This window comes from Centroberyx affinis, unplaced genomic scaffold (assembly GCF_046629955.1).
Source record: "Centroberyx affinis isolate AG114_WGS23_722 - 3 ecotype Tasmania unplaced genomic scaffold, CSIRO-AGI_Caff_v1 ptg002986l_1, whole genome shotgun sequence".
NCBI lineage: Eukaryota > Metazoa > Chordata > Actinopteri > Beryciformes > Berycidae > Centroberyx > Centroberyx affinis.
The window spans coordinates 195,700-337,869 of NW_027281092.1; the positions used below are offsets into that span (position 1 = coordinate 195,700).

The 142,170-nt window shown below is 41.4% G+C and overlaps 9 protein-coding genes across 23 annotated transcripts in view; 3 read left to right on the top strand and 6 right to left on the bottom strand.

Moving 5' to 3' along the window:
* Positions 1 to 61, bottom strand: part of krt94 (keratin 94) — a 3,806-nt gene extending 3,745 nt beyond the window's left edge. Inside the window, exon 1 of one of the 2 annotated variants that reach the window (XM_071537155.1) lies at positions 1 to 60. This exon is cut by the window's left edge and continues 488 nt beyond it. The gene's annotated coding sequence lies outside the window, so the exon portion shown is untranslated. The other variant, XM_071537156.1, reaches the window with a different exon arrangement.
* Positions 62 to 12,292: 12,231 nt separating this feature from the next.
* Positions 12,293 to 16,722, top strand: krt98 (keratin 98). The gene is made up of 8 exons (XM_071537150.1): positions 12,293 to 12,723; positions 13,335 to 13,417; positions 13,736 to 13,892; positions 14,768 to 14,929; positions 15,402 to 15,527; positions 15,877 to 16,097; positions 16,438 to 16,448; positions 16,573 to 16,722. Exons 1-8 carry the CDS (start codon positions 12,385 to 12,387, stop codon positions 16,668 to 16,670), a joined length of 1,197 nt encoding a protein of 398 aa, XP_071393251.1. The 5' UTR covers positions 12,293 to 12,384; the 3' UTR covers positions 16,671 to 16,722.
* An 804-nt stretch (positions 16,723 to 17,526) lies between these two features.
* krt15 (keratin 15) lies at positions 17,527 to 20,399 on the bottom strand. 5 transcript variants are annotated; one of them, XM_071537149.1, is made up of 8 exons: positions 20,153 to 20,399; positions 19,836 to 20,113; positions 19,407 to 19,489; positions 19,048 to 19,204; positions 18,739 to 18,900; positions 18,443 to 18,568; positions 17,998 to 18,215; positions 17,527 to 17,744 (listed from the first exon to the last, which is right to left on the bottom strand). In XM_071537149.1, the coding sequence occupies exons 1-8, from the start codon at positions 20,334 to 20,336 to the stop codon at positions 17,642 to 17,644; spliced, it is 1,311 nt and encodes a 436-aa protein (XP_071393250.1). In that variant the 5' UTR covers positions 20,337 to 20,399; the 3' UTR covers positions 17,527 to 17,641. The 5 variants fall into 5 exon arrangements, with proteins under 5 accessions (XP_071393250.1, XP_071393249.1, XP_071393248.1 ...); XM_071537148.1 differs by having other exon boundaries at positions 17,527 to 17,726; positions 19,836 to 20,399; XM_071537147.1 differs by having other exon boundaries at positions 17,527 to 17,738; positions 19,836 to 20,399.
* A 7,348-nt stretch (positions 20,400 to 27,747) lies between these two features.
* krt99 (keratin 99) lies at positions 27,748 to 34,395 on the bottom strand. 2 transcript variants are annotated; one of them, XM_071537144.1, is made up of 10 exons: positions 34,194 to 34,395; positions 32,671 to 33,059; positions 31,609 to 31,737; positions 30,925 to 31,007; positions 30,448 to 30,604; positions 30,052 to 30,213; positions 29,802 to 29,927; positions 29,256 to 29,479; positions 28,968 to 29,011; positions 27,748 to 28,718 (listed from the first exon to the last, which is right to left on the bottom strand). In XM_071537144.1, exons 1-10 carry the CDS (start codon positions 34,378 to 34,380, stop codon positions 28,612 to 28,614), a joined length of 1,608 nt encoding a protein of 535 aa, XP_071393245.1. In that variant the 5' UTR covers positions 34,381 to 34,395; the 3' UTR covers positions 27,748 to 28,611. The 2 variants fall into 2 exon arrangements, with proteins under 2 accessions (XP_071393245.1, XP_071393244.1); XM_071537143.1 differs by having other exon boundaries at positions 32,671 to 33,062.
* A 3,487-nt stretch (positions 34,396 to 37,882) lies between these two features.
* LOC139658946 (cholecystokinin) lies at positions 37,883 to 38,492 on the top strand. The gene is made up of 2 exons (XM_071537151.1): positions 37,883 to 38,168; positions 38,360 to 38,492. Exons 1-2 carry the CDS (start codon positions 37,883 to 37,885, stop codon positions 38,434 to 38,436), a joined length of 363 nt encoding a protein of 120 aa, XP_071393252.1. The 3' UTR covers positions 38,437 to 38,492.
* Positions 38,493 to 38,709: 217 nt separating this feature from the next.
* Positions 38,710 to 53,090, bottom strand: hap1 (huntingtin associated protein 1). 2 transcript variants are annotated; one of them, XM_071537142.1, is made up of 15 exons: positions 52,752 to 52,914; positions 47,264 to 47,340; positions 46,859 to 46,975; positions 46,620 to 46,714; positions 45,634 to 45,742; positions 45,454 to 45,532; positions 45,212 to 45,342; positions 44,868 to 44,942; positions 44,420 to 44,631; positions 43,897 to 44,115; positions 43,433 to 43,770; positions 42,411 to 42,602; positions 41,918 to 42,020; positions 41,290 to 41,348; positions 40,457 to 40,580 (listed from the first exon to the last, which is right to left on the bottom strand). In XM_071537142.1, exons 1-14 carry the CDS (start codon positions 52,906 to 52,908, stop codon positions 41,309 to 41,311), a joined length of 1,944 nt encoding a protein of 647 aa, XP_071393243.1. In that variant the 5' UTR covers positions 52,909 to 52,914; the 3' UTR covers positions 40,457 to 40,580; positions 41,290 to 41,308. The 2 variants fall into 2 exon arrangements, with proteins under 2 accessions (XP_071393242.1, XP_071393243.1); XM_071537141.1 differs by lacking the exon at positions 41,290 to 41,348 and having other exon boundaries at positions 38,710 to 40,580; positions 52,752 to 53,090.
* A 24,802-nt stretch (positions 53,091 to 77,892) lies between these two features.
* On the top strand, positions 77,893 to 99,661 carry jupa (junction plakoglobin a). The gene is made up of 16 exons (XM_071537119.1): positions 77,893 to 78,034; positions 88,937 to 88,986; positions 89,442 to 89,609; positions 90,222 to 90,475; positions 91,341 to 91,579; positions 92,496 to 92,697; positions 93,206 to 93,350; positions 93,538 to 93,641; positions 93,790 to 94,128; positions 94,715 to 94,867; positions 94,993 to 95,112; positions 95,227 to 95,377; positions 95,941 to 96,062; positions 96,356 to 96,395; positions 98,158 to 98,296; positions 98,555 to 99,661. Exons 2-15 carry the CDS (start codon positions 88,974 to 88,976, stop codon positions 98,292 to 98,294), a joined length of 2,187 nt encoding a protein of 728 aa, XP_071393220.1. The 5' UTR covers positions 77,893 to 78,034; positions 88,937 to 88,973; the 3' UTR covers positions 98,295 to 98,296; positions 98,555 to 99,661.
* A 6,949-nt stretch (positions 99,662 to 106,610) lies between these two features.
* On the bottom strand, positions 106,611 to 119,025 carry LOC139658934 (A-type potassium channel modulatory protein KCNIP2-like). Of its 8 annotated transcripts, none has more exons than XM_071537121.1 (9): positions 118,851 to 119,025; positions 109,451 to 109,549; positions 109,059 to 109,183; positions 108,740 to 108,809; positions 108,170 to 108,240; positions 107,536 to 107,643; positions 107,222 to 107,326; positions 106,887 to 106,949; positions 106,611 to 106,736 (listed from the first exon to the last, which is right to left on the bottom strand). In XM_071537121.1, exons 1-9 carry the CDS (start codon positions 118,921 to 118,923, stop codon positions 106,689 to 106,691), a joined length of 762 nt encoding a protein of 253 aa, XP_071393222.1. In that variant the 5' UTR covers positions 118,924 to 119,025; the 3' UTR covers positions 106,611 to 106,688. The 8 variants fall into 8 exon arrangements, with proteins under 8 accessions (XP_071393222.1, XP_071393223.1, XP_071393221.1 ...); XM_071537122.1 differs by having other exon boundaries at positions 109,059 to 109,179; positions 109,447 to 109,549; XM_071537120.1 differs by having other exon boundaries at positions 109,059 to 109,215; positions 109,441 to 109,549.
* Positions 119,026 to 125,279: 6,254 nt separating this feature from the next.
* The window catches only part of armh3 (armadillo like helical domain containing 3), a 23,705-nt gene continuing 6,814 nt past the window's right edge, over positions 125,280 to 142,170 (bottom strand). The window contains exons 13-26 of the mRNA XM_071537139.1: positions 141,363 to 141,438; positions 139,895 to 139,988; positions 138,241 to 138,342; positions 137,855 to 137,913; positions 137,671 to 137,736; positions 137,475 to 137,544; positions 136,775 to 136,835; positions 136,588 to 136,676; positions 134,851 to 134,933; positions 134,268 to 134,394; positions 133,936 to 134,011; positions 132,533 to 132,611; positions 127,629 to 127,745; positions 125,280 to 127,478 (exon numbers count right to left, since the gene is read on the bottom strand). Of these exons, the coding sequence (XP_071393240.1) occupies positions 127,386 to 127,478; positions 127,629 to 127,745; positions 132,533 to 132,611; positions 133,936 to 134,011; positions 134,268 to 134,394; positions 134,851 to 134,933; positions 136,588 to 136,676; positions 136,775 to 136,835; positions 137,475 to 137,544; positions 137,671 to 137,736; positions 137,855 to 137,913; positions 138,241 to 138,342; positions 139,895 to 139,988; positions 141,363 to 141,438 (1,192 nt within the window). The 3' untranslated portion in view covers positions 125,280 to 127,385. The remainder of the gene's footprint in view (positions 127,479 to 127,628; positions 127,746 to 132,532; positions 132,612 to 133,935; positions 134,012 to 134,267; positions 134,395 to 134,850; positions 134,934 to 136,587; positions 136,677 to 136,774; positions 136,836 to 137,474; positions 137,545 to 137,670; positions 137,737 to 137,854; positions 137,914 to 138,240; positions 138,343 to 139,894; positions 139,989 to 141,362; positions 141,439 to 142,170) is intronic.

Genomic DNA, 142,170 nt, shown 5'->3' on the forward strand with positions numbered 1-142,170 from the left:
GAGGAGATGAGAAGAGAGGACCGTTATACAGCTGCAGACTCAAGGACTGTGGGGTTTGATAGAGGGAGGTTGGCTCCTGATATAGTGCTGGCCCTGGGGCGGGCCTGGGCAGCTGGAGGGAGGTGGAGTGGGAAGGAGGGTGGTGGAGGGAAAAAAGAGGGAGTTTGCCTTTACAGTTTAGCAACAGTCCTGGCACAACCACCGTCTGTTTGCCTTTAAGGACGAGGGTTCGGTTTCTTTCCACTCCTGTGAGGAAACCGTTATGGAATGTGCATGTTTCTCAGTGTGTGTGTGTGTGTGTGTGTGTGTGTGTGTGTGTGTGTGTGTGTGTGTGTGTGTGTGAAGGAGAGAGAGTTCTGTAGTTTCTGTAGTCTGTGGGAATCTCTCTGAGTGTATGTGTATGTGTCTGTGCGTGTGTCTCTCTGTCTGCGTATACTTTCATGAATACCTGCCATTCTAGTCTCCATCACATCAGCCATTTGGTTTTCCCTCTAATACAAATACAAAAGGCGTAGGCGTAGAATTATTGTTTTAGCGTCCCACCATAAGTCAACATTGAGTGTTGAACGCTTTGCAAACATCAGTATCAGTATCTATCATCAGTGTTCCTCTTCAGAAATTACACATGATGAAAAGATCAAGTTAAAGTTAAGTTAAGTTTATTTATGTGTTATACTCAAGATATATGATTGAACTGGTTGCATGAATCACTTGTTGCGAAATTATTATTTCTAACAACATTACAGTAATTGTTATGCAACACCTACATGTAAAAAAAATTGTTAGAGAATAGTAAGAGGTAATGGAAGACAACTTAATAACTGGTACTTTGGATGTTTAATTTCATGACACATTGCAGACATCCAAATAAAATTAGCATGTAATTGCTGCAGATCACTTAATTGACTGACAGCTACATTAAGTGTCTGTAGCCTTGGACCACAAACCAACAGTGTTTCTCATACTTTCAGTCTAACCCATTTAAGGGAATATGTCGGCACCCCATTGTTCACCATATCACACAAAACATTGCCCTCAGCCCGGTATCCTGTGTGTGTGCGTGCATGCGCATCTGCGTGTGTGTGTGTGTGTGTGTGTGTGCGTGCGTGTGCGTGCGTGTGCGTGCGTGCGTGCATGCGTGTGCATGTGCCTGTGCGTGTGAGTACTCCAGGGCTGTTCATTTTGTTGGTTTTGGCCTGTGTCATGGCCTGTGTGAGGGATGAGAGAGAGACTCAAGGGATTTTGTGTGTGTGTGTGTGTATATCTGTGTGTGTGTGTGTGTGTGTGTGTGTGTGTGTGCGTGTGGGAGTGGGAGTGTGGGTGGGTGAGGGGAGGGGTGAGTGTGCACGGATATGTGTATGTACGTGTGTGTGTGTATATCTGTGTGGGAGGGCGGGTAGGTGTGCGCACATGTGTGTGTGTGTGTGTGTGTGTGTGTGTGTGTGTGTGTGTGTGTGTAGTCCTTATCTCAGCCTTGGACCCTGGCCAGTCTCCCTCATACCATAACATCTGGTGTCAGCGGGGAAACAGAGGAGGGGAGGGGAGTTTCTCACTCAGTCACATCGACATGGGGTCATCGCTCAGTCAGAGGGAGAAGTGGAGGATCGGGTTCTGATGCACATTATCTGAGTGTGTATTACCACAGTTGCGTAGTAACGGAAAACCACATTACTTATTCTAATTGCAAAAAAAAAAAAGACTGTATTCGGTTACATTACCTCAAAAAGTAAATTGTTGTGAAGAATTTGAGAATTACTTCAGGGAATACTTTTAAAGAGAAAGCATGAAACTCAGAAGGCCATTTAAATAGTGGCAGGTATTCTACGTTTTTATAAAATGTAACAATGAAGAAAGTTATGCCACTTTTCCACCGCATGGTACCGGCTCAACTCGCTTCGACTTGACTCGATTCTACTCGCTTTTGGTAGTACCACTTGGTTTTCCACACACACACACACACACACACACACACACACACACACAACTGATCGTCATAGCGACACCGCAACGCAGCATGAAACGTGACACACACAGCAACAATGTAGGAGTTTATTTCAGAAGAGGCTGAAGGCAGCAAGACAAAAGACTGCTCTCTGGTTGCTCAAAGGCGATGCAAGAGGGTAAGCTAGCCTGGTAGCTAACGTTAGCATATGTCCCGTCTCGCGCAATGATGACGATTCTCTCTGACCAATCAGTAGTCTGCCGTGTTTTCACGTCACCTTTTGGTATCGCCTCAGCTCGCTTGGAACCTCAACGGAGGCACTACCAAAAAAAGTACCAGGTACCAGGTAATATGGTACCTGGTACCTGGTACTTGCCCAATGGAAAACCAAAAAAGGCGAGTAGAGTCGAGTCGAGCCGGTACCATGCGTTGGAAAAGCGGCATTAGTGTCTGTATGCAAACCTGAAATAAATTTCCTCAACTTTGTAATTTTCACTTTTTTTTTTATCTCTGTTATCGTTACAACTCAAAAATGGCAAAGTAATTTGAAAGTAACTAAGAGCAGTCAGAATATGTTATTGAGTTACTGACAACAATTTTAATGAGGTAACTAATAGAATACATTTTTAAAGTAGCCTAGTCAACTGTGTGTGAGCGCACTGCAGCATCTCTTGCAAGACAAATTCCTGTGTGATCTGTGTGTTTTTCTTTAAAATTGGCAAAAGCTCTTGTCATAATAATTTCCGAAGCCTCTTTTTGTGTGTGTGTGTGTGTGTGTGTGTGTGTGTGTGTGTGTGTGTGTGTGTGTGTGTGTGTGTGTGTGTGTGTGTGTGTGTGTCTTTTTTTGTCAGTAAAAACAGTTTTTAAAACATTACTTGAGAGAAAGACAGTACCAACATTTTTTAAATGTGGGCCCTAGGTTGCTCTTGCCTTGTTAGGAGTTAACGTCAACTCAAGTCAAGTTTATTTGTACAGCCCTTAATCACTGTTATAGTCTCAAAGGGCTTAACAACGCCCACATTATGAAAACAGTAAATGAAAAATGACATTCCCTCCTGCCTTAGACCCTCAACTGAGGACAAGGAAAAACTCCCACGAAATCCTCATCAGAAGAAACCTTGGGTGGGGCTACTGAGAGAAGGATCCCCACTACCAGGACCGTCAGGTGTGCAGTGGGTGCTGAAAGTGGGCAAACAAAAATCTTTAAAATATTAAAGGGGAAGACTGACTTCGGGGGTTCATACACATTTTTGCCTGAACGTTTACATCCAAGTGAGCTGAATGTTATGGTTGTGATCCAAACCAGAAGATCTACTGAAATGAGAGAGTGTCAATCCTGTATCCACAACACATATTTACAGTAAATTATATTCATCTCAACTGTAAGATAACCTACTTTTACCCTGAGGTTTCCTGGTCACCGCAGCAGGATCAGTTTCAGTTGTGGCACAGGTGGTGAGCAATGGACAGGGATGGGCAAATACCTTACCGCTTGAGTTGTCTGCTGAGACACAACTTTGTTTACAGTAGGATGGTGACAAATGACTCTATGACTACTTCACTGTAGCAGCTTGTCAGAACAGAGTTGATGAGTTCATGTCTATAGGCTTGAGACTGGATTCTTGTTTTCACTTGAACCAACTTCATGACTCATGTTTGCAGGGCTTACTGAAAATCTCCTTTAGTATATTACGGGAATTTCAACAAATGAATATGAACTATTGCAATATTTTTTAGGTTAATTTGAAACTTGTTGGTTGATAGCCTGTCATTGAAATGATGATTAATATATTTTTCTATATGTGATGGTTGAAAGGGTTGTCTAGAATTGATATTTTATTGTTTCTACATTACAGTGAGGTTTTAGTATAATGCTGAGTGTATTTACAGCTTATCACAAGGGCTTCAGATATTGAATACTAGTAGCCGCAATACAGCTCAAGCAGAGAGCTTAGATTACTGGAAGTTAGCTAAGCACAACTGAGAAAAAAGCAGTCTATGATATTGAATACCCACTCAGGACAGACACCAGGCTTGCATAAGATCCAATATCACTAAGTCATATTTTAGATGCATAATATCTCAAATAAATCTGAAGCTAAAACAACAAATCTACAAATAAACAAGGCTATAAAGGCTTTATCTCTAACTTTGTCTAAGACCCAAGGTGCCTCCACTCTTACTTTGCGGGGGAATTATAAAACCTCCTTTGTATTATACTGTATTAGGCAAGGAATTGTGTGACTCAGTAGAAATACTCCCACACCCATTCCTCTCTCTAGAGCTTACTGCTTACTTAAAGACTTGGAGTTAAAAGGAAGATAAGATCCCTTGAGAAATGGACTTTAACCTTTGGAATAGCTTTGTTTTAGACACTAGATAGGGAGCAATATGCAGAGAGTGTGCTGAACTGATTTTGATGCTGGAAATGCTCAAAACTTTTGGCATGACTTTTTTTTTCATAGCGCAACTTCTTATCTCTGATATGTTTCACTTTTGACACACCTTTTAAGCTGTAATGTTATAATGTTCATTCACCACAGTATTTTAAAAATGATGTATAGTCCAATTTGTGCAAGACTTCAGGTAATTTTGCCACTGAAGGAAAATCCCAACATCTGTCAAAAGTAACAACTGTTACTCCTGAAAACATTGATTCAACTATTTGAATTTAACATTTTAAGCACTAATTTGGACATCTTATATACTTTTCAGGGTATAAGAAAATCCCTTAAGAGGATTCAATATTGCAGAATGGATTCAATATTGCACAATAGCACCCAATAGACACCAAAATAAATGAAAAAAAGTTGCATAAAATGGTTGAAACTTTATGCAACTTGTCCCAAGTAAGCAATTTTGCTTTCATTTTTTTGGTGTTAGCATGGGTTATTAGTATTATTATTATTATACTACTATATAGTATCCTTCAGCAGTAAGACAACAAGCAAAACAGGTGGTTGCCTATCTGCTGTAACAGTATTATCAAATACTTCATCCGTGATGTTATGTTCTGAGTTTCCTAGTTTGAACTGTAAAGAATGGAGGGATCGTTTCTTTTCACTGCCAGACAAAGACAGACCTGAGAATTGAGGAAGGAGAGGAAGAAGTGCAGACACAAAGGGAAGTCCACTGTTCTATTTCTATCACCTAAGCCTATCACTTTTACAGTGTTTTACAAGTTACCATAGACCCAAACAGCAACAACATCGCCCACTATTTGTTTACACCATAGCAACCATGAGAAGGAATTGGGCAATGGGCATGTGTCACTACTCATGAGTCTTGTCTATTGTTTGAGTTCTGGACCATCTGGATTCCAACACCTGAACGCAGACCAATACAGTTTCCTTGCCATCAGTTCAGTGGGTGTGAACATTGGTTCCCATGTCTTTCATAAACCGGTCACTTCCTTTTTGGTAAGAACTTAGAGATCAAGAAATGTGTTTATGCAATGGCACATCAGTGTATCTGTTGTTCCAGTACCTGCAGATTTGTCAGTGCAGGCAATACCTTGAATTCCATGTCAGGACTCAGGGTTTGTGTGTCTGAATTTGAATCACACCCTCTACATCTGCAGGCCTGTATGGAACAATATGGCCCACAGAGCCTCCTTTGAATGTGCCACACCTCTCCACAGGCGTTATCATATCCTGCTGAACTGTTCAAGCTGTATGTATGTGCAACAATCCACAGCATAATGTCTCTTGAGAAAAGTCCTTGACTGAATGACTGAAACATCCTCAGTGAAAAGTGCTGAGAGGTGAAATTCTGTATGTGTGTTTGTGTGTCTGTGTGTGCACATGCATGAATGTGTGTGTGTGTGTGTGTGTGTGTGTGTGTGTGTGTGTGTGTGTGTGTGTGTGTGTGCGTGCGGGTGTGCACATATGGCCATATGCGTGTGTGTGTGTGTGTGAGTGTGTGTGTGTGTGTGACATGGTTTGACATGCTGGAGTGTGTTTCTCTGCTCATTGTGGATGGGACCAGCGTCTGCAGAGAAAGTTAAACATTCACCTGCATCACCTGCATTGAATTTTCAGCTGTGCATATAGACTGTTTAATCTTCACATTCTAATATTTATCCATTGTTCCTTAAGTAAATAAAGTGTGCTGTGTCAATAGACTTATGCTTACTCATTCCAATGGGACAAGTTATTAAAGATATATTAGAATAAAGCTTTTAACTATTGCACTATTGTGCATCTTCCATCAAATTGTGCCTCATTGGCTTCTTTGTGATAACTACTGCATGCAGTAGTTGCAACTGTTGCCTTTGTCAGAAAATTGAAAAATAAATCATGTACTCATGTATAGTGGAAAAGGGTGTGTGTGCTAGACCACTATGGAAGGGGTTTACATACAGTAGCACATTTAAAAATGTGATTTCATGTAACAAGATTAAAGAGCTATAGAATAATACACAGAAAAATAGCCACAGAGTATTAGACATTTTCTGTATTTGCTTGGTTGTTATACTTGGTGTGATGAGTCTAATGAGGCAGCAGTTGAGGAGAGGAAACAGTCATTATTTGACCTATAAAATCACCAGAATTATTTATTATCACTTATTATTTATGTAATCATTCTACAGAAATCCTTCTTAAATATGCAAAGAAACTGTCAAAATGATGACTGTCATGTTGCAAACCTTCACAGAGTTGCCCCAGTATAAAGCACAATGTCTTTAGATGCACAGTCCTGTGTCAGACGGTTATTTAAATCTCCTGCAGGTGTTATGCCCATTGTGTTAATTCAACTGTAAATATTTTGATACATATATATATATTTACCTATTTGTGGCATAATAGGTCCATAAATGAGAAAAGAGACTGAATAAGCTTCTCGGGGGCTGATAACCTGTATCTCTCAGTTGCCTTGACAAATGCAGGATGTTGGAATTTTACCTAACTACCAGACAGCCACACCCTTCCTGTAAAACAGACCTCTGATTTACGGAGATGAGATGCACGGCTGAAGTGCTCCCTCTAGCGATATCTAAACGGGCCAGTGCTAAAAGCTGCTTACCTCTGACATCCTGCAAACAGAATTGCTGTGCAGTAGTTAGACGTGAAAGGCGGTGTCTATGTGACACAGTCAAGATGGGACTGCCATCAAAAATGAGTAAAAATTGCCGGTGCAACTAGATATTTTTCCTTGAAATGAGAATTGTCAGCCTTCTCATGTATTTCATTAGTCTTTCAGATTGCCACAGTAAAGAAAGGAGTTAGGAGATAGAGATGTGACAGAACATGAGATTCAAACCAATCTGATCAGCTGCCTGTCTAATGAATAATACTGAAATGAAAAGAATGTCTTGTTTTTCATTTTGTAAGTGGTGCCAAGTTGTTATAAACCGTGACACTCATGTGTAAACTGGCACTGAAGTGACACTATAGGTGTGATTGGACTCTCACTCACACGTAGGCAGGCACAGATTTTCTTTCTCCAGCCCTCCCAGAGACACACACTGGGCCACAAACCTATACTCACAATACACACAAATTCATGTTTCTGCACACAAACAGTATGTGCATAATGAAGAGGCTTCTGGAGTAAGGTGAAAAGAAAGAGACCAAATGTAGTTATGATGTTGATGATGATATTATTAGTAGTATAGTAGTATTGGTTTTATTATTGGTATATATTATTGGTATTATTATTACAAATGCCCAGGAGGATTTGACAGGATATAGTCGTACTCCAAAAATCATGGCCGCCATCAGCCAATCAGATTTCAGCATCAATTACACAAAGTTGGCAATGGTCCATCAGCGCAAAATGTGATGGATCTGTACAACTATGTAAAATTTGGAAGGAATCGACCATCGGTGGGCGCTACAACTCAACTTTTTGACAATTAAAACGTAGGGATTTCTTGCTGTCATACATGTATTGGATGCCAAAAGATTAGGGTGACCACCTCTTAATTGTTCCGTTGCAGGACAGCAAACGTGATTTTGCAAGACAATGCGGGACACGTGGGAGAAAGAGAAATGACTATTATTAGGCTATTAGACGGAATGCCTATTTGCAGTGGCGTTGGATATTAACCTGCTTTAAATCATCGGTAGGCTTTATGAAATGTTTATTTTAACGACACTAGGACCTATTCAATCCAACAAATATAATGAGTTAAATATAATAGGCTAATAGTTTGGTTGAAAATCACATTTTATGCAAGAATAGGAAGGATAAACAGACGAGTTTCCTTAAGTAGCAACTAGAAAACGCAAAAAAAAAAATAGGCCTAATCATTGAAATGGGGGACACTGCTTATGATGTGCGGGACAAACGTTCCAATTTCGGTGGTCACCCTACAAAAGATAGATCTGGTCATGACACACAACCACAGAAGTCTTCATGCCCAATGCCATTTTGAATTTTGTCCAAAACATATTTTTCGCTACACAACAAATTTGATCCCACTTTCACCAAAACTGGCTCACAGCATGTCTGGACTGAGCATAATAGTCTTTTAATGTTGTCTCAGCCGTGAACTTGGGGACCGCAAAGTCCTCCCCCTCCCAAGCTATTGCCACCTATCACAGCTATTAAATGACATGGCATTACAATCATCCCTCAAAAAAAAACTTTTGAATTGTCACACAAAATAATTAAAATTTTAAAAAAATTAAATGTTCCCTTTTAGGACTGGATGGTTGCTAATTTACTTAATAGTTAATGTAAAAATGGGGAGGAGTGGTAAATAAACAAAAATTTTACTGCAACTAAAGTAGGACAGCTGTCAGAGTCAGAAGTGCCATTGCATGTTCTCAACAGCATCACTGTAGTGATGCATAAGATTAATGTTTGGTAATGTTTGCCAGCTTGATATGCTATGTAGCCAGCTTGCTATCATAGCAAATGTTAACTTACCCTTATAATCAAAAATAAAAATTTCTTCGGAGAAGAGCTTTATCCTTTGTTCTTCTTTGCACATTCACTGTGAGTAAATTCCTCTATTAACTGATTAAAGTCGCCGCTTGAGAGAGCAGAGAGATCCTTAAGATAAGTTGTAAAATCCCTTGTTTCCATTTTGAAGAGGACTGGCCCGGACCGGATGTGATGTTACCTGGTTATGACATCATTTCCTGTTAACATATTGCCGTGTGAAAAGGCTCATTGGGGTCATTTAGATCCCATTATGTAAGCTGTAGATTCCAGAAACAATGCATGTCATGGTTAATTCATCAGTCTTTATTTTCTGTAGATACTGAGCCACATTGTACATATTTTTCCACATGTTCTGCAAACATCGATGTCCATGAGCTTGACAACTTCGACTCTGACAAGAGGGGAACAAGCACTGCTTTATTTTACAGCCCACACACCTTGTACTTACTCCATAACTACAGGAAACAAGCACCAATAACATTTGTTTTGCTCCCCTAATTACGTTGTTGTACCCTGTAATTATTTTTTAAGTATGCAGTAATTACAAAAATAGTTACACCATAACTACCTCATAAATCTCTCATAATTACAAAATTGTTACCCTTAATACCCGGACTTCTTGTTTTGTTACCCTGTAACTACAGCATTGTTATTTTATTAGTACCCCATAATTACAAAGTAGTTACACCATAATTAACGGGCTGTAAAATAAAGCGTTACCAAACTTTAAGTTGTTCTTAGTCTATCAGTTATAAGCTTATCTTCTTGCAGGGTAGGCTTATTTATGCACTGTAAATTGATACTAAATTGAAACTACTGTAAGTTCAGACAGATATTGACAGGAACAGGGAATGCAGCACTATGCAGTCTAATCCAAGGAACCTACAAAACTCCATTTTCCTGGGACTAATATGGGATGATTTTTAATTGGAGAGAACTGTAACTCACCCATTCATTCAATGACACTGGGATTTATTAATTCCATTCATCTAATTCTTTTCAATATAACCACATCATGCTACACCAAAGGGTGGCGGTGTGGCCTGGAAGGGTAGGTGAAGCAGGGAGAAGGTGAGAAGTAGACTACTCAACAACACTGAAGAGCACAACAACATTTTTGCTAATGTTTAGAGAGAACAAAGCGTCTTACTGGAGAGGGCAGAGGAGCATGCTTGGTGAGATTAAGGTAAAACAAAAAAGGTATTTTGCAAGCACATCTTGCTTATCAGGTTGTTAAAGTATTGGAGGGCTGTCAGGGGGAGATGTGGACATGAAAAGCTGTGGAGAAAGAAAGTATAGGTTGTAAAGGTAGAGAAAGGTAGAGAAAGGCAAGCAAAATAACATTTGATTCAATTCAATACAGTTTCAATTCAGTTTCAGTTCAATTTAAAACAATTCAATTCACCTTTATTGTTCCTGAGGGGAAATTCTCCTTGCAGCCAGGTGCATAAGAACAAGCATAAAAAACATAAACATAAATACACCAAAGTACATATACAAGAGACAAGAGTCATACATTAAGAACATCTTTATCCATTTTGCCTTTGATATCTGCATAGTGTTTTTGTCATCCCACCATTCCATCCCATCTCTGATCATTAGTTTAAAACTGCAATCTAAGATTTCAAGATATCTGACATTTCAAGTCACTCTTCTTTTCTTTCTTTCTTTCTTTCTTTCTTCCTTTCTTTATTTTTAAACAGGGACAGTGCACATTAATTGACCTGAGGGTAAATGTGCCAGTGTTTATTGTAATTTTCAACTTAGTCCCTGTGGCCAGGTATTATTAGCCAAAAACTAAAGTTAAAAAGTACAGTTCCATCCCTCGTATCTTCCTCATAAATTATTTTTTCTTACTGTTTTCTATCACTGGGCTGGAATGTGTGTCATGTACCTCCTATGTTTTTTCACACGTCACATTATATTTAAAAACCTCACCGAGGAGCATTCTCTAGATCTAATCAAACCATCAGTCATTCCTGTTTCAGACCTCACCCTGCTTATCAGTGTCGCTGGTGACTGAGGACACTGTGAAATGATTATAGGGGAAAGCTGTCAGACAGCCTGAGTCTGTTGTTCAAAGATAACTGCTGAAAAAAATATTTTCCCACTGGTATGGGGATGTGCATCTGTTGGGAGGCAGCTGATTATTTGATATGTGTGGGTTTCATTAATTATTTGTCTCTGTAAAGGTGATTGATCATAAGACACTAAACCAACTGGTATTTTATTCAATAAGTTGATGGAAGCTTATTTCAAGTTACTGTAGTAACAACACCATCACCATGAAGATTGTTGTACAATATTTCCTGGTAACAATAAATTTACACTTCTGACAGTTGTCTTGCCTTTCCACCTGTGGAACAATTTTAGATTGATACTCTAAAGAAAAATATTGAATTGTGCTACAGTGTTCAGGTAGCACTGGGAGAATAGATTGTTCTATTTTATGAATTAAATCTCAGCATTTGATCTTACTGCTGAAGAATGCAGAGGCATCTATGTTGCAATCATAGTATAGGTGTTTGTTATTTTGTGAAGAACAAAGGATAAATAAATATCCCAAATGATAAATCCTTTTCTGCGTCCCCAACCTGAAACATCTTTAACCTCTGTTGGTAAATCCAGAAATCCAGTATACACACTACTTAAACTTTATGCTGTAGACATTTTGTGTTAAAGTAATTATATGTTTTGACAATATGAACATGAAATTTATGCCAACAGTCCAAAGAACCACTGAGGTGTATGGTTGCTAAGCAGGTATATTTAAGCAGGTATATTTATTAATTGTCCATGCAGCTTGCATGGAAGGATTTTGAAAAACAACTTCAGTGTAGAAAAGGCTATTATACAGAACTGTAATTTTTATAAAGATTACTGAGGATTACTGAGTCTTAACCTCCTGGCTACAAGTTTCTGTGACAAAATGTGAACATAATGACCGTACCAATAATCTTGGCTATCTTTAGAAATACCTTGCCCTTAACCTTTGCCCTAAAGTTTCACTGAGGCGAAATTGTCACTGGTATGTGCCATTTCTGTCACTGGCTTGAGCAATTAGACAGAGTGAATGTTTTCAATATAGCTGCACTTAGCTGTTTCATGTATGTGTGCACACTATCTGTGTATGTACTTTTTTACATCTACAAACATGAAACCAAGCTACAGAACTAGAAAGCCTGAAATTAAACATTATCATATGTTAATGAACAGAGGAGTATTCTAGGCATGCCCTTTCTTTCAGAAACGATAAAATGCAGAATCACGGGTTTGACCTGAAAGGAGCCGGATGAACCTCGACCCACCGCCTGCCACACCCATATGCTGATGGAGAGGCTGCAGGGAGGAGTAGGGGGGAAGACTGTCAAGCGCATACTTGCACATCAACTAAACCCCCCCCCCCCCAGCCCTTCCCACTCTGTTGTGCGTGGCAGCTATATAACCAAGGTGACCAGAGTGATGCTCCCTACTGCAGATCAACCCTCCAGGTCACTCTGATACCCTCCAGCAATCCTACCTGAGCCAGATCCAGCAGATCCTCCACCATGTCTTTCAGAACCAGATCCTACGGCCAAAGGACCATGAGTGTCTATGGAGGAGCCGGCGGACGTGGCACCCGCATCTCCTCATCCCAAGCATGCTACGCACCTTCCTCCGGAGGCTTCAACCTGGAAGATGGCCTGGACCTCCACGTAGGCGCCAACGAGAAGGCCACCTTGCAGAACCTGAACGACCGCCTGGCCTCCTACCTGGAGAAGGTGCGCACCCTGCAGAAGGAGAACGACCGTCTGGATACGCAGATCAGGGAGTGGTACCAGAAGAGAACTGTCATCAGCCACGACTACTCCGGATACTTTGCCACCATCGATGACCTGAAGGACAAGGTAAGAGGAAAGAGGCAGATATGTGTGTGTGTGTGTGTGTGTGTGTCTCAATTCATTCTGTCACCTGCCTCTGCTGTTAGTGCATTCTGTTTGTGTGTGTGTGTGTGTGTGTGTGTGTGTGTGTGTGTGTGGGAGGGCAGGTGGGCATGTGTGTGTAGATCGTTAAGTATGTGGTTGTGTGGGTGGAGTGGGGGTATGTTGACAGTTGACATTCATCATTGAGAAGCAGTAACTCAGTCAGTGACATTGGTGAAGAATGCCAGCTAATCTCAGCGCACACAGAAAGGGGGAAGTAACAAGGTGGTTTGACCAGTTTTCTCAATGGGAGTGTTGGTAGGAGAGAAGTGTGTCGCTGGCGATTGTTTCAGCCCTCGCAGTCTGGCAAGGCACAGTTTTCCTTGAGGCTGCGACACACTGCCAATGGCGCATATCTTTCATATCATATTTTTCATTACTGTCATACCAGGTACATTCCATCTATGCGTGACATCCAGCCAACAATGTTCAGTTATACAGTTATAATTAGAGAAGGATACAGTGTAGGTGTGTATATATATAACGTGAGTTGTATTTTCTCTTGACTTATTTTCCACATTTATTTTTCTCTTTAGATTCGTTTTGCCTCCAGGATCAATGCCAAGACAATTCTGGACATTGACAACGCCAAACTGGCCGCTGATGATTTCAAAATGAAGTGAGTGATGCTGGTGTATACTGTGTCTGCGTCTGTATCTATGTCTGTGTGTGTGTGTGTGTGTGTGTGTGTGTGTGTGTGTGTGTGTGTGTGTGTGTGTGAGCACAGTTCACATGGCATGAGCTTGGAGGCACGCTTGTGTGTCAAAGCCTGCTTGTAAGTTAATACCTCTTCAACCTCTCTAGTCTGCCACAGAAGTGAAACTTTGCATCTTCATCGAAGCGTGAATTCATGTGTAGCTGACAACTTCTAATCTTATCTACCCACTGCAACCTCCTGACCTTCTGCCTCTTCCCTCCATCCCGTGTAACCCCCCAGGTATGAGAACGAGCTGGCCATGAGGCTGGCTGTGGAGGCAGACATCGCTGGACTGAGGAGGGTCCTGGATGAGTTGAACCTGACCAGGATGGACCTGGAGAACCAGTATGAGGGCTTGAAGGACGAGCTCATCATGCTCAAGAGGAACCATGAAGAGGTGGAGTATAGAGATGGGGGAGAACTATTTGTGGTGCACCAATTCAGCACTACAGCCTTACAAGCACAGGCCAAAACTAATGAGTTTGTGACATCCATTATCACCCATACATTCCTACACACAGGCCCCTAAACCACACCCACACGTTTGGAAACCTGAAAGTATACATGTGCAGTATAATAGTGAAGCCACTATGTTGGTGACTAATTGCTCACTGGTCAACAACATCCGTCTTTGCAGTAGCAGGAAGCTAAACACAGAAGCTATTCACCTTATGAAAAAGATGTCGCCATTTGTCACAGTCTTGCATCTTAACCTCTTTGTGTGAGACATTGTGCACACATGACCTCTGCCTTACCTCTGATAGCACTCAGGAAAATCCGTTTTAGGTTACTGTTTTTATAAACCTTTCTGCCCTTTTCTCTTTCTTCTCAGCTCTTCCCTTTTCCCCCAACACACTTCCTTGTATTCTTCTCTCCCTCCATTAGCTCATTGCTAGCCTTTGTGGGTTACACACACACACACACATTCACACAGACACACACACACACATGCATGCACGCACGCACGCACAGTTTTCACAGATCAAGAGCCAGTAGCATACATAATGTATTCAGTGTAGTGTGTGTGTGTGTATGTAGTGTATGCATACATACACTAAGAATTCATTGGATATTCAAGTTGACAAGGGTGAACTGTGGACAATATTTAGATTAACAAGCATTACTCAAAATAGATAGAACCTACTTTCTATGTACATGACGCTGCACTTTAAGGTTTTAGGTCATTTTGAGTAAACAATAAAATAATAATAATGCATTATTTTTGAGTTTATTGCGCTGTCTGATAGAGGTGTTGCCCTTTGACCCCTGCAGGAGATGGCTCTGCTGAGGAGCCAGATGGGCGGCCAGGTCAATGTGGCAGTGGATGCCTCTCCCGCTACAGACCTGAACCAGGCAATGTCAGAAATCAGGGAACACTACGAGGCCGCGATCGCTAAGAACCGCAAGGAACTGGAGGCATGGTATCAGAACAAGGTGAGATGGCAAGCCTATAAGATACAACTGTTGCCCTTTTAAAATACAGTCAATTAGTGTTCAGTGGTATGTAGGCCACCACTATAAACTATACACGTTAAAATATGACTATGAAATGAACCATTAATGATCAATAAGTCATGAGTGTGGAATTATAAGGTTCTATCTGACTTTTGTTTTTATGATCAAAATTAAGTTACTCGCATATTCATGATCTTTGAATGTTACTTTATGCTTGTGTGGTATTATTTCTTTTAAAGAACCTTTTGGGGTTGCATAATTAAAAAGACAGAAAGCACAAGTCTTTCATGCTCAGAATCCCTAATTCCAAGCTCAGGAACTATTGAAGTGATGGTTTTCAGTTAGAACAAACAGACATCATCTACTTATCTTGATAGCATGTGAGTAATCTATTATTATTCTGTAGAGCTATGTGGCAACACATGTAATGCTGTGTTTTTGATCTTCCTAGGTCGCAGCAGTGGAGCAGGATGTGATCACACACACTGAAATTCTGGTAACAACTCGCTCAGAGATCAAGGAGCTGAAGAGCACCATCCAGAGGCTTCAGATTGAACTGCAGTCCCATCTGAGCATGGTACGCTAACATATACCAAACAGGAATAACAAAGATTTATTGTCTGAGTTGCAAGTGTGAGGCTATATTTTCAAGTCTAAACTGTGGACACATACTGTACGTACACAGGCCTGCACAAACACACCCACACACACACACACACACACCCACACACACACACACATACACACACACACACACACACACACACAGATGCACACACTCACACTGACAGGCCTTGTGCATACAGCAGATTTTGACATACAATGTACTGACTGGCAGCTACAGTAATACAAGCAATGACCACCCGTGCACTTTAATCCATGAAAGATCACTCACTCACAACTTGATCCCACCCCCCACCCACCAGAAAGCGTCTCTGGAGGGCACCCTGGCAGAGACGCAGGCACGCTACGCTGCCCAGCTAGCAAGCCTGCAGAACATGGTGACCAGCCTGGAGGCCCAGCTGTCCCAGCTCCACGCCAACATCGCCAGCAACAAGCAGGAGTACGACATGCTGCTGGACCTGAAGACCCGGCTGGAGCTGGAGATTGCAGAGTACAGGAGGCTGTTGGATGGGGAGGACGACAGGTAAGACCCGATGAAGGGAGGGAGAGAGGGCGGGAACGGTAGACAGATAGGAAACAGGTGGTCAAGTGGCTGAACAGATGATGGGGAAAAGAGTGGAAGAGATGAGAGAGAGATTAAACATTAGACAGACAGAGAGAGCGGTTAAGTGTGGATGGAATACCAGAGGAGGAGGAGAAGATGAGAAAGAGAAAGAAAGATAATGGTGTGGAGAGCAAAGAGAAAAAGAGACATCAGGGGAGCGACTGAGTAGAGAAATTATCCATTCAAGTTTGAACCTTAAATGACATATGTAGACATATTCCAGACTAATTTGTGTTTTTCATTTTCTCTCCATTAACAGTTCAAAACAAGGTAAGCAAATTTTCACCACTTCTATCTCAGACTTATTTTGTCATCCATGTTATACTGAAAGTTTATTGGGATTTAACAAATGTGATGAGATATGCTCATAGTTGATGTTTTTTTTCTTTTTCAGTGGTCACCAAGGTCATCACAGTCGTGGAGACAGTTGTGGATGGAAGGGTGGTTGAGAGCTCCAAGACAGTTGATGTGGATGTGGATGAGATTGAGTGATAATGAGTGAAACATCATCAATAACCAATAAAGATCATGCAGTGGAATCAGACTTTCTTGTGTGGTGTAATTTCTTCATTCAGTGTATTCTATGGATCTACAATAGCATGGATTGAATAGTTTATTCTTCATTTTCACCATCGTTCTCCTTCATCGACAAATAATGAATCTGGTTTTACTACAAATATCAGAGCAGATTTGGTAAATAGCTGATATTTTATGGTTATTTAAATAGTTATTTGGTAGCCACTTTGAAGGCATAATGGCCCTTTTAAAGAGTATGTGTTTTCAAATGTCATAGATCCATTAAACCTTTATTTATTCAAGAAAGAGTTTTGCTGAGCATGCATGCCCCTTTTCAACACTGCCTTACTTCACTTTCATACAGTTACACATTCACACCTGAGAGCTGTGCAACGACACTCTTCTACTGTTGACCACTGGGCAGCTTCATTGGAACAACTGGGGGATAAGTGCCTTGACAGAGAGGGGAGAGCATTACTCATTCAGTTTTTCTCCGCCCAGATTTTCCCCAAGTGGCCGCAGGATACAAACTGGCAACCTTCCACTCACAACCCCAAACTTGTGAATGAAGTAATGTGGCTGGCAATTTTGAAGTACTGCAGCCTCAAGCTATTATGATACAATTTATTCTAAGTGAGAAATCTATTCCCCACAGGATCAATCCATAAATCTGTCAAAATAACCATACCTCTTAACTGATATACCTCAAATACCTCAACTAACATTTATCAGGATGAAGATGACATGTATGGTTTCATAAGACCGTTGGACTCATATTATTTGGAACTGAGCGGACTCAAACAAGTCAAAAAAGACATACAGGACAAAATGGTTATCAGCAAACTGAGAGCCTTTTATTGCATTCACATGTGTATGTGTTGACAGTAATGGATGCAGATGTTTTTGCTTGTCGCCCCTTTGTGCTCTGCTTGCTTGTTTGTGACAGATTATGCGGTGGTGGTGGAGGAGGACACCAGTTTGCCGTCCACCATTTCCTCTGTGACCACCACTATCTTGTGAGTGCTGCTGCTGCTGCTGGAACCACTGCCGCTGTAGTGGGGGGAAGATAATTTTAAAATATTGATGTGGATTGTTGGTAAATGTTACACTTCAAACAATTTTCAAGCAGAGATATGTGTGACGGAAGTTGTAAAGAGAATTTTTAGGATGTTGTCAGTGCCATCACATTATGCATTTCTGAGGTAGTTCTCAATATCCAGTTGGATTTTATGGTAGACTTCACTGTCATCATAACTTCCAAAGCACTATCTTCCATCCTTCCTTCCCGTCTTTCCTCCCTTACCCGGCTTCTCCATCCAGCAGCCTCCTGTACTCAGCAATTTCCATCTCCAGCCGGGTCTTGATGTCCAGCAGCATCTTGTACTCTTGGCCCTGGCGTTCCATGTCGGCACGGAGCTGCACCAACTGCTCCTCCAGGTTGCTCACCTGCATCTGGAGGCCCTGGAGCTGCATGGAGTATCGTGCCTCTGTGTCAGCCAACGTACCCTCCAGGGAGGCTTTCTGGTGGAGGAGAGAAGAGAGAAGGAGAGAGGGGAACAGAAAAAATATGTGTCAAAAAGGTCCATTGAGCTTTACATTACATTTTGAGTTTCAGTTTATTATACTAGTGCGAGGAAAGTGCTGTTTCATTATATCTGGCCAGGGTGGGATAGTTAAAGGGTGAAAAAATGGACATTGGACTTTACTAGGACTTTACTTCCCCCAAAACGTTATCTTTTTAAACTTACCATGCTAAGCTGGGACTGTAGTTCGATCTCCAGGCCCTGCAAGGTGCGACGGATCTCAGTGATCTCTGACTTGGAGGTCGCGAGACCTTCTGTGCTGGCAGCCACCTCCTTGTTCAGCGACTCTGACTGCGGTGAACATGGGAGAACTTCAGTATGACATATGACTACATCATGCCTTCAAACAACAGTCTAAGCCAACAAAGAGAGATGGAGGTATCTACAGTACAGTACAGTGCTGTTTGTATGGCTATTTGACTATTCTCAGCGCTTTGCTCGAAATCGTGGTCCAGTCCTACCTTTGTCTGGAACCAGCTCTCCAGTTCACGCTGGTTCTTGTTGGCCACAGTCTCATACTGCTCACGGATCTCAGCCATGATCGCATTCAAGTCCTGCTGTGGCGCTGCGTCCACCTCCACGTTGATCTGGCCGCTCATCTGGGTCCTCATGGCTGCCAGTTCCTGTTGAGATGTTAACAGTTAAAGATAACATCTACTCCTGACATCACAGACTTAATTGTACTTTAGAGACAGTTAAGTCACTGGGATGAAAACCCACTCAGAAAAAGCTTTAAGCTTTAGAAAACTGTTCTGCTATTCACTACCCACCTCCTCATGGTTCTTTTTGAGGTAGATCAGCTCCTCCTTCAGGCCCTCGATCTGCATCTCCAGGTCTGACCTGGCCAGTGTCAGCTCATCCAGCAGTCTCTTCAGCCCAGCGATGTCTGCCTCCACTGATTGACGCATGGCCAGCTCATTCTCATACCTGTGACAGAGCAAGAGATCATAAATGTACACCTTAACATCAATGTGCTGTATGCATTTGCAATATATCCATCTCCTGTAGGGATGCTTAGGGGTTTGTGGTTTGCATGCTATTATGTAAATTGATCTTCAGGACTACAAATTCCCAGTTTTCCATTTCAGCAAGTTTTAGCCAGCTTTTTCCCTCTTATGCTGATGCTTACTTGGTTCTGAAGTCGTCTGCAGCCAGTTTTGCATTGTCAATGGCCAGGTAGATGCCTCCATTAACACGGGTGGCGTCCTGGATCTGCGAGATGAATACAAGGTCGCATGTAACAAAATGAGTAGAATGATTTCCTCATGTCACAAATTGTCTCCAACTGCAAACTGACTTCAGTGTCAGCTCTAATTCACAAGGACACTAATGGTACCTAAAACATGCACATTAATTAAAGGTTCAACAATATGTTTTTGCAAACGTATCTATAGTAGAAAATTCTTATCTCATGAGCCTCAACAATATGCATTGTGCACTTTATTACTTTTATTTTCCATCCATCCTTTTAAACAGATGCATGGATGCAATGATTAAGAAGTTACAGTATGACATGCCTTGGTATCATTATTCAGGATTCGGAGGTCATGTGACATACCTTTCCCTGCAGGTCAGCAATGGTGGCCTCGAAAGCTGAGTAGTCACGGGCAGCAGGGGAGGACTTACTCTCCAAGAACTGGCGGATCCTGAGCTCCAGCTCAGCGTTGGCCTTCTCCAAAGTGCGGACCTTCTCCAGGTAGGAGGCAAGACGGTCGTTCAGGTTCTGCATGGTGGCCTTCTCATTGGCCCCAACGCGGATGTCCCCGCCATCGCCCATACCAAAGCCTCCTGCGCCCCCTCCTATGCCATAACCAAAACCAGCAGCACCACCGCCTCCTCCTCCCCCTCCCATGCCAAAACCAGCACTACCGCCACCTCCTCTGCTGAAGGAAGCTGTGGAGATCCTTGTTCCAATTCCACCTGAACCACCATACACACTAGAAGCCCGTGTAGCCATGAGGGGGCCTGCACTTCTCATGGAGAGCCGAGATCCACCGCTCATCATGGGGCCGCTCCTCACAGAGCCGGACTTAAAGCTCTGGCTGTAAATCGTGGCCATGGCTGCTGAGTGAGAGAGGAGGTCTGCCTGCCTTGGAGAGAAGGAGATAGACTGAGGTGCACAGCTCTGCCTCTGTCCCCTTTTTATCCTGCACAAGGCAGGTGGTGGGGGTGGGGGGTAGCTGAGGGAGAGGCCAAAGGGAGGAGCAGAGGGAAGCGTTACCTCAAGTGGGGCAGGGCTCCTCCACCCATCACACACCCTTCAGGCTGATTCTGTTCAGCAATGCAGTGGGGAAAAAAAGAGAGAAAGTGGTGTGTTGTACGATTGCACAATAAATTAAACCCTAGTTTGTGCACGTTTGTGCACAAGGCAAGTTTATTTAACTGAAACCTCATAAAGTCATACGAACCTCATCAAAACATATGCTTGGTTATTGCATACAATTTACATTACCATGCTTCATATTAAAATGCATGAAAACAGTACATTCATGTGAACCTTTATACATTCCCATCAAGTATAATTTTAATACTAAAAGAACCACGCCTGTTACTATTAGCCTTAGGTTAGTTAGTCAGTCAAATCCTTGTCAATGTTCTGACAGGTCATGTGTTTGTTCTGAATTTATGCCAGAATTCTTGAGCAAAGCTCTCATGCAGAAATTGTTATATACCTGTTATGTTACCAAGCCAACAGGCGTTAGTGATGCTGTAAAATGAAATTTCATTTGACTCTCAGCCAACATTCCTCCCTGCAAGGACCGCTCTCTTTTATTTTTTTCTCTGTTATCTTTCATGAAAATCTCCCATCCTTTAAGTATCGGTTCCATTGTGATAGATGGTTTCAGTTATTTTACAGTTTCAGTTATACATCCTCTTTTGTTTTGCTCAACTATAGCCCACAGTGTATATTTTGCATGTAGGATTGCAAGTTAGAAGCAGCTTTTATTGCTTAGAAGTTTATGAAGTCAGTTGGGAACTGGCCCTATTCAAGACTGGGCATTGCAGTGCTGGAAAGCTCACCACAGATGTGATTGCTTTACTGTTCTTTTTTTCTTGGCATCACACTTTGGCATTTGCATCATGCCCAAACATGAACAAGCTCTTGCTTGTTTGCTTCTTTCCATTTCACCACAGTATTTCTCTTAGGTCTTTTATAGTGTCCTATAGAGGATTTTACAGGAGCAGAGTTTCACATTTTGTATGTGGAAAAGTTGATTTTCATTCATCAAATGTTGAGGCATTTGGCATTTCCTTCCAGTTTGAGAATCCTTTTCATATACTGACAACGATATCAACAATGAATACATTATTTGAATGTTTTGTAGGGGTTAATCTAACATGGAATTGCTTTACCTCTAATTAACTGATATCTCTAATGAACAACTACTGCAGACCACATTTTGAGGTTTCACAATCTTCTCATGCATGTGCTAAATGGCTATAAATTATGTCCAAGTTGCTGATTAGTTTGAAACCCCAGTACTGTTTATGAGTGAACATATTTTTGTCTCTCTGGAGATTGCATTTTCGCACCAACACACCAGTCCAGCCTCTTGTGTGCATGATGTATAGACTAGTAATAATAATAATGAAAAAATAAAGCTTGGTCATTCTTCACAGCCTTTCTCTTTTTTGTTACAGTTGCTAAACACTTGTGCTGAATCTCAAAAACAGGATGAGCAAAGTAAGGAGGGAGACACCTTTTCCCTCCAGACAGAAGAAGTTAGAGCATTTGCACATTTGCAAGTTAAACATTTACCTGCAGAAATCTCATTCCATGTCTTGGCACAGCTTGGCAGTGGCAGCAGAACCAAGTGTCCATGCACGTGTCTGTGCACGTGTGCATGCGTACAATGCAGCACAACACAATAGAGCCAGTGCACAATGTTCTACTTGTGTGATCGGAGAAACAGTGAACTATACAGATGTCCCTGTGTCCTTAATATAAAGGCGTGGGCCCTGGCCTACAGGTTTTAACAGAAGGGTTCAATGACACACACTGCAATGAAAGTTAGTTTAAGAATTAAAAGAGTACAATTGTCGATGACGTGTGAATGTCTGAGAGATTTCTGACACCAATGTGAGACTTGAGAAATAGGCTTTGCTTTCCGAGTGTGATACATGATTGCATAAGTCTCAAGGGAATTCATCTGTTTTCAATAGAGTGACAAAGGTTTGAATAACTTTCACTGCAGTTGGAAAGTTGAACACACCTTTTTTGTATTACACACCCGTTAGTTAAGCTTACCTATGTAAAAAGAAAGGATCATTTGAGGATCATTTGAATGTAAGTATGCCTGTGTATATGTGTGTATGCTGTGTTCAACATGGCCAGGAAAACACTTTATTTGCAAATTATTTGGGAGTGATTCTATTTCATAAAGTTAAAGTATTTCACTTTCATACTTCAGTAATAAGAATACGAACAAGGGGTTAAAATTTGTGGAATGTGATTTGGGGCAGACAAAGTTGCGTTTTAAAAAGTATTTGTCAAAACTTCACTTTCAAAAAGTCACTTCCACAACACACCTAGGTATAATTTTCTGGCCATTTTACTTGACGGACTACCCAGTTTCTTTGGAATGGAATTCATGCAGCTGTGGGCCAAATGCGATACAATAGCTAAAAACAAAAAAATGGAGGCAGTAAAAATACAAAAGCTAATATAAATTAGCTTTCACAAAAACACAGTAAAAACAAAGACAAAGAAACAACTCCAATATTTGATATATACAAGGCATTTTTTTAAGGTTCAAAAAAGCCAAAAAAAAGCCATATCTCTGGTTAGGTAGGTTAGATATAGTAAGTGGGAAACAGTAACAGTAACAGTGACAGTAACAGTACAAAGAGACATTGTGGCTTTGGAAGTAAAAACAAAATGGACACTGCAACAAAAGTATTTTTAGATGTCTGTTGTTTTCGTGAAACGCTGATGTTTTAGTCAATTATAAATTAAGCAGCACATAGCTACTTTGTGCTGACAGTCCACAGTGAAGAGAGACAGGAAAGACCAGGACGTCCAAAATATTAATCTTATCATCAGGATTTCAAACATGAGTGATGTCTTTTACTAATGCGTGGTCAAATGTATCAACTTTAGCTGAAAAAAAGATTTTAGCACACAGTGAGGCCTGGGGCAACATGGGGCAACATGTACACACAAAGATTTCAGTAGAAATGTTGACTATTTCTCATTACAACAGGTGAAGGGAAAGGAAGGGAAAGTTACTGGCTTAGCAGTCTATAATTTATTCAATAACTAATAACTTGTCTAGTAGTCTAGTAGTACTCATATTTTCAGGGATAAAATGGCCTTCAGTGAAATAGAATGAAACCAAATTTGTTTATAGGCCTATCTGTAATCTTTTAATTCACCTGAAGAAATATTGCATCAACTTGGTGCGATGTTTCAAGTGTGGTCCAAGCCTCTGATAACACTTTTATAGCAGCTGCATAATTTGCATGGCAGCTAATGGTAAATCAGCACCCTTATTAAAAGATCGGAGCCTGTTTGTCTGCACAAGAGGAAGCATGTACAAGAGAACGATATGAGACGAGCATATAGGGCCTAAACTTGAGCCCTGGGGGACCTTATAAATGATATCTGCTGTCAGTCAAAGTGGTGTGATGTACAGTATGAAAAGCCAGAGGGAGGATTAAAATCAAACCTTCCCCAGCTTCCTTTGTGTAAAGAAGTTAATTCATTACACAAAGTGTCATGCAACAATCCTAGAAGATGCAGCAGTCAATTTTGTCAGCTGGGTAAAGGGAGGGGGAGTGGGGAGCAGAGTCAGCAGAAACTAGAGCAGGACCAGCAACTCCTGCATCTATGGCAGCACCATGTACAGAGTACGCAATTGCACCAAAATACCAAAGGGACTTTTGAACCTCGGGAGGCAGCAACAATTAGAATATCTACAAAAACGCAAAAACAGTCACATTATAATCAGGATTTTAAACATGGCTGATGTCTTGGTGTGGTCAAATGTATCAACATTAGCTGAGAAAATGGTTCTACCAAAGCAGTGAGGCCTACTGTTTGACAGAGAGCAGTGACTGTCTTATGTAGTGTTGTGAAAACCTGAATTTCTCAACAAAAAAAAATTGTGGTTGTTAAAAGAGATCAGTTGGGTTGAAACTACTTTCTGGCAAAGTTTAGCGATAGAGCTGTAATTACACTGAGGATTAAGGGATCTCAGGACATTTTCCCAAAGAAGGGCTGAACCGCTGTATCAAACCAACTGTATCAAAGACATCTTGGGGATTTTTTGGGTTATAACAACTAGGGGTCATATGGGTGCAAAATACTTCAACCTAGAAGAATTTTCTGAAATATCAAAAATAGAATGAAAATGCAATAGGTCCCAGTCAGAAAGTGAGAGATCTGGAGTCTTGTACAGTATGTAAACCTTTTGGTAAAAAAACAAAAACAAACGCTCTTCACACTTCCCTGTGGAGCTTTGACAACTTTACGTAAGGGAGAGGTCAAGGGCAGAGGCCATGACGGTAAAACTGGATTTACGATGACGACTGATGAAAAAATATCTGAAAAAAATGCTGACCTTGCATCCTTAACAGCTTCCTGATACTTCAACACAAAGTATTTCATAGTGTTGTACAAGACTTCTAATTCAATGGCTCTCTGTTTACAGTCAGCTTTTCTTGGTGTCAGACTTTTAAAGTGGAACTCAATTTGATATAAAGTATTAGAGATGGTAGTTATTGGTTTTGCATTGCCGTCTGTGTCCCACATTTCCTCTTGACTTCAGTTTATCACGTTGCATTCATTTTGTCTCACTGAACTCAAAACTGGTTGATTTTATGTCCTTATGTGTCGGCCTTGCAAGTTGTGGCTCACTGTCAATGTGCTGGTTCAATGTAGTCTAACTACATTTTATAAGTAGTCTTTTATATAATGTGACAGACTAATTTTTGGGGTATTTAGTCTTAGGCAAGAAGTTAAACATCATTCCTCATACATGCCCCTTATGCAGACTCTTCTGCTGTGACAGTCAAAAGTCAAGGAGAACCAGTTTTGGAACGTCAAAGGAGAGAGCTTTGGTTTCGACTGAGTTGACTGACTGACACGGTATGTGTTTTGTCCCTTGAGACAACAAGACAGTGTCTTGTCCCTTGGAGGTGTGACTCTGGTTCCCATGTGCAAAGGAAGGTATGACTGAGGTCTGCATAACCTTAGTTTACGTACTCATTCATTAAAAAAATACTAAAATCATACCATGCATTTCAGAAGATTCCAAACTACATTCAAGCCTCAGGTAGGCACTGCAGGCGTTAGTGTCAAGACATGAATCTCATTTATGTTCAGGATATAGTGGATGATATTATGCTAAGCACAATGCACAAGGCACAAGTGGGAGTTGTACCTGCAGTGCAACTTAATGGGCTTTCTCCAAATGAGTTTTTCCAGAAGTTTAGCTGTCTCACATACCCCATCCATTTTTCATTTGAATGACTCCTGTCAGAATGAGGTACTTTCCAGTCGAACTTCAGAGAGCCTTGCAGACACGAACAACAGTAGATTGCGGTAAAAAAGAGAAGAAGAGTATAGTATATTAGAAATGTGGCTACTGCTGTGACATGAGGAATAGCCTGCGGTTTTACCTGGGTGTGTATCTCTCATGTTGGGGAGAAAGGCAACATAAAACAATCTCTTCTCTCTCTCTCTCTCTCTCTCTCTCTCACTCTCACTTGCACCTGTGATGGTAGCACCACACCAAGGCAAGGGACTGTGAGCTACAATGAGTCACTGCTAGCATCAGGTTTTCTGACACCGCCCTGCCTTTGTGTTTTTTCTATCCCAGGCCCAGACTGGTTTCTGCTGGTGATACCCTGCAGCCAATGGCCACACCCTGTTCAACCAGGCATTATTCATAGAATATATCTGGTCTTCAGTTGCATGGAGAGGTCTGGAAATTTCCAGGAGAGAATACCGGATTGAGAATTGTGCGAAGATACGTTTTTTTAATTTGTAAGAGGCATTACAATGGCCAGTATGAGTCACATTTAATTTAATGATAGGAGAGTCTAGTTGCACACATTTAATAAGCTGCTCTTCATGTCTTCATGTAATAGTTGAAAATTGTTGTTAGCAGAATTATTTTGAAGTGTAAGATTAAACATCCTCATAAAGTAATAAGACCTACTGTGTCTCTGCTGTTTCTTTGAATAAAACCTCTACCTGCAGTGTAGCAGGGTGTGCATGGCTCAAAGTGCACATCAAGCAGGGAGTTTGCCCCCCGCTCCACAATATTGTCTTTTGTGTGACAACTTTTAGTTTTACAATTAAGCACGAATTTTGCCTACACTAGGAGGGTGAATTTGACGTGAGGTTTTCAATTTGAAATGGGATTTTAATGGTGCCACATGATCAGGTGAGAAAGTGGGTGGTGAAGGGATGAAAATGTATTTTGGACTGGCAAATGGGAATGCATACTGTTTTTTATAGTTTAATCTCTAAATTAATCCTGAAATGGATCTAGATTCTCTTTAGAGTGCAAGTAAGTGGTTGGACATGTGTTTTGTTGTTGTTGTTGTTTTTTTAGCTGTTTTTTATTGTTGTTGTTTGTTTGCTTGTTTTTCTATTTAGAACAATAAAATGTTTCAAGGCTGGGAGGCTGATGCATATTTTTCTCTTTGCCTGACTAAACTTGATATTGTTGCTCTGAGTTGCACAGACAATAAAATTGCTGAGACAGGATGAATCATACTTGTGTGATTAGTGTGATTAATTACATTTAAAGTGTAATTATGATAAGTAGCAGCATTTTTTTTATTTCAGTCAAGCATTAAAAGAAGGAGCACCAGGAGCCTCTTATTAGGTTTTTTGTTTTGTTTTTTCTCCTCTACTGAGTCATTGACTCTATTTTGCCCAACCAATTAACACTTTTGCCAGGTCTGGCTTGGTTTCATGCAGATCCCAAGTCTCCACTTGATTCAACTCCACCCAAATGAAGAAGGCTGATTTTGCATGCCAGATCTGACAGAAGCAAGTCTTGACACATTAAAAATATTCAACGCTTCAGTGAGCACAGGGAATTTTGCTCACTCCAGTCCAAACAAAGGATTTATTGTGTAACATTTAGGACACAGTATCCTCCGTAGATAAATCTTTCTTTTCTGCATGTTTGAATGTAAAGTATATTCAATGTCAGACACAATAGTGACTTTAAATGGGATATTTTCTGCAATGTACTGTGTGAAATCAATACTGTGCCTGGATTTTATGCCATTTACAGTGCATTGCTTGTGGTCCTGTGAGTGTACAATCATGTTAAAATAGCCAGGTTTCTTAAGGTCTCTTATGCAACAGCAGTCTGTTTCCACTTAGGCAAAATGAGATCATACTATCCCCCAAAGTTGTGCCTGGGCACCACTTGTGGAGTGTAGAAAAGAGAAAGGTGACACCTGGTGGTCTTCAGTGGGAATACATGCAAAACAGTACATGGCACTTAGAATCAGTATTTTATTTTCCATATTCCAGTATATTGTGGTATTTTGCCAGGATCTGCATTTCAGCAGGAAGAATATATGAAACACCAGTCTACCTTAGGCACACTCAGCAAAAAAGGGATAGAAATAAAGGTATAAATCTGCTTTCATTAAGTGATACCTTGACAAATTACATTTTAGTTAGGAATATTTCTCTACATGTGCCACATTATGGAAAAAAGTTTCTATATTTTTCTTTAAATTTCCCTAAACTGGCTTGATAGTATGGAGCCAAGATCTAAAAACCTGTATCTGAAAGATGAAGAAGTTGAATATGTGTATGTTGACTACAAATGTCTTGCATTGTTTATGCACGTAATGACTTAACATTGCTATTGTTTTTAAACATCCTCAAATTGGTTTTGTAGGCACAAATATCTTGACACTTATACGACACCTGCATTATTTGTACATACAAAAAAATAAGTTGCACAGTTGTAATGCACATTTGCAACTAGTGACACACATGTGCAACTTCATCATTCTTTTCTGGTTTTTGGTTATCAGATTTTGGCCCCATACTTATTAAAGCCAGCATCCATCATTGAAGGATCACCACTAGCTGCAAGCTAGGCAACTGAAACAAAAATGTCAAGGTATCCCTTTAAGAGGCAAAAGTGCTTTTTAAAAATATTTAGATTTTTTGGAAACTGCCTTGTATATAGCCAACTTAAATTGACAAGCCAATAACTGTATTTAACAGATGACTATAGGAAATTATTCATCAATTATTACTGCCTATTGTCAATTATTAAGTCAGTTGCCAAATCACCTTAAAAAAAAATATGTTTAGGGGCAGCACAAGTCACAAGTGAAATGCAGTTTTACTGAATTTCCTGCACTTCGGTATCAACAGTGGAAGACACCACCCTCCCATCGATAACTTCCTCCACAATGGTCCTCACCCGCCTCTCGACGTGGGGTTTGTGCTCTGTAGAGATGCAGAACAAGCACAGTTAATCATGTGAATACAGAGACTGTGGTAGGACCCTAACAGTAACTAATTGTTATATTAGAAGATTAGATTCTCTTTGGATGGATGGATGGATGGATGGATGGATGGATGGATGGATGGATGGATGGATGGATGCATGGACCGATGAAGATCAGTTGAGTGAATATTATTATCTTCGTCTAAAAATATTTTGTAGTATACTTTTTGTAGTATAGTGTTTCTCACCTTCCACCTTCTCCACCACCTTCACCTGGCTGATGACCACGGCCCTTTGGAAAGAGCAAAGCAACAACATAGTATTATTATCATTATTGTTATTATAATTATTATAATTATTATTATTACTCTGTAAAGTATATCTATTGCAAAAACCCACTGGTTTATTTGTCAGTGCTTATCATCCACTCCTCATTATCTCTAATCATCTCACCTTCTGTCTCTTCCCTTTATCAGCTTCCCCTTTTCTCCCCCCCCCCCCCTCTTTATCTCCCACCTTCCCATTTTCATTCTCACTTTGCACGCGTCTCTCCCTCCAGCAGTCTCCTATACTCGGCGATCTCCAGCTCCAGCCTCATCTTGATGTCCAGGAGCAATTTGTAATCTGTGGCTTGCTGCTGGATGCTGATGGTCAACTGCTGCAGCTCTGCCTCCAACGTATGGATGGTCAGCTGCAGCTGGCTGAGCTGCGCGCTGTATCGACCCCCGACATCTGCCAAGCTCTGCTCCAGGTATTGTTTCTGCAGGACAAGTGGGAGGGATGTAAAATTGAGGGCGTGTGTGTTTTCTGCATAATGGAAAATGTTGAGACTGCATGAAATTGTTTACATGGTGTATCTGCACAACAAGTGCTCAAAAGAGAGATGCTTCTGCAACTCTGTAGAGGATACTTCTCAGAAATGTATCGTCTTGATCAGGTTGTTGTTACACACCTTGCTTGGTGCTTGCCGTGTTAGTTGATATTAACTGGTAATAAAGCCTGCTTCAGACCCTGAAACACTGGGAATATATGTGACACCTTTCATCTGTTGAAATTGGTTTGTATGATAGATTGTGGCCCACCTGGGACAGCATGGCTTGGAGCTCAATCTCCACACTCTGGTAGGTCCTCTTCAGCTCTGACAGCTCTGTATGGGTGGTTTTCACCTCTGTGCTGCTGGTGCTGATCTGGGTCTGCAAAATCTCCACCTTTTACACACACACACACACATTAATCCCTTGATATCCTCACCTGTTCATTTTTTCAGCATAATCTTTGTATATTTCTGTGTAACATTTTGAGCACACACATGACAGCGCCCCCCCATCTCACCTTATTTTGGAACCATTTCTCAACCTCCCGCTGGTTCTTCTGCGCCACAGACTCGTACTGCTCCCTGACCTCCTCCAGGATCTTTGTCAGGTCGGCAGATTCGGCGCAGTCCACCTCGACGTTCACAGCACCGGTCTGCTGGACCCGCAACAGCTGTATCTCCTGCAACGGGGAAAATGGGACACTTTGAACTCCTGCCCTTCCATGGGTGGAAGAGTCATGACAGGCGCCATCCACCCCAATAGATGGCGCCATTGCACTTGTTAGTGAGAGAGTAGCCGTGTGAAGCCAACTTGTGAGTTCTTGCCCCTCCTGGCAAGTCAACTCCTCCAACCCCCTATTGAGACAATTATGTTAAAACAGAGTAATTTCTCTGGAATGGAACACAGTTATCACCTCCTCATGGTTCCTCCTGACATACACCAGCTCCTCTTTCAGACTTTCTATTTGGACCTCCAGGTCGCTGCGGGCCAGAGTCAGGGCGTCCAGGACGCCGCGGAGACGGGCCAGGTCGGCCTCCACCATCATACGCATGTTCAGCTCTGTCTCAAATCTACAGAGGGAAGACAGGTGGAGTCATAGAGGCTATATATAAGTGTTGTTTACTGTAACTTACTGTACTGTACTTCATTACCATGGATTGTATGTTAATGTGTTTCTTTTAATTCATAGCACTTTTGTGACTTTGTAAAGAAAAGAGTTACACATATATCAATAGTTCTAGGAAATTACCAAATTTTCTTCTAAATTTATTGAAGACTGTTGTCATATATCATAATGAGATGATGAGGGGTGTAGCAAGTGTTTATTTTGGCTTTTTTTGGTATCAGTGTGAAATGAAAAGCATGAGACAACAAAAGGCGGCAAACCTACTTCATTTTGAAGTCGTCCGCAGCCAGTCTGGCGTTGTCCAACTGCAGGGTCAACTGCTGATGATCTGAAAACCTCCTCAGGATCTAAAGGAGAGAGAAAATCAAAAATGATCTATATATTCATATGTGGGATTGTATTCCTGTACAGATACATGATACAGGGCTACGCCTAGTTGAGTTGAAAAGGGACCCTCTTGGGGTTATAACCACGATCTGTTGACATAATGTCATGTATTTCTGATAACATAAAGCGCCGTTAATGTTCATTTTAGGCTTCTAGATGATAGACATTAAAGACCCCATGAAATGGCATCTTTACTTCCTGGATTTGATGCCTTTCCTGTTGAAACAGGATGTTGGGGCGGGACATAACACAGTGAGGGATCATTCAAAAGTTTAGCAGTTGCTGTGACCATTGACACAATATACAGTATGTGACTTATATTCCTTGGATCTGGATTCATCAAAAGACACATTTTGTTTGGAGCATCATAAGAACAAAATGACCAGCCTAGGCCTACTGGAGCCTTAATGACAGCAATTAAAAAAACAAATTGGTAGACAACAGCTGGACTATTGAGGCTTTCAGGCACTGTTTGGACCAGAATTTGTGTCCCATCAGACAACACAGGCAATATTATTGTATTGGACCTTAAAATAAAATAGTGCATGAGTGGTAGCCTACCTGAGCCCGGAGGTCAGAGATGTTGCCAAAGAAGACAGTGAGGTCCCTGCTGTAGACGGGACCTTTCTTGTCATAGAACTCTCTGATCTGCAGCTCCAGCTTCCTATTGGCTGCCTCCAGGGAGCGCACCTGCACACACAAACACACAAACTCAGGACATGGCAGCTTCATCCATCCGCATCTGAGCATGATGTCAGACCAGTAAGATGCCATGACTGTGAAAAGTAATGCATTATTAATGGGTTTTCTTAGCTTTGTCTCAGTGGCTTGAAATGTAGGCTGTGAACTGCTTCAAAACCACAACAACATGTGAGTCTCGGTCAAAATTTTAAGAAATATACTAACAGTTATCCTGAAAACTGCACACATTGTAGCCTAATTACATTGCATGCTACTCTTAAACTGGAGATTGTCAGATTATATGACATTGCAGAAGATATGCATTGGGTATAACCTGTTTTTATAGGTGCATGAATTCCAACAACCTGTTGCAAAATGTTACATGGAATACAGATTGAATGTTAAGTGGCCTGTCAGTGAGATATTGATAATTGTAGATGCATCCAGTGTTGTGAGTTAGGGTAGCTACTTTTTTGTGATTACTTTTTTGTGGTACCCAACTTTTTCGTAGCTTAATCCGTAGCTTTTTCGTATCTTAATCCGTCATTAGGTACTTTAGGTACAAAACAGAATGTCGTTACTTTCATACTTCCATCTCATGTATTTATTAATTTATTTATGTATTTGTTAGCGCAAAAAATAAAAAATAAAAAACGTGACTGGATATTATTAAGGTAAGTAACGGAATAATGTAACTAATTACTTTTTAAAAGTAACTGCACAGCTGTAAAGATACCTGCCAGTGTTAATAAGTTCACCCATCAGTCATCAGTGATCAGTGAGTTAATTTAACACTTTTAGATAGTTTTGGACAGTTAAGTCACCAATCGACACTTTTCACTTGGCGTACTAAAACTGGAACATGCGCTGTGCGGATAGATCCATCATCATCATCATCATCATCATCATCATCATCATCATCATCATCATCATCGTGGTTACCTTGTCCAGGTATGTGGCCAGGCGGTCGTTCAGATTCTGCATGGTCACCTTCTCGTTGCCGCACAGCGCCAGCTCGCCGTAAGACATCCCCCCGGAGGAGAAGACGCTCTGGGAGATGCGGGTCCCGTGCCCCCCCGCGCCCCCGTACACACTGGGCGCGCGGCCGCCGGACATGACGGAGGCGGAGGACATGCGGGACCGGAGCTGCATCCCGGCGGTCATACTGAGAGCGCTGGAGCCGCCGGTGCTGCGGGAGCTGAAGCTGCTGCTGCTGGCGCTGGTGCGTTTGTAAGCGGCAGACATGATGGCGATAGATGGACGGCAGACTGTTAGTCCCTCGAGGTTGACTGGCGGTGGTTTACCCGGTTGGAGATGACAGGAGTCTCTACCTGCTACCGGAGTGAGCGGGGCATTTTATAGGATTTGGCGAGAGGCAGAGGTCACGTCATGTGCCAGGCAATGTTAGGTATGGAGATAATATGTCTTCCAAATGGGTGTGTGCTCTAATAGACACTTTGAACATGAAGTTTTTGACAGGTTGAATATCTAGTCAGGCGACTATCAGACTGATAACAAGACGGATAATAGAGATGATTGAGATAATTGTTTTCTTCTTTAGGCTTCTTTATGTCTATAACACTTAGAGGAGGTTATAATAACGTAGGGTACATTTAACAGGTTGAATATCTGGTCAGGCAACTTGGGCTTCTCTGGAAATTCATCTCAGCCTTAGGCTGGTGATGCTGGCACTGATTGCATACGTGGCAATTTGCCTGGAATCTATTTTTGTGTTTGACTGTGACCTTAAATGACAGTTTATTGGAAACAAGCAGAACATACTAAAACAATTAATTTAAAGACTTTTTTTCCCTATTTTTTCCCTTCTGAAATGTGCCCGCTATAATGTAGATGAAGCCAATTTCCCCTCATCTAAAACTTAAGGTAGTCTCCAATGAAAAAGCTCATCCTCCATTTTCTGCAAAGATTTCAAAAAGAAGGTGTAGGCTATTCATTGTAGCCTTCTAAATTTGTGTAAACCTGAATTAAGCTAGTCTCTCATTGCAGTTAGATCACTTCATATTAATAGTATTAGTATTACTTAGTGTTTGAGAGGATTCCTCGTAGGTAATTTAGGATTATTTTGACAAATTAAGATTGTCCAACATCCTTGTAACCTTTTTTGATTTTCAATTGTAGGCCTTTGGTACATTTCAGCATAGAGGTTATTCACCCCTCCTTTACTCTATTCCCTTATATTGTGTTATTTTTTTCTTTTATTTTTTTCTCACTGTGAATTTATTCAATAATGATACAGATGACAGTACTAGTGTTGGTGGTAGTACTAATAGCAGTAATAGCAGTATTAAAATGTGTTTTTGCAGTTTGCATACTGCATTGCACTTCTAATAAAACTTTACACTTCACAATGCAATAATTTATACATAAGCCAACAACAACTTTCACAGTACTAATAATATTGTGCAATGCATGCCGTTTTGGTCCACTCCCCTCTCTGTCACTACCTGTCTCGTCATCATCATCACCATCACCATCATCATCATCATCACCATCATCATCATCGCCATCGCAATCTTCTGGCTGCCAGCTTGTTTGCAAAGGAAACATGTTGCCACTTGTGTTTCTCTCATTCAGTGTACGCTCACACACTTCACAAATGATCATGGCCTGACTGCATACACTCTTCTCCATTCAGACGTTTTTAAAGCTCTCCTCTCCTCCCAAGTATACTTGGCACAAAGTGTGAAACAAAACCTTGAACTTTTACCACCGCCTAGACATTGAGGACAGGATTAAAGAAACATTTCAAGGCAATGTCTGGGAAACCGAGATGTGTCTTTTTCCATTGTGGGCTTCTGGCTGGGTTCCTGCCTCTCATTCACTTTCTGTTTTCTTTGGGATAACTAAATTGCCTAGTTCTGTTCTGTCATGCTGAGCAAAAGAGTTAGACAAAAGATTTAATAGCTGCATGCATGAATAGTGTTGTTTTTTTTAGGAAGGTATAAGTTTCTTACAAATGTGAGTGTGAGCTGTGCGTGTGTGTGCTTCAGTGTTACTCTTTTACTCCGTCCCACACACCCACATCTGAAGAAGCTCTCACGCTCGGTTACAGAAAGATATGCTGGACCAGAAATTCTTCAGAACTCTCACCGCCACACACCAGACCACAAACATGCACACACAAGCACACACACACACCTTTTCACAGGAGGATCATCTAACAGGTTAGAATAAAATTTCCCTTATCGATATATTGTCTAAATGTCAGATCAAACTACTGTCACACACACCCATCAGTGAAAAGTGAAAAATAACAATCGGCAGTTGCTGGCTCTCCATGGTTGAACGTACTTTCAAAATGCAAATCTGTTACAGATTGCTGGGTATTTCGCAAAAATTTTACTCAGTAACATAATCCATGAAATTCTTAAAACTCATTTTTAATTTTTAGATTTACAATTTTTATACTGTAATTTTAATAGGTTTATTATCATCTTTTCCAAACATGATCAATAAAGTTTTGATATGTGTAAAATTATGTTTACATCGTAATCTTTGATTTAACCTTCTCCTCTTTTGTTTCTGAGCTATCCAACAAGTATTCTCGCATTTTGTTTTCAAAGGTTTTCAAAGGTATCTGCGGTCTGACTGCTGTGTTTATATACTGTAAAAGTATAATAGGGGTAATTTGTAGAGGTATTGTGAGAGCTTGAGTGCTTTTGCTGTCTGTTTCATCCCATCCATAAGAAACAATAAAGATTCAAAAGATGTATACTATTATTAGGTATTATAAAGGGACACATGTCTGACATGTCGACCTATCTTGACGTCCTCTTTCACTGCTTACCTTGGGGCTACACATTGCACTTTTTCTATTGTGTGTTTACTGTGCTGTGCTGTGTCAGAGGCTACTTTTTGTTTATGTTTTAAAGCTTGTATCTGTACGTTAAAAAGCATAAATGCTGTGCTGTTAGTGGGAAGTTTTCCCAGTGGACCTATAAAGTAATAAAGTATCAGTCAGTGAATGGCCCTTTCTTAAAATGTGTGAGTGGTATTTTTTTTATTTATTTTTTTACAAATTTAGTGGTTGTAATTGTGTATTTCTAGGGACATCGTTAATAGCCAAGGAACAAAAGGTAGAGCAGATAGACAGATAAACATCTAGAGCAGCGCTGATTGACAGGCAGGGTGTGTTCAGAAACAATTATAAAGAAATTGTGGTTGGCCGTTTACTCGACTGACAGCATCACTCATCAAAGGCAGCATGAGAAAATCATCACAGAATAGAGTAAGAATGGAGAAGAAAAAGAAGCAGAAGAAGAAGAAGAAGGTACATGGACAGGTGGTTATGTTATGTTTGTGAGGACATGATGCGGGCTGCCAGGTGAAAATAGTCAGAGAAGAGAGATGGGCATCAGGAGCAGCCCTTCTTGATAAAGAGGGTGTGTATACATCTGGGCCAGATAAACAGATTGCCTGTGTGTTGAATGCTTCTCAGATTTCACTGATGGGTGTATGTGTGTAATTTGCATTGGCATTTTGCCGACGTGCCAGTCAGTCTAGCAAGATGATTTATGACAGTGTTCAGCCCAGACTAATGAGTGTCTCCCTACTATAAGCTTACAGGTCTCCAGGAAATCATAAAAAAGTTCTTAGGCAACATACCATCAACTAGTAAGATCAAATTACTGAGTGCATGGTTCAGTTTACTGTACACATCCTCTCAGATTTGCTCACAGCACTCTGAGGTATTTGGTTGCACTTATTGTAAGTTGCTTTGGACAAAAGTGTCTGCTAAATTATGTAATGTAATGTAATGTAATGTAAGGTATGAGTACTGTAGGTCTATGCTTGTACTGTACATACTCAGATGCATGCACATCTGCGATATCATGCTGTTAACCATCATTCATCGTTTATTAATTGGAAATTCTGCACATGTAAAAAAACACAGATCATTATACAGTAAACCACAGTTCACAGATAATGCTTCCTTTACCATTTTAAGAGACTGTGTTCATGTCATTCTCTGCTTTACTAGATAGTACATAGACAGTACTGACAGGAAAGATCCGGTCTCAAAATCACAATGACCTTAGTGTCTCACACACAGCGATCACCCCAGGCAGCTGAGCCACCTGACCATTTGGTGTTGTGGTAGAAAATCTATATGTAAACAATCCTAATGTTCGTCACGTTCATCATAATTCTCACTAAGAGGATAGCATGTACGTCATCTGGAAAGGCCACTCGATCCACAACATGATACGGAGAAAGCAATAATCCTCTTCACCAACTCACTAAACTTTGCTTCCCTGTTCCAAATTCTGTATGGTAAACTAGCATACATGTATCCATTATCCAGCATTACTTTTCAAAATGACCAAATGAAAAACTGTCCTCCAGAGCCCATGCAGTATTTTGACTGTTATTGATGTGATGTACATGAATGTGATGTTGTGTTTTAATTGGTGAGACCAAAAAACATTTTCCTGCCTTGGCAGGAAGCTGTATTCTATTCCATTCTATTGTCTGTGTCCTGTCCTACCACCTGTAAATTGTTAGAAGAATAGCGTCATCAGATTGGAAGAAGCCAATTGGTAGCTTGATCACACTAATGACAAACCTGCTCCCAGCTCCCCATTGCCTTCCAATTCAGGTTTCACCTGAATGGCACTCTCCATCGATAGTATGAGGAGTAGCCTAGTTACATCAAATCCTATGTATTGGTAAAAAAGAAAAAAAGAAAAAAGCTCTAAAAACAGTATTGAATTTCTAATGTAAACACATTGACTAATTTTATTGTTATTGCAGGGCAAAAAAGGCCTTTCCAGGTAAGTGAAAAGCATAATGATGTATCCATGAATGTAAAGTGGTCCATCATTTCCTTTACGCACATCCTCTCCATCCACCCATCTCCCAATCAATCAAAAGCTCCGTAATGAACACTGTTATCAGCTGTTGATTGTAGGCCATATCGCTTGTGCCAAATTTGGCGTATAAAAGAGCCGATGTCCTTAACCCATGCCAGAAGCATCACACTTCTCTGATTTCATCGCGTGCAGACTTGACCCCATCTTCACAGGTACAGTAAGTCAGTTTAAGTAAAAAGAATTCATACTTTGGTTAGTTAATTATGTTCATTTAAATATATTTTTTTACCAGAAACCTTCTGTTTTTTCTGTACACAGACATGGCAGGGAATGGAATCCTGGTTTGTGCGCTTGTGGCTGCACTGCTAGTGTCTGGCATGGCCTCTCCCCCAAAATCCCCCTCATCTGGAGACACTACAGAGAGCGGGATACTACGGCAGCTCCTGGCCAGACGGGAGAAAGTGAAAGACAACAGGGACTCAGTTGCCAGACAGGAGCAGGCAGGTCAGGCAGGTCAGGCACGCACGGCACGGATAGAGAGGATGCCACACCTGTCGGAGGATGAACGCGAGGTTATGACCAAACAAATTATGCAAGCAATTTCAGGTATGTCGTGGGTGTGGGTGTGAAAGTTGTTTTTTTGTGGTTGTGCATGTGTAATTCACTTGAGTTGAGGCAGAGAGCCAAGAAATGTCCAAAGTCATTGCCATAGCTGCTCTATTGAGGTTTTAAATGTACTTTGTATTTGCATTTTAAAGCCCTTTGTGTGGTTTAATGCAGGAATGTTTTGTTCGCAGAGATAATGAACTCTGGGTGCATGTCAGACCGGGACTACCAGGGTTGGGTGGACTTCGGACGCCGGAGCGCAGAGTAGAGACACAACAATGCCAACAACTGTAACACTGATAAGATTTTAGAGCTTAGACATACTGCGTTTTGTTTGGAATTTATACAGTCAAAATCAATGTTTTACTTTATACTTTATAAATAAACACTTTTTGCAGAATTACCACAAGAGTCATGTATTGCTTCTGTATGGGTTACAAGTTTTGTGCTCAGGGGAATCAAGAGTGCGTGTTCATCCTATTGTAGCAATACAAACAAACAAAACCGTATTTGATGGAAATGCAAAGTAAAGTTTAATTCACAGGTGGTACAATTTATATCAACACGGACATACAGTATATAACTATGGTTCTAACATAGAATTCAGCAAACAGTAGTGCATTTCAACATTGGAGAAACACAGCGGTTTGGTTGATTACTGTCAGAATACACATTTTCAAAACCTGCGTTTATGTTTTATTCCCTTTTTAATCCACAGTATCCTATGCCTTTTGCCTACAGTTGATTGTCCAGAGAGAATCTACAGAAACATGCTGTTGTTAAATAATCATGACCTCTTTTCTAATTGTATTTCTTTACATAAGGTATCCCCCTCAATGCAATGGGAGAATTCACTTTGAATGCCCTTCATTATTTTGATTTCATTTCATTTCTATCCCAGCAGTTTCAAAATTCCTGATGACATGAAATACAGTAGATTTTGTACAAGCAACATTTTCAGTCAGTGAGTAAATATACTTTGAATGGGCTTCTAGCAAACCCATTCATTGTCTTTGATGCAGCATGGCAGACTACCTGAATTCTCTTGTTGGAGTTTGGCTAAGCACAAGTTCACAATGGCAGAAATTTCAATGGTAAGCACTGTACAATGGCTTGCAGGTGATGCTGTATGTCATGTGGCCATAATTACGTCGGCTGTGTGAAAGCAAATGATGAACTGTGGGAGAGACTGCTCAGTGGTATCAAGGATGTCACCATTATTCAGTATTCAGTGTGTCATCTCTCCCAGTTTTGGGGCAGATGGTCAACGTAGTGCTTGTTGATCTATAATATCTCAAGTGTTTAATTCAGTATATTGAACAAACTTATGTACAGCGTGCTTTATTCACTACAGCAGCTAATAAGCAGAAAGACAAGACTGTATTTCAGTGCATTTGAAAGGTCTTAAATGTGACATAGACAGCATTGGTAGTCAGTTTGGTGTTTCAAATAACAATAAATTATCCTAGATAGTATTTTGAACTTTCCCAAGTGACAACGTTGTTATATACACACAGTAATGACTTTACAACTGATGTTGACATTTTGAAAACTAAGTGTGTGACCAGCGCCAGGGAAAACCACCTTTCCCTTTCATACCGTGTAAAATGACGTCCACAAAACACAGTATAAAAAAGTATGGTTTTTTTTCTGTGATGTTTCTTTTTTGTATATAAAAAAAGATGTCAGCATGCTGCAGTCAGACTGCAACGTGCTGATCAGGTGACTGTCCTGAGATGAAGGTGTCACACACACACACACACACAAATTGAGATCTATCTACTGTACACAAGTTCATAGAAAAGAATAGTACTGTACACTACCGACACCAAAGAACCTTAAAGTATGGCTCCAGCATTTCCTGCGGTTTTGTTCTCAAGACAATATCGCTGAGGGCCCCGAAATGCACAATGGGGATCACAAAGCTAGCAGCATGGCTTGATGCAAAGTCACTAAGGTGAATAAGAAAGGAGGTGGATTAATCCATATCAGACTTTAGGAGGGTGCTTGACTGTTTGTCTCTCCTTGTCATTGCCACCCATCATCCCCCAGGCTGCCACGTTGTGCAACCCGAGACTCTGTAGCTTGTCAACCAGGTTGAAGCTGAAAATGTTCCTTCTTCCCTCTTCCTTCAAGCATGAGCCTCCGCCTTTCTCTTTTGCGGTGGAGCTAGAAAGCATTGTGTTGTGAGAGTGGTAGGGGTTTTGGTGGGGATAGGGGGAGGCTGAGATGCCACGCTCTTGCAGCAGCTGCAGGAGTCCCAGTGATGAAGTGGTAAAGGTTGGAGTGGTGGTGGTGGCTGGGCCTCCCAGGCGGGAGTCAAAGCGGTGGCCAAAGTGCTGCTGCTGGGACGTGGAGGAAGTGCTCAGGTGCTCACAGTTCCCACAAGCTGGCAGGCTGAGAGCGTAAAGGCTGCCAACGGAAAACAGACAACAGGTCAAATAAGAAACTGAGTCGTTTCTTGTCACACAACCAAACATACACATATACTAAATTAATCCACTACAAATTTAAGAATAGGACAAAATAATACAAAAAACAAGACAGTATCCAACTGCTTTGGTTAGTTCAGTTGTTAGTTTCTGTCTGTATCATGGCTGTAAGTAATGGATAAACATGATGTTAGTGTGCCAGCACTGATGGAACAGGATCTGGTGGTTTGTCATGCTGAAAACCTAGAAAAGTAAGAGATATTAGCACATGTAGTATAATGTTAACAAGCCAAGAATGTGGAGGGTACAGTCATGTACAAGTTAGAGTGGATTTAACAGCTCAACTGCTCAGTAAAAGGCAGGTTTTAGTAGGAGGTGCAGGTTGTATGTATTCACTGAGGTGGGATTTAGGTTAGGAAGGTAGGGATGGAAGCACACTACAGGATTTTCACAAGATTTAGCCCTAACCTATGCCAATTTAAGTGTTGTGAAAAATCTGATTTCATGATCTTCCACACAGGCTTTTTTTTAGAATACTTCAATGTTGAAAATTTAGGCACACAAGGCAACGTTAATTCACCTTATGTTTAATTAGTTAAAGAAACACACAGCACTGTGCCTCCATCCATGAGAAATAAATAAAAAACATTTACAGCATTCTGACTGTATCCGTGACACCTGGCTCTTACTTTGCCCTGAAGGCTTCTTTTAGACTTGGAGAAAGAGCCTGGACAGACGCTTTTTCTCACTGAGAGAGTAGAGAACAGAGGTTGGTAAGAAGAGAAGGAGAGCGACAGGTTGGAAGAGAGGAAATCTGGAATATCCACACTATACTTGTGGAATCAAAGTAACAGTAAAACAAAGTTGAGGGTTAAGTTTAGTTTACAGTAACTAGGTCCACCACAACAATGATAACCAAGTAGCATATGCAGATCACTTGATGAATGAAGTCCCGTTCGCTGTCCTCAGTTACAGAAAAAATTATTAATGATTAGGGATGGGACGATATGCTTATCTCACAAACAAAAGTATGAGCCACAGATCTTTCTAGCAATGGCAAATAATATAATTTTGATAGAGAACTTATGAAATTGTGATGAAGCCATCTCATTTGTGAAACAGAATAAGATGCAGCTAATATTGTGATTCATTTTTCTGCCCCACAATACATATTGTCACATTTTTGTATTGCGATATATTGTCCCATCCCTATTAATGATACAACATTTCAGTCATCCAAACCTTCATCAGGTTCCTAACCATGTAGCACATGAAACCAAAAATGAATGAAAAATGTGCATGCATGTGTATTCTTACCTAGTGGAGAAAGAGGGGAGGAGGAGGGAGGGTTGGAGGGCTTGACAGGTGGTAATGGTATGTGTGGGGGAGGTCTGGGGGAGGTTGGGGCCGGATGAAGAGACTGTGAGGTCATGGAGGGAGAAAATCACACTTAACTACACATGAAGGGAAATACACACATCGAATGAGAAACCACTACAGGGCCAATGAAGTCAGATGACACTAATACTAAGGGAAAATCAGACATCCTAAAGCACATTGTTCTGGATGGGTCACAAACACTTAGGTGAATAAAATTTGAATAATTAGGAGATATTTGAAACATGAAACACAGTGGAAATGGAGGGGATTCAATGGAGGAAATAGGAATAATGGAGGTATGGTAGTGTGTATATAGTGTGTGTGTGTGTGTGTGTGTGTGTGTGTGTGTGTGTGTGTGTGTGTGTGTGTGTGTGTGTGTGTGTATGTGCGTGGAAATCCCTATGAGGTGTCCTACTTCCTGGCCTCTTACCCATGGTGTCGTGAGCTCCAGGCAGCTGTGATAGGTCAGGTTCATCCTCTTCCAGGTCATTGAGGCTGTAGACGTGCTGCATGTCAACCTCCAGCTCCCTGAAGTCTTTAGTCAGGACCCCCGGACGTGGATGCAGGATGCCTCCCAGGTTTGGCTTGGCCAGCTGCTGCCACTGGTGCAGGGTCACCGAGCCTGATGTGGAGAGAGTCAGAGTGGATGTGGTTGAACAATGTTGTTACACGATGCAGTTACATGTATTTGTACTGTACCATTATTTCTGATGATTTTCCTCAAATTACAACCCTAAGTTTAGATTGAATGGGAAAAAAAACATAGAGGCAAGGCGAAATTAAACAGAAAGCCAATTAAATTCAAGCAGCACTAATCCAGGTGCCTGTAAATTTTAATTTAACAGGCACGGAAATGGGAAATGTCCATTGGGTATTTGTGATCAGTAATACCAACTAATAACTGCAAAAAGTTTCTAAAGATTCCCCCGAGAGGACACTGGTCATGCTGGTTGCCAAGCCTGGCACAAAAAGGATTACAATTCAAACGTGATAGAATAAAAAATAGAATGCTGAAGCGTAGTTTCAAGTAATCTACATTGACTCATCATCCCTCACCTTTAAAAAGTCAAGAAAGATGTGAACCAAAACTACTAATCATAATGTTTGTGACTTTAGCCCTGGCTGTTTTCGTGATCAAATCAAAAATCTTGCAGGTCATCTGCTAATTTCACTTTCTTATTTTTAAGTCAGGGAATCAAAATCATGCAATAAGACAAGGCAAAATTTCACCTTGCTTCCACTAGGGGCCACTTTGCACTTTGTGGTCTTTGATCAGCATCACAGTCTACTCACAAACATTATCCAACTGCCATTCTTGGCATTTACCAACAAACATTTAAGCTCCACCTTTGAATGCCGGGACTTCCCCATGACTCAGAAAGATACAAAGTGGGTCCAAAAAAAGAATGAAATGAATGAAAGCAGACACACTAACAAGCTCCCCCAACTTACCTTCCAGAGGTTTGACGATCTGCAGACGGTCAGGCAGGTAGGACCTGGACCCCCCCGACGAGCCGCAGGAGTGCTGCGAGCTGCCGTTGGAGTAGTTGGTGCCAGTGGATGCCGCCGAGCTGGAAACCAGGCTGTCGTTCGGTGTCAGGAAGCCACTGGAGCCCTCGCCCTCCTCACCGTGTGCTGCCAAGGCACGGAGTTTCCTCTCACGCTCCACATCAAAGAAAGGCCGCTCAGAGGAGTGGCTCTGCTGGCGGGCTGACAGGCTGCGCAGGGCGGCTTCTAAATCCTGGCCCCCTGGGGTGCCAGGCTGGCCAAGACGCTTGGGCCCACTCACGCTATGGGAAAATCAGAGACAGAAGTGACAATGATTTAAATTAGTTGCTGATCATAAACACAGGCTTTCCCTAACCATCAGTACATCATCTTCGAATGTATGTGCATGCACACATACTCCAACAGACCTGTTGTCCTCTTTGTGAGTGTGGTTGGAGCCAGGCTTGTCCTCCAGAGTAAGGCTAGCATTATCGGAGCCGTAGTAGCTGGTGCGGGGCGTGCTGGTGCGGCTGGACCGGGTGGAGACCGGGCTGGAGCCGGGCAGTGCTGGGGAGTGGCACCGCGACCGCAGCCTGGCAGCCTTGTTTATAACCTTCACTGTCTCAAACACACGCCATGGGTGGTTCCTGGCAAGACAATTAGGGGACATCAAAAAGAATGAAATCACAGACAATGCACCCTGTATCATTGATCATCAGTATTAGACTTTGAGTAATTGAGTAAAAGTAATTGATGCATATTGCAATAGTTTTTAAGGTTTTCATCTTAATAATTATCAGGATACTGTAATATTGTATATCTAGATAATTTTGGCCAGGATAATCGTACTATGAAGTTTTCATATCGGCACAGGCCTACTCTATTCTTAATTTTAACTGTGAAATCACAACCCAAACTACTGTATTCAGTGTTAAGAGGTGGCGGACTCACTTGTACTCTGAGGGAGCCGGGCTGTCCAGGCCTTTGCGGAAGGTGCCTTCTATCTCGGCTGCCAGGGAGTCCATGGGGAAGACGGAGGCCAGCGCGCTGTAGCGCTGCACCGTGCTGTTGGGCAGACTCTTATTCCGCAGGTTCTTGATGACCTCTCTGGCCTCCTGGAGCATGTCCTCACACTCCGAGTACTTGTCCTGTAGGTCCTTCAGCTGCAGGCGGGAGACATAGATCAGTCACACTGGAATAGGGCTACAAGAGTTTACTGTACAGTGTCGAAATTGCAATTGAACTGAGATCAGCTTAGACCTCTCCAAATCCTAACTGCAGCCATTTAGAAGGAAACACAAAACTGGGCTCAAGTAAGCATCTTAAAGGACACTAATCCAACTCCAACTGAGTATTTTCTGTAGAAGTGGTTGGGAGTGTCTGAGAGTAAGTGCCTTACCTCTGATTTAAGCGTTAATTGGTTCTCGCGGGAGGCACTCAGGTGCTGGTTCAGCTCCTCATTCTCATTGGTGAGCTAGATGGACACAGAAGGACACAGTTATACTGTGTTTTTATCTTTGACCTATTTGTAGATAGATACCGTGGAAAAGTTTAAAAGCACAGGTAAATATTTGATGTTTTCTATTACATAAGTCTTTATAAAAGGGAGTAACTGGTTTATGTAACTTCCTTGAGGGCACCTTGGCTAGAGTGTGTATGTGTATGTGTGTGTGTGTGTGTGTGTGTGTGTGTGTGTGTGTGTGTGTGTGCGTGTGTGTGTGTGTGTGTGTGCGTGATCCTCACCCCTTTGCAGCGGGCCTGCAGGTCGACTATCTGGGCGAGCAGGAAGCTGATCTCCTCCTGCTGTCTGAGGGAGTCCTCCACTTTTCTTGCTAGCTCCTCTGACAGATCCACTACCTGCTTATTGGCAGATGCTACAACACAGACGCCCCATAAATGCACCAGTCACTGATTGTGTATGGTTTATTTTCATATATTTATATTGTTACAAAATCATATGGGTATATTTCTTAAGCAATACTTACAGAGCTCCTCCACACACACCATCATCAGCTCCTGCTCTTGCTCTTCATAGCTGGTCGTCTCTGACGTCAGCTCATTGGCCTGGAGAATTAACATTAGCATCAGCAATACTCGTAGCTAGAGAAGCCTCACCTCTTCAGGTAATTAGCAACTTTCCTTTCATTTCAGTCTGTATAGCGTACCTCTGTTCGCAGTTTGCGGTTCTCATCCTCTAGACCCTTGAGTTTCTGTTGCAGGAAGTCATAGTGGACGTAGTTGCTGAGCGCACTGCATGATTCATTCCTTCTAATTCTACAAACAGGAGATAAAATGAAGGTCAGTGTTAGACTTCTCTCTTTGTTGATTGTTTTAAAAAGCAATATGCATAACCTTGAATATCCTACTCCAACATTTACAAATAATGCAAGAGTTTGAACAATTCACAGCCTCAAGAAACAGTTTTGTTTTGTCATGTTAAGATGACAAACCCTGCTAGTTTGAGTATCAAGATCTCCACCGTAAAGAATATCACAGGACAGAGTGAATTAGACATTGCCTCACTGTATCTCTCTACCAATGCTCCACTCTCTGACAGAATGCATTTAAGCAGAGCTGCTGGACAATCTATCAAATGTAGACAGCAAGACAGACAGCTTAAGAGTTTTTTTGGAACACTGCAGCAATTAATATCTCTCAAAAAGGAGTTAATGGCCTGCAGTAATGTAATTTTCTGATAAAAGCACAAGGATTGACAAAAAGTCAATGGCCAACATTTCAATGTTCTGCATATTGAAAAGAGATTTAATTACATGGTTTATTGAATGGTGAAGACTGTGGTTCCTCAAAGTGTTTATGAAGGGGGAATAAGGAGTATTTTACTGTTACAGTATGGTAACTGGTCAAATCATTCAAAACTGTTGGGGGTAGTAGTGAAAATATGTGATTTTGCAACAAATCGTGCAATAGTAAAATCACAACTTCCTGGAGAGATTTATAAAACTGACATTACAGAATACAGATTTGTTTTTGGAGTTGAACATGTCCAAACACATTGTTCCTCAACCACAGTGTGTGCGTGTGAGTGTGAGTATGTGTGTGTGTGTGTGTACATGTGTGTGTGTGTGTGTGCGTGTGTGTGTGTGTGTGTGTGTGTGTGTGTGTGTGTGTGTGTGTGCGTGTGCGAACTCACGGTGAGTGAGATTCAGAGTTCTCTATCTCCTCGCTTCTGGCATAGAATTGGAGGAGATCGTCTCGCATAGTGAGCTCATGACGAAGCTGTGCAATCTGGAGAATGGAGAAGAGGGAGCCATGGTCACTTGAGATTAACAGACTATATAGAAGCACCATAATGATAACATAATATAGATAATGCATTTAAAGGTAAATATGTCTGTATACGTGCATTATGAAGGTTTTTTTTTTTTATACCTCCTCCTTTGCAATTTCTAGCTGTTCGTCCAGCAGTTCATTTCGAGACGTTAAGTCTTGGTTCTGCTTCAGGAGAGACTGGCCGATCCGAGCTGCTAACTCAAGATCCCGCTCTTTCTGCAAGGCAATAATTAGCCAAAGGCTGTAATTATATTCCAGAACAATGTATAATGATACAGTAAATGTAAAATGTAATAAAATTAATGGTTACATACATGATTATAGTAATAGTCAGGAAATCACTGTTGCAGTTCATTAAGTTATAATTTTATACATTTTTGTTTACTTTCTACCGTTGCATTGATAGAAACAAGAGCGCTGAAACGGTCACAAATACTGATGGTCAGTGAGGCATTTAAGTTAAATCCTCCTTAATCCTGTTCATCTGTTGTGCATCTCTCTTACCTCCTCCAGCAGGTGCGTGACTGCCTTAATGTCATGATACGTCTTGGTGACCTGGCCCACTCTGTCTGAACACAGCACTGGAGGAGGGAGGGACAGAGAGAGAGAGAGAGAGACAGGGATTTAATGAATGGAGGAAGAGAGAGAGTAGACAGATACAGAAAGCAACTGATTTATTGACTTCCAAGAGCTGTAAATGGCACATAAAGAATACTGTAGAAGCCCAAAACAATAACTAGCCACTAGGGTTGATTTTTTTTTTTTATTTCAACTGATCTTTCCCTCTCTTCCTACATTTCAACCAGCCATTGAACCATCTAATCACTACAATATCATATTTATCATGTTTAGAAGAGATGTGTCGTAACTACTCACTCCACTACGTGTTTTCCCTACAATTATAGCCTTTAAATTGGTAATCTGTGAGATGCTCGTTTATTTTATTTATTCATTTATTTATTTGTAATTTGGGTGTTATCCTGGTTCCTAAGCAGTCATTATTGTGGTGTTTTTGCACTGCACTTCCCAGAAATCATTTAACAATCAAACAAAGTGGCCAGTACTGTAACATCTTTTTCCTAAGACTTTCTGTTGATGAAGTGCGAGTGTCCGTAGGTACTGCTGTGATAAAAATGTAATGGCTTAGTATTATAAAATGGATTATTACTTATAGATTATAGAATATAATCATCCAACCAAGTGAAAAATAGTTCCTGCCTTCATAATCATGCTCTTGTTACATGTTTTTTATTATGAACTATCATTATAAACACCGGCAACACCACCAGACTCAAAAATAGTATTCTTTCTATGAATGAGTGCCATTAGTGCAGGTCTTTTCTCTTCAAAGGGAAGTTTCCAGTGTCACAGACCACAACATCTCCATGCGGTCAGTCAGATACTGATCCTCTTAGCTTGATCCTTATTAGCCCAGATAAGACACCAATAAGGACCTCATTCCCTTGGATACCAATATAGCTCAACAGGGGAGATTGAGAGGACTAAACTGAAAACTGTTCACACCAGCAGCTTTGTTTACATCCTGTAGAACGGTTTGTTTATGTCCACTTCAAGGTCGATGACAGTGAAGGGGAGAGGAGGGTCAACAAGTCATCTTCTCAGGACAGTAAACCAGCTTAGACAAACACATAAGTTCATACAATTGCAGTCTGATCTATCATTGTAGAACAAGTGTCTGGTTGTGGATATCACAGTACTTGAGGCCATTAATGCTGAAATATTATGTTTCTCTTATGTTTTGCATTCACATTTAAAGCCAAATCCTGAAAAATAATTGTCTTAATTATCAATTTCAATTTTTTCAACTCTATACCAAACTACAACTGAAGAGTTGTATGCCAATACAGTCTATATCCATTTTGAAAACAAATAATTACCTATTCATACCTATCCAATCTGTTAAAGTGTTATCATTTTGTCAGCCAAGGACTTAAGTTAGCACCTATCCTCATACAGTGAATGTACAAATTATTAGGAATGTCTTCCTGGTATTGAGTCGCAGCCCCTTTTGCACAATCTAGACATCTCAATCGTCTCAAAGCAACATCTTTCACTAACTTGTTTGCTTCTCTTTATCTACATCTCCTCCTTTCTAATTGGCATAAATTCAATAAGGAAAATCAATAAGGGATAATGGCTTTTACCTGGATTCACCTCATCAGTGTACTTCATGAAAAGAGTGAGTGTCCCTTATATATATGATATTTTGTATATTCAGTGTAAACTACAATATTTTTTTTTGCGTGCTATTGTTTATTTTTGTGCTATTTTTTTTTATTTTTTAGTATGTCTCCCTTTTTTCGAATAGTGGTATCTCCTTTTGGAGCACAACTCTTGGCCTTCAGATGCACAGCCCTTAAACATCCAATTTGTCTTTGTTCAAGGATGTACAGCATTTGCTCAGACTAGCATGCATCTCTGACTGACAGCCCATACCCCTAAACCAAGATCAGCTGTCCAATCTCACTTTAGCAGAAAGCTTAGCTGAAGTACTAAAGAGAGAGATGGGAAGTTTCTATATAGCAAAGTAATTAGATTGAGGGGCTTGAATTTGGCCTGGAGACATGTTGACTGTGCAGCCGTATCAGTATCTAATCAGCCTAATGGAATGAGCCTAACCTGGGGCTCAACTATTGCACTGTAAAGTATAGCTGGCCATGAATTATGCAACATAAATAATGTCTACACACCCTTGGTTTGAGGTGATTTAAGGTATAGAGGTCGTGTTTCCATCTTCATTAAATAGATTAAAGAGACATACAGTACATACATGTAAACAGAGTGGACTGCAGAAAATAAAGGGAGAAAAAGAGGTTTCAAACATTTCAATCCATGTTATGCATAAGCACAAAGCTTTGCCAGACAGATGGCAGGAGGGCAGCAAACTGTGATGGGGAGCAAGTCTCAAACTCAGGATATTTTATCAATCCCCACAGAGAAATTCTGTTTTCACTTGCTCCTCTCCAGGGAGGTCAGAGCAGCCCTCCAGTCGAAGGATGGTCTCTGTAGTCACTAGGTCACCCTGTCTACCAAATGCTGGTTATGCATACTGTGTAGCTAATGTTTTACAATGATTGCACAAACAAAAATACATGCAATACATTACATGAAACATCACTGAGATTTGAAGGTCCATTGACAGTCATGCTAAGTTTAAGCCTCCTTTTGAGCATTACACTGCTAAAAACTATCAACCTCAATAAGGATATAATAGAAATAGTGCCTGATCTTCATATCTTCCACCCTGAACATCCTAATCTTGCAGCATCCTGATCAGAAAAGTGTCAACTAGCTTGCGTATTTCTAATAAAACCAGATACGATCTTTGCAGCTAGTGAACTACAATGACTGACAGACTTTGGGTCAAGGGCCACAGCAAACATTCATGTTACCAAATGGTAAATCTAAGCTTTTTCCATTAAACTAAGGATAATTAAGTTCAGCTTCTTAAGCACTAACTGGCTAATTGTGTTATCAAAATAGCTTCTGTGATTTAACAAAAGGTTAATTGGTAAATAACTTCCAAAGATCCTATTGTATTTTAAGTGGATCGCAACCAGTGTGCTAAAGCCAATGTTAGCAGCAGGGTGGCCTAAATAAATAAATAAATAAGTAAATAAAAATAATCTAATTAAATTAGCCTAGGATCCTCATTTCCAGTTTTTCCAGCAGAATTTGCTGCCTTTATGTTAATGCAACTTGCAATATCCTTTTGTGTGATCATAAGGCAGAAATAAAGGCAGAGTACCACTGCTGTACTGCTGTTATTTATAAGAAATAGTACGCTATTGTAATTATAAGTAAATAAAATGTCACATTATGTTGGACATTACTCTTTCTTTAGTTTTAGAATCAAAGTACTCGAACGGTAAATTTGCAGTTCCAGTGAACGTGTCCTGTAACATCTATGCAACCGGCAAGCGTCTCAAAATGCCTGATCTATTTCCTTCTGACCTCAGGGCCAAACTGTTGAGCAGATCAAGGAAAGAGATGCTCTTGTGCCAGGTGGAGCTTTTTGGGGGTTCAGGCCAGCTATATCCAGGCAGGTGCCATGAACTGCTCGCCTAATACCCATGGATGAACCTGGGTGACTCGGACGTACTTATGACGTCTGTTACGGTGTGAGGATCAGACGAGGCATGGATGAGCTCCGAGGATTCAGATTGATCCCCTATGAATCTCCATTGTTCCAAAGCTGCATGCTTGACAGGATTGACTGGAGCTAAAATTTGCTCTGCTCCTAGAGGCAGTCTGGTGCATCTGTAGAGCGGTTTCTTTACTGTATGGCCTCAAGTCTGAAGATGACTGTTGATTTTCACAGGACATCACCAACATGAAAAACAATAAAACCACAAACGGAAACCAATCTGATATAAATTCATTATCTACTAACTGTAAGCAGCGGGGATCCGGCATGTTCTCCCAACAGTCTCTGCATACTGTACTTCTCAATACAAACACCTCACAGGACTAAAACCTCCTTACATTTTGAGTTAAAAAGAACATTATTAGTGTCAGATACAACACTGCAAGGTTAAAGATCTAATATGGAAGAGACTGTAGCCTAAGCACATAATAAACTCCCTTGAATGTCATACTTTCAGGTTCAATTCTACCATATATCCACACAGTACAAACAGCTGTACTGTATGTGCACTGAAAAATGTATCCAATTTATTTATACTCTTGCATATCAGAGAGGCATGAATATTTTCCAGAATGTCCTGTCTTTTTCTGGAGGGGTGCCCATGTCGCAGTACTCGCGCAACGGGTGCCAGCCAACTGCACATTTAGACAAAGACCGCCACACACAGAGTGGGAATAGAGGAGACTCCCTGCTCACATTAGCTGCAGTGTTAAAGTAGAGCGTCGGAGTAAGCACCTTTGAAATCTTAGATGTGCAATCATGCCTTTATTATATTTGCATGATTAAATTTGAACTGCACCATTGCAAACGGTGCTCTAATAAGCAATTTTGACAAGACCCTCAAAGGATCCTTTGTCCACTATTGGCACATCATTGAAATGTACCTTAAGTGTAGTACTGCTAGATGCATTACAGTATGAGCAAAGACAGCTGACAATCTACTGTATTGGACTTGGAGCAGCATGATTAATGTACCTGCCATTTCTGTCCCTCTGAATCACTGAAAAGAGGGGGGGGGGGGGTATTTGGTAGGAGGACATTCAGGTCATTTATTAATTTGGATTTGATTGTTTTCATTCTCACTCATAACAAAAGCACAACTGTTCCTATCAAATTAAATTAAACAAAAAAAATCACACAATGGAAACCGCAGCATTTTAAACTACTACTCCCCAGTCCTACTGCACTGACCTCAATATAATAAATGTGATCTACAGTACACTACTAGAGGCAAACAAAATTATGTCAATGACAACTGACGACACGTTCACAGAGCTAGAGAGATAGAGCTGCTGCTGCTGCTGCTGCTGCTGCTGCTGCTGCTGCAGAGTGAACGAACACACACCGGCTCAGTGACCTTCACCGCACTAAGAGATGACATGGGACACTTTCACGATATACTCTCCACATAGTGCATGCGGACAGAGCCACAATCACAAAAGCAAGCATTTTGCTGATTGCTAATCATCATTTGTGTGATGTAACCTCAGTGACATCCCTGCAGTATATACAGTGCACCATAAAGTATGAAAGTTAGCACTCAGATAACAAAGATCATGCGTTCATATAGACAGTTTTCCAATGACGTGACACTGCAGTGTGCAATAAAGCACTTGGTACATGACTGGCAGTAAAATTAGACTTATGATGGAAGACATTAACCACAAGCTTTTTCATTCCTTTCTTTTCATCTTTTTCTGTACTCCCTTCTTCATCTTCAACTCTCTCCTCTAAGCATGGCCTCTCCAACTCGCTGATTGTTCTGCTTTGCATCCCGCCTGCCTGTCTCACTTCTGTCCTCAGCCTCATCACTCACTGCCTCACCTTGCGTCACCTCCCTGCACAGGATGTCATTGTTGTTGTTGTTGTTGTTATTGCTGTTGTGGTGCTTCTTCTCCACCTCCACCACTTCCTCCCCGAGGCTGGAGCTGCTCTTCTCCTCTTCCTCCTCCTCAGATGCCGAGGAGCTCCACACCTCCATAGTGACCGCCAGGGAGAAACTGCCCTCCATCTCTCCGTCCATCCGTTAAATCCCCTGCTTCCACGTTTCTATTCTCTGCTCACTGTGCTGTGACACACCGGTGTTTTCTCTGAGATCATTCTACAAAGAGCCTGAGGTCTCTGTGCAGGCAAAACAGTGTCCACTAGCCTATGCGAGTAGCTATAAACACCGCTGTGTGTGCGTCTGAGAGAATCTGAGATCCTCGGTGTTAATATGTAATCCCTCTGATCATGAGGGCCATCTGTCGTAATGCCTGCCTCCGTTCACCTGGCCACGCTGGACTACCGGAAAGGAAAGAGGGGAGGCAGATGAGGAGGGGTGAAGGAGGAAGAAGAAACTATACCATGAAGCAGAAAAGGTGATATTCATGATAACGGCCTCATCCAAGAACAAAAGGTGAAGTGTGAAATGGATATAATTTGAAAATTAATGAATTTAAGGGAAGCTAATCTGGTTTAACAGGAGACTGCACTAAGGCCACCCACCCCTGTCAAATCAAGGGAGATGGTACGTTCCACCCACCCATGGCTGCTGCTCTCCTCCACACGTAATACTGGTGCAGACTGAGCCACACCCCCTTTATAGGGGCAGATGGAAGCAATACTGTAAATACAGACTGAGATTGTATATGTTTTGACTGGGGCTATGGAGAGGGAAACTGATACATAATGAATTGGTCACAGCAGACTTTTGATTCCATCTGTTCATTCATACTGTAGTTCTCCAACGATGGAATTAATTATTCCTTTTATGTAAAGACTAAACCAATGAATCCAAGAATTATTTAAAAATACTTGATTAATTGAGGCCAATATCTTGACAAATGTAAAACCAAACAAATAAAATTAACTCATCTGGTTTGTGCATCATCGAGTTGCTTTTTGTGAACAATATTGACTATAATTTCATATTTAAGACAACTAGAAGGATTAGAATTGTTTTGTATCTGATGAATTTTGTTTACATTCCAATCAAGATATGGTGAATGAACTTTCAGTGAATTTTCCAGTGAACACATTCCTGCTCCCACACCCCTTCTTTATGGTCGTTCTCCACTTCCTCATCACAATCTTCGGTATCATGTCTCCATCCGTCCCATACCCTTCCTGTTGCTACCCAGGCACATAAGTGTCTACCAATCAAATATTAACCTCCTCATCAATTTTTTACCCGCAGAGAGACTCTTCCAGGTCAGGTACCACACGCAAGAGGTAGAGGCGACACAACTTTCACCATCGCTGAATTATCCTCCCTTATTTGTTTTCTTTTTTTTTTAAAAACAGACTGCTAACCCATTTCCTCCTCCGGTCTCTCTTTGAAGTGAGGCTTGTGTGCTCTGAACACAAAGAAGACAAAGATCTGAAGTCAGCACGCCTAAATATTCCCATTTGATACAACTGAAACACTCCTTCCTCCAGAGGAATTATTAAACCATTTCAGGTTATTAGGTCAATAATCAACAGCATGACAAAAAAATGCTAAAGTGGAAATTTAGGTTACAAGATTGTCAGAAGTAATGCATCAAATTCTTTGTCTACAATAACAAGCAAAGACATGATAAGTGCTTTTTAGCAGTGATTTGACCTTATTTCAGTCACCTGCCATGAACAAAATTTTGCACTATAAGCAAGACATAGGCTACATAACAAATAGCATAATTATTTATAAAGGACAGTTAATGATAAAAAAATGAGATAAGAAAGTACAGTTTGACCAAAAGCTTCTTCATATTAACTCAATCCATTTTTGTCACTGCACGCAAGGAAAAATGTATTTATCAAGGCATGGTTAACATCGAGCCAGTTCACTGATATGAATCTTGCCTGTTAATATTTGACTAGTACACACCCTGAAAGGTCAATGGTTTTTTAACACAAGTTCCATGGAAATACAGCACTGAACAACAACCATAGTGTTCATATTACCGATCTGATAAATTATCACTATTACTGTAATTATGAACAGTGAGGATCAGACATGGTTTACCCATAGCCTTTGCCAACTCCACATTACAAGAGCAAAACATAGGACAATATCTATTTTTAACCATAGAAGTGAGCTACATCCCAGGCACTGCATGTTTGTGTTTATTCATGGGAATTTCTCATGAACTCTGTGATGTTGAACAGTGGTTTTTCATGCCACATGCACACACAAGTGTGCCTTAAAAGTTGTTCAAATGATCTTGCTCAAAAAAACAAGTTGTATTCTTCCAAGTTTATGCAACCTGGGGCTTGTTCATAAGTTCTTTATATTTGCCAACCTGCCTTACCTAGAACCACAGGTTTTAAAGCGATGTTTCACTGGAATTTGGAAAGACATTTTTTCATTTTTACTTGTTACCACCACTACTGGCCTCTAAAAACTAGTGATAATTGACAGTTAGAACTATTAATAAAAACATGTTAGCAAATGACAACGTAGATGCAGATAATATTATTTAATTCCGTTCCTAGTGAAGCTTTTCAAGAAACAAATTTGCCTGTTTGCAATTACTGACAAAACATGAAAATGTTCTACCAAAATGAAACTTTGCATTCACAAGAGAGATTTCTTTACAGTCAATAATTTGGTGTGTCAGAGATCTTGCATGGCACTGAAATATGCCATGGATTTCAACAGTTCACTGCCTAGAAAATAGGATATAGCTACGTAAAACTGATGGATATTCAAGATTAACAGAAACTAGTAGAAAGCTCCTTGATATCTAAAGACAATACAGACTGAGAAAAAATGTGTTCATCCAATTACAGTACAGGACACCTAAGTGCATAGCAAGAGTTCAAAGAAAGACAGATGGAAGAGAGAGAGACGGAAGTGTTAGACTAAAGAACACAAACAACAGACAACACCGTATGGCACCTGCCATAGAGTCAAACACTGCAGCGTAGCACAATATGGCACAATCTGCACAGGCCAGGTTAGTCTGTCCTGTTCCTGATAAGAACATGTGGCTTGGCGCTGGTTGGGTACAGCTTAGCTAGCATTATGAGGAGGCAGCCATACAATCTCATGAAATCCCATCACAGCAAATCAGGGGTGAGGGACGTTCCTTCACTAAATTCAGTCAGCAAAACTTGCCTGAGAAATAGTTAAAAGTAGAGTCACAATGTGATATTTGATGCACACACATAGTGGCCCTTATTTTTTTTTGCTTTCAACTCTTTCTGAGTGTAGAATATTAGGTATAGAAAAAAAAAAAACGTTATAAATGGCAACAAGACAGAAGATGCTATGGGAACATGGAGAATAAAATGCAGATTAAAACTTAGAAAAAACATGCTAGCCAAAGTTCCTCTTAACGAGCAAAACATTAACCCAGAGTTTAGTTCTTCACCATCTACAGATGCAATTACTGACTGATTTATTGAATTATTGTTAAAATGTCCTGAAATGTGGCTCTTCCAAGCATCGAAATATCTATAATCCATCACTAAAAAGCACAGTCAATGTGGATATTTAAACAAGTATGTAAATTCCATATATAATACACTTAAACTGAATATCGAACAAAACCTCTAAGGCTCAACTTCCCATTTTAAACCTCAGCTTTTGCATCAGACCAGACCATAATCTCTGATGGTAGTCACCAAAAATGACATTAGCACAAGTGCACATTGTTCCAAAGGCCAGCCATACAGTGGCTCAGCTCTGAATGCAAAGATAACCTCCGATCAACCCACAGGTCTAGACAACGAATGCTTCTAACTATAAATGCTTTCTGGGTTGCTGTGGCAACTGACATGCCAACCATGTCGTCATGATGTCAGAGTCAGCTGTGCTCATGGCTACAGCTACAGCTACAGCCGGAGCTCCAGGGGAAACTGCTTAAGAAGCTAAGTTACGGCAGGGTAATCGGCTTGGTGACATTTGGCGAGTGTGGTGGAGTCCGGGGAAGGGAGGGGATGGAGATTAGGCTCCACACACTTGGGCCATCACAGGCGGCAGAATAGTATAAGACCCTGACCCACAAAAGTTGATTTCCATTTCTGGTCAATAGATGGATATGAGGCAAAAGAAAAGAATGTCCTACTGGTTGAGCTAACACATGGTGAGAAATGTCAGCGGTGGAGGCCAGTCGCAAGTGACTTTCAGTAAGATAGTTATTTAAGGTCACGATGATCACACAGACCTCTGCCATGTCTGACAACAGCCTGCAAGGAAGTTATGCACCTTTTGGTGGTATGCCACGCCCACCACCACTACCCCTTTTGGCCAATCGACATTAAAAGTTAATCAGTTCTTCCTTGGCCCATAACCAACCTTCATACCAAGTTTTGTGCAAATCCGTGCCCAACCTTTTGAGATATCCTGCTAACAGACGGACAGACAGACGGACACACAGACGCAGGTGAAGATATTACCCCCTTCTCAGAGGTAATAACACTAAATAATACTCAATAAGCCCAACTGTTTTGCTACTTATGAAATTTTGATGACTCAACCTGCACTTGGGGGTGCAACAATTTCATTTTTTAGCATGTTCAACGTACTGTGTTCATGACTCATATCCTAAGCAATATACTGCATACAAAATTGTGTTAGTTCATTTCAACCGTGATGAGAACACATATGACGACAGGGACAATATGCAAACTACCTTAATAACATTCATGTCTTTTATCAATAACAATGCACTAAAAACAGAAAACAGATGCTTACATTAGTTTATCCAGTTCCAAAACTTGTTGTGACACATATCTTGCCCCTGCCAAACCTTAACTGTGAACTTGTGCCAGGCCAGTAACACAAAGAAAGCTCATAATTAACATAAACAGAAAGAGTGGCAAACTGTGGGACTTTTCCATATCTTCATATTTACTTCCCTTTGAAGACACACAGCTTCCATCATTAAACCCATTAGAATCTACTGTATGGATATGACAACAATGAGTTACAATCCACGTATTTTTAGGGTTGCTCAGGCAACTTAAGTTATGAATCAAAGTGTGATCTTACTCAACTGTAAAACTTTTTGGATCATGGAACACCTCTATAAGCACTTTGTTGGATAATTTTGGCATTTAATCTAAACTAAGAAGAAATCAAGAGACTAAGAACAGCCATGACAAGACAAGTTGTGACAAAGATGTACTATAAAGTAAGCATCAGGCTACAGTGCCCACATTTGCTTTAAAACAACCTGAGTCAGCCAATCCCATAATATTTCACCTCAGAAGTCAAAAAGTCATTTGATGAAACATGGGGTGGGGCTTCATTTCAACAAAAGCCACAGAGCCTGATACTGACAATCCCATCAATACATATCACATGCTACACGTCAAATCTAAATTAAACAAAACTCACAGAAGTACTTGAGCGTCTCTTCAATCTGCTCGTGAGTGAGTCCCAGAGTGGCCTCTGGGGGCAGCAGAGGGGTGTGCAGCCAGTCGTCATGGTCGTACCCAAACACACAGTCTGCCCGAAGAGTGTAGTTAGGCTGGCCTTCTGACAGGAGGCTCACTATCTCCAACTCTGGCAGGTCTGAACAAAGGTCTGAGAAAAGGGAGAGGGTGTGAGTGTGTGTGTGTGTGTGTGCATCAAGAGAGTTTAATGAGTGCATGGGTGTAGCGGAAAGAAAAAAGAAAGAGAGCAAAGAAGTAGCATTTAATCAATAACCCATGGTAGGCTGACATGTTATACAATGCCATGCTGCCCTCTACTGACAATGTGTAAACTTACACAAATCTTTTACTCATCTTTTACTAATGTTCAGTGTTGACCACCATCACACTAAAATCTTATTAACCTTTAGAGATCGGTATAATCAACTAGTAAGTAAGCTGATGAGTGCTTTGGATTTGATTTGATTTGATTTGGATCTCTTTTAGCCCAAGGACTAATATTAAAACACATATTACAAACACATAACACATATTAAAAACACTTATACATATAAAACATCAATGTCAACAATAACGTCTTGTATTAATTGAGTGGTTGTGATGACTGAGTAAAATGTTTTTTTTTCCTATCTCTACATTCAGATAAGCTACTTGTGATATCATCGCATCATGCATCATTTGTGACCTACCAGTGAGCGTTGACACATCGCGGCAGCCCCTTTGTCCCGGGACCCTGAGGTTCCCAGGTGAAGCGAGATGAAGAGGCAGGGGGTCAACACCCCGGCCCCCTGACGCCCCCCCCTGCCCCTCATGGAGGGAGAAGGCTGACCGGGAGTCCAGGTGGGCCTGTGGGGGCCAGGAGGAGGGAGAAACAGGAGGTGGAGGAGAGGAGGAGGGAGGAGGAGCAGGGTGGGACAGCTTGACTGGGGCTGGAGGGTTCAGCGTGAAGGCCAACTCAGGGCTGGGTGACTGACGCCCCCTGGTGGCTCAGGGAGAAAACACAGGTTGCCAGGGCATCAGGCTCTGATGGACCGACACGATAGCGCAAGAGATGGACAGAACTAGAAAGAAAGAAAGAAAGAAACAAACAAACAAACAAAGAGATTAGTATAAATGTGATGTCAGAGTAACTCTAGCAAGAAAGTGATAATCATAAAACAGTAATGGTACACTTTGTATACTGTGATATATTTTGCTTCTATTTATGAAAAAAATATTTGAGATCACATTTTCACAGGAACTCCTTTATAATAGGCAGGTAAGTGAAACTTCAAAAGCAACAGAGTGAAAATAAAGCTATTGAACCATACTAAACTCCTCATATGTTACACAATGTAGTTCAAAGTGATCCCACTTCATTTGATTTCAAGTAATTTCACGAAAATCCAACATGTACCTTTAAGTAAAATTGTATTGGAGTAAAATACCATCTCTTACAGAGAAATCAAAGAAAATAAATAGGCAGGCTATTTTCTAAAATATATTCAATATAATTGAACAGAATTCATTAATTTTGTAAAAGATGGAACCTCTTTGAACATCAAACGCTTCTGTTTGATGAAAGAGCCTTTCACTACAAACAAAACATGGCTTGGCCTCCTGCCTGTCTTTTAGGGTCAGAAAGATAGAGTTACCATAGCTTGAAGCTACGCGCAGATCAAGTTCCTCAACATAACGCTGCAGTTATAACACTCCTATAAAGAGTTACAGCAAGAGGCGGCACATGCTCTGCAGTCAACCTAGCACCGTTAATGCCAGCAGCTATATATTCAAAATCTAAGAGGCTAATTCAAACTGTGCTGTTTACAAAACAAGCTGCGTTAAAGCCAACAGGAACGTCTCCAAATCCATATCAAGGAAACATGATATGCACAGTCATCGATCTGTAACTGATTCTGTAAACCCGCTGACGTCATGTAGCAGAGAAAATGGCTGCAGAGGGATGAGAGGATATTAAATGACAGTGCCAGTATATATATATACATACATACATACACACACACACACACACACACACACACACACACATTTAACACATCATATGTAAAATTGATGCCACTTATTTAATATACTGCCCGACAACTTAATAATATTCTCACACAGTTCAAATGACTGTGTATTATTGTTGAAACAAGGCCTTACTCATAAATTCGTGCTACACAAAGGCTTCATGCTGAACCCAGGCCAGTAACAAAAGGACACTTGATACCTCGGCCGAGTTATTGCAGTCAATAAAACACGTTGGCCAGAGGGCAAAGGGTTAGGCCCAATTAATACAATACTAGCAATGGCAAGGCAAGGGCAGCACATGCATGCACACAGAGGCAAAAGCGAACACACACACACACACACACACACACACACAGTAGAAGACAGCAGCTGCATACACATCGCCACACACCCACCTAAGGGTCACATGTGAAGAACACCCTCCCCCACTTTACCCGCCCTGCTCTTTCCTTTTATCTTTGTCAGTCTTCTCTCCTCTCCTCCCCACTGCATAGTTCCTTCAATCAGCTGAGTGTGTTGGTTTGTGGCCAAGCCTTCCTAATCCATCCCTCCATCCATCCATCCCTCCATCCATCCATCCATCCAGCTGTCAGAGGCTCAGATGACATGCATACACTTGAGCTTTATATTCACCCCCATCAAACTGACAACATCTACTATGTGTGGTGTCTAGGAGAGAGTGTAGGGTGTCATTTACAATTACCCGCAGGAGAACAATGCTAAATTAAGATACTTGTGGTTTGTCATTTATTCAGCTTCCATAGACACTGTGGGAATAAATTATTTTAAGTACACGTGCGCACACAAAACAAATGTTATGCACACACACCCACAAGCAGATAAACACATTCATTCATTCATTCATTCCTTTACTTCTCACAATAACATTCTGTCAGTTCCAATTTGGCAGCGAGAGAAATACGCTGCTGGTTTGTTAACCATCCAGCCAAGCGAGACCCTGTCAGCCACTTCGGGGTGGCATTAGTGGACATGATTATTAGCCATCTCTCCCGCTTTTGTATGCGTTCTTTCTACAGCGCTAGGCAGGGCGCCAGGGATAAAGACCCAAACTGTCAGCTGAGCAATCCGCCAGGGCGTCGTTCCTCCAGAGCAGAGCGGAGCTGCCGAGACGATTAGCACACCAAACCTCCGCGTACAGGAACACTGATGGGAAAACTGGCCAAAACAGACTTAAAATACCATCAGGGATTTAAACATTGTCACAAGATTTTTTGAAAGTGTACTGCAACCAGAATCAATGAGCTGTGAATCATATAAAATAATAAAAATGAATCAAATGAACTAGGAAAGTGCTCCTGCCTAACTTGGAGTGACGTCCAAACTGTAACTGTGTAACGCAAGCAGACAGTTCTGCCTTTGACCTTGGAGTCTGGACTGGAGCAGGACTGAACTCGCTGAAGTCAAGTGTGGTTGAAAAGCCGCATGTTGGTACTCTGTGCAAACAATGCCCTTTCAGGAGGGTGTGTACGTGAGCGGAGTCACACAGGAAAGAAAGGGAGACGGGAGGGAGGGAGGGAGGGGACAGCGGGCCACACTGGAGAGGGAGGGGGGGAGCGAGACAGAGAGAGAGAGACAGAGAGAGACAGAGAGAGACAGAGAGAGAGAGAGAGAGAGAGAGAGAGAGAGAGAGAGAGAGAGAGAGAGAGAGAGAGAGAGAGAGAGAGAGAGAGAGAGAGAGAGAGTAGTGAAGACAGAAAGAGGAACAGGCTAGATAGAGGGGGTTTGGGGATAGAGATGGGTACTTAGGAGGGAGGGGGAGAAAAAGACAGTAATTGGTTACACTTTCTATTCACCCTGTCACTCCCAGATTGAATAACTCACGTTTCGCAAGTTAGCCAAGAGGCGTGGGAGGAGCATGCTGATCTCTTCTGTAATTGGACGAGATGGTCTAGAACTCTGAACTTACCGTTGCCCGGGAAACAGTAAAACTGTGAGCAGCTTGTTCATGCAGCAAAGCCCAAATAATGTACTGTAGTTGGGACCTAGTAGCAGTGTTGGTATTTATCTTATATGGGAATCAGATAAATACCAACTACACAGGGAGGTACCTTATGACGATGAAATAAAATTAAATGGAGAGGAACCCAGAGGAAGTAAATGGGAGTTCTGATACTTCTGGTGAAACTGGTATTATATCAAATATAATTATATGTAATAAAAGTCCTTGTTTCGGTCAAAAAGGTCACAACCAATGAGATTCAACATAGCCAATTTAAATATAATTCAACAATTTTATTTCTTGATGGATGTATTTTAATAATGATTTAGGAATCACAGCAAGTCAACATATCATCGCTAATGCTTCATAATTGTTTCATGTGCAAACAAAACTTCACTGGGAATTTCAATCCCAGATTTCAATCCCAGATATCACCAAAATAGCCCTTGTTTGCGTATTCAGTTGCAACTTCCCAATGGTAACCTCAGAGGTTTGAAACAATCCCTCTTTTATGTTTTATGCACAAATTCCTTTTTAGTACACCAAACACAGGAGTACAAACTTGGCATGACAAATTCCATTACGCATTTTAACTTCTAAAAATTCAACCTTGAAAGGATGCCCCCTATTAATAGAACAACAATCAGATTAGCATCATCATGTGTTCAAACCAATGTAGCTTTACAGACCAACAGATTTTAGCAAAATCAAGTCTAAATAGAGAAATGTCTGGTCACAGTTAAAGAAAAATACAGATTTTATTGAGTTTTTCCTGTTGTTTTGTCTCACATTTAATTTCAAACTCCACTGAACTGCTTATTATCCTCTTCAAGTAAAATCACAGTTCATCAATGCAAACTGGGCAGTGTCCACTTTATTAAAGAATTGGCTCCCTGGTCCATTCAGGCAAGAACTTTGATATGTGGCAGAGAGTTGGCAGATACCAACACCTTTGGCACCTACCATCACCTTTGAATCAATGCCAGAGCAAGAACATTGTATTTTGCATAGAGCTGATAACTATGAACTTTTATTCTCCATTCATCAACTGATGAATGGAAAATGGACACAGCCAGCACTTCCTGGGTTCTTATCAGTCCATGTGACCTTTCACTAAGGGGGCCTTGTACCAAATTACGACATGAAAGCCTATATGGATAATGTAAAACAGAGTTGGGATGAAGAATATAGAATAAGGAAGAAATGTAAAAACACTCCTTTCTTGCTTTCCCTCGACTCAAACTAGACCAAGCAGTAAAAGCTTGTTTTCATAACTTTAAGGTGAGTCCACATCCTTTCTCAATGGTTATGAAACTACAGGAAAAGGTTAACAATAATGAATAGGAAATGAGGCTACCTTTGATTATGTTTTCCTTTACTTCTTAAAGATCCAGTGGAACACCTGTAAGATTGCTTAGAAGGGTCTTAAATAGCACAAATAGCACATTGTGTTGCAATCCCACAGAGACACAATGAGCTAGTGATGATTACTTGTTTTCAGGTCCAAGGGCTTCTGTCCAAGATCCTCAACATGCGGATGAGGGTGTAACTGAACTCATTTAACTCCAGTGTGTACCACACAGAGACCACAACAGAGGCCCACTAGAGTGTGTATAATATACACATGGGGTCTGGATGATAGCAGACATTTAGTGATTAAATGCCACAGCAGTGATTAAATGCCACCGGATAGCTCTAAAGACTGGATTCAGTAGCTCTGTATTAGAGCGATGTTATTCTGCTCTACTGCACTGTTTAGCAAAACTCCTATTGAAAAATATCTCATGTTGTTTGGCAACTTACACTACTGTATGATATTCAAAAGCTGGTGTAACAGATTTTGCAGCAGCTGATAAATATCTATCCTGCAAACCGTCATCATCCGTCCTGCAACAGGTTCTTAAAAGGCTCCAGCTGATACAAAGTACATTTCCCCTGAATATATCAACATCACCTGACTGTTCTGTGGAAAATGCCACGTTCCAAACATCAGGTTGGATTAAATATTTGAACATAATCAGCTGAGAGGATGAGATGACCTCACTGTGTGTCCATGTTACGGTCGAGAGATAAGACAGCGTGCATCAGCTCACGATCTGTGTACACAAACAATACACAATGCCCACGACAGCCTCTGTACTACAGGCCTCACACACACACAGACACATACACATATACACACACACACACACACACACACACACACACACACACACCGTCTGCATCACGAGTCCACCATCACATTTATAGTCCACTCAAATTGCAATTTGAAGTTTAATAGCTTATGCAAGTCTTTCCTTGTTGCCAACTGAATATTCTGTAATATTCTGCTGCTCATGGGACATTAAGCTATCTGTAAAAAAATTATGTTGATATTTTACTGTATTTAATCAAAACAAGGCAGGCAAAAATGTAAAAATGAAAATGATTCAATGAGTCACACAGCTAAAAGATTAATCACAATATTAGGTATATATTATTCAATTAGCGACAAACTAGGCTGCAGAATTCAGCAGTAAAACAGGCTTGTTAACATTTTATTTATCATCACACACAAACATTATATAGCCTATACCTTTAGTATCATTTTGGATACCCTACTGAAGCGAGGATATGATCCAATCACTATGACTATGACCTTAAACAAATAGTCCTCAGAATAAATCACCCAACTCTCAATCCCCACAAACCCTTTAGCTCACTATCATTTAGTCGAGTCAGAAATAGCCACTACCTCAATAGTTCCCATGCGATCACTAACCAGCTCAAAACAGCCACAAACCCATCCCTGTGGTGAAACCTGTGTCAGACAGATAGTTATAATCCCATAAATGACATCATGTACTCATTTGTACGGCAACTGACAGTTACGAACCATCAAACTCCTCCATAGAGTTGAATTGGGAGCATTGTTTGGTTAACCATTAACAAACCAAATGCATTTCCCAAGTTCCCATAAAGGGCAAGTATATTAGCCGTTCTCTGATACCAGTGATAAAGGAGACACAGTAAGGAACTGGGAGTCACTTATATTTAAACAAGGATGTTAACTCAGACACACAAGAGTACAGCCTGGTGTCATCACCCTCCATCCTCATACAGCACAGCTTTGTGTCTTAATAACAATGTAAAACGATAGCTCGGCTGCTATCTGTTTTATTAATAAGGACTGGTATAACGGAGAGACAGCAACGCATAAAAAATTACTCCAAAGAAATCCAACCAGACAGAATTTCAACACAATATTATTAGGAAGCCCTTGCTTCTTTTTTTTCTTTAATTTTTTAATCAGGCACAGGTCAAGACAATGCAAACACCAAGCCTACCATCATAACAAAAGGCAGGATATGATGCCTTGCACAAAACAAATACAGAGCATGTACTTAGGTTTGCCACATGAGAGAGAGCTGGAAAAACATGGGAAATAATGAGAGGGAAGAATGTGGTGTTCTGATGAGGCCTGTCCAGAAGATATAGGGGAAGAATTACAGACCATTATTATGGATAACCTGGTATACATGTGTCAACAGGAGAAAGAGACAAGCGGGTAGCCAGGCGAACAGACAAGAGATAGAGAAAGACAACCAGAGTATTAGATACAGGGATAAAAAAAGAAAAATGAGCACGGGAAACAGTCTGGTGTCAAGAAGACCTTTACATGGACAAGACCTACTGGTTATCTTCACAGCCGACTACTGTCACCCAGACAACTGGAGCAGCTATATCTGGACACCAACTCCATGTGAATAGAAAGTGGCCACAAATACCCAAATACCAAACACTCTCTCTCTCTCTCTCTCAGGGGCAATCTGCTGTGTTCACTCAAGACAAATGGTCACCAAACCTGGCTCAAAGAAGATGCAAGGGGAATGCAAACTTTTGGTCCGGCTTTAATGTCAAAACAGCTGACCCATGTTCAAACGTAATCATGTCAAACATATTTTGGACTTGAATGTGGTATTGTTGGGCAGGAATAAAAACTTGTCTGATGAGACTAGTATACAACAGACAGTCTCCTTTTATACTACTGAGAACAAGATGCAAGGTGAAGTCCCAATTTCTTTCTGAAATCACTGTTTATCAAATTGAACTTCCCATCAGTACAATCTAAAGCCCTTGATTGTCCACAACTAGAAAGTAAGAATGTACGCGGGACCTTTCAGGCTTGACAGAGTGGCATTTTGTCAGTAGCAGGGTAAAAGAAACTGGTTATTTGAGAGGAGGCCAAAGGACTTAAGCAATCTTGAGTGCAAGGCTATTTTGAATACAGCGCCAGCAGTATTACTAGCTTACAATACTGCCCCTTTTCTTTAATCAGTTTGTTACACATTGGGTTGTCGTTTCACTCTTTTGAATATTTTCTTTAACTGAACCCTCTCTGAAAAGTTCCAGAGTTTGAGATCTATTATCACAATGTGTGCATCCTACTGTAATTATCTTGTGTTAAAAAAAGCCAAAAGCCATAGTTCCTGGATGGCCAGACATCAAGACATTTGAACAACTTTGAACACATAACTGACATCTACAAAAAAGATGCGAGCCAAACCACATGTTACTTTGACTAACTAAAGTATACACTAGGTTAAACTGTTGCTCAGCTGCATTGTATGCAATACATCCTCAAATATGAACACTTATACGTACCTCCAGATGTCTGTGAGATGCCCCTCAGACTGGGCATGAGGTCAAGATGGCACTTTGAGTTCTGAGTGCCAGCCTCTTATATTTTAAATCCTCTTATACAACTGCACTTTCAAAGCTGAAATGGATTGCTTTCTAGGCAGAGTGTGACACTGTTTTCAGCATCAACTGCGCATAAAACAGCAATAGATAGATAGATAGATCATAAAAAAAGAAAGAAGTCTCCTTTATATTCCCATGTAAGGAAGGACCATGTAAAGAATGATTGTGTTTGCAGCTGGTTCCTGCAAACACAAAGAGACAGTCCTACAGCAAATAAAAAAATATAATGATGACTGATTCACCTCTCTCCAAGGCTAAATGATCAACAGAACTCCAAAGCATATGGTAGTCAGTCATTCATAAACTCTGCATTTGTGCGCACACAGTGACACAATCACGCAAACACAATGTCATTTTGTTTGGTCAAGCCCTGTATTGACATGACAAGCATCAGGGAGGGGAGAAAGGCAAACACTAAAAGGCTTCTGTGCTGGCAAAAGGCTAATCAACACAGATACATCAGGAAGCAGCAAAGCATGCTAAAGATGCTAATAACACTGCTAATAACAAGTCTACCTGCCATAGTATTAACCATAACACTGAAACAAAGTGTGGAATAGAATATGATCAAGACTTACTGTGCTGCTACAGTAGTTATCTGGGCATGGGATGTCCTATATAAGTAGGGCACTCTCTCCTTTAGTGTGTGCCTATCAAATTAAATGCTCTCTGCTGCTAGTGCTGCTTCCCTGGCCGGCCACTGTCCTGTGTGGAGTGTGTCCTGCCAGAGAGAAAGGGAGAGAGCAACAGTGAGGTCGGGTGGAGGTGGGGTTGAAGGGGAAACGTGAGAAGAGGGGGGAGGGACATACAGAGAGAGAGGGCGTGTTTATTATGACTTACAGACAAAGAGAGAGCAAGAAAAGGAGAGAGAGAGGTCTGTGAGTCAGCAGTTGTATAGCTTATTATTATAATGCAGCAGCAGGTAAAGATTTCCTTCTTCCTCTGGAACCCAGTTATTTGCATCAGTCAAATACTGTGCTCTCCATATTAGCTAAATCACATCCATGCCTATAGTTCAGCCTTTATCAAAGCAACAATACAGAGTCTGTTTCCCAGCACTACTGGTCACTGATTGACAGCCAATCACTAATCAGTAATTGATAAAATGGTTAGCTCAAATTGGACAAAGCAATATTAATTAGTTAAAAGCTTTTTTGTATTTGACAATCTTGTGCAAGTTTTATCTTCTTTATGGGGTTTTTTAACTATAAAATTATGAATTCCTACCTTAAATTCCTGTGTACAAGATTATTTTGCATGGTTATCCTCAGGGATGTATTTTAAGAGCTAGTTTGGACTACATCCTGACTTAAAACACCGACATTTACTTATTGGACAACAGTAATGGTTTGGCCACAGCACTGTAACTAGCTTATGCAGCCCATAGAAGCCACTTGTGTTTGTGGGCTAATATGCTTGTTAAATCTGGCTTAGCTAAATGCTGGAGACAATGGTCCACTGTATTGGTACAATCAGACAGAAAATGAGGATAGTGACGACATATTATCACAAACCAAAGATGAATACAGTGTATGCTAACTGTTTCTCATTACATCATACAAGTGATGTTAGGACAATATGATTTTATAAACTAAACTTTTTCAAAAATTTTAATGTGAGACGTCAGAGTGAATGTTAACACAATTTTTTGCTGTGATAAAGTCTTATTTGAGGACTGTAGACCATAAAAGGGCATTGCAGTTGTTTTAAAATAGAAGAAAGACTGCCACCTCCTGTGTCATAGATAACATGTAAACTGATACAGCTGTGATGTTATCATACGAAATAACTAAAATATGCTCCATTACATCACCCAAGAAGATGTCCAAAAAGCAAGGAGCTTACATTCCTCAGCTTGGCCAAAGCTAGTCTGTTCTTCGGGGCAACATTTCTGCATTCAACCAACAAGTTTGATGATTGAAAATAACAGAAAATCATTTCACCAAATACTAAATATGAAGTTTAAATAGCAATTGAAGGAGTCGGCTATTGATTCTGTTCATAAACTTTGCAATGTGTTGGTTTCAAAGTGCATTAGTTTCCTATGGAAACTTGAAGGCAAAATGTTAAATGCAGAATTGAACAAGATTAGCCCATAAATAGGTCCAGACAGCTAGTGTCAGTAGTTTACTGAGGCTAAAACTAAGATTTAAAATAACAGTGAAAAACATTTTAGTAAGATGACAAGCTAGTGAAATCTGTGTAAACTGAAAACAGATATTATTACTATAACCAAAAGACCAAAAGAGGACAGACAGTTAAAATAAATGGGAAATACTGATAATATTGTTGTTAGGAGTGTGTTGCTACTAAAGGCTATTGCTGGTCGTAATTCTCTTTCTCAAAATAATAATAAAGCCAATAAATCCAGATCTATTACCAGAGGGCTTCAGCCCAATATACCCAGTGGGTAATCTGTCATGTGGCTGTTCAACTAAAATAAACTGTAAAAAGAAATTTATTTCAATGCTATATTGCATCTGTGGCTTTCGAGCATCAGATTTTATAGGGTCTTAAACTCTGTATCATATAAAAGTATAATTGTTGTCTTATCCACCCCACAATAGTAAGCTTTTCCACAAGACTGTCATCCTTTTTGGTTTATAATGTCACTAGGAATAAGAGTTTCAAAGAGAGAAACAAAATTCTTTTAAAATAAATTGTGTGCATTTTATGGTTTCAAGGCAATTTCTGTACTCTTGAATCATTTTTACAGAGCCCAGATAAGGTCTGTTGTGTTAATTACAAAAAAAGATTAAATGTCTACATCTATCCCCTGTAAAGTCATTCTGTGCAGCTTTGTTTTTTTTATTGTTTTCATAATACATTTTGTAAAATTACTTAATTTTCAGAGTGTTACTTAAAAAATATTTTGTCCTAAGATATGACTGTAAAGACTCACTGAATGCATTTGTTTTTTGTCTGAGATTTGAGTTCATAACATTTCTGTCCAAGTGTAAAGATATTATGTGAAGGTAGTCAGAGACACAGACAGACAGACATACAGAGATAAAGCGACAGAGAGAAAGACAGAGACACACAGACTGATTTCCCTTGGTTGTATTGCCTTCGGGGCAAACATTTGCTCCTCATTTCAGACTGTATGTTACCCAGACTTCCTTTTTAAGTTGTAGCTGGAGGGTGTGAACAGTGTTTTCCATTCTACATCAGTGATGTAAAGCTTCCATAAAGCTGGATGAAAACTTAAGTGTGCAGAATGTAGGACTGCTGTATAATATGTGGTTCACACACAGATGCCACTAGGCCTATATGTGAAACTACAGATGCTGCACTTTCTCTGCTGTCTGATTTCCACAGTGAAACTATACAAGAAAAGAAGAAGTGTCAGGAAAAGGGTAACTTATTTGTTTTTCCTTTTTAACATCCAGTAGCCTACTGAAGTCAAAACAGAGGAGGGACTGAACTTCAAAGGCAATGTTTTTTTCTTCTGACATTAACAATTAACCTACATTTCCCCTCCTCATGTTCACTGCAATTGGTAAAAGCCTAGCCTACAGCCTATGTGTGGTTCTGACAAAAAGTGACTGTGCTGAACGTTTTGCTGTAATAGACAGCAGTCTGCGATTAAAACTTATATTGTCCTGGGCTGATATTTAACCAGTGAGCCTTACTTTTATTGGAAGTTGTTATCATTATGATGAAGAACATGATTAGCAATACGATATTGTAACGGTTGTGTCAAGTCGCGTCATGCCACCAGTTTGCTAGGCTATTTCTTCCAAAAATCAGAAATAGCACATTTGCATCAGTTGCATTTTGCTTCATCTATTTATGACCGTTCAAGTTTCAAAAGTGACAATTCAATCCAGTCCAAAGTCAGTCGACAGGTAAGCAATAAGAGGATGATCAAAACAAGACTTGAATCCTGCCAACGACACTTCCTACCACGGACAGATCCCACCCTGCAGCCTATGGAAATTCCGCTTTACCAAGTTGGACAGTTTGGATAACAAACGACAATACGAGTCTACAGTCGTGGCTGTCTGTGAACTGACAATATGAAGTACAAAAAAGAAAGAAGAGCAACTGAAACTTACATGTTTATTTACTCCGAGTTTGTTCAAGGTCGTCGTCGCCTCTGAAGTTTCCCCCTGCAAACTTGTAGCTCAGCTGTCAGAGCGGCTGGTCTGCTCTGTGTTCCATTTGGTCATCTTGGAAGCGAGGCATCATGGGACATGTAGTTTTCTCCCCGAAATGCACTTTTCCCTCATGCAAAGCTGACATAATCTCACAATACAGCATTTCAAAAAGGTAAACCGTTTATATAGGCTACTTTTTTTGTTTTAGAAAACCAGAAAAGGGAATCTTTGAGACTCAGAAGTCTACATTAAAATAATGGCTGTTGTATTCAGGTTCTCAATCTCACCTGCAGGGATAACCTAATTAATCAATAACTTTCCAGCCATATGATATACACTACCGTTCAAAAGTTTGGGGTCACCCAAACAATTTTGTGTTTTCCATGAAAAGTCACACTTATTCACCACCATACGTTGTGAAATGAATAGAAAATAGAGTCAAGACATTGACAAGGTTAGAAATAATGATTTGTATTTGAAATAAGATTTTTTTTACATCAAACTTTGCTTTGGTCAAAGAATCCTCCATTTGCAGCAATTACAGCATTGCAGACCTTTGGCATTCTAGCTGTTAATTTGTTGAGGTAATCTGGAGAAATTGCACCCCACGCTTCCAGAAGCAGCTCCCACAAGTTGGATTGGTTGGATGGGCACTTCTTGCGTACCATACGGTCAAGCTGCTCCCACAACAGCTCAATGGGGTTCAGATCTGGTGACTGCGCTGGCCACTCCATTACCGATAGAATACCAGCTGCCTGCTTCTGCTCTAAATAGTTCTTGCACAATTTGGAGGTGTGTTTAGGGTCATTGTCCTGTTGTAGGATGAAATTGGCTCCAATCAAGCGCTGTCCACTGGGTATGGCATGGCGTTGCAAAATGGAGTGATAGCCTTCCTTATTCAGAATCCCTTTTACCCTGTACAAATCTCCCACCTTACCAGCACCAAAGCAACCCCAGACCATCACATTACCTCCACCATGCTTAACAGATGGCGTCAGGCATTCTTCCAGCATCTTTTCATTTGTTCTGCGTCTCACAAACGTTCTTCTTTGTGATCCAAACACCTCAAACTTGGATTCATCCGTCCACAACACTTTTTTCCAGTCTTCCTCTGTCCAATGTCTGTGTTCTTTTGCCCATCTTAATCTTTTTCTTTTATTGGCCAGTCTCAGATATGGCTTTTTCTTTGCCACTCTGCCCTGAAGCCCAGAATCCCGCAGCCGCCTCTTCACTGTAGATGTTGACACTGGTGTTTTGCGGGTACTATTTAATGAAGATGCCAGTTGGGGACCTGTGAGGCGTCTGTTTCTCAAACTAGAGACTCTAATGTACTTATCTTCTTGCTCAGTTGTGCAACGCGGCCTCCCACTTCTTTTTCTACTCTGGTTAGAGCCTGTTTGTGCTGTCCTCTGAAGGGAGTAGTACACACCGTTGTAGGAAATCTTCAATTTCTTAGCAATTTCTCGCATGGAATAGCCTTCATTTCTAAGAAGAAGAATAGACTGTCGAGTTTCAGATGAAAGTTCTCTTTTTCTGGCCATTTTGAGCGTTTAATTGACCCCACAAATGTGATGCTCCAGAAACTCAATCTGCTCAAAGGAAGGTCAGTTTTGTAGCTTCTGTAACGAGCTAAACTGTTTTCAGATGTGTGAACATGATTGCACAAGGGTTTTCTAATCATCAATTAGCCTTCTGAGCCAATGAGCAAACACATTGTACCATTAGAACACTGGAGTGATAGTTGCTGGAAATGGGCCTCTATACACCTATGTAGATATTGCACCAAAAACCAGACATTTGCAGCTAGAATAGTCATTTACCACATTAGCAATGTATAGAGTGTATTTCTTTAAAGTTAAGACTAGTTTAAAGTTATCTTCATTGAAAAGTACAGTGCTTTTCCTTCAAAAATAAGGACATTTCAATGTGACCCCAAACTTTTGAACGGTAGTGTATATGACAAGGTCATAGAGCCAAATTGTACACTATAGCAGCAGCCAGTCACATGAAAAGTATTTTAAGCCAGAGAAATCACATCATTCCCTGTGGATATTTTTGGTTATCCTATCTGACGCAACACCTCTGCACAGAGTGTGACAGGGGACAGCCCTAAATACAAACAGATGAACACATGGAGGGCTGTACTGCAAAGACAATAAGGAAAGATTAGACATTACAAATGGAGTAAATCTCAGGATACAACAGAAGTTATGATTTTCGCACAAGTCTCATGCAGAACCACACACACACACCATCACCACTGATGAGGAACCCTGACCTCTCCCTGATTGTATAGTGTGCCATTAAAAGAACATCTACAGTTGGATTTTCAGCTCCTCCCACCCTATATCTAGATCTTCCCAGACTATTAATGACGCGCCTACATCTGACTGGGGCAAATGCTGAGCTATTTTAACTCCAAGAGCCAACCACCAAACCCGCCTGAGAATGTGCCTCTCTGACCCTGACAGTGTCTTTCACATAAACAGACACACTCGAGCCCCCTCAAACACATGCACACACACACACACACACACACATGCAATCTGACCACTAACAGATGCCTTAAGTTTTGCTGCAAGAGTAGAAACTGGTTGTGTGAATCTCTGTCTACCTCTAGTGGTTTAAGTCTGAATGAATGGAAACATTTCACTGATGATTATCTGGTTCAAAGGGTTCTGCTAATTTATGACTTCACTTCCTTGCACATTGTAATTAAATAAATAAAAAAGATCTGATTTGAGATACAAAATTCATAATTCAAAGTTCAGCTTTAAATAAGTCGTTAAATGTTATTTTGGTTTGCTGATTTTTATTTTTTATTTTTTTTTTATATGAAACATGAATAACTTTATAATTGTTGTCAGGTGAGAGCCCTTGTAACTCCAGTTCTGGTGATTTTCATGTTTTAACGTCAGTTGAAGGATTAGTTGCTCCTGTGTGTGTTCATAACATTTTCCAACCCTTGGGCTTATGAAAACCTTTCAAAATCCATTGGATAAACTGAAAAATGCATGGTGGTCAAGCTAAAAACAAGGCTGTTTTTCTTAGTTCTTTAAAAGATTACATTTCAGAGACCCAACAGCAATATTTATTTCATGTTCTTTGCTTATGCATCGTCATTTTCACTAGTGTGTTAGTGTGTGTTAATTCTCACATCTACAGTATATCCCACAGACACTAAAAAGATGTTTTTCACGTTCAAAGTAATACAGTATCCTTCTGGTACAGGTGGCGTGCTGCAGCTCTACTGTCCATTGTTCCTCACCGCTCCTCGGTGGACAGGCTGCCCTGCAGTGTCTGCATGTGCAGTCATTAATAATTTACTATGGTCTCCATCAATCCAGTGAGCTAGTGGTCTGCTCCAGGCCACTTCCTCTCCCAAGGACAATGGGGCCATTTCCTGCGGGGTGTAAGGCAGAGGAAGAGGACCAGGGAGAGCGGGACAGGGGGGCATTGTGAAGCGGGGACATCATATCAGCGTGTCCCGACCTTGGACTGAAAGACAGACTTGATTTGGTTGTACAGTGAGATTCATGGTCTATTTGCTGGGAGGTTGAAGGGCAAAACTGGAGCCAAGTCAGCCACACCAGAGTGCAGTCTTCTTCTTGACCCCTATTTTCAGAAGATCCAGAAGAGTATTAAAAGGCAGCGAATATACAGTATGTGTGATATATTGCTGCCCAGACACAGAGAGAGAGAATGAGAGAGAGAGGGAGAGAGAGAGAGAGAGAGGGAGAGACAGAGAGAAAGAGAGAGAGAGAGAGAGAGAGAGAGACAGGAAGCGAAAAAGAGAGACAGAGAGGGAGAGAGAGAGAGAGAGAGGGAGGGAGAGACAGAGAGAAAGAGAGAGAGAGAGAGACAGGAAGCGAAAAAGAGAGACAGAGAGGGAGAGAGAGAGAGAGAGAGGGAGGGAGAGACAGAGAGAAAGAGAGAGAGAGAGAGACAGGAAGCGAAAGAGAGAGACAGAGAGGGGGAGAGAGAGAGAGAGAGAGAGAGCAATAGAGGAACTTCCTACACAGCATAAGCATGAGGTCAATGAGTGTCACAAGCTGCCTCTAACTTACTCTTGTTGAGAGAGAGCAGCTTACACTACACATGAAAACAAGGACTGTTTTATTTTAGCTAAAAACGGCTGAGATTTGTCATCAACCTTGTCAAAATGTTAATATGTACATCGGTGCCCAAAAGACAGGTGGTCTTGACAGAATCAGCCTGAGCTACAGTCCCACATGAATCCCACTCTTTTAATTCCTGGCTAATGTTCAAAATAAAAAGGCTGCTGTGTTCAAAACAATAGCACCATTCATGTCACGGCAGACCCTGTATCCCCAATATCCAGTGATGTCTGAGAGAACAGAAACAAGTCAGTGACACAGAATTACATGTACAAAAAAGGCCAATACACAAATTGTGTATTACAAATTACAAAAATTAGGTACAATATTTTCAAAATTGTGTAAATATTGAGCATAAATTATTGGAGGTCATATTGGAGCGGTCACTTTCCTACTATGCAGTGTTATTTATCACTATCAAGGAATTGTCCGATAAGCATAAAGTCCTTCAAGCGAAACATGAAAACCTAAGTGTCAATTGGGCCTGAGGCTATTTTTAGAGAGAGAGAGAGAGCTGTCAGTCCTGACAGTGAGGACGAATATAATGGCCTATATAACCAGCACTGGCCCAACCTGCCTTGTCCCTCTCTGTCCCTGTCTCTTTCAGTCTGGGAGGCACAGATGATGACTGCCACAGCGGCCACATAGGAGAGAGCCATGACAATACAGCCTGAGGCAGGACACAGCCTGACCTATTTGAGCCTGTCATACAGCCTGAGTCTGTCATACAGCCAGCAAGAGATAGTCTCCACACACTCTTTGTTGCTGTTGTGGACTTAACTGCACCGTCAATGTCCAAGAAAGAAATACTTTGATTTCTTTCTTGTTTCCTCCTTTCTCTCTTGATATAAAATGAGTGAGCAAAAAGTTAATGAGGGTTCAGATGTATGTCTTTTGCAACTTACTTATCTTTCTTCATCAGTGTCCCTCCCATTATTGAGTTTCTCTGTCAATTCTGTTAATTTTTTTCTTTTCTCCGTGATGTACATCAGACAAGTGCACAGATATTGTCGCACTGGTGCTCAAGCAATTGGCCTCGTTCAAGGAAAGTGCCCTTTTGTAGTAGTGATTTTTAAAATCTAAAATCAATTTAACCACATTTGTGAGGGCGTCTGAACTTTCTGAACTATATGTGTGCAGAGAAACCTCATCTACACAGTTTTCATTTGAGTTTCATTTGGTTATCATTCTGTAGAGCTTGTGGAGGTTACTTTCCTCTATTTGTCTATTCAAAATCATATATGATGTGGATTTACTCTGACTTCCAGGAGTTTAGGCAACATTGGAGTACTTTCAGCAAATGTCAATGCTTTAAAACTCTTAAGTAATCACATATTAAGGGGGATGATTAGGTCAGTTATATCCTGGTGATTCTGTTGATTTCAAATTTCACTTCTTATAAGAGGAAACTGTCACAGTGTGTCTGTGAATAATTAAGCAAAACTAAGGGTTTTTGCTTGAAGTAAGGTAAAATGTAAATTTGAAGCTTTTTACATAAGCTATTGCAAGAGAAAGGCTCAAAATGCTGTGGGTGGAATAGGCAATACAACAAAACAGAGAACTGGTATTTGCACTAGGACTGAAGGTAAACCCAGTTACAGGTGTTCTGATTTGTTGAATGTGATCTGAATTTCTGAAATAGCAAGCAAGTTGTTAAAGCTGAATTACTGCATTTAAAAAATCCCTTCAAGATTTTTGGTACATCTAAAACATCAAAACATTTAACAGTAGCCTACTTTTTTTTTTTTTTTTTTTAATCTGATTTCTAAATACACATTTTTTTTTCAATTCAGTTCAATTCGTTGTGCTTCATTGGTATTCAAATAAAACACAACAATAACAAAGGATCTAGGTGAAAGATCAGCATTAAATCTCTCTCTCTCTCTCTCTCTCTCGCTATCTTACATGTCATCTTAACAGAGAGCAAAATGATGTCTGTCTTCCAGCGAATGAGTGATTACTCTCTCTGACAGTGTACAAATTTCCCGACTATCGTGACTCATTTCTGTCTGGGTTTCGTGACGTCATATAAAGGTGTGGTCGGCCTCACGCGCTACAGTCTCAGGTGCGCAAAGAGGCGAAACCTATTAAATGAGCAATAGACCTCATGGGAAAAAAAATCCACAACACTCCTATAATACTATCACGGAAAACTATAGCGTGTCTGTGGTACGCAAAAGTGAGTTTATAAATATCATAACGTACTCTATTATAGTCTACGTTTATCCCCTATGGTATTCCTATAATATTCCTATAGTATTCCCGTGGGCACTTAGAGTGTCTGTGGTAGGCTACTCAGTCCAGTTTATAGTGATTTTATCGTAGCCTACGTTTAATCTCCTATGGTATTGCTGCAGTAGGCTATATGTTTTGACACAGTAACAAACATTTGATGTGATACTTTTGTATGGTATCCTTCTAAAATGTAGGCTACTATAAGTTTACTATAGCTCTATTTCTCAAGGGTAACTCTCGCTTCATTCGATTGCAGGTGATGTTACTGAACGCAGCACACATATTAAAGAAGTACACTTTCTCTACAGCTGTTTGTTTGTGTGAGTAAATTCCCAACAACAATGGTGAAGTAATAAATAATGGCAACAGTGACTGGAGTGTGGAGCTGCGGGCAGGGTGGGGTCGCGCTGAGGAGGGCGGAGCCTGCGCTGAGGTGACGCTTCTTTTACTCATTTTTGTTCAGAGGACCGTCGGGCAGCAGCAGAGGAGAGAGTGTGGCGTGGAGTGAAGTGAAGAGTAGAAGTGAAGTGAAGTGTCCCACCGAGAACAACACTTACCTGGAATAATCTGAAACGCTGCTTCGTGTTTCGACAGGTGAGATTCACTGATCGCATGTGTGGTTTTATTGTCTTTGAAGTGTTCATATTCTGGTCACTGACGAATTGTAGTTTCTCCCCCACTTTGGGCAGTGCTTTGTGTACCTATACATTTTTTCCGCTTTGTCTATTGTGTATTCGTATCTCGCTGTCTAAATATCTATGTGTATCTGGGCAACGTTTGGTAACATTTGTAATGTCTCCTACTTACCTGGATGCAAATCTAGCATTGTCTTTGGGATTCATTTCCGCATGCCTCTGGCTGAGCCAGCCACAGTGAAGGTCCATTACAGCCTGCTGTTCCTCCAGCAGCAATAAAAGTTTGCGTAGGTTTTTTATTTACCGAATAGCCTATCTATTTCTGACAGTCTCAAGTGTCAAAACGCTCTTTCTGCCAAATAGTTAACGACGTTTGGCCCAAGTATCGATCAACTTGGCGTCACGTAATATCAATAGAGAGTCCCACAGTGTCATTAGTGGCGTCAAGTTAAGCGCGTGTGTGTGCGCGTGGTTGCGCGCGAGAGAAACAAACAGGGACACAGAGAGAGAGACAGAGGGAAAAGTGTTTCGGACTGCGTATCAAAATGATAGTACGATGCCACATACATTATTATGGACATCTATACAGCGGGTAAAAACAATGCAATTTATTCTTTATTACTCCTTTTATTTTTTTTCTTGTTAACCTTACTGTAATGGGTTTATACAGATGACCCTTGTCGACCCCCTGCTGCTTTGCCATGACAGCACTGGTGAACAAATTGTGCTTGGGGTGGGAGTGACTTCTTGTTCACACATCTATAATGTATGACAATGAATAATGAATAATAATGAACACGGTGGCAACATTTGATACATACGTGCGATGGTATTACTAGACCCCCTCATCCACTCCCACATCCTCATTCATGCCAGACAGTAGTGATGTTTCCAGGTGTTGCTGAATCTTCCATGATGTCATCACCTTTGCAAAGCATGCTGACTTCATCTTGACCCAAAAAGACACCGCACAACGTTTCGTCACAGCAAATTTCTCAATCCTGCTTAGTGTCTGCAGGAACACAAATTTCTCCCATTTGATTTCATGAGTAAATCCACTAAAATCAACATCCAACTGAGATGACTTTTATCTTATCCGCTTTTCTTATGCGATTAAGTCATTTGCGGTGCTCCAGGGCCAACTTTAATATCTGTGAAAGACAAATTTGACACGGGTCAGCGTGGAATTAGAGTTTAAACAGCTGTTTTTCAAAACTGAGCCTCTCTCTTGGTGATTCGCGCAGAGGGCCCGGCACATTAAACACTAAATCACATCAAATTGCTTTTTACCAGCAGGTTATACCATCACAAAGCACAGAGCACAACGGCAAACAATTTTTTGGCGTCCAACTGTGTTCTAGACCAGTGCGTCCAGCTGAGGTTACTGAATGTGTGTCAGGTTGAATTGAGCGGGGTTGCCAGTACTTTCTGCCAGTCGGGCCTCCACCGAGCTCGCCCTGGGCCTGTGCCATGAAGTACTGCAGCGGCAGACAGCACCCTGGTTGGAAAGCTGTTCCTGTCTGCCCCGGGGGAAGGAGGGGTGGCGTGGTGGGGTGGTGGGGGGGGTTGACTTTACTGTAGATTCGCGGCTACAGCTGTGGTGGCACTGGCGATAATCCCCCACCCCTCCCACTTAATTCCCTGATATTGTCCTACATTAGCAGAGCAAGGGGCCAGGAGATCCTTCAGTTTATAAATAGGTCTACACTTTGCAAAGGGGAATTACTGTATAGGGTATCTCCTGGCTTCTTTGTTTAACTCGAAGGGTTTCTCTTACTGTGGGTTCGCCGTCTTGCCTGTCCCTGTTCTCTGCCTCTGTGTCTCTCCAGTGGTGCCTGACTGAGCACTTTCCCGGGGCTCGGTTTCAGCCGCTCAGGGCGCGCGACACGAGCGACCTGCTCTGTCTGCATATCACCACGGCTCTGTGTGTTAGTGTTCACATGGAGACGGGGACTCGGGGAGATAGGGTTTCTGGTCAGCCATGATAGGGGGCTTTGTAGTTGAAGTCAAAGGGAAGGTGGTGTGATGGCTTCATAATTTCCCAGAGGTTAACTTCCAGAGGCTTAAGAGCAGATCTTCATCAGACAATGCCGTTATCAAGCCAAAGCAGATTTATTTGTCCCTGCTTGTTCCCAGACGCCCAACTCTCCGTTCTTTATCTCCGAGCAAAGAACATCACAGCAAGAAATCACCGTCGTTAATGTGTTATCCACAGACAAGGTGACTTTTTAAAGTGGACAGCTTTACACGCTGCCTCCGCAGGCCACAACACATAAAAGAAGACCAGGCAGGTGTAGCAAAACAGTAGACTTTCAGTGAAATGGTTCTTTCAATCCAAGCAAAGCCAACCAAAGGATTTTGGTCCTTTTCAGTGTTAATAAATGAATAATTAAATAATAGGACAGGCAAAATTGTCCTAAAACATTCTTCCATGCAAGAGATTTGGGCTTTCTGTGAAAAGCCTCTAGCATGTCTAGAGCACAGTGGTGTAATGCTGAAGAGTTGGCACTGCTGAACCCTAACCGTCACTAAAATTAATTATTTACTGTAGACAGTTCTCTAAGTTGGATCAAAAGAGGACAAGAAGATGTCCCTTACTTAAAATGTCAAAGGCCTAATGGCTGTTTTTCCCCATCGCTCGCACTTTTAGGACGTCGGAGGTCTGCCAACTTATACTTTTCAAGTCGACTCCTATCAAAGCTCTGTCCAAAACACGCAGCGCATCAGCTGACAGCAAGCTGGAAATAGCTGAATCCAACTGTTTCTTCATGAATATATTACCATTGATAATTTTTTCATTCCTGACACAGTTCCGCATGCCCAAGTAGGGATGGGAGTGAGTGAACTAGATTCCTGCACTGACTCAAAAGGCAAAGTTTTCACAGTTGGATGATTTGGCTGAGTTGTATTTCTCAGCACAGTGACTCTGATGAGTCCTGCGGTGCTTTTCTCCTCCTCTACCTCCTACTCAACCATCCCTTAATTACACTCCAATGAGAGATTGAGGGAAGGGAGGAGAGCGAGGGTGCGGTTGACATAGAATGCAAATCACCAGGGAGTCTTGACTTGTCAGATACACTACCTATTAGCAGAGGATCATCGTCTCACAGAGAAGTGAATATTGCATGTATGAAACAAGTGACGTGACTGCTGATTCATCAGAATAAGTAGATCTTATCTACCTTGCTCTTTTTTGTATTTGAGATAGTTTGAATCATTTTTTACTACTTCCATTTTTCACTACTTCCCTTTATTTTAGTCACGGCTTGCATGGTATGGAAGAGCAAACTCTGGATGTATCTTTCCATTATTCTACTGTGTGCCCTCTTTAGATGTCTGGCAGGCTCTTTCAACTTGTCAGCTGAACTTGTTCCTGGGGTGCGCTGTATTCTTTAGCGTCCCCTCAGACTTTTGCCCTGCTCTCCCAAGCCGCCGCCCCCCCTCCCCTCTACGCCTCCAATCTCCCTGAAAAATTCATCATCTGTCACATCGGCTCAGCGCTCACCAGCACACCCATGCGTGGCAGTGCAAGCTAAGACTCCCTGTCAGGCCTGAAACGGGGCTTTTGGGTATGCCGACCCAAACTTGGCCAGAGAAACAAGACAGAGCCATCTTGGTGTGCAGCAGCTATTCGGCTGCATCCAGTGGAGACACTTGAGACCCGGTTTCCTTTTCACTGTGACAGCAGTCAATGGGACAATGCTGCTACTCTTTCCTCTCCACCCCAAACAAAGTAACTGGGACACAGAAGCTCTCTGTGCTATATCAGAGACTTAGTTCATCCTCTTCCTTCCTACCGTCAACCAAACAACATGGAGGGGGGCATCCTACTTAGGACCCAGCACAAAATCAGTGCGTTAAAAACATCCTCTATGCCCAAAAACAGAGCAGCTGGGCAAATATTGTACCTCAGTGGACTTGATTAAAAAAAATTGCCGGAATGGAATGCAGTTTAGCTCTTTGATTTCCACTTCTTCCTTTTATGTTGGACATAGTTGTCATGATGTGGAAGGACAAACTTCTTCATTTATAGACATACTTCTGTTTTTCTACTCTTTCCATTCTTTCCTCTCTGATAGTCAATATGTGATGGAACATTTCGTGAACCGTGTTGCTCTACACGCCTTGCAAATTACAGCTTATTGCTACACAGGGTACACCCCTTTTTACTCATTCCCTCCTTCTTTATCTGCTTCCCAGCTTCATGTAATCTGATCCCGTTCTGCACTCAGGCACCTCCTCCGAGACAACTCACATTTCCTTTGATTCACAGCGAGAGCCTACGGGGAGTAAACAACTACCCACCAGTTTCCAGCAACCATACTGTATCCACTGGCCTAATTCGACTCATTAAAGTAGTTGCAGTGCATCAACAGACCGATCTAGAGCCAGTATACATTCCAGTGCTTATTTTATTTATTGGCATGGGTACTGTGGTTGACATGGTCTGTGTTGCTGGGAGCGTTATCAGATATGTGTTAATGGCAGGTGGAGCATACAATATCCACCACATAAAGGCAAATTCAGTTTGTGTCTTGCACAAGTGCGCACCAGCAGTATCCCATTCTCTATTTCTACAATGTCTCTCTGTTATGGGCTCTTGGCATGCCGATGTTGCTATGGTCTGGATTTTATCAACTGCCTGTTAGAGTGAAATGATGAATGTTCTCCCAAAGAGTGAGCACATTTACAGAGATACCGAGCCATGTTCTTTCCATTCCTTCCTCTGAACTCGGCCCCCGACCTGCGATAGCCTAGTTTGTCAGGATAGTGTTGCCTGTAGAGAATACAGTAAGAGTGCAGCCAGTACAGTAAGTGGGAACAGTTGCACAATTACAGCAGCAAACTTCTCCTCCCTGACCCCGCAGCAGCCGTCCCGGGCCTGAGTCAGACCATGATGACCACTGCTTCCTGTCACCCACCACAATAGATCCATTAGCCGTGCACCACTTCACATCCTCCCATATTGATTTATACCAAACAGCTATCCAATTAGCCCCCACTGCCTACATAACAGTGCCATAACAGTTATGTTACTGTAGGATGAGTGGGGGACATGGAATGAAAAAGGGAAGTGGTGATTTGGGGAGGAGGGGTGGGGAGGGGAGGTTAAGCTCTCCCAGTGGGACAGCTGGATCCCCGACCCCGTGCCAGAGAGAAAGGGATGGACAGAGAGAACAATGTCAAGGGAATGCTTACTAACCACAGCCTCTTAACAGCGGAGGCTCAGCTGGCTACACATCCACTCACAAAGCCATTTAGTGTATCAGGAGGGTTGGGTTGTGTGAGTGCAGGGTGTTGTGTTAAAGTCATCTGGGAAAACAGTATATATTAAGAGGAGTGGGTGTTGCATGTCAGGGGACATATGTGTGTGTGAGTGTGTGTGTGTGTGCGTGTGGCTAGCCTATATGTCAAATTGATGATCTGGTGCTGCGCAGATGGTGCATGAAGCTTTACAGATGTGTGGTAACGGGACATAATCTGCTTTAGTTGCCTGTATACATCTGCCTCTGTCTGTCTAAGCATGACATTAGCCGGCCTAATAGAAACCATGATTCCAATAGATGGAGTTGAAGTTTCTAATACAACAAAACAGTATTGTGCTCATATACTAGTAATAATGTTGTAAGCCTCAAAATGATGAGAAAGGCAAATTAACAAGATATGTAAAAAAAAAAAAAAAAACCTTGCTGTGAAAGTGTGTTTTTAAGAAGTGAGTTTATCTATTTATTTGTGTATTTATTTTGAACACGTAACAATAAAAAAAAGAAAAAAAAACAAGAAAATCCATCAAATAAGCAAAAAAAGAAACAACAAAACTGAAAACATACGGCAAATTCTTGACAAACAATAAAAGTAGCCAATATTACATGTTCGAAAAGGAGTAGGAAGAAGTAAAAACGTATGTTTGTCTTGCCCTTTTGTCCATATATAGTATATTAATACATTATTTTGTACATTTCATATTCCTATTTCGTACTGTAGCTAAAACATCACATTGTCAGCTTAAACTCCCCAGGCAGTGACGTGCCAAAGCCTAGGAGAGCGGACAGCAAAAGGCCCGGTGATAACTGTTATTTACACCCTTGCCTTTTCGGTAGGATCCAGCTTAGAATAGAGCCAGAGTTCATCACCGACCCCCCTGGGCCTCTTCCCTGACCTGATTCATTCCTGCTGCGATAGAAGAGCTTAGGCTAGCAAAGTCAAAATTTGGTCAGCTGGAGTGTTGGTGATAAATAAGCGTATATCAGTGTGAGAGTAACTGAATAGTTGCTATTATTAGTTATTGGGACGACTTGGTGAAGAGAATAAAATGTACTCATGCTGCTGTTTAACCCCTCTGGCCATTAGGCGTGTTCAGCGGGGGACCTCACCCAACACTCCCGTACACCAACATACTGCACCACCACGCCCTTGTTGAGGTCCTGTCACTGCTGTGGAGACACTCCCTGTCTGACATGCCTGTGTGTGTGTGTGTGTGTGTGTGTGTGTGTGGAGGCGGGACAAGCATAGTTTGTTAGTTTGTTCTCACCATCAACTGAGTTACTCATCCACTGTTGCAATGGCTGTCTCCTCATATTGTCTAAGTTTCAGTTATTGTGAGAAAGGGAAAGAGTGTAATCAAAAAGCTTTGGAGAGCTTTAGGTATCAGGTGTGTATGTGTGTGTGTGTGAACATAGAAGACAGAAAGGTAGAGCGAAAAAGTTTGTGCGTTTTGTTTTTCAGCAAAGGATTTATGGACGGACGCCGGACAGATTGAATATGCCGAGTTAGTGTGGAATGTCACACCAGCATTACAGCATTGGGTGCTAAACAGTATTCATCTCTCTCTCCTTTTCTGTTCAAACTCGTTCACTGGCAGGTTTCACTGACACACATTCCTGCTTTCACTGTGCCTGTTTTTTTTTTGTTTTTTTTCCGTGAAGCCCCCTAAGTCAGAAATCATCTACTGTGGCAGTTGCTCAACAGGATAGTGGAAGATGGTGTGTGTGTGGGTTGGCCGGGGTGTGTATGTGTGCGTATTTTCTTGAGAAAAAGTATGGCTCACATGTTAGTGGTGAATGTTTTTGCGGATGGTGGTAGTGGTGGTGGTGGTGGTGGTGGTGCTGGTGGCAGCGGTAAAGGGAGATGAGAGAGCAAGGTACAGTGAGAGTGAAAGGATGTATCACTCATTAACTGGAAGAGAGCAAAGTCCACTGAAAAGCATACAATACAACCAACAGCTTTTCCGTCACGACTGAACAATGTGGGAGGGATTGGCATAGCCTTGATACTCATTTATGACCGAGAAAGACGTTACACAACCCTGGATGTTTTCTCCTTACTATCCAACAACAATTGTTAGAGGGAATTTTTTTCTGATGACAAGATGCTCAGCTGTAATTTTGATTTGTGCTATATACAATTAAAAGTGGCAGTCATTTTCTTTGGCTCTCTATGTGACTGACGCCTACTTCGAACATTCCTGTCTCTTATCTGCTGTTAGTCCGCTATCATCAGCCCCCCAGCACTGGAACCATCTCCACAGCCTGGCACAGAGGTCAGGGCACAGTCAGCTGGTCAGAATTAGAAAAACATGTCGCCTCTCTTACAAGCGAGGGAGTGTGTGTGTGCGTGTGATAGAGAGAGAGAGAGATACGCTGAGCAAGCAGATGGGTGAGTGTATGACATGGTGAGTGCATATGAGGAAAGTGAGGCTGAGAATCAAGATGGAACAACACTTATCAGCAACGAGTGAGCATTGCTCCAGACATCAGATAAAGCCTCCACAGCACGGTGCGTGAGCTGAGCGAGAGTTTCTGTTACCTAGGCGATGTGCGGGGCGTGTCACAGCGCTGCAACAGTTGGCTGAACCCGCTGCCTCGCCCAGGAAAACAAAGACTACACAAACACTGTCGCTGATTTACTGAAAACAGGAAAGTTCCGCCACTGTAGACCTGCAGTGCTTGCTGTAGTTGTGTGTTTAAAAAGAAAAACCTTTGTGAATTCTGGTTTTGTACTGACTGTGTTTTACGAAATCCACTGGTTTACAGTGAAACAATAAAACGATTTTAGTTACAATGGTTTTGGGGAACCCAGTCCACAAAGCTGGTGTGTGACAGTTTTATAAATTCCTTCCCCTCGCCAAATTCATAGATAGATAGCTAGTAGTGGCTTAAGATCTTATGTTTGACACCTTGCCATTACTCCTTGCTTGTGGGTAAAAAGGGGCCACACCTTATACAAGTAAGTAAGAGAGGTAGGAAAACACTGTTTGTAAGTAGTTTCTGCCTGTGGCATGGTGAGTCAGTGTATTACCTGTAAGCTAGCATGTAACTGCATGCACAGACAGTCCTTCTGGCCAAACCCCATGAGACCCCAAGGCAGACTGACTACAGCTTGTGACTCACTGAGCTGCTGTTCGCTATGAAGGTGAGAGTGAGTTATAGGGACACATTGGGATCTTACAACACCCTCAAGTTGAGATGAATGTATTTTGAACACGCAAACATAAATATACATACACATGTAGCCCCAGAGAAATGTGTGTGGACTTGCCAGTGACTCGCTAGTCCACCAAAGTGCTACAGAGATAAGCACATATTTAGGACGGGCACTGGCTAGCGAGGAACATGCAATACACACTTTTTGCTGGCATGCACACACACCATTGTCAGTACCTTTTCCATACCAATTGTAAGCGAATACAAAGACCCCTGCAGGGGCTACAGTGGTATACACACACACGCCAGCACGCACGCAGCAAGATGCCGGGGGGAAAAAAAACACGGGCTGTCCTGGCTGAGGGAGTGAAACACAAGAACACACACATCCTTATGCAAAGCTGCAGGGTGAAAAGACAAGGGAGTGGTACTTTCACTAACACATCACATAACAGGTCCACTGCATGGCAGATCCACTCTGTACACATTCCTTTTCGCCACAATCATTGATCAACTGTGATTTCTTGCTGCATTGTGAGGTCAGAGCATGTGATAATACTCATTTGTTCAGTGAAGTAGGATGTGAACAAAGGCGAAGGTGGCAATTTCAGCCTGCATAGCTCATTTTGTGCCAACACGCCAGCTAGACCTCCTGGCTCTTAGCCCCAACTTGTTTTATTAGGATGAGTTGACTACAAGTTGGAAGATAAGCTTACTTCTCTTTGCATGATATGTGCCGTTGTAAGCTACGACCAGCCACCATATAAAAGAGCCTATTTTGTCTGTTGAAGGTGTTTTGTTTTTTTTTGACTTTGCAACCTCCTGTGTATCTTCAGTGTCTCTATAAATCAGACACTCTCACTTGCATTCACACACACCCAAGCACCATGCCAGTAATGTGCCCAGCAAAGAATCCCGTCAGTAACACTCCCCAACATTGCAAACATCTGAAAACACTGCTAGCCAGTACAGTGGACACATTGTTATCAGTCATATGTCACACGCAGTGGCACACAGCTATAATGAATGCAGATTTTTCTGTGATGAGGAGAAAGAGGATTTCTGTGATGGATAACACTCAAGCTACTGAAATGTAGAGATGTGGGACATTCTCCACCTCCTGACAGCAGGAGGTTATTTTGGATCTGGGCTGGACTCTCATTACAAGGATAATGTATTTGTTTTTGTATATGTTTTTGATTCAGTCTTCATTTATCCAGATTAGTGTAGGGTCCTTTGTACAAAGGAAACCTGGCAAAGACAGCAACATCACATTTAGTTACAGACAGAGAAACAATACAACTTCATAAGTAATAGATTTAATATTTGACATGCAAATCCCATGTTATTCTTACTTTAATAGCAGTTCATAACTGTGCTCCCTCTTCGTAAGATATTGAATAATGGAAAAAGATGTTGAACAACTGTCCAAGATAACTCTAAGACAAGAATCACATAGGGCCTGTATGTCAAAGTCTCTGGGATTCACACTTACAGCCTGGCTTCGGACATTTTTACACAGAGGTGTGTGCATTTACTGGTGACATACATGAAAATGAAAGCAAAGAGGAGGAGGAGCAGGCAGGCCAGTGTAAAAAAAAAAAAAAAAGATTATTTCCGTTAGAACAGGATAAAATGTCACTGTAAGGATGGAAAACCTAAATCTGGAGAGAGGGAGGATTCAGTGAGGAAACGAGAGAACAAGTTGAAAAGAAAGTAGGTGTAGAACCAACGTGCACCAACAAGTAGCATGGCAGTTACACAATCTAGCGCACTGTTGAAACACAAATACAGATTGTAAAAAGATAGCCCAGGATACCAGATTACTTGAGACCCTGCAAGCAAATCAGTGTTGGTATTTGAAATAAACCAATCAAAAGCTGAAGCCAGGTTGTAAGGATTTTGTTTTGGGTGAGGCTTGAGCGTGATGAGGAGTGTGAGAGCGAGTGCGCTCACTGTCTCCAACACAGAGACTCGCCTACTGGAGTCGAAACCTGCCGAGCAGGTTCCTGGTTGCCATGCGTCAGCAGCAGGCGTCCCGCTCCCACGGCTGTATGGGCGGAGGCTGGGGTGAAAGGTCAAATGGGCCGAGTGGCTGACATTCCTGCCTTACAGCTGTCTCTCCTCCCACCACAGGCTCCGCCCCCACCAGCCACTGCTGCTGCTCTGTGTGTGTTGTCATTTTTAGGTCAGGGTGCATGGGGGGAGAGAGGGGGGTGTCATCTCCTGAGCTACCATACCTAGGAGGATCAGAAGCTGAATGATAATCCTGTCTATCTAAGGGAGCAGAGAAAGTCACTGCCAAACCTTGTGTGAATGTTTGTTTGTGAAAAGACATTGTCACGTGTCCAGTAATATCTGAGTAGCATGATAATCATTTATATGAGAGGAAATGTTGCAATTCCTAATGTGTATTTGTTTTGCTTTGTGCTTTGTAGGTTTGCTCCGTTGTTGTTTTGATCCCGGGAGGCGAGGATGGCAATGCAAAGTATGTGATATTCTTTTTCTTTTTTTAACATAATTTAACTTCCTCTTCCATTTCTCTAATCTGTTTCATTTTTATGCTTGTTTATTCTTCTTTGTCTTGTGCTCCCTATCAGTGAATTTGAATAATATTTAGTTGAAAGTAAATAGTTTTATACTACTATTTTTACTACTAGTTTTCATATACTGGAGGCTGTTGAAAAGCCTATGCTTTGATCATGACCTTTTCTACTTCCAGCTATTGTTTTCATGTAGGTCCAAATCCTTAATCCAAATTCTAACAAAAGGTTGCAGCTTTATGTTTGTATTGCATTGGAAAAAAGACATATCTCAAGGTCTTGCCCATAATTAACGTGCTCGAAAAACTCCAGATTGAATCCGTCTCACTCCCTGTCCATGTGGTTATGGTCTCAAACCTGCTATTAAAAGACCCACAATGCCTCTCTCCCTGCTTCCTAGTGGGTGAGCCTGAGGGCATGACGAAGGTGGCACAGTGGCAGGAGACGTACTACGGCACAGACTCTGGCATCCAGTCTGGAGCCACCACAGTCAGAGATGATGACGGCACAGAGTACAGCACCTCCAAGCACTACACTGTCACCACCACCGTGACAAGTGGAGAGCCTGGTAAGACACGCATACACACCGCAAGAAAGACATTGTATGACCTAAGCATGTCATGGCAAGAACAAAACAGTGCCAGCATATGCAATCAGTAGGGATGGGACGATATATCGAAAATCAACATATCGCAATACAAAAATGTGACAATGCGTATCGTGGCGCAGAAAAATGAATCACGATATTAGCTACATTTTATTCTGCTGTAGAAATCACAAATTGCCCATCACAAGCTCTCCATTAAAATTATATTATTTGCATTATCCAATGACATTTTTAAATTGTTGTTTACGTTCTAGCAAGCCAATGCCATTACTAGAAAGATTTGTGACTCAGATAAGATACAAATAAGTATAATTCTGCACAGTCACACTTTGGTGTCATTGAACTTGTATTTATTACATTGTTACATTGTATTGTATTGAATCGTTAACCCCATATCACATATGGAATCATATCATGACATAAGCATATCATCCCATGCCTAATAATCAGTATACGTTTGCCATAATCCCAGGTGTTGTCTCCATCATCATCATAATCAGTCAATCAAACACAGACCATTAGAAAACATTGTCTTAACTACTCTCCCCCTCCCCTCTGCCGTCCCTCTCACAGACTTGGAGTCCGAGTACACCATGACCAGGGCCCAGCGGGTGCGGGCAGCCATGTTCCCAGAGACGCTGGGGGAGGGAACGGCCATCCTGTCTACTCAGACAGACCCGTCCCAGATGACCAACGTCCAGCGGCTGGCCGAGCCGTCCCAGCTGCTCAAGACGGCCATCATCCATCTGATCAACTACCAGGATGATGCCGAGCTCGCCACACGTGCCGTGCCAGAGCTCACCAAGCTGCTCAACGATGAGGACCAGGTGATGAACGCAAAACCATATACATGTACAGGGTTCGAAATTAACACCAAGCAAGTGCCAGATGTTGATAAAATTAGTCTTTGTGGGATAAATTAATAAGGGTCTCCAGCCACACTGGCCGGTAACTTTATGGGTCGATAACGAGTCTCAGTTGCCTCAGTTATATTCTGATGTTCTGGGTTCTGTTGAATTTCATAATGAATTATAAAGTTTTGAGTTTTAATTAACATACAATACCTCATTCTATACATGAAATAGCATTGAAAACAAATAGGGTGCTAAAAAATGTAAGTTAATTAGTTTGGCCAGTAAAACATTTTTTGGTATGTGTTTTTTAGTTTAGCCCTTGGCAGGTGAGCCAAAAAGTTATATTTCGAACACTGTATAGACATACATTCAACCTTCACACACACACACACACACACACACACACACACACACACACACACACACAAAGTAGGGCTTATTGGTTAACTGATTTGCTTGATTTGACTGCTTGTCAGTCTTTTACTGTTTGCACATTCCTGTTTAGTCTGCATAAGCCTACATGTCAACCTACAAGTCTCCATGTTTGCCTTGGCCTCAATCTGTCTACTACATCGATTCACCTGAAAGTACAGCTGGTCTTATCTTTGTGTTTTCTTTCACCTGCAAACTATTGTGCATTGACTCCTGCAGTCAAGTCTCTCTACAAACTAACCATTGTCAACCAACCTTGATCTCCAATCTTCCCAAAAGCCTAATAGTTCTGCTCTTTGTCCATTGAGACTATCCTTGATATGTAATACTTCCCTATAAAGTCTAATATGTCTATACCACCCATTCTACCTATTAACTCTTCTCTGCCCTCTCCATCTCCCATTAGGTGGTGGTCAACAAGGCAGCGCTGATTGTCAACCAGCTGACCCGTAAGGAGGCTTCACGGCGTGTGCTCATGCAGTCACCTCAGATGGTGGCGGCCGTAGTGCGGGCCATGCAGAACACAGGCGACATGGAGACGGCCCGTGCCACAGCCAGCATCCTCCACAACCTGTCCCACCAGAGGGAGGGCCTGCTGTCCATCTTCAAGTCCGGAGGCATCCCCGCCTTAGTCCGCATGCTCAGGTACTGTTGGGTGGAGGGACAGAAGAATGGATGAATGGATGCAATTTGTGACTTCTGTCACTTATCACAGTTTGAATCTTGTGTTATTTATATGTTGGAGTAATGTGCATGATGTCCAGATCAAACATGAAACCTGTACCCAGGTTTCTGGTGTAGATATGCAAGAAAAAATACACCTTGACACTGTTCAGCTATTGGTGATGTACTTTGCTTTTCTGGGTCCATTTTGTTGTTTGGTGTTGTGTTTTTCTTATTTCTGTGCATAACAGGCCAAATGTAGATGATGTCATGTCATGTTATATATATTTCCAGTGCAGCTACAATGGAGTTTGATAGCAGAAAAATGTTCAACTATCTAAAACATCGACAGTAAATGTCAGGTTTGGTGTCTGAATCAAAGAGCGTGGGCTTCATTCTAGAGCCTCCATTTTGCACCAGCATTCAACACTCATCCAGGGAGAAATCCATCATAGAAGAGGCAGAGAGACCAACAGTAGCCTAATTAGACCAGAATGCAATCCAGCCACAAGGCATGTTGTGTTTTGAGTAAGGGGAGTGACTCTCACTTTTTCGCGACTGGGAAAACTCGCTCTTACTATTTGCTATTGCTCTCCACCTACACCACAGCTGAATGCAACACGTTCAGGCACATTCTCTTCTGAAAGGCATTCTGGGAAATGTAGGAAATCACATACTGAAGTAGAAGTAGACAGGCAGGTTGAGGAAAAGTGGGTACAAAAAATTGCAATGTTTCATCACAAAATAATCCCTGGAATGCATTGGACATCACAGATTGATTATATATAACAATGTAGGAGTATTTGAGGGTGGAATCTCCCTTTTTAAATGGGTGGAAATTGGAGATGCAGCTATCAATTTGGGACACACATTTCATCCACTTCTTTCTCTCCCTCAGCTCCCCCATGGAGTCTGTGCTGTTCTATGCCATCACCACGCTGCACAACCTGCTGCTGCATCAGGAGGGGGCTAAGATGGCTGTGCGTCTGGCCGATGGCCTGCAGAGGATGGTTCCCCTGCTGAAGAAGAGCAACCCCAAGTTCCTGGCCATCACCACCGACTGTCTGCAGCTGCTGTCCTATGGCAACCAGGAGAGCAAGGTGTGTGTGTAGATGTGTTCATACTAGCCTGATAATGTAATCTGAGACTGTTCCAAGCACATGTATGTGCATGTGTTGTTTTGGGTGTGGCATGTGAATGGAGTTACTCAGGTGATGGTGCATTGATGGGATGGGTGTGGTTAAAAAGTGTAGTGAGTGAGGATTAACTGGTTTAATGTGTCTGGGCAGGTCATGGCTTTTTAAAGCATACACACTCTAAGCCATAAGGATTTTCTCAGAAAGAATATAAAAAAATGTTTTCTAGTCACTTCTCAAAACACACTTTTATAGACTGTCTTTTATGTAATCTTATTTCCTTTTCTACCAGTCTTTAATCTTAAAATGTAATTTTCACTTTTATGTTGTGATCGCCTTGTTCTTAATTTAAACTGGTTACTTTTAATCCTGCCATCTGTAAAGCATTTTGTACTTTTGTAGAAAAGTGCTATATAAATAAAGTTATTATTATTATCTACACACACATACTCACATGACTATTCTCTCACAGCTAATCATCCTTGCCAACGGGGGTCCTGAGGGTCTAGTCCACATCATGAGAAACTACAACTATGAGAAGCTGCTGTGGACCACCAGCCGTGTGCTCAAAGTCCTCTCTGTTTGCCCCAGCAACAAACCTGCCATTGTAGAGGCTGGTATGTAATCTATGAGTTTTGTGTTTGTGAGCACACACCTGTGCGCACAGGCCCGTCGTACAGGTGTGTCGACTTCTTGATGCCTCCGCCAGAGCAAACGGCATCTCCTCAACCACAATGCTACGCGAAAGCACAACTAATTAGCTGTTGTTGACAGCTGAGTAATTTGACTTCTCTTTCCCTCCAGGTGGGATGCAGGCTCTGGGTAAACACCTTACAGGCTCCAGCCAGCGTTTGATGCAGAACTGTCTGTGGACGCTCAGGAACCTGTCTGATGCCGCCACCAAGCAGGTCCGTCTCCAGCTTGACTGTCTTCCTCTCCTCTGTCAGCTTCTTTAGATAGATAGGCTAGATTGAGACCTTTGATTTTACATCTCCTATAATTTGAAACATGAAAAGGAGAACTTTCTAAAATCTCTAAATCTCTCTCTGTGTTCAGGAGGGTATGGACAGCCTGCTGCAGGTGCTGGTGGGTCTGCTTAGTTCAGATGACATCAACATGCTGACTTGCTCCACCGGCATCCTCTCCAACCTCACATGCAACAACGCCCACAACAAGACCCTGGTCACCCAGAGCAACGGCGTCGAGGCGCTGATCCACGCCGTGTTGCGTGCGGGTGAGAAGGAGGACGTGACCGAGCCGGCCGTCTGTGCTCTGCGCCACCTGACTTCGCGCCACCAACATGCTGAGATGGCGCAGAATGCTGTGCGGCTGCATTACGGCATCCCCGCTATCGTCAAGCTGCTCAACCAGCCCTACTACTGGCCCGTCATCAAGGTACATGGATGGATGGATGGATGGAGGAATAGTAAGGGTTTAGGTTGTGGGAATGAGGGAGAGCGAGATAAGACCAGTCCCACTGAGAATGGAGTTTAGGAGAGATGGTGGAAAAGACTCTACATAGGTAAGTAGAGGAAGACCAAAAGCAGTTTGTCATCCAGGAAAACCCCGAAGTGGAAGGACGGTTAAACATAAGTAGAAGAGGGAGGAAAAAAGACAAGACACTCTATGCCAGACTTTTGCTCAAAAAGGCGATGTAATTTCTGAAGAAGTGAGGGGAGAATAGATGTCTGATGGAAAGAGAGTGTGGTAAATGTGAAGGGAAGGACTGGACAGATGGAGGGAGGGGATGGAAGATGGGGCAGAAGGCCAGTCTCTCAATCAGAGCATGAAATGCACATGACAGCGTTTATGTATTACAAGACCAGATTTTAGGGGGAGAAATGAGCAAAGATTCATATTGACTTAAGAGCACAAAGCCAAGTGTAAAGACTGATGAAGACGAAAGTTTGAAGTTGTTTGCTACCCGTGTTTTGCTGAACAATATCATGACTCTAATCCTGCCTCTTCTCCCTCTCTGAAGGCGGTGGTTGGCCTGATCCGTAACCTGGCTCTGTGCCCAGAGAACCAGGCCCCTCTGAGGGATGCAGGAGCGATCCCCCGCCTGGTCAACCTGCTGCTCAAGGCCCACCAGGACGCCCAGAAACACGGCTCATCCACCCAGCAGACATACCAGGTATGATCATTGAGGAATTACGGTGTTTGTGTGTGTGTTTTTTTTTTGGGAAGGGGGGGGATGCTATGCAAATGAGTCATTGTAAATTATTAAATAAAACTCTTATTCTTCTTCTCCCTTCTCAGGATGGAGTGAGGATGGAGGAGATCGTGGAGGGCTGCACAGGAGCCCTGCACATCATGGCCAGAGATCCCGTCAACAGAGCCGAGATCGCCAGCCTGCAGACCATTCCTCTGTTTGTTCAGGTAATGGAGGAAACTGAGGGTCTTATACTCATCTACCTTGATAACCAGCAGCTGTACTTTAGACCCCTTATTGTCTTTTTTTGTTCACTAACTTTGCTCTCTTCTCCTCTCCAGCTTCTGTACTCTCCAGTGGACAATGTGAAGCGCGTGGCGGCGGGCGCTCTGTGTGAGCTGGCCCTGGACAAACAGTCAGCCGAGCTGATCGACAGCGAGGGAGCCTCAGCCCCGCTGATGGAGCTGCTGCACTCCAACAATGAGGGCATTGGTAGGGCGCGCAGATAATGTACTATTACCATACCTTAATGTAGCATGCAGTTATGTCTAGGGGATGTATTGAATTTTTCATGGTTATTTCTTCACCAGACTCTTGAACGGTCACATTGGGGGAAAGTATAGGGGAAAATGATCGTTAGCATTTTTAACATTCCTTGCTGAAATTATGGGACACAGCTAGCTGAATGTCTGTGGCTTATGGACAGATACAGACATATATTCCAGATATTACTTTGTAAAAGCTTTATAGTTGACTCTGCAGATTTACTATATTCATGATGACTAAGAAACATCTGGAAAAAAGAAAATACCCGCAAGCCAGTGAAGCTGTAATTGGCAACGGCTTGAGCAACAGCATTATCATTATTTTTGACCCACTTGCTACAATTGAGTTATCTTAAAAAAAAACCTGGAAGCTTTCAGCGCAGTCTAGCCTAAAATGTGGAGTAGATCTGTTTCTCTTTAAACACATACACCCACACTATAACACTTTCTTTAATGAAAGGAGTGTATTTTTGTGCAGTGTTTAACATGTCCTCCCACTCTCCCCCTCAGCCACCTATGCTGCAGCTGTCCTCTTCCGCATCTCCGAGGATAAGAACTCGGACTACAAGAAGCGTGTGTCTGTGGAGCTCACACACTCCCTGTTCAAACACGACCCCGCTGCCTGGGAGATGGTGAGTGTCTGGCACCCTCCGCTGCCAGGAGGTGGCAACTGCACAACTTAACCCTAGCCCTAACCAAATCTATATTATTATAAAGATTTTGTTACCTCCACCTCTTTCTCTTTACTTCTAGCTCAGATATCAGTATTGTTATCTAATAATAATGTTAATAATGGCGATAAAGTGCATTGTTTGAAGTAATTTGTTTAGAAGGATTTGGTTGTTTTAATAGAAGATCTTTAATAAGCTTTCTGTATGAAGTGTTGACCTTATTTTGAACATTGCCCTGTCGTGACTCTCTGCAGGCCCACAACTCCGTCCCCATGGAGGCACCCTATCCAGATGGTGAGTAGCTCTGGCTGAAATGTGCTCATACGGCACATTCCTCTGCCCCTAACAGCGGGTCCAGCCACAGCAGCAGTAGAGCTGCATTGTGCTCAGCAGGTTGTCTGCCTGCTGCGCTTCCCTCTAGCTTACAGATTACAGCTGCCAGCATTCTCTGGCAGCGTTAGCAGTTAGCTAGTAAGCAGAAACGGTTTGTTAAAGTATTATTCCAATATTGCACAATTCTAGTGCATGTCTATGGGTTTGTGATGTGGATGTGATGTAAAATGCACTCAAATGATCATCAATAAGAGTTCCCGTGTTTCTCACTCGCTTCTCACTGTGTTACTTCACTGGAAAATAACTGGATAGAGGATTAATTCAAGAACCCAAAAAAAGGGAAATCCATACTCTCAAAGATTTATTTTACATGTTTCTTCTTAGTCATTTTGGATAGACGATTAAAAAAACAATGAAGCCGATGGAATAGGATTGGTGAAGAAGTATCATCTTTGACAATAGCCCATCAATCTTGCAGGGCCAGACCAGAGGTTTAACAGGCCCTCTGTCTTTTTGCTTCTTTGATCTGAAACAGAAACGCAGTATGCAATAGCCATAGAGATAGAAAGCAACCTCAAGCAGCGCAGGCCTACTTTGCATCTCTTTTTGTAGTAATATTGCTCCTTCAAATCAGTCACGAGTTTGGTTAAGGCCTCTTCCATCTCCTGTCTCACTCTCCAACTCTTTCTCTTCTGCAACTCTTCTTCAGTTCTCTTCTAGGTTCTCTTCTGTTTTCTCCAGCTCATGTGTTTTTCAAATTCAGTTGTACATGTCATCCTCTACTCTTCCTTGGTAAAGATCTTTGCCCAAACGTCATATTTGGCCAAGTCAAGATGTAGCAGCCTGATCCAAAAGGATATCAGAGAATACTTGAGAGTTTGAATCTGTCTTTCTCATTCACTTCAGCCTTTGCCATCTCTCTTTCCTGTTGAATCCTCTTTTCTGACTCTTTGTTCATCTCCACCTTTTCGTCTTTGCCGTCCCAACTTTTAGCCTGTGTAGAATTCAGATTCTCTTGAAGAGTGTCAAGTTCTTTCTCCATTGATCTCATTCCTGCAATTTCCTTATCTGCTTTAGCATCTATCTCTTAATTTCCTTCCTTTCCCTCTCTGGACTTTTCTCCTTTTATGGACTTGGTATTTCCCTCAGTGGCCTCTGTGTTTTCTGTCTCTTTCTACAGGGAGTAGGGTGACTTTCTAAGAGAAAAGTTAACAGCAGCTTCTCCCATCTCTTTGTTCATGGTGTTCCTAGACTGTGAAAAATGTGAAGTGATTTTCACTTTTCTTTTAATTTGGTATCACTCATAGAGGTCGCTTAATCTAGATAACTTTTCGACTCTCTGGTAATTCTATCTGATTTTTGAAAGGAGAATTAAATAAAACTTGAATTGTTAAAGCCCCTATCATGACAAGGGTCAATAAGTAAATCCTCACAGTTTTAATTATTTGTTTCCTTCCACCACATTGCATCAAAGGCCTCCGAAGTTTGTATTCAGCTGAACATTAATTCAACTGTTTCAACAGCCAGTAGGGAGGAGCCAAAGACTTTCTTTTGCTTAAATCAAACTGAATTACATTGCAAGGAATGTTTATGGGCAATCCACAAAAGGAAGGTGTAGGTAGATGTGTAGATGTGTTGGTGCAGTGCGTAATAACAAGTCAAAAATGTGAATGTCTAGAAATTCAAATTCATCACCTACATTACTTGTGCCTGTGTGTTGCAGAGATGGAAGCTGGTTTCCCAGCCTACGGAGGGTATCCTGTTGAGATGCACATGGACGGTATGGACGGAGACATGATGCCCGACGAATACCAGGGCGGCATGGTCTATGACAGGCAACAGTACAGCGAGCATTATTAAAGGTCAGTATGTTCAAATGCTGACTGCACCTTCTCTCATTATCACACGCCTCGGAGCCTGGCCGATCAAGATATGCTGGTAGCACAGTTAATAAAACAAGTCATAAACCCCTAAGAGAAAGTCCACTGTTTCTTTTTTGCATGATAATGTTAAGACATAGAAGACAGAGAAGTGACTTGAACATTTTGGATTCTGCTGGAAATCAGTTTTTGGAATATTGTTTTTCTCTCATCTCATCATGTGTAATAATTTTCTTACAGAACCAGAAGAGAAAGAGAGAGTAATGGAAAAGGAGGCAGAGGAGCTGAAATGGGATAAGATGGAAAAAGAAGAAAAGAATCATATAGTCATCAGTAGAGATTCCCTCTCCCCTCAGCCTAATGTAATATATGCAATTATCACTGACTATGGGACTCATAATCTTAACAGGGCTCATCTTTGTTTTATAGTATAATAATGCTGATGATACTGGTAATGATGACAATGATGATGCATGTAGGTTTTTTGTTAGAGAACCTTCTAAGGGTGTGTGTGCGTGTGTAAGCGTGCGTGTGTGTGTGTGTATACTTTTGGGTGGGTAATCTATGCCAAAGAGATTTTATTTTGTGACGATAATCATGTAGCTTCCTTTTTTTTAAAAAACAAAACGAAACAAAAAGAGAATAATAGTTGAAAACACTGCCAGAGGTGGCTCGACGTGCACGGCGCACCCGCTCACCGCTCTGTTCTTTCTTAACGCCTTTGTAACGGACACTGCTGTCTATGCTGTACTTTTAACACGATACCGTCGACCTTCTCCCACCGCGACCCGAGAGTTGGGGGTCAGGGGGAGTTCGTTCATGAGTAAACGCAGACTCGTTTCCTTTGTGGTTAGAGACATTAATTCAGTAGGAGAGAGAACAAATTAGGAGATGGGAAAGAACGGTGTAGGGCTGCCCCCTCTTAGCCAATCAGTTGACTCGTGGATTTATAAGGAGTATAGTTGACTGTTGACAGTAGTTTTTTATGAATTGTTTCTCATGTTTTATAAGTTATTTACTGGAAATGGTTCACATATCTGGCATTACAAGAATATTAACGAAGATGTCTTGGTCTTTGATTAAAAACTAAATCTAAAGAAGAGATTTTTTTTATGTGACTTTATTGATGTGCAGGAGAACAGTAATGTGGGGAAAGCAATTTTACAGATTTGTTCAATGGATTGGCTGTGTAATTAGTCGACATCCTAAGACTTTTAGTTGGCTAAAACATTATTTAGTTGGGGACAGCCCTACGACTAGAGCAAACTACTGACAGGGAATTTGTCTTTCTACTTAAGAGTTTTTACTGAAATTTTGTTTAATAAAATAAAGGATATATTAAACAGATTTTGGTGTCTGTGTTTTTTGTTGATCGAGTGAAAGACTGGCAATGACTTGCTTACTTAATTGTTATTCCAAAAACAAAAACATATATTTTTGCAGTATTTTTCCATAAAGTCACAAAGGGCTTCCAAGCAAAAAAGTAGAGTTATGTTGTCAATTACCCTTTTCACCCCGCCCCAATAGGGAGGCTTTGTTCAGTGTCTCTGAAATGAAGCTGGATTCTGTACTTTAATGAAAAATTGAAATAATACATGTATAAAATGCACTGTAAAAGATTGTATCTGGATTGTTCTAACTAAAGCATTGGCACCAGTATGCCCATTAAAACGCAAGGACCCAAAGATGGCATTGTTCCATTTATTGATGCAATGATGATAGTACGTTTGGGTTTGGAACATGGAAGGATGTATGGACGATTTTCTGCAATACAGTAAATACAACATAAATGCATGTATCCTTTAACAAAGAAAGTAATGTTTCTATTACTATTCACTCTAAATAAGTAACTCAACCAGTAATGCATCCAAGTTCTATTAATCAACATTAGTTAAGGTAGGGAGGTAAACTCTGACAGAGCTGCACCAAACGCACTGCATTCACACTGGACAATGGTAAGAGGTTGTGTATTTGGGTGTAATTGAAGACTTGATGGTCCGCCTACCAAGCCAGGGATAGGTGGTAAGGCCTGTCTGTCAGGCTTGTGATTTCTAACATGCACATTGTTTTTTTTTTTTATCAAGAGCAAACCCTCAAATCAGATTCTGAATAAGTACCATGCAATGTGATTAGAAAATCTCTTTCACTTGCAAAATCACCTTCAATCACTGAAAATCAAATAGTGCATATGGGCAAAATGATGAAAATACATTACACCAATTTATGGTGGCTCTTTAAAAAGGGGGTTTAACCTTCATCCAAAATTGTATTTTTTAGAAAATAATCCTGGCTCATGCAGAAAAAATCATATTTAGTCTTTCCCCCTTAAGCACTGGAACAGGCTCCTCATGCTTTCTGTTTTTATCTGAAACACACACATCATCACACTACACTGATGAATATGTAGGAGGTGTTCACATAAAACAACCTGACTGAATGACTGAATTACTTACAAACTAAATACTTTGTGGCCACATGCTGATTGTAGTATGTTATGTGACTAAATAAATGTGTAAGATATACCTCCAAAAGATAAATAATAATAATGGTGAAGTGCAGACAACATCAGCCAGTACTAGCACAGACCCAAATAAAACAACAGTTGTTGCTCCGCCAGCTGTCCCAGCAGATTGACTTTATGAAATGTCAAGAGGTTTCCATTCAGCCTTATTCCAGAGACAGATTCAAATGGGGAAACGATTACCAGGATCAACTCAACTGTGTATGTTTTTGCTGCAAAATGATAAATGGAGTGAATGACTGGTCAAATACAAACTCTGTTGTGAAGAAATATGAGGGTAGCCCTGAACACACAATCTGATTAAATTGAGATTTTGATCTGCACCTGAGTAAAGGACATATTATTGACTATTATGACAATCTTTGAAGCTGAAAGAAAGCGATGGCTGAATGTCCTTACACGTCTCATGAGTATCATTCAGTTGCTCGCACACACAGTGAGCCGATACAGATTGTGAGTGGCAAGGCAGTAGAAACTCAAGTAAACAACTCAAAGTACTTCGTTATCTTGGACTGTCCACCTGACGTCAGAAGCAAATGTCCATTATCCTGAGAAGGCTTTACAGGGGAAGTCAGAAATCAAGGAACACTTAACTGGCTTTGTGAATGGTGAGAATACAACAGGCTTGAAACTGTCCTGCGTCATTTTAGATAAGCTGAATGAGCTGAAGATCACATTTGAATATTGTAGAGAGAAAGCCTACAGTAATGGGGCCAACATGAAGGGCGAGTACCAAGGAGTACAAGCCACTTCTGCAAAAACAAACATTCCCAGAGCCATGTTTGCCCCATGTGGAGCACGTACTCTACATCTTGTTGCAAATGCTGCCAAGTCTTCAAAGGATGCCATTGGGTTTTTCGTGCAAAAGCTCTTCACCTTGTTTCCAGCTGGCACACAAAGATGGAGTGTTTTGAAGAAACGCCTGAAGCTAACCATGAAGTCATGGAGTGACACACGGTGGAGAAGCTCCAAAGGCTCCAAAGTGTTCATGTGTTCAGGCATCAGGCCTCTGAGGTCCAACCCAATCAGACAAAATGATCCTGTGGCATAACAGCACAAGTACTTGCAGAGGACACTGGGTCTCTACCTCTTTCTGAATTGCTGTGCTGTATTGTGTGAGATACTGACAATGATAAACCAAGTGAACAAGCTCCCCCAATCCTACTGCAGCTGGATACAACAGTGAATTTGATCTCAAGTGCAAAGTGCTCCCTCACTACACAACAAGGAACTGGATTTTCCACAGACAAAAGCCTTTGTGAGGAGATGAGTGTGGAGCCAGTTTTGAAAGAGAAAATACTGAGAAATGACAAAAGGCTCTTCAGTCACGTAGCTCCTGATGAACCTGTGACTGAAAAACCTTGAAGTCAGTTTCTTCAACACTGTGGTTGATTCTGCCCAGACATCCATTAATGAAAGATTGGAAACACTGAGTCCCTACAGGTTCACTGCATGGAAGTTCAAAACACTGTCACCTTCAGAGAGGAATGTGACATCAATGGAATAGATATGGCACTGGAGATTTACAATTTTCCTGACCTGCCATCAGATAACATGACAGCATGTGAGCTGCTTTCCTGAAAACCTCTATCCTAACCTTTGGAAAACCCTAAAAATCACCGTACCTGTGACGGTGGCAACAGCAGAAAGGAGCTTTTCAAAATTCAAGCTCATTAAGAGCTACCCGAGATCTTCCATGTGACAGGAACATTTGAGCGGCCATCATGAGCATAAGAGGTGTGGAAACAGCTGTTACTGACTATTTTGCTTCAAGGAAGTGCAGAAGTGTTTTGATGGTAAGATTTTTTTTCAAGTGTTCAAATGTTTACACATTTGAGAAACATTTAAGCATTATAGAAGTGTTTTTGTGGAGCTGACTACTTAACTATTTCACACATATTACACTACACATATTTTTTCAGTTTCTATTTTCTAATTTCTAGTTACAAGATGGAGGACTATTTACCAGACATGGTAAATAGTTTAGCAGAGGTTTGCTTAGGGCCCTAGGGAGGCCAGGATCAGCACTGAGCGAGGTTCACTATTCCCATTGATGTAATTTCTATATAAAATTTGCATATTGGGACAATATTAAAGTTGTGCTCTTCAAGCTAATATTTGGGAATATGATATTCGCTTGTTTTATAAATATTTAATTACTGCTACTCTATGCATTAATGCTCCATTAATAGCTATGTTTGCTCTATATGTTTATACAACCACAACTGGAGAACACAGAGAATGGAAAGGTTGTTTGAACATCATTAAAAAGTCTGTAGGGATGTATCTACTTTTTTTTCTTCTTTTTTTTCTGACTATACAATCTGCCGATTCTCACAGTTGAGTAAGTTGAGGAGCATCTTCATTGTTCAGTCCTCTATTGGAAAAACTGGCAAACAAAAAGTTTTACACAGATGAGAAAGCAATACCAGCAGTTTTAGAGAAGTCTGTCAGAAGCTTAGGAAGCTGGTATGACGCAACTCTGAATGACAAGGGGCAGATTCAGGAGATAAGGCAGGAGGCAGTTACAGGCAGTGAGGGTATAGAGAAGTCAGGACTACCAGGCAAGTTAAAGCTGTGGTGCCTGCAGTTTTGGTGTGTTGCTTTTGGGTAATGGGGCCCTTGACGGTGTACAAGATATCTAATAGTTACAAATCTAGCATATGCTGTATCAGCGGTGCAGAAATGGAGCCCAAGAGACCATGTTCAGCAGGCACAGTAGGGATATAGTAGGGCGAGTGCAACAACTAAGAGGATGCTTGGGAATGGGCATAAGGCAACCTTTATGGAGTAGGGAAACTCAAGGAAATTGATTTGTCAGCTCAAAGGAAGAAAGATATTAAAACTGGTTTTGTTTATGAGGGAGAAAAGATTAGGAGTGAGGCATTTTGGGGCAAGCATATTGTAGGCCAGGTAAGGGTGGGCAGAGATTGGAAAATAGCAAGCAGCACTACCTTAAGGCCAGAATTGTGTATTTTGTGGAGCCCAGGGTGCCAAGGGAGGAAACGGCACCGATGATGGAGATGATGCATATACTGTAAAAGGAAACTGCTTAGTTAAACCTAGTTGGCAGTGGAGCTAGAGGGTTGGAAATCTATAGCGCACCATGTGGAGGTTGCATGCCAACAGTTTGTCAAATGAGCATTATTAAAGGTCAGTACATTCAAATACCGACTATATCTTCTCTCATTATCACATACCTTGGAGCCATCAATCAAGATATGTTGGTTTCACATTTAAGTCATAAATCAAGTCAATAACAATTTCATTTGTGCATGATAATGTTAACACATAAATACCTAGTCAAACTGTAACACTGCTAGGTGAATTTGGCATTCATGAGTAGACCTTTACAGCAGGCAGTAAAGACTGTATGTGCAGCAGCAGTGGGCGTGACTGAGGAGAAAGCGTACTGACTGGGGCACAAAGCTGCCAAGGTCGGGGCCCTTGAGTGTTGTAGGGTAGAGACAGATTGTCTGTAGCATGCTTATTGGTAGATTGTCTTTAGTAGTATGAATGCTCTGTCAGCTCATGCCCAAACATAGATATGTATCTTATGACTAAGACAGGAATAATATATCATATGATATTATAGTATAGCTATGGTAGCTGGAGTGAGAGGTCATACATTCTCGGGTCTTGGTATAATTGCCTTGCATAACTAAGCTTATTGTTTGCTGATACTATTGAGTTTCTGAACTGCTGAGCGGGCTGTTTCAAGATAGAGGTGTCAGCTGTCCTATCAGCCTATTGCTGTCAAGTTTAGAAGTTATTGGGTAATGTTGGGAACTAGGGAAAAGCCCAAGCATAGAAACAGGGAAGTGTAGGTGACTGTAGCTGTGATGCTGGGATGTATGACCGTACTGTCCCATCCATACAGCCTTCTGGTATTGTGGACTTAATTCAATGACATCATCTGTGATGGGAGGTGCTCACTTGATAAACCCAATGACACACCTGCACTCGCACACTCAACCCTGTAATATTTAGATTAGGTGATTAGTGAATGGTCCCCCCCTGTCTGATGGTCCTGTCGATTTATTTATGTCCACATTTGTGGGTTAGTACATCATTCCTTTGTCATCAATTGGCAATCTGTATGGATCCTTGCCCTAGATTATGGCACATGGGATCGTTACATCACTTCCTGCCTATTGGTAAATTAAAATGTTCTTCTTAATGAGGTTAGGTCCCAATTCACAATGTCCGTCCTCGTTTTCTGCAGCTACTCTCTTTCCTTCCTCCATCCTTCCTCCTGGCTGTGCTGGATGCTTGGGCATTCAGAAGAAAGCCATCAAGGACGCAAGGGAAAAAATTATCTTTTCTCTTTTTCTAAAGGTTGCTGCCATCTCTACATATTCCTCTTCTCCGGCTCGCTCTTCTCTTTCTCTCCATTTTCCCTATCAAGCCACATGGTTGTTGTCTGCTTGAGAGTCCAGATCTCCCTGTATTCAGACACAAGCAAAAATACGAGCAACACTGAACTTACTTCAGAATAAAAGTTTGAAATTATTGGTGGATGTTAAATTGAGTCTGTAAATATATTTCTCACAGGTGCAGCTGCTACTTCTGTGCCGTACGTTTCACCATTATGCTTCACCAGAAACTCAGAAACTGAATTCGAGAATATTCCTTAATAATACAAAACTACAACTGAGCCTTTATTATATCCATTGCCATAGTAACAGTCCACCAGTTCCTCAAAGTTGCAATGAGGGAGAATAGAATAGAATAGAATAGAATAGAATAGAATAGAATAGAATAGAATAGAATAGAATAGAATAGAATAGAATAGAAAGTATTGAGGCCTTAACAATTATGGCCATATAAACACTGTCTTGACTTAGTAACATGGTTCTCTTACACTCTATTCCATTTGGTCAATAACAAAATATTTATATTGGTTTGCATAGCAACTGTGTAGTTTTATTCAATATAATCATCATCATCATCATCATCACTGTTACCATGTCCAAAATAAATTCCCTCTTTAAAAGTTGCAATGGCCAGATCCTAGTCGAAACAGACACATCATGCAGACACAATACACCAGGATGAAAGTGAGTGGTTGATTTGAATACTGAGGACAGAGAAAATATTCCAACATGTCAGTTAAAACCTGTAAAATTATTGCTTGATCTCAGACTTTGTCCCATTATTAGAGCGGTCCTTCACTGTACTGCAGAGGTGTCTGAGTGAGGTGTGTATGTGTGTGTGTGTGTGTGTGTGTGTGTGTGTGTGTGATACACTACAGCACAATAAATTGAGTGTGTGTTATTTCATTTGTTCCATGTGTATGTACATCCTCTCTCTCTTTCTCTCTCATGAGTATAATACATGCAATAAAGAAAAGATCATAAGTTAGAGCCATCAACATGTCATTTGTATAGGTGCAGAAGCCATGGGGAGTTAAAACTGCAACTGTCCATTGTGCAGTACTGTTGGTCAAGGCATTCATCAATGCTAATTATTACTGAGCAGCTATTGTTGGTATCTGTCTGCACAGTTGTCTCCACTAACATTTGTGAAAATTCAGTCATGACACATGATCTTAAAACACCAGAATCCACCTTTTTTATCATTCTGTAGATTAATAATCAGAAATAATAATCCCATTGCACCGAAGGATTGTCCGACTTGAGTCCAGTGAGAAAACAAACCATTCTGGTCATTCTGTTTCCTGACACAAATAAAAAAGGTACTGTTAGGGTAGATGGTTGCCGTAAGCCCCCTGCTCCACTCTGTACAGGCCCAGAAACCCCGCTGGCTGGGAGCAGAAGCACCATGGTGGAGCTCCAGCAGGTCCAGGGAGGTGGGACAGTTCACATGTGAGTGGTCAGTGTGCACCAAGCCTTAGATCACATTGTCAAACATGTGCATGGACTGCATGATGTTCTCATCCTGGATGGGAGGTCACAAGTGACAAAAAAGTACAATTACTGAGACAGCAGCATACGGCACTTTAGTTGTAGTAGTCATGGAATTAAATGTGTATTTGAAATGTGGTTGAAAATATTTGAACCATGAATGTATTAATGGCAAGAAGAAGACCTTTTGACATGTTTCCAAGAACTCCTCGATGGTGACAACTCCATCATTGTTCTTGTCCATTTTCTGGCAACATGTAAACACAGACACAGATACAAACACAGACTCAGTACTACTAAGTCCAGCAAACACGCATAGAAACAAATACACATACTGTATATACAAATAAACTGGCCTACTTGTATGCTGGAAAATGCTTCATATATCAAACCATGTACTGAACTATTGCAAAGTACGTTGCCTTGAATAAGTGCTACATTGCAAATCCTAATGACTGAGGATATTGTTTTGAGTTTAGTGTTTGGAGGATGTGTTTGTTTGATCATTTGTGTTTTTACCCGGAAGAAGTTGTCAACATGCTCCTTGGGAGCGTTATCCTTCATGCAGGGGTAGGTGTACTTCCCCATCATGTCGTAGATTGAACACATGATGTCTGTCATCTCCTGGACAGAGGGAGGGAAGAAAGAGAAATAAAAAAACAAACAAACAAGTGTCATCACAAGCTGCTAGTTGACACAAGCCAGCTTTCAGCAGACCTGTCTGAGAAGAAACACACACACACGCATGCATGGACACACACACAGAGAGAGAGAGAGACAGAGACAGAGAGAGAGAGAGAGAGAGAGAGAGAGAGAGAGAATGCGGTGGGTACCTCTTTGGTGATGCAGCCGTCTTTGTTGAGATCGTAGAGATTGAAGGCCCAGTTGAGTTTGTCAGTGATGGAGCCTCTCAGGATGATGGATAGACCCATAACAAAGTCCTACAGCAGGCAGAAGGCGATGAAGGGATGATGGAGAGAAGTAAAGTAACAGTAACATCAAGAGGAGAGGGTCAAAAGACAGTCGGGGAGGAGAGAGGAGAGGAGCAGGGAAGCACAGAGAGAAGAATAGTGTAGTCAATACTATATTATATCAATATTGAGTCGATATCACATATCTTTTGGTTCTGTCCAAATGTGACACTGTTCTGGTTTAAAATCCAAGCCTGGCTAAAGAGGCCTGGTATTGACACTGAGATAGATCCACAGATGACAAACCAAATGCTCGTAATTCTTCTTGATAAGTATGAGATAAGAGTTTTTGATGAGATGGGAACAACTGAGCGGATTGAAGGATGGTGATAGGCCATATAAAGAATGTGCCTTTAGAATATATCTTCAGCTATCATAACAGATCATTAGCTATAAGGCAGCAACTGCCAGAAACTTTTTCTCAAATTTGGTGTATATTTGTCCTTTTGGGATGTTTTTAGAGTAGACAGTGATGAGCAGGGAACGGACTCCTCACCTCGAAGCAGACCGATCCGTTGTTGTGTGTGTCAAAGGCTTCAAACAGGAAGTGAGCGTACATGCTTGAATCTGACATAAAGAGAAAAGAGAGTGACTACTCAAATCTGATAAAATCCCTCACCTTTCCTGATCACACATTAAATACAGTAACGTACAGTAGCTGAACTGTGCCATAAGTATGAGTATGTTAATTGCCCCAACTGATATTAATTTTATTGGTCAGAGGGGGAAATTTGACAACTAAGGCTGGCATGTAGTTGATCATATTGAAGATGAAGGATAAAGCATCTTCATCCTGCTTGTACAGAGCTCATATTGGCTTGTAAGAATTATCTCTATATTGACACTTGCTAGCTTTACAGATTAACAGATTTACAGTCCACAAGTGGAGCTACTCAGTCAGCAACATTGGGAGTCTGTGGTTGTACTGGGCAGCTCCCAGGTGTGACTGTGTGAACCTATATTAAGGAGAAGCAGGTTGGTACTGAAAAGAGCATCCATGCAAAAATAAAGGTTAAATAAAGGTTCAAAACACTGCTGACAGGTAGAGAGAGAGAGTCTGACTGACCTCCCTGAGGGAAGAACTGGGAGTAGATGTGTTTAAAAGTCTCCTCATTCACCACACCACTGGGACACTCCTGTGGAAGACGGCCCACAGCTGGAGTTAGAAAATTTACATGTAGCGAAGCACACACACACACACACACACACACACACACACAGACCCTCATATGCTCTCACACACACACTATAGAATATCCATAGACACAGACTTACAAACCTATAGACCTGTAAACATTGCACAAGGATGCATGCTTATCAAAAAAGAGCAAAAGGTTAAGAGTGCAGAAAGTAGAAATTCACAGGAAGGTTTGACTGCGACTGACGTTTTTGAATCCCCGGTAGAGGACCTGCAGCTCTTTCTTGTTGAAGTTGGTCTGCTGTAAGAGATGATCCAGCCCTTCTGGTCTGTAGCACACTGTTGACAGTTCCCCTTCATCGCTCACACTGTCTGGAGGGACGAAGAGAAAAAAGATATAGTTACTGTCTGCAATGCACCTTACTGTAATGTTGCCTCACCCACCACACCAAGAGGGTGATTCCTATTTTTGGCTGGGAGAGTGAAGGTAGAAGAAGGCATAACAGGATTTGCGTTAAAATTCTCTCAACTACTAAATTCCTGTCAAGGGGAATCTCAGTAAGAAAGAAGATAATGCAGTATGGCTTGTACAAAAGAATGGCTGGAGTGACAATTTGCAGATGGGTCACACAGACTTGCTTTGATTGAGGGAAGGGCTGGAGCCAGAGCGACAGCAGGGTAGCAGTTTGAGGAACCTCTGCTTAATGGTCTTTTTATTCGGTTTGGATGATGGGTTACCTGGAAACAACCAATCACAGCAAAGATTAGAGGGAGATAGAATGGTCCACACAGCGGACACCATGAAAAATGAATAAAACATGAGCCAAATTAGACTCAAATACTTTAAATGTCTTATCCATGCAACCTGGTGCGTGCAAATTAGTTTGCTGACCTGGCTTTGAACCAGTGTGACCCGTACAAATGAAAACTGCTCGTTTGTTTGAATCCATCCATTATTTCAGCACTAAGGAGAGTACAACGTGACTGAAACATTTCAGCACCGGGGACAGAGTCATAGCTCTTAGTTATAGAGGTCGAGCACAGTGTGATGTAAAGATCCCATTTAATTTTCATTATTTTATTCTCTGATCATATGTGTATATAAATAAGGAGGAAAATATGGGACCTTTAAAAGCATTTTTTCATGTGTTGAAGATGAAACATTTTGAAAGGTTGTTTTTTTTTTTGAGGAGGGTGGAAGAGTGAAGTAAACAGTATTTTCAGCTGGGGAAGAAGACAAATAGTGACAAAGCGAGAGTTGAGAAAGATGCACACACACACACACACACACACACACACACACACACACACACACACACTGAGTTGTGTTGACTCCTTGGCGTTAACAATAAAGAGAACAGACATCCACCTTCATGGTTCGCTGGCCATTACAGGTGCCACAACACAACTTTGTCACATGGCCTTTTACAGATGCTAGATGTGACACCCCTTCCACACACACACACACACGCACGCGCACACACACACACACACACACACACACGCACGCACACGTCTTCTTTGCTCTCCCTATGCTCCACATCCACAGAAGCCATACTGGCAACACTTCACACAGCATGATCAGTGCAATAACTTTAAAACTGAATCGAGTGCCACTTAAAATAACAGCAATATGTAACAGGACTCCATAATTATGAATATTATCTAATTAACACATTCCGGCTCAGTTATATATCTGACAGAATATTCAAACTGTAGCTAGCCTGGGATTTAAAACATATCAGATAGTAAATATCATATATTATAAATGACTTGCGGGATGCCATCATAGATAATCAATAGGTTCTCGCTCTCTGATCTTTCATTGTAGTTTATATTTGAGATATTATTCATAAAATAAACAAGATCTTAGAGGGCTTTACTGAACAGAATCAGATGATACAATAACTCCTGTATTCACAGTAAAAATGGACCACAAGGAAAAATATCTTAACACACTGAACATCACATTCTGCCAGCTGTCTCTCTTCCCTCATGTAAAGTGCCTCCTCCTGTTACGCCTTCCCTCCTCCCCTAGCTCCACCTTGACAGTACCTGTTGACAGGGTGCCAGTCAGCCAGCGGTAAAACTGTCGGCCCATTTTCAGCAGTCTCTGGTACTTCCTCTTGCGCTGGTCCATGCTGAATGGTTTTTTTGAGGATAGATGTGAGTCGGAGTTCAGTTTGTGGTCCTCTGATGAGCTTCTTCCTCTGTGGTCAGCAATACTTTCCCCTGTCTCCGCTTTGTCTCCTGTTTTTGTTTTCTCTGTCTTTCCTCACTATTTGAAACCAAAATGTTTCTATCTAGAAGTGGTCGACTGATAACTGATTCCTCCTTCCTTCCTCGTCGTCTTCATCAAGCTGATCGGAAATGGGTATGTCTCTCTCTCTCTCTTCTTTTGCTATCTAGCTTTCCTTGGAAGAATCCACTTGTTTCTCTGCTATTCCCTTAATGTTGCAGGCAAAAACCTACATCAAAGGGTTATCCATCATTCTGTCCTGGTCTACCTCACAGACTTCTCACCTGTCTCTCTCTCTCTCAACGAATGATTCAATAAAGAAGCTTCTCTTTCTCTCTCCATCCCCGCTCGCACCCCCCCCCCCCAGTTGTCCATGGGAGAAGCAGAGCGCTGACACACCTCTGGAGTCCTGCTGAGACAGACAGATACCTCCCTCCATCCCTCCACGCTCTCCTCTTCTGTTCTGAAGCTTTGCCTGCTCCTCAATTCTCTTTGTTTTTGTTTTTGTTTTGTTTTGTTTTTAAGTGTCTCTCTTGCTTTCGTTTCCTGGAGGCATCTTGTTTAGTAGTCTCTCTTATCCAAAGCCAGACACAGAGGTATTATATCGAGCAGGCGAAACAAGCCCTTGGATAGGTCGGAGGCGCTTCTAGACAAGAGATGCTCCTCTGACACAGTCTCTCACATTAATCTCATTGTTGTTTTGCCTCCTTTTTGATTCATGCTCCTCTCTTTTCTTTCCGCTATGTCTTCTTTTTCCTGCTCTATTCGCCAGACCCACCCTATTTTCTCCCTCTGCTACTTTCCTCACTCTCTGCCTCACTCTCTGCCTCTCACCTCTCATCTGTAGTTCTGTATTTCATCTGATTTAATCTCTCTTCCTTCCCTCAGCTGCTGTGAATCCCAAGCCGTCTCTGTCATTGTCACTCTGCACGCTGCTCTACAAAGTAGAGTTGATTAATGTCACTATGGCAACGCCTCTCTTCACTCTGACCTATTGAAAGGCTAATGATGAGGATGTACTTCCATCAGCTATTGCTTCAAACAGAATACACATGATCCTAACCTCAAGCAAAGACAAGCCTAGTTCATTCTAAGAAAAAAGCTTCACAGATTTTCCATCCGTATACCAGAGATAGACACTACATGAACTGAAAAAGATAAAGGTTTGGAGGAATTTGAAATCATCTGCATACACATCCATGGAAGAGGGAGTTTGCACTTCATGGTAAATGATGGTGAAAACAAGATTTACGTCACTCCATGATTAGCTTAGGATGTCCTGTGAACTGTGAACAGGGCAGCTGGTGCGTCTGCAGACACGTGTGCATCCTTCCCACCTCTAGAGGGCAGTGTCCAACCACAGTCAGATTACACTGGACTACATCCTCCTACTATCTGAGGAGAAATAAACCCACATCCTGAAGGGACAACAAGAAGAAAATGTTATCACAGGGAACTAGAACTGATGAGCAGTGAACATTTTTAGTGACCTGGTCATGCTAATATCGTAATAACGTGTATTCATCACATCTGCTGTTTTGGGCCCCACTGGCATCCCATGACAACACCATCTTCTTGTTTTTTCCTAGTTGACAACACATTGCACACTGATGAGTTGATACACATGCAACACCCACACTCCCCCAACCAACCACACATATAAACTGTAGTATCAACCCATACATGTAGACACACTATGGGCTGATAGACACAAGCCACTGAAGCACTGCACAAGCTTACACTCTTATTTTAAACACATCTGTGTGTCTTCTGTGGGACAACACACTTTGTGTTACTCTTGAACACAAGCTATGTTAAAAACAACATATGTTGTGTTAATATGTATTGTCATCAACATAGTGTGTGACGTCCCAAAGCAAATATATTAAAAATACACACACCAAAAAGAGGAGAAGTGTGTGGAAAAGAGAATGAAAACAAGTGTGACTCAGCAGCTGATGAGCTTTTATCAAGCACTAGAGATATGGAGGGCTGTTTTTGAACCCGGCAAGTTGATTAAAAACACATTTTTATGTACGATCTATAGTATATGATTCAATTAAAGTAATTCTTGCTCTGTGAGAACAAACCGGTAATTACCCTGCGTTTCACTCCCTCTTCATAACTTGTGTTTATCTCCCCTCTTGGTTTCACATGCCTCCATCAAATCCTTTTGTTCAATATGTTTCTCACGGAAAGTGAAACATAGTCTGCCTAAAGTAAATCTCCTGCTCCTTCAAGGATCTGCTCAGACCTCAAGCATAGTTTTAGGTTATCAATGAATCTCCTGGGGAGACTGTGTATGTGTGTGTGTGTGTGTGTGTGTGTGTGTGTGTGTGTGTGTGTGTGTGTGTGTGTGTGTGTCTGTGTGTGTTGGTGCATATGTGTATTACCTTAAGTGTGCTTACTCTGGGAATAATGGGCGTTGGTGACAATGGACACTAAGGATATGTCAATCAAACTGCAAAATACAGCAGCTGCCCTACTATGGAAAAACAAACAAAGCTTTACAGGGCTTTACACACACTCTCTCACACACACACACACATACACACATACACTCACTAACACACAAACACACAAACTATCTTTTTGATGAGGGAGAATAATACAATTATTTTAGTAAATCGAAGAGCAATAGAGAGAGAGAGAGAGAGAGAGAGAGAGAGAGAGAGAGAGAGAGAGAGAGAGAGAGAGAGAGCATGAACAAAGGGAATTAGAAAAACTTCCCTGCTGATTTCTCCCTTCCTCCACCGTTCCAAACTTGAGAGGTATTTTTAGATCTGACAGAGCAGAGGGCATTAATCACAGATAGGAGTTTTATTTATTGAAATGCCTTCTAAGGACGGCATTTGATGTGACTGGCTTACACAATAATCCAATAAAAAAAAAAAAACAGGGCGGGAGGTGCAGAGAGTACCAACGTTGTTTTTACAGAAGCTCTATTTTTGCATCATGGCCAATAAATGTTTCTTGCTCAGTTGAAGTATTATTCAAGTTGTTTGTAAGAGTTATTAAACGTTAGCTGGACAGAATGCCAAAATGCATGTCACCCACCATTAGCTAACCTTAATGGTTTTGTTCACTATGTTACAATATGAACAAGGGCAACATGCTTGTTTTTATTAAATGCAATGACGTCACGTAGCTGGCTCTTTCTGTTCCTAGGGCACCTTACTGCTTAAAGGTGTATTAAGTAAGATTTTCTCCCATAGCACGAAATTACCATAATATATCTGTGGGGGTTTGATTGAGTTGCTGATCAATACCAGTGACAAAATGATTACTTCGCCAGGTGCTGAGATTTCTGGCTTTCAATACTCTCTTTCCAGCCCTTAATCTAGTCTTTGTATACCAGGGACACATTTTAATGTCAGGTGTAAATGTAATCCAGCTGAATCATGTCTAGACACAGTCTGGATTCAATCTCTGCTAGCTACCTTCCCTTCTCAAGGCAACTTGATTAGTGCGGAGGTTTCAATATGGTGCCGAGAACAAAGGGTGTAGCTACAACATTGCATTTACCAAAAACAAGCAAGTTGCCCTGAGAACAGTTGGTTGAAATGAGCAATAATAGGCAATTTAAAAGCAGCGACGTTCATTAGGAGCAAAGGAGAGTGCACTCATCATTAAGAAAGAAATAGTCTTGTGTCAGAGTGTCACCTCTTGGAAAGCTTTTGCTAACTTAGTTCATAGGTTTAGCTCAGCAGTGAACACAGTGAACAAAACCATAACGTTAGCTAATGAAGGGTAAGGCGTGTGTATTTTGACATTCTATCAAGTCAAGTTAACTAATACAAGAAGCTTAAATAATGCTAGGAGTGAGCAGGAAACAGATTAATGCTAGCTATGCAAAAGTAGAACTTCAGTTAAAGAGATTCACTCTGAGTTTCTGTGAAAACAAGCTTCTGGAGTTTTCGAGGAAAGAGGGAGAATGAAGACACCTGTGAATAAAAGAGATGATCCAGAAGTCACCAGAGAAAGAGAGAGATGGATATGAGGGAGTATGAGGTAAGCAAGCCAGTAAAACGTTTCCTAAAAGAGTGGAAGGCCAAGATGGACGGCCCTTCTCTCTCATTCTCTTTCCTCCATCTCTTTGTCTCTCTCTCTCTCTCTCTCTCTCTCTCTCTCTCTCTCTCTCTCTCTGTCTCTCACTTCTCCAGGACCAGTTTGTGTGTTTACTTGTTAGGTCATGGCAGCTTAAGGAGGGCCATGCAGCGCTAAATGAATGTTTGTAAGCTACAGCCTCTGTGTTTACCATAATCCCCAGAAGGACATGGTTCAGATTAGATGTGCATTTCATTCAAACTATGGGCACAAAAAATACCCTCAAATAGCATATAAACCCCGAAATAGGTGGTTATTTACATCCATTGATACATGTTTATTTACATTACGCTCTCTCTCTCTCCTGCCTCAACCACGACCATGACAAGAGCACCCAGGGGAGCGTTACAGTGGTTTTTAACTGTCCACCTTGTGCTCTGTATCTCCTCTCATGTGTCCCAACAGGCTTGGCCGGAGTTCAAGTCCCTCCACTCAGGTCGGACGTCACTGCATCCATTATGTGGGACAAGCTTTGATTATTTGTTACACAACATCGATCTTTATACAACACCCCTACTTCACCAGCCAAGCCTATAACCTCTTCCAGTTGGCACCTAAAACATGAAAATTGTTTGGATTTGAGGGGCTTTTATCTTGAAATCCGCTTTGTGTTACATAAAGGTAACATAAATGTGTAATGAAGGTGTTATGAATGTTTTTGATGCGTCATGAAAAATGCCTTGAGCGTGCTACGAAAATGTCATGTAAAACCCTTTCTATGAAAGTGTTGCCACATTTCTCACACACACCCATGTCCACACACAGAACTAGGCACGCATGCTCGAAATACAAGTGCACTCACACACACACCCACAACACCTACAAGTACAGGCCGAAAAAACTGTTTTGGATTGTATTTTTACACTTAGACACTGTCGTTCTTGAAATCACAAGAACCAAGGCTCAGAGATTCAATGGCGAATGACAAATTAGTCCTAAAATGTGTATCTTCTAAAAGAAAAGTATTATTTCCTCATGATCTTATACAAGATGCATTTACATTAGACCTATATTGGTTTATGTACAGTGTGTGTACTGTACCACAGCACTGAATCGGGGCGTTTGTCACTGTAAGTGAAGCTCGCGCGTAGCTTTACTGTATAGAAAGTGATGAGTTGACAAACACTCAGCATCCATAATGTATGAGTAAACCACATTATGTTTTCAACAGCTGTACAGCAGAGCAGCTGGAGTCACATTATAAATATTCTGCTCATAAAAAACATTTGGCCTAATTTGGTCAATCTGAAAGGTTTGGACAGGCGTCAACTGCTGTTCCACATTGCTGGCAAATTGACTTCCCATACATCCAACCAATAAATCTTTTAAATCTATTGTTAGACTAGAAAACCTCTAGGTGCTATAGATGCAGATGGTTTGATGTTTCTGGATATGGATAAGCTATAACTTTTTTCATCAGTACATGGTGGGGTGACATGCGAAAAAGGTCCCAGGTCGGGGATGCAGGTACATGGTATGTACCCCGGCCCGTTGAGCCACCAGGACGGCCCCAATACTTCACTCTTTAATAAAAAGGTTTTGTTTGTGTTCCTTGAACGCCCCCTTCCTGCCTTTCTGTTCATGATGCTTCATGCACCTGTTCCCTGTTTGGTTAACCTGCTGCTGAATGGATATCACACTTGGCATTGTGCCTGCAACAACTATCTACCCAACCAGCCGTTAAATAAACCTTCATCTTTCTACCCATCCCTCCCTCCATACATCCATCCATTCATTCATCCCTCATCCATCCGTATTTTAAAAATATCATGCATACTAAATGAGTCTTGTGCCTCTCTTCAGTAAACATGAAAGGATTTATTCTATTCTATTTTTTTATTAAGAGAAAAACTATTTTGGGAAACTGTCACAAGAATAAAAGACCAAATGAAGCATCTAGAGAAGTGTGTGTGTGTGTGTGTGTGTGTGTGTGTGTGTGTGTGTGTGTGCGTGTGTGTGTGTGCGTGTGTGTGTGTGTGTGTGTGTGTGTGTGTGTGTGTGTGTGTGCATGTGTGTGTGTGTGTGTGACAAACACTGAGTCGCTGCTTACTGATCTCCAGAGGCTTGTCTTTGCAAGCAGTCATGAAGAAAACAAAAGGCTGAAAAGTCTGAGATAAAGAAAATAGCCTGACAGATCTAATTGGAATCGAGCGGACAGGTGCTTGGCAAGGACTTCAAATTTCATGTGAAATGAGATGGGCGAGCTTCTTCTTTTGGAGATTATATTTTTCTGTTCTGCTACAACCAATTGAGTTCTATGTTCTATGTTCTATCTCCTCACCCATATCCAAGCCAATAATAGCAGAGCATATTACTGACACTATACATATATCTGCATTTTGTGACTTCTTCTGATAACATATCAAGAAAAACTATGTTCTATCACATTTATAAATCAAATTTAGTTGTAATTTTTTTAGCATTTTTTTCATTTGACCAACATACATACAACATAGTACACCATTGCAATGTCAGTTAACATCACAGTAAACTTGGTAATGCATTTATCATAATTGGGTTAATCTAGTAGGACCAAATATGTTAATATGTTTGTGAATAGTAATTGTAATTTAAGTGTTTATTACTTTTTAGTTAGGGTTAGTAGTACAATAACATCAGTTACAGCCAGATAGTCATTCTGGCTTTATCTCCCGTGCAAAATCTTCATTCAAAAGTATCTATCTATCTTAGTGCTGTCCTTTAAAAGTAAAAATCCAATATCAAATAAAATTCACATAGTTTATATTTATAGTCTCAAATGACTTAGTCCGGACTTTAAACAAGAACAATCACTGATGATAAGAAGAGCTGCTCTAGTGACTTTTTAATGTTGACTTTATGGACAGTGTCAGTACCCTGGCTGGTTTATGAGAATATTGGCACATTTTATGATTCAAAACGGTTAGTCGGTTAAAACAGTGACATAAAGTTAATCTGGATGTATAATCTCTAATGAACTTCCTGTAAAAATCAATGTCCAATTCACTGTAAATGGAGCTGCTCCAAGGTTTTGTCTCCTGAAGACAACACAGAGGAGAGCAGAGGTTTCCAGCTGTTGGGAGAGCTGTTCATGCTCACAAATAAAGACTGACTGAAGGTTATAAGAGTATTCATTTTTATTCACTTTAACTTTTACCTTTGTAGTTTCCTGGGCAAGTCCCCTTAGACCTTTAAACTTGGGTAAAATACTATTTTCACCTCTGTAGAAGTGAAAAGCAGTCACATTTGTAACCTTGTTTGGTTGCAGGTGAAACTGGGAAACAGAAAAAAAAAAAACAGTCTGTATCCCAGTCTGGATCTACATGAAGCGTCTGGATAACACTGTCAAATGACCTGCTGGGGAGGTATGCTGTTATAAATGCTCTATGATGGTTTTCTGACTGTGCAGTTACTGTTGACTCAAGTCATTTTTGTTCACAAGAAAACCTTCATACAAAGTCCCACTTTCTAAGTTTCTAACAGCAAAATTTGCCTCCTTATTAATTAATTACGTTTTACTATGGCAGTTTAACCAGACTTCAAAAGCCTTTCCATGAGCATTTGTGCACTTGTGACTGGGAATTTAAGCCAGGCCAGCAAACAGCTATAGGGGGGAAACAGCAGCCAATCGATATCGGCTGCTGTTCAGTTTCCCACACGATATCACTCATTTCTCAAATTCAACAAACAAGGTGAAAAATCACTCGCACCTACCTGTGAGCGGGTCGTAAGATCTATCCAGTTCCCTGGAGTCAGACAAACTCTGATCCTGACTCCTGGATTTCATTGTCAGGGGGAAAAGTGCTTACCAGACCGCCGCGGTGCACAAGATCTCTCTCTCTCTCTCTCTCTCTCTCTCTCTCTCTTTGGGTCGGAGCCGCAGCACATCTATCACTTCAGGCCGTTCATTCTGTTCTGCATTTCACTTTTGTTTGTTTTTTTGTTTTTTTTGCAAACGTCAGCCTATGTGGGATGCAAACTTCAAACCGAGTTACAAAAAAGAACAAGGAAAAAAAAGTGTGTGAGGAGGAGCGGAGCGCGTCTCTTCTCCTGGCCGCCTCTATCCAAACTGAACTCTCTCCTGCCGCTGCATCAGCGCGCGCTCACTCTCACAGCTGGGAATGGACTGGGAGACTCGGGTTTAAACCTAGTGTGTTAGTCTCGTGTGGCTGCACTGGAAAATCTGCTGACTTGTTGACTGTGTCCAGGCATCCAAAGCAAGTGAATCTGTTGGTCCGAGCTGCAGCTGTCCGACCTGAGAGCGGCACAGAGGCAGCGCACATCCCGCGACAACTGTCCAGGGCTGAGGTAGAAGTGTGGGAAGGGAGGAAGAGAGGAAGAGAGGAAGGGAGGAATTATCCCACCTGTCCTTTTAGCCTGCGTCAGAGAGGAAGAGAGAGAGAGAGAGAGAGAGAGAGAGAGAGAGAGAGAGAGAGAGAGAGAGAGGAGAAAGTATCAGTTCTATTATTTGACAGACACACTGAGGTGAATTAGAGAATGGTGTGTGTGTGTGTGTGTGTGTGTGTGTGTGTGTGTGTGTGTGTGTGTGTGTGTGTGTGTCGAGCTTCAATTCCTCTAACTGCTGGTGAGTTTATCTTCTATATTATTCTATCAGTTGAAAGAGAGAGGAAAAGAGGAATAGGGAATCAACATTTCTTTGTGTATGTGTGTTTAAATGTGTTCCCGTGAACCTATGGTCTGAGCTTTTATTGATATCAGTGGTGTGTGTGTGTGTGTGTGCGTGTGTGTGGTTGCTCATTATAAGGATCATCTATTAGGGTCATTCTAAGGTTTAAAGGCCGTGCAAATCCCCTTTTTGCAAGCCATTACTTAAGTCAAATGTATTTAAAGTGCATTATCACCAACAGGAGTCTCAGCACACTTCACATAATAAAGACAGAAATACTAAGATAAAAAGTGAAAATCAAAGAAAAGTTAATACACACACATAAACATACACATATAAAAAGACAATGAACATACATGAACCTCATACTGCACGTCATAGGCCTACATATGAATACATACACAAATGTATATGTTGTATGTACTTCTCTAAATGTGTATACTTCTCCTTCAATAACCTTTCCACCCTCAACTTGCATGAATAAAGATCTTTATACTTATATATTATATACATATATCTTTAACTACAATGCACATTTATAAGCATCAGTATGTTCCCTGCAGTGTTTCTGTTACTGTTAATCAAGGGGAACAGAATGTTGAGTATGTGTGTGCAAATGAACTCTCTGTGTTGTGAACGGAACGTGTATCGGTGTGTGTGTGTGTGTGTGTGTGTGTGTGTGTGTGTGAGAGAGAGAGAGAGAGAGAGAGAGAGAGAGAGAGAAGAGAGAGAGACAGAGAGAGACAGAGAGAGAGAGAGAGAAGGGGCGGGCAGCATTTCTGATGATCTATGCCTCACTGATAGATTGCCTCACCTTGGCCTGGGACTCGAGCAGCTAACGTCTCGGCTTTGGCTTGGTAGGCAAAAGTAATACCTGGGATCAATACCTTGTCAGCTCCGTGTCCTTGAGCCGGCTGAGCAGAGTTATGGATTACTCACTCATATGTCAGAAATGCAGGCGCCAAGGTCATGATTAGAAAAAAACATTTGAATATTATAAGCTGGGTGGAGGCAGGGAAGGCCCACGCATCGATTTATGGGATAAGCATATGGCTGCAATATTTCATTTCCTATCATGTGTCACAAAAAAAAAGCATTTTAAACATCCTAAGAACATGTAAGTCCGATGAGACTTTCCTGTGATTTCATCAGCATGGAGGAAAATGTTTTGTATAAGGTTAGCGTTCTGCTTGACAGGCATCTCAACATATTTTATTTGACATGCTAGTTCATTCTAAGATCATTTTCCAAATCTCTCGATAGTTTTCAGCATGATGGCAATGACTGGAGGACCATGATCTGAAATGACTTGAATATCAGAGCTTATACTGAAGCTTTAATCCCAGCTCAAACCTCAAATATAAGCCTATTTGTTACCCTTTATAATGCTTAGCTCTATAAAGAAAAAAGTAAACACAGAAGATCCCTCAAAAAAAGAGAGTTTACTGAACAGCCCAGGACAGATGACTGATAAGAACGAAAACATTGTTATTATGTGCCTGCCTTTAAATTAAACTCTAAAGAATTGTCACAGAGGAAAATGTGTTTGAGGGAGGAAAAAAAGGCCTCTTCTCGCCAAGCAAAGCTAAATAAGGCTTGTTGTGGATAAACAGGCCGGTCATCTTCATGATAATGTGGTAAAGCTGCCTTGTGGACGGACAGACGGGCGAGGGATTATGATGTCACACATCAAGAGACTGATGAGTAGGAGAGAAAATATCTGTCAGCAGCTGGAGAAAGAGTGGGATAAAGAAGAAGGCAAGGCGAGGAAGGAAGCAAAAGAGGCCCGATGAAAGACGAGCACGAGAGTGACGGAGTGAAAGAGGAGTAAAAAAAAAAAAAAAAAAAAAGATTTTCAAAAAGAGGGATTGAGGAAAAAATAGAGGAGATAGTGGTACATCAAGAGAGAAGAGACTGGAGAAAATCTGTGATAGAGAGAGAGAGAGAGAGAGAGAGAGAAAAAAAACAGAAAGAGAAATAGCGAGAGAAAGAGTGAACACACTGGAGAGATATTTGAATATATTATGTGCCTGGAGTCTGCTAAATCTCCCAGTATTGACAGCGTTTATCTCCCACAGGGGTTTTCAGAGAAGTTTAGCATTACTGCAGGCTGGAAAGTGGAGCTGACAGATAACCAATAATGAACTCTGATTGATGCCTGAAGTTACGCACGGTCCGGAGCGTTGACACGGGCGACACAGGCAACACACACACACACACACACACACACACACACACACACAGGTAGAGAAACACACAAACAGGTGAACATTAACTTTTTGTCCTTTGTTCAGTGTTCAATTTACTTATTTCATACGCTATGCTGACACAGATACAGTGACACACACAGATAAAGACACACACTCACAAACTGGAGGGGGGGCCTTAGCCAAGACAAAGTAGGCAATCTCCCTCAAATGAATATTTGATGAGAAGGCTGATATGCTTAAATGAAACGTTATAAATACACAGCAGCGTTAATGGGTTGTCACAGTAAAATGCCTGGGCTTGGCTCCGTCTGAGCATCTAAGCCACCATCACTGCACGCACACACACACATATGCAAACACACACACACACACATACACGCCAAACAGATTATATCTGGCAGTTAATATACTGCCCAATATACCATACCCAACAGCATTAGGGGATTTGGAATGCATTCATGTTAGGGAGCTGAGATCCATGGTATTGGAAAGACATTGCAGAAATGATCTCCAAAGACTGTAAACACTCTCTGTCATAAACACATACACACACACACACACACACACACACACACAGAGAAGCACACACACACGCCTGCTCCACTCATCAGTTTGTCATGGCACATTACTATTCCCAGTATAAAAGCACATTCGTTATCGTTCCTGGGGCTGGGTCTTCGAGTAAACATGAAGCTTGCGTGTCCATTAAGAGCTTATCACTATCAGTTTATGATGTTTTTAACAAGTTTCCTCATCAGTCACCCACATGGCTTTAATTGTGTGTGTGTGTGTATGTGTGTGTGTGTGTGTGAGAGAGAGGGAGATGGAGAGAGAGAGAGAGAGAGAGAGAGAGGTTGTTATAATTAATATGCATGGTCCCACTGCCCTTGTATTAAGTCCAAGTTCGATTTGCAGAGAGTGATGCTGGCAACCTAAATGCTAGTACCACTGGTTACTTACACAAGCTTATTCAGTAAGGAGCCAGTAAGGTGAGAGCAATGGTTTGGGCACAAGGGCATTTGCATCTGAGTCGAGTAATAATAAACCACCAAGATACTGAATAAGCAAAAACGAGACAGACGAGAAGAAAACAGAGGAGACAAATTGTTTTGAGCTTCAAGATGGAACAGGGGGAGGGAGTGAAAAGAAAGATACAATTTGGGCACATTTATACCTTTAACAGTCCTCCTGTTCCCCAACTTTCATTTGTATTAGTCTTTTGACCCTCATCCCTCTTTCCCTGTCTTCTCCCATCTCTCTTTCTCTGCACTGTCACTCAGCTGGAACCTGGCCAGATGGAGGTGGAGAGGCCAGAGAGACGCTCATAATACTTCCTCTTCCCTGAAAGAAATACTAAAACTCTCCACCCAGTATATTGTACTATATATATATATATACACATCTGCCATCATGCATAGAAAGCAAATTAATACGTTCGCACACCTCAAGTGGTAATTCAACCACTTTTGAATGTCTTTGTTTTATAATAAATGGTAAGCCTCCCTTTCTTTAAGTAATCTATAGTCCACCCAAGATGAATAATGAGTTCATTCAACATTTTTTTTTCGAAACTATTGTCTCATTTTTTGTCCAAATATGATAGATTTCCCTTTCTAGGTGATCTAACGCCCAGGTTTATTGTCAAAACTGTTGGAGGAGATCCGTGACAATCAAAAGTACAAAAGGCTTCATATCACGCCCCCTAGTCACATCTGTTAATAGGGAAATTTCTGTAGTTTTTAGCTATTTTCAACCCATTTCTCGCTCAACTCTCTCAGAATCTGTTATCTCCTGTGAAGTCTGCCACGTCTTATCGATGATCAATAGGTGTGTGGCAACTGGCTCTTTCCCTTGTTTTTTAATCTGTTGTAGTTCAACCCCTCCTTAAAAAAATGAGCCTCAATCAGGCCTCGATCTCTTAAATCCCAGTAAATACAGGCCTGTTGTTTCAAGCCAACTATTAGCTTTTTTAGAATCAAAACAACATTTTCGAGCAATTTCGTTGGGGTTTTAGAGAAATGCATACTATAGAGACTGCTCTGATTAAAGTAAACAATGAACTCTTAGCAGCAGATTTAGGTAAAAGTTTGATTTGAACACTTTTAGATCTTAGTGCAGAGGTTTTTATCCTCTATTCTCGTCTTATCTTGTGGTGTCTTTTTGTTTTTACTTGCTTCAAATTACTTTAAGAGTATGATGTTTGCTTTGATTTCACTGTTGAAACTAAATGTACTTTAAAAAGCACTTTTTTAAAAGCACTTTGTAAACTTGCTCCAGACCCCCTCATGGCCAAGTCAAGTCACGTCAAGTCAGGTTCACACTCCTCAACTCTCATTTCCCGTCAGACTCTTTCTTGCCCTCTCCCTCTCTCTTTCTCCTTCTCTGTCCAGCAGTATTTACCTCAACTTGAGTTTATTTGTGTTGTCATAACTTTCTCCATCCTCCTTTCTGACCTTCTGTACTGCATCCATGGGATCAGGTTACTTTGAGCAACTTTGATAAACAAATGAGAAAGATGTTTTTTTTCCTTGTGATTGTTAATGTTGTTTGTGTGTTGTGTGTTGTGTGGTTGTGTGTGTGTGTGTGTGTGTGTGTGTGTACCAGAGGGTGCAGACATCATTAGGAAGTAGCTTGAGGACAAAGTTTATCAGAGATATTGGCTAATTACTTTCACAACAGGAGGGGGCAAGGGTGTAGATGGAGAAAGAGAGCGAGAGATTGAGGGAGGACAACAGGAAAGTGAAATAGGATATTGAGAGAGAGATAATCAAAGTATGCTGGGGAGGGGGAGAGAGAGAGAGAGAGAGAGAGAGAGAGAGAAGTGAAAGAAGTGAAGGGTTGCATTATCTGACAAGCAGCAGCTTTGCTTCACAGTTTTCTCCGAGCAATATCAAGTTTCAACAATCTTGACCTGACATTGGCAGTTCTCATCTATCCATTTCTTGGATAAATATTGGATTTATCTATTCAAATATTTAGTCAAGGTGCACTTGCAGTATGTCATGACCAGAATACCGATCCACTTAAAAAATCTCCTCCTCCATTTTTGCATTCTACCAATGCCACTCCTCAGAATCCATATTAATTAGGTCAAACACACTAAAAAGACTCCTGCCAGGTGTCTCTCCCATTTCCACACAAAATGCTTACTGCTCACAGGTTAGTAGATCAGAATCGGCACTTTTTACACAAAAAAACAGCCAGAAAGTGTTTACCCATTTTGTAATTCTGCACAGATAAATCTTTTCATGCAATACTGAAATGTATCACTGCGCACAATCTGATGTAATTAGCCCTTGTGCTGTTAAGAACAGATGGTCACACCACTTTACCTGCATTTCTGAAAGTAGCACAAACACCTCCCTCTGCAGGTTTACCCACAAGCCACTGGGGTTTACCTCTCCACAGATTTCTCAGTTTCTTTAATTGATTTTTGCACATGAATAAAGATTATATTATGATTAATTCATGCTTCTTGATCCAGTGGCAATGTCAAGTAAAAACAATGTCATACATACACATATGGAAGTTATTTTTCTCTCTGTCACACTCACACAAACACACACACAATCAAGGACCTCAAACTGCTGAAAATATTTCCTCACCAACTCATAACTCAGTTCACGCGCGCTCGGCAGGGGACGAGTAAGAAATGTTCCCAGACGCAAGCATTTGTTATCAAAGACCGTATATGCCATAGACAAGTCATCATTCACTTCAGTGCAGGGATAGATTGTCCAGCAAGGAAGACATCTAAGTCTCCCACTGACACCATCGTATCACACACAGACTTTTTATAACTCAGCTGGCAATGTCAGCAGAGGACGGTGTGTGTGTGCAGGTTGTGCTGACAACGATGGATGCTGGGGAGTACACAAAGTCTGAATTGAGACAGAAAAAGTAAGAACCTTTGGCCAATAAGAATCATCGAGCCAGAGAACATATCAGTGCCTTCAGTGCAACCCAAAGTTTGTTTTGATGTTACAATGTAGATGTAATGGAAAAACAAATTACATGCACATTTGAGTTCTTATCAGCTTCTTAATGTTTCCTAACTGCACAGTCCAGGGAGGAAGCACTAGTTGAGTAGTAGGAAACCAACTTTTATTTAAAAAAGAAACACATAAATATACCTACAGGAGGTTAAGAGATGAAAGAAAGAAGGCCCTACACTTGAAGAGAATTGCATAATTCAGATCTGCTTCCAGTCAAAAAACAATTTCAAAGTTCTGGATAAGAAAGAGCAAGGCTATGTTCAAGAGGGTGAATGCATGGATCAATGTTTTGATTTTTACAATGAGATGTAATTCACTGACCAGACTTTCTAGGCGCCGGAAACAGTGATGATCACGTTCAAGAATCATGATGTATAAGCACTGTCTAAACATTTTTCCATAAGCCTTGCCCTTTTGATCAAACCAGTCACTTTGTCACATTCAGATTAATTTGTTAAACTAATGGGAAAAAAGGACTTGTGCAATGTACAGTAGTGAGTATTAGTCAGGCTTTGTTCAAAAACACCAAGGCTTTGCAACAATAATAAAAAGGTTTGTTACTTCAGAGCATCTTCAACTTAATGGCCAACATGTCCTACTCCTCAAATACATAACAATTTGTTGTGATCATGAAGAGAATAAAGTTAACATTCACACAACAAACATTCAGCCATAAAGAAATATTTCTGACTGGACCAGTTGAGAGCATATTATGTCATAAGATTCACCGGACTCAAAAGGTCAACTTACCATTTCCAATGTTGTTATGAACTGTTGCATAAGGACAAACGATATCACTCAAAGCTAAACGCTTCTGAAATAATTACTAAGAGATAAATCCTGTACGGTGATGCATTGATCAGTTTGACAACAGAAGTTACTTACAATATCATCAGTGGCAGAATGGGGAGAGTGGAGGGGAGCTTTGTGATTGTATGAGACAAAGATCTGGGTTAAAATGGTTTGATTTTACTGTCTAGTGTAAATCCAGACTTTCATGTGTCAGTTAACAGTCCTGCCAATACTGTAGATCACACACAAGCTCACAAGGAGCCGGTGTAATATGGGCACTTCCAGAAATCATCACACACATCCATGAAGGGCATTAAGGGCAAGTTTGGGCAACTTGCGGAGAGCGCCCGTCAGGTTTCCCTATTAAGGTGCATCCAGCCTATCAGTCAGTCTGTGTCCGTCTCTGTGGGAGAAGTTGCCACCAGAGGATTTGAAGTGAGGGTTGCGCAGGATGTCAGAAGATGGCATTCAAGATGAATCAGGAAGGGAATCCGAGGATTGTACTGGTTTGTGTTTGCAGTACGCGTGTATGTGTATTGTGTGTGTGTGTGTGTCCAAGCATGTCCACATGCGCAAAAAATATGTGTGTCCATTTGGAGGGAGCAGGAGGGAGGATGTGTGCGCCTCAGGAGATGGTGGAGAACTCTTTGAGCAGGACGTCCTGACTCAGTGTGTTCAGAGAGACATTCTTCCTTACATTCAGGCTGATGGAGCGCACCTGAAGAGAGAGAAAGAGAGCTAGCATTTACTACCAGTTAAGTATAAACACACACATAATATCAAAGAGGCAGATGACAGTTGAGACAAACAACCAGACTCTTGCCGTCTGACCCTCAGACCCCACAATGCACTGCGCTCTCTCTCTCACCAGTTCCTTGAAGAAGGCGGCCTCTTTGGGCTGCTCTGAGTATCTCTCAAACTGATCCAGGCCATCCTGTAGTTTTAGGGTCAGCGTGTCATAGTTGGACCGTACCACCTCCAACACCTGGTGGGGGGGGGGTAAGAGATGAGGGGAAGACTAAATTAAAGAGCGTAACATAACTCCATAATGCCATAAAACATAGGTGTCGTTAATGATTTGTACAGTAAATGCATTACTCAAATATTTATTGAACAGTCAAATATTAATTGCTGTTAAATACTTCATTATAGCATGTTTATTCATGAGGAATCATGTGGAGTGTCGCACTCAGCACAGCACCTGGCTCCTCTCCAGGACTGTTTCTGAACGGAGCTATTTCTATCCACTAACTGCTTAGTGTCAGGACCCAACTCTCTGTTATCACTGACTGGCGCGTTTGGGATGTGAATGGTAGAGTGGAAAAAAGGGAAACGGTTACAGCTAATTGACAGATTCCTCAGTGATTTGTGTGCTTTGTTCCTTGTTTGTTTTGTCCCATCTCCGCACCATTAGCTATAACAACCAAAACTCTGTTAGGCTTGCCTAATGGCACTCGTCTATTTCAGAATTATTTCAGAAGAGCAGACTTCTCTCCACAAAGTCTGTTACAAAACAAAGAGACCCACTGTGTGTTTTTCTTCACTTCCTCAAGGGGCAAATTTAAGGTTAGGGTATGAATCAGTCAATGGAAGGTCCTCACAAGTACAGTAAGACAAATGTGTATGTGTGTGTGAGTGCACTTATGGCCAAATATGCAGAGGCTACAGTTGCCTCAAGTAACGGCCAGCCGAGAGATAAGAAGGTAGGCCAAAATCAGAGGTAATTATGCAGCGATTCTCCACACTTCTACGCCTGGCATTCCCCCATTCAGCCGTGAAATAGTCCCTAACCAGACCTTTTTAGCTATTATAGACCCTGCATGACTCCGCACAGCATGAAACATTCACAGGAAAATGCATGAGACGCACTTTGTCATGCTTCCCAGGGAAGCTTCATAAACATAAACACACACTCTGCTCTGAAACCGGTCTAAACACACACCTTTTACTCATAAATGTCTAAACATATAGGCTTTAACCTAGGTCTAATTCAATATATGCACACAAATACGCACATATTCTCTCTTGGCACTGGCAGTACATCTAAAGCTGAATCCTCATTTTAAAAACAGAGGCATAGGAGCAGGAAAACATTTTTCTTCCTTTTTTTCTCCCCCCTCATATATCTACCACTCTGCTCTGAAAAAGTGCTGTTGTTTTTTATTTCAACCTCTGATGGTACACTGATGAAAAATTCATACCCATATCTCTCACTCCATACTTCATTCTCATTCTCCGTCTCTGTCCCTCCTTCTCCCTCACACCTCTCCCTCACCCTCGCCTCTCTCTGTGTAAATGTAGAGATCGGTTTGAACGGTAATCTCAGCCAACATGTTTAAGTTGCTCTCATAGACGGCAATGGAAAGGAGGAGAAGAGAAGAAAGGAGGAAGGGGAAATGCGGCGAGGAAAAGAGCGTGAGCTATGACGAACCGGTTAGAGGAAGAAATGAAAATAAGAGGAAAAAGTAAATGATCTAAGTAGGAGAAATAAAGTGAAGTTGAGGGGAGAGAGAATGTAACCTTTATCACATGTAATTTTAGACACACTCATCTCACTTCTGCACTTTCTGCATCACTAAGCACATATGATTATGTGTACATGTCTGTCATTGTGTTTATCTTGAAGCACAGAGGTACAAACGCAGCCTTGTGCATTCAAGTGTGTTTCGACTGATTCTGCTTGATCTATGTGTGTGTGTGTGTGTGTGCGCGTGTGTGTACATGTGTGTGTTTGAGAGAGAAAGAGAGAAAAGGAAAAAGAGAGACTATGGTAGTTCATTTTAATGCTCTGTGTTTCTGGAAGCCATCCATCTTCTAGTGTCACTGTAGGGAATGAAGATGTTCCAGGGGGACGGAGTGAGGGAGGGGAGGGGGGGGAGGGGGGTTGAGCGCTAGATGTCAGAAGACAGAGGGAAGGAAATGCAAGGTTTCACACCTCATTAAAAAAAAAAAAGACGATAGTGGGATGGAACCAGACTGGAGAAAGGGTGAGGACGTCAGAGCTTAGTTTGAACAAAGGCGAAGTTAAGAGTGTTAGTCGTTGGGAAAGAAGAGGGTACAATCTGCCTCAATCAGACAGAGCAGAGGCTAATGATTAAGACCCAGACACACACCGTTTATGTTTTGGCTTATTGGATCCTACAGGCTTGACTGCCTGGCTGGGTGTACGCTGGACAATGACTCTGATTAGGTGACTATTCAATAAATATGGACTCAGAAGCCCGGTAAGGACCAACTGGCTGTGATTGACATGTGCATCTCCCTTCTGGGAACCTAGGCACTGAGCGCTATTTGTCAGCCAGAGAGGAGACCTAACTAGTCCTTTATTTAGTTGAAAAGTTTTTGCTGTGGTACACTCTATTTTGTCCTGATGTTTTTCTAAGTACGACCTACATTGTTTTCAATGTTTTATGAATGCTGAGACTAGCAAGTTGTAAAAGTTTCACTCCAAAAGGATATATCTACCATCTGGAAAATTTTACACCTATTTCGTAAAAGCTGATTGCTGTCATTTAAGTATTAGTATAGTAAATTTGCTGACGATGATCAAAAGACCCAAATCAGGCCAATGTCTGACAGAAGACCATAGATCAGCCAGGCCACAAGACAGTAGACACATTTACATCATGGAAAGTGCACCGATTTTTATAATGGAAATGAGGCTTGTATGCCGACTGGAGTGGGCATATCAAATTTCAGACTGCTGGAAACTGGCTCTACTCTGGAAATTGCTAATATTAGTGGAGGCTGCTGGAAATTACCACTTCTCATAACGGGAAGTTCTACTTTAATCTAACCGGAACGTACCACTATTACAAGTGGAAATGATATAAAACCGGTGGCAGACCAGTGACACCACCGGCTACCTTCTGCCTCCCCTCTTTGTTGTGAATAAATCTAGGAGATAAAAGCAGAGAGGTAATTGAGGAGTATAATGACCGAATCCATCATGCTCTTATCAGCTTGTAAATAAAGGACTCTTCCGGCTTTTTTCCCGTCCTCATCATGCACCTATTTGACATAAATGATAAAAGTCTTTTAAATAGAGCTCACTCCGCTCATATCAGTGAAGTTCACCCTGCTTCCAAACTCCAAGTTTTGCCACTTATGATGATAGAATCACTACAACTAATTTCAAAAGTTGTCAAGTTGCTTAATGGCTCCGTTCTAACCCTGTGTGTGCGTGTGTGTGTGTGTGTGTGTGTGTGTGTGTGTGTGTGTGTGTGTGTGTGTGTGTGTGTGTGTGTGTGTGTGTGTGTGTGTGTGCGTGCGTGTGTGTGTGTGTGTCTCTACGCATACACAGAATAAGTACTCATTGTGCAGGTAAGTCTTCCTTATTTCTAGAAGTCACTGTCTGCAGATATTGATCTATCATGGTTGTTCACCAACTGTGTACTTTTAAGCCTCATCAAAGAAATAAAGGGTTTTGACACCAATGTTTCACAATTCACATCGCAGTTGCAATATTTATACAAATGTTGCAATGTGTGTTTTTAGTCCATATTGTGGAGCCTTATTAAAAAGTGATAAAGTACATCTAGTATAATCACAATAATTTGATATTTGCCTTGTGTTGTGGTTAGGTATAAAGTTTCTTTTTAAGGTAAAAGTTAAATATACTTTTTTAGGAGAAAATGATAAAAAAAATATCTGGCATTGCAGCTTGGCCAGAAAGTGACAGTTACTAACCGTACTGTATTTCACATTTCATCATCTGTCATGCAGAGTATAAAAAGCTCAGAGCCCTGGTTTGTTGTAAACAAGGTCCTCCCAGCTGCTTGAACCTCAAGCAATGAATCAGCCATGATGAGCTTCCAGCACAGTGGTCTGTGATAACAACTGCTCTTCCAGGTGTCTCATCACAATAATCAATGTATGAGTCATTAAACTCTGCCATATAGCTGTAACTACTTCTTCATGACTAGGCGGTTCTTTCAAAATAAAACCGAGTGGCCACTTCTCACTGAGTGTTTTCCAGTGTGTAATAAAAATTTCATAAGAATTACTTTTGAAATGTAGAGAGCAATGTTTCACTAGATTCCAGCCCAGGATGTTGGTGCAATTAATTTCTATTTACTGGAGTCCAAACGCTGCCCAAGCAAATCCCTGGAGGACATCTTGACCACATACTGCGCTGTTAAAAATGGGATCTGGTGCAACGGCTTCCTTCTTGAGCATATACAATCAGATATTCTCTGAAAGGCGCTTATGCAGTAGGGCAAATGGTGGACTTGGACGTGGAGTTTTCGTTCTAAGTTTATTTTCTTTATCTATTTTCAACATATATCTGTTTTGTATCTTTTCCCGGAAGAAGCCATCACATCAGAGCCGTTTTGTTGTTGTTTTATCACACAGCATGTGGCCAAGATTTCCTCAAAGGTTTTGCATTGGTCACATTCAGACTCAAGATGCAAGTAAATTTAAATGAATTGAAGTGACTTCTTGATGCCACTAGGACTAACTGGATGCATGCTACTGGACACTGTGACATCATAATATCAGAATGGGTGACTGAATTCAATGTGGCATGGTGCCATAGTGACGTCATGTAGGGAAAGGGTCATTATGACAACATAAACAGTATCAGAATAGGTAACATTATTAAAGGGTGACAGCAAAGACACTACACAGCAAGACAGCAAGGACACTGTGTGATGCCATAAAGAAAGTCTGAATGTGTGACTCTGACATAAAGAGACTAACAAAGAGTGAATGTGACATCATATAAAGTCTGTAATGCTAATTGTGACATAAAAAGATATCGGTGTTTACCTGTTCTTCTGACAGCTGGGAGATGTGGTTCACAGCAGCATAGGACTCGATCTTAGGGTTGAAATGGTTGACGATGGCCCTTAAATACAGAAACACAAGCATTTTTTAAATTATAGCATAGACAGTATAGAATAGACATTTTTCCACACACACTCAGTAACTAATCCATCAAGCCCGCCACCGATCTTTCAATCACAATTTATTTTTTCCATCAATTTCATTTCACTATAGCACTCTCACATAATATGTAAAATGAATCCTTCATCATCCATATTTTAACACCCCCCCACACACACACACACAAAATAAATTTATTAAAATTGAAAAGGTGTTTTAGTGTAAAACTAAATAATATGATTTAAGGTGTGAGTGTGCATGTGCGTTTTGTGTGTAGTTGGCCAATACCAAGGTACACACAATACCAGTTATAGACAGCCTGTTTAACACCAAAACTCATTTCTGTTCATTCTATTCAATTCCATCCCAATGCCTCCTTCGTATTGTGTGAGCACACCAGGGAATTCTAGATGTAAATTCAGAGGCAATCTTTTTTAGCATTTGCATTCATTTCTATGAAATAGACTGCTTTACGCAATAAGCATAGCTGTGAGATGAAATTGCTTATTTTCTTATATAGTGCATCATATATCAAATAGATTACAGTGACAAAAACGCAGAGAACTCTCCACAGTGATAATTCTGTTATCATTTATGTGTGGGAAGCTGGTGTACAGCAAAACAAACTGATGGAATCTAAATGGCATTGGTCCCTTCATTTGCATTTATAAACTCAAAACAGATTCTCAGGTTTCTTTATACCTTCCTTCATTGGTTCATACATTCACTCTGTTTGCAAAATTACTGTTTCAATCTCCTGTCTCCCTCCCTTCCCTTCAACCCTTGTAACTGCCTATTACAGCAGTAGAGTGTGCTCCATCATGAGCCCAGTTGACTGGATGTATCCTAGGGGAGCATCCTACGGGTATGGATGCCCTCAGGGCCCTGCAAGCCAGGGTGACTTCAGAGGATCATCCCTTCAGAGAAGATGGGAATAGGGATGAAGGAGAAGAAGCAGAGATTATAGGAGAGAATGGATGGGGAGAGGCAGCCAAGTACGTATGTGGAGAGGGGGGTAAGGGTTAAGGAGATAAAGGCTTTGAAATAACCGAACAGGGGGGCCTAAGGGAGATCGAGGAGAGGAAGTGGAGGGAGAAAAAAGGAAGAGGCTGGAGATAGAGAGGCCAGATTACAGCTCCAAAGACAACCTCATCCACTTTATTTTGACCTCTACCAATCACTCTCCATTCTTTTTCCCAATTCTACCAATACAACGTGCCTCTTTTCTCCTACTCCCCATCTCAGTATGTGTGTGTGAGTGTGAGTGTGTGTGCGTGTGTTTTTACCGGACATTGACGAGGGCATGTGTGACTTTACTAGCAGGCTCCTTCCACTGGCCAGTGTTGGTTGATACTCTCAAGACTGGAAGGTAGAGAAAGGCAGATGAAAGAAGAATCAAATGAAGAGAGAGTGAAGAGGGAGCAGATAGACAATCTAAGTAGACAGAATGAAAGTTACGACACACACAGCCACGCTTTACCCATCTCTTTTCATCTCTCAAGTTAACACCTGGAGGGAACTCTGGTAAGGTAAGAATCTCTCTCTCTCTCTCTCTCTCTCTCTCTCTCTCTCTCTCTTTCTCTTTGTCTGTCTCTCACATTCATGTCTTGTGCCTTACCCATACAGTAGAGGTTGTCAAAGACCTGGTGCATTCGTACTATTTCATAGTACAGCTCGTCATAGCTGTTGGAGGTGGGCAGGAACGTGTCACCATACGTTATGAACATGTTGAACAGGTTCACCACCTGGATGAGGAGACACACATACACAGAAACGTTCTGTTAAGCTGATAAGTGCTTTCACATTCAAACAGATGGAGAAAGTAAGAGAAATATGAGATGTGTTTACAGTTTAAGAGTACCTCCGACAGCGCCCAGTCCTCAAAACCCAGACCAAAATAAGAGCTCTAAAGAGAAATCAAATCTATCCTGCATCAGTTTCCACACAGGAAGCCTTTAAAAGCCTTTTAAAGCCTCTTTAGCCTTTTTTGCCCTGACCAAGTCTCTTCTAACAAATGAATAAAAGGACTGTGTGTGTGATTTCAGTAATACACAGAGGCAGCCTGCAAGCAGCACCACTGATACAGCAGCTGGCTACTCTCCTTACAAGATCATACAAACATCTGTGTGAAACCAATTTCCATTGTGAACTGTACTGTGTCAAGTTTGCGTGTTTATGTTTTGTGTGTGAGTCTGTCTCACCAATAAGGCCAGATGAAAGATGTTGTGCTTGGCCAGCAGTGTGGTCTCATTCGACAGCAGGAACTTCAGCAGGTTGATGAGAGCTGTGCAGAGAGAGACATGCAGGCATTAATGCAATAATCTAGAGTGTTGATAGTTGGCTACCAACAGAGGCATATAGCAACACTCCTGTTTCCTCAGTGTGCAACATTATTGAGGTAGATAATGGAAACACAGGAGGGGGGAAACCTTTCAACACCAAATCAAATCCTTTCACAAGCTCTTGTAGAGGAAAACAAAACCCATAAAGAAAATCTTAAGTGTGTTTGTGCAAAAAAGACTTTAACAAGCTCCAACATAAGATGGCACAACAAAACACAGCAAGAAGATAAACAAATCTATTGCTTTTATTTAGCTCGTTTATTCTCTCCTTTAATCTCAGTCGTCTCCATTCTTGCTTCATAGTATGCTATTATCACCACCGTGAGGAGAGGGTGTTATTGAGGGAATTAAGGCGATTATTGGTCTGATTAGAGGAATCTGTATTCTAATGAGACACAGTGAGATGGGGCCATTACAACCTGAATTGATATCCTGTTGTGTGTTGACCAGGCTGAAAACAAGGCCACCAGGATTTATAGTGCTTTCTTTAGGGAGCCATTATCCATTCTCAATGATGCAATATGTTTCCGAAACAACAGGCCCATTGATTTTAGAAGGAAATTGGCTTTCTTTTGCAAAAACAGCAACCATTTATGGAACTCTTGAGGTTGATGTCTAGCAAATCAAAAATTCTAGAGGTTTAAATTATGGATGTATGCTGTCTACTCAATACTGGGTAAAGTAATGACAGAGAGTAATGCATAACCACCAAATACCGTTAATTACTATGTTCTAAACAATATACAGACAAAGGCATAAAATAATTACACTCCATCTGTATACTGTATATTGTTTTCAAATGTCCACATATTCTTAGAACAATACTAGAAAAAAACTTAACTGACTGAAAACAGAAGGACCTTGACATTTTTATAATCTCTTCCTTTTCGCAACAATGAAAAGCTTCCTTGTACCGTCCATTAGACATACACAGTGTGCTAATCGCCCCCAGTCCCACAACTCTTCTACACCACAAACATTTATTATGCAGCATTAATGGCATCATTCAGAGATGGAGATGCAATGCAAGTTCAGGGGAGGACAACACACAGCAGTTAGACACATACTGATGACAACACACACCCACCACACAGATATAAAGCCAAACACACGCACAAAAAAAAACGATGAAATGTCACTCATAATTGTTTAATTATGTAGTCCATAGTATGCCAAAAACAATGACAAATGCCCTTCATAACTTACCAAAGCCCAAAGTGAAGTCTTAAAAATTGCTCAATTAGTCTGAGCGGCAGCCAAAAACCCCCCCCAATTCATTTTATGATGATATGAAACGGATAAAAGCAAGCAAATCTTAGCATTTGTAAAGCTGTAACCAGCAAATATTTGGTATTTTTACTTAATGACTAATGACCAAAAAGATTTATCGATTATCAAAATTAAAATCGATTAACTTTCTGTCAATCCACTAATTGATTATCCAACTAATAGTTCAAGCACTAAAACAAATGTTGTTGTTTTTTAGCCTTAAGCTGTTGAACATCAAATACTGTACACTGTGAGCTTTGTAGCTAAACAGAGAGGGAGGCAAAGAGAGGAAGAGAAAGAGAGAGATCATTACAGAGACATCTTTACCTGACCAGAGCTCTCTCCAGGTGTAGTGTAACCTGATTCTGCACTTCTTCTGGTAGCAGATGAGTTTATGGATGATCTGTACACAGCGCCTGCATGGGAAACAAACACACACAACTGTGGTGATGGAGCTGAACGGACGTTTGGGAACAGCAAAGTGTGTGTGCGTAATGTGTGCATGTGTTCTCACAAGTATAAATCCATGGGGAACTCCTTCATCATATGGGTAACAATGAACTCCACCATCAGATCTAGACAAAGGGATGACAGTACAGACAGATACCGAGGAAGAGAAAAAAAGAAATGCTAGTAAGCTACAAACCAAGAGGATTCAAATGCAGAAAACCCTTTTTTTGAGTTGGTCTAACCCTACGTTCAGACCAAGCGCGAAAAGGTGAAGGTGAAGAGGTGCTGACCTGAGTTTAAATTTTTCAACTTGAGCAAGAAATTTGCATGACGCAGTAAAGCAAAAGCCAACAAGCTTCAAGCAGGACTCTATCCAGGCACCAGGAAATTTCTAATTTGTGACCAATAACACTGACCAATGACATCTGCACAAAAAGTTTATAAAAGCTAGAGAACATTGGTCATGCTGGCTGCCAAGCCTGACACAAAGGATTAAAATGCAAGCATGAAAAAAAAAACATATAATACCGACGCATAGTTTCAAGTAATCTATATTGCCTCATCATTCCTCACCTTAAAAAAAATGACGTCAAGAAAGATGTCATACAAAACCACTTATCATAACAGCTGTGACTATAACCCTGACTGCTTTCCATTGTGTCAAACAGTGTCATGTCACCAATTTCACTTGCTTATTTTTACACCTTGCTGCCTGTCTGAACATAGGGTAATGCTTCAACAGTGGTTGTAAAGGTTCCTCGTACCTAGAACAGCACACACCAGAGGCCGGGAAGGGATGTTCTTGTCCACTGCTTTTTTTCTGTGCCTCATTGGCTGGAGAAAAGGAGGGAAAGATAAGCATATGCATACATACATATATACATACATACATTTATGCTTGTTAACTTCCTCTATCATTCCCTCACTCACTCCCTCACTCACTCACAACCATAAACTCACCATTCTGTGCAGATTGACTCTGAAGTTCATATTGTCATCGTGAAGAAAGGCATCAGCGTACTGGTCCTATCACACGGAGAGATACAGAAAACACACCGGGGAATAACAAACACAATGACAGCTAGTCAGATTGGAGGAGAATGTGGAAGCATGCAAACACTGCAACACTGTACACAGCTCCTACCTCTGCTATGCAGGTGAGGATGATGAGGCACAGTCTGGCACTGTTGAGTCTATGCTCATCTGTAAACACACAAAGATGAGAAGTGAGATTGTGGACAGGTAGACGGGTGTAGAAAGGAAAAGGATAGCTAGGTGGAGTTTTTTTCCCTTTGGTGTCTTGGGGGTTTAGTTGTTGGCGGAGGGAGACAAACTAAATGAATGCTATAAAGTGTGATAATGATATAGGGGGATAGGAGAGAACAGCATTTGTTTGCCACTGGTGTCTAGGACAACTACAGAAGAACACCTGCGGACAGTGATGGAGGACGTAAAGTGAAAGAATAATGAATGATGGGAAGACAGAGTGACGGGGGCAGAGAGGACAAGGACACCAGGGATTCTGTTTACCTTTGGTATCCTGCATGACAATAGAGGCGTACTTGAGGAAGGTGATGAGCAGGTTGCTAGTCTGCAGATTGGGGTCCAGAGGCAATTCTGGGTTGTTCATCACTACACAACAGACATACAGACACAACTTAGTAATCACAGCATTCTGACTAATACTCTTTACTGTCATTACTGTCATTGAATATATGAACAAAAGAGAATGGTTTATCATAATATGTTCAAAGTCTGCTTAAACCAAAAAACAGGCAAAATGCTGACATGAGGAAATGCCAGTAGCACAACTGTGCAGTCAATTCCAAGGTCCCCAAATAATGGTATTCCTAAAACCTAAACCCAACTTTAAGTCCACTGTCTAAAAGCAAGTATAACCAGCCTTGTTTGGGGCGAGACAGCGTTCATTCAGGCAAATAACAGCATTACTAAAAGTGATGTCTTTGTGCCATTACTGTGCTGTAGCTTGCTGTGTTGTCTAGACATGCATCTTCATCCATTTAAAAATCTCTGCTCACTGAAACATACAGCTTGTTTCATGGATAAATGATGAAGTGGTCATTTCTATCTCCCTCCTCCACCAATTTCTCATTTGCTTCCCCCCTCTTCAGATGCCTGCTGGCGCAGATTTGACATCTACAAGAAACATACACCATCCAACACTCATAGGGGGGGGCTATATCATGGGAAGGAAAAGGTATATTCTTGAAACGTGGGTGTGTGCGTGTCTGTGTGTGGGTGTGAGAGAGACCATTTTCGTTTCAAGTAGAGGCCCTACTGAGGGACAGACGCTCCTGTGACATGGCACGATGAAGGCTGCAAGTGAAAGATTCATCTGTATTTGGTGCTGGAGGTTAATATTTTATACAGCAAATGGCTCTTAGGTTTGAAGCACTGGGGAGAGCCAGCCACGGTTAGAAACGTGCACCTTTTAACATTTACAGCGTGTGTGCATGCGAAATGACCTGCTCTTGATTCTACTCGCAACAACGCACGCCTCCCCTGAAACCTGAAGTGACAGAAATGCACTCAATTTAAAGTGAGATTAATAAGCCCATGGATTTGTGTAATCATCTTATTATTAAGATGCAATAGGCCAGCATGAGAAGTGTCATTTGAAATGGCCGACTAACTCTCCGATAGCCTTAAAAAACTGCTGAATATTTGAAAAGGACGCAGAGGAGACAGTGGTGTGTTTATAAGTGTGTTTGTGCACGTGCACGTGTGCATGTGCAAGTCTGAGTGCGTGTGCTCATGGGAAAAGTGAGTGTGAGTCGCCATGTTTAGAGGGGGAGTTATCAAAAATGCATGTAAAAACACAGCAAGGATCAACTTGAAGAAAAGAGGCAGAGACCCATGATACCAAAAAGCTTTAGAAATCCTTTGCCCCATTTTCTACCCTTTCAAGGTGCTTAAGAAAGCAGGGGATCAAGAATATTCTCAGGCTAGGATATATTCCGGACACGTGTTCCACATTCTGTAATCGCCGTAGCAACAGAGACATGGACAATTCTGTTTGAAGGTAAAGCAGCGGTAAAACTTCTGGGGAACCCATAGATCTGACATCACTAAGCCACAAATGTCCTCCCCATTAAAGCCCTGGTGTCAGACATGTATAAGCTACACAATCACTAAATAAAAATCAATGAAGTATGTGACTCACTGTCTAGGGAGGGCGGCGTTGTACCCAGCGGCGTTGTGGGAGTGGTTGGAATCGGGGTCACAGGTGTGGCTGCCATGTCGATCTCTGGGTGGCTCTGTTGAGAGACCAAAAGACAAGTGTGCAAAGTCATTAAGGTGTTACTCACTGAATACACAGTTTAGTAGTAGGGATGGTACGATATATTGTAATGTCATACGTCGCAATATAAAAATGCGACAATACGTATCATGGGACAGAAAAATGAATCGTGATATTAGCTCCATTTTATTCTGCTGTAGTAATCACAAATGAGATGGCTTGTCCATCCAAATTATATTATTTGCACTTTGCAATGGCATTTTAAAAGTTTTGCTTACATTCTAGCAAGCCAATACCATTACTAAAAAGATTTGTAGCTCATACCTAAACATAATTCACCACAGTCATACTTTGTTGTCATTGAACTTTTATTTCTTGTATCGTGAGACAAGCATATTGTCCCATCCCTATTTAGTAGCTGTCCTGTGCACCCCTTAATGTGCCAGAAAATGCAACACTGTAGGTTTGGCAGCAGGCAAGAGTGGTTACTTCCACATCTATGGCATCAGGTAGTACAAAGCACCTAACTCAGAGGTTACAAAAAGTAGAGAAATCATATAATAATAATCATATACTGTATATAATCATATATACGTTGAGATTTTTAAATGATTGACTATTGCATGGCCAAGTCCACCAATTTATGGTGGAGAAGTGATGTTCATGTGTAGTACGCCTTTACAGAAATACTAATGGCAGTGTAACATCGCAGTATACAAGCTCTCCTGCTGACACATGAGATCTATAGATAAAACACATACTGAGAAGTCACCTCTCCAACCAACTCCTCCACAAAAAAAAAGTAAGAGAGAGAAAAGAAATCTTCCGTCTCCTCCTCTTGTCCAATCATTGTCAAACTCCTCTTTCCAATCTTTCTTTTAGTTCTATCCATCACTATCAGACATCAGAGATTCCCAGTGTGATAGAAGAATGGATTGCAGAAGAATAGAAAATGCTTGTGCCATTTTTTCAGAGCAGCAGGTAGAAAGAGGAGAAGAAGAAACAAGGAGGACTGAGGATTTTAAAGTCAAAAGACCACAAAGGCTTCAAGAAAGGCACCATGGACTATCAAAACATCAGTGTTACTCAACAATAAAGTCTGCCAAATATGAAGAAATTCCTGCCTCGTCATAAAATTTTCATTTTCCCAAGTCTGCAATCAATGACTACTCCTATTGTGGTTTTCAATCTATGCTGACCTTTACAAGTCTGCACAGTCTTTTGTTTTGGAGCGCCCATCCATCTCTTTTGAGCAAAAAAACAAAATCACAGAAGAATTAGAAAGTAGCTCCAACTGGGCCATGTCAAAATTGGGTTTTTTTATATCCCAAAAAGGTTGGCACAAATGGACACTTGGAATGACAAGTGGAGAAGAAATACTATATCTTACCTGTGCCAACACAGTGATGAAGTTGCGGTTGAGATGCACGGCCTCATACAGTGCCAGCAGAATCGCCTCATTGGTCCTTGAAATGAGAGGGAGGTCAGTGGTCAGAGCTAGCTAATAATTTAATAAAATAACGTCTAAAAACTGGAACATAACTTAAGGCTGAGTTGGGGAAAGCTTTATGCTTTGATCCAGTCATGCTCAAGAAGCAAGTGGAAGGGCATACTGGTGCTTAACATTTAATAACAGCCACTTCTACGATTCAGCAGTTTTATGACGGGTTTTCATGGTGGTCATAACTGGAGTTCTCTGCAACTTTACACTTCCGGCACACTTTCAAACCCAATAAGGCTTCAGGAATGATGGACATGGATTCATTGTGACACTCACTTTTTTAATTTGCTGTATCATTAACTACTGCACAGTGCGTGTAACTACTAATAAATCATTTGCCAGAATTAGTTTACATTATATCTAATGTTGATAAATGAGTTGACATTCAAGATGTCCACCGACAACAGTGAACCTTGCTTCCTGATACCAATGGGGACGGCATATGCAACTCTGTCATCACTACTTTGTTTTGGTCCTAGAGCAGGCTCAATAGGCAACACCTGAGAGAAGATGTTGGGCACGAAGGGTTTGAAATGTGTGAATGAGAATATGATTAACAATTTCTATCAACACTCCGCGCAGTTCAGATTATCTCTTATTGCCATACGGACACGATCAACAAGTCAGAATTTACAAATGAGGCCAATCAGTAGCAAGATGTATCATTCCTCCAAATTTAATCAAAATCAAGCCTGCG

What these genes read in the sequence shown, in the direction of transcription:
- krt98 (XM_071537150.1), top strand. Translation starts at nt 12,385, where the DNA reads ATGTCTTTCAGAACCAGATCCTACGGCCAAAGGACCATGAGTGTCTAT. An exon ending in AGGCATGGTATCAGAACAAG is followed by an intron (nt 14,930 to 15,401) that starts GTGAGATGGCAA and finishes TGATCTTCCTAG; the next exon opens with GTCGCAGCAGTGGAGCAGGA. An exon ending in TGCAGTCCCATCTGAGCATG is followed by an intron (nt 15,528 to 15,876) that starts GTACGCTAACAT and finishes CCCACCCACCAG; the next exon opens with AAAGCGTCTCTGGAGGGCAC.
- krt15 (XM_071537145.1), bottom strand. Translation starts at nt 20,336, where the DNA reads ATGGCCACGATTTACAGCCAGAGCTTTAAGTCCGGCTCTGTGAGGAGC. An exon ending in TTGCTGACCTGCAGGGAAAG is followed by an intron (nt 19,490 to 19,835) that starts GTATGTCACATG and finishes TTCATCTCGCAG; the next exon opens with ATCCAGGACGCCACCCGTGT. An exon ending in CTGCTGGATGGAGAAGCCGG is followed by an intron (nt 17,772 to 17,997) that starts GTAAGGGAGGAA and finishes CCACATCAATAT; the next exon opens with TTTAAAATTATCTTCCCCCC.
- LOC139658946 (XM_071537151.1), top strand. Translation starts at nt 37,883, where the DNA reads ATGGCAGGGAATGGAATCCTGGTTTGTGCGCTTGTGGCTGCACTGCTA. An exon ending in AATTATGCAAGCAATTTCAG is followed by an intron (nt 38,169 to 38,359) that starts GTATGTCGTGGG and finishes TTTTGTTCGCAG; the next exon opens with AGATAATGAACTCTGGGTGC.
- jupa (XM_071537119.1), top strand. An exon ending in CCACCCAGCAGACATACCAG is followed by an intron (nt 94,868 to 94,992) that starts GTATGATCATTG and finishes CTCCCTTCTCAG; the next exon opens with GATGGAGTGAGGATGGAGGA. An exon ending in CCATTCCTCTGTTTGTTCAG is followed by an intron (nt 95,113 to 95,226) that starts GTAATGGAGGAA and finishes TCTCCTCTCCAG; the next exon opens with CTTCTGTACTCTCCAGTGGA.
- hap1 (XM_071537141.1), bottom strand. Translation starts at nt 52,950, where the DNA reads ATGGACGGAGAGATGGAGGGCAGTTTCTCCCTGGCGGTCACTATGGAG. An exon ending in AATTAACGCTTAAATCAGAG is followed by an intron (nt 44,632 to 44,867) that starts GTAAGGCACTTA and finishes TCCCGCCTGCAG; the next exon opens with CTGAAGGACCTACAGGACAA. An exon ending in GATCGTCAAACCTCTGGAAG is followed by an intron (nt 42,603 to 43,432) that starts GTAAGTTGGGGG and finishes TCTCCACATCAG; the next exon opens with GCTCGGTGACCCTGCACCAG.
- LOC139658934 (XM_071537120.1), bottom strand. Translation starts at nt 118,923, where the DNA reads ATGAAATCCAGGAGTCAGGATCAGAGTTTGTCTGACTCCAGGGAACTG. An exon ending in ATCTTACGACCCGCTCACAG is followed by an intron (nt 109,550 to 118,850) that starts GTAGGTGCGAGT and finishes GGTTGTTTCCAG; the next exon opens with GTAACCCATCATCCAAACCG. An exon ending in TCTACCGGGGATTCAAAAAC is followed by an intron (nt 108,810 to 109,058) that starts GTCAGTCGCAGT and finishes CGTCTTCCACAG; the next exon opens with GAGTGTCCCAGTGGTGTGGT.
- krt99 (XM_071537143.1), bottom strand. Translation starts at nt 34,380, where the DNA reads ATGGAGAAGAGTGTATGCAGTCAGGCCATGATCATTTGTGAAGTGTGT. An exon ending in TGGCCACATACCTGGACAAG is followed by an intron (nt 31,738 to 32,670) that starts GTAACCACGATG and finishes TTGTGTGTGCAG; the next exon opens with GTGCGCTCCCTGGAGGCAGC. An exon ending in GCGGACGACTTCAAAATGAA is followed by an intron (nt 30,605 to 30,924) that starts GTAGGTTTGCCG and finishes TTCCCTCTGTAG; the next exon opens with ATTTGAGACAGAGCTGAACA.